The sequence below is a fragment of the Rhineura floridana genome, chromosome 2, assembly GCF_030035675.1.
Source record: "Rhineura floridana isolate rRhiFlo1 chromosome 2, rRhiFlo1.hap2, whole genome shotgun sequence".
NCBI classification, from domain to species: domain Eukaryota; kingdom Metazoa; phylum Chordata; class Lepidosauria; order Squamata; family Rhineuridae; genus Rhineura; species Rhineura floridana.
Window position 1 is genome coordinate 109,100,526 of NC_084481.1, and position 144,179 is coordinate 109,244,704.

General features: G+C 41.6%; 1 protein-coding gene across 1 annotated transcript; it reads left to right on the forward strand.

Annotated features, from left to right (window-relative positions):
* Window positions 1-21,193: 21,193 nt before the first annotated feature.
* MUC5AC (mucin 5AC, oligomeric mucus/gel-forming) lies at window positions 21,194-108,684 on the forward strand. The gene is made up of 44 exons (XM_061612766.1): window positions 21,194-21,268; window positions 21,637-21,898; window positions 25,459-25,573; window positions 26,831-26,921; window positions 28,399-28,508; window positions 28,721-28,937; window positions 29,609-29,734; window positions 30,731-30,848; window positions 32,355-32,493; window positions 33,870-33,980; window positions 35,233-35,302; window positions 36,420-36,557; window positions 36,649-36,813; window positions 38,987-39,081; window positions 39,947-40,073; window positions 41,564-41,816; window positions 44,137-44,189; window positions 44,577-44,677; window positions 45,310-45,461; window positions 45,583-45,721; window positions 45,829-45,942; window positions 46,512-46,694; window positions 50,469-50,708; window positions 52,305-52,461; window positions 53,757-53,885; window positions 55,144-55,294; window positions 57,982-58,028; window positions 59,141-59,353; window positions 61,281-62,048; window positions 62,160-68,234; window positions 68,464-68,678; window positions 70,857-71,028; window positions 71,199-71,449; window positions 72,333-72,516; window positions 72,773-72,971; window positions 75,123-75,301; window positions 75,915-75,984; window positions 76,426-76,526; window positions 78,092-78,123; window positions 80,197-80,374; window positions 81,728-81,768; window positions 83,383-83,505; window positions 83,645-83,743; window positions 108,022-108,684. The coding sequence occupies exons 1-44, from the start codon at window positions 21,244-21,246 to the stop codon at window positions 108,682-108,684; spliced, it is 13,191 nt and encodes a 4,396-aa protein (XP_061468750.1). The 5' UTR covers window positions 21,194-21,243.
* The last annotated feature ends 35,495 nt before the right edge of the window (window positions 108,685-144,179 follow it).

A 144,179-nucleotide genomic window follows, 5' to 3' on the forward strand; every position in this document is an offset into this window, starting at 1 on the left:
ATGGTGACTCTATGAATCAGTGGCCTCCAAGAACATCTGTCATGAACCACCCTGTTTAGATCTTGTAAGTTCAGGTCTGTGGCTTCCTTTATGGAATCTATTGATCTCTTGTTTGGGCTTCATCTTTTTCTAGTCCCTTCTGTTTTTCCCAGCATTATTGTCTTTTCTAATTAATCATGTCTTCTCATTATGTGTCCAAAGTATTATGACCTCAGTCTCATCATTTTATTTTCTAGTGACAGTTCTGGTTTGATTTGTTCTAACACCCAATTATTTGTCTTTTTTGCAGTCCATGGTATCTGCAAAGCTCTCCTCCAATACCACATTTCAAATGAGTGGATTTTTCTCTTATCTGCCTTTTTCACTGTCCAACTCTCACATCGATACATAGAGATCAGGAATATACTGGTCCTTTAAATCTTACCCTACTTTGCATTTTGCTTCCTGCTTGATTCTCCCTTCAGTCAAATGAAGCTTTCCATGGGTGCTGGGTACTTGTGAGTTTTTTGGGATTTGCAATTAACATCATAAGACTACATAAATTACAGCGTCCTCTTAATGATTTCTTTAAAAAGTATTTTATTTACTTCAATAAACTATTAAAATCATGTGTGCAGGTGAGGGCCATCTGCAGATACTATCTTTTCAGGTGGTCTGTTCAGCATAATATAGAAATTGGGCATTTAGTTTTGTGGTACCAGCTCTCTGTAATCCCCTCCTGTTAAATGTTAGGCAAGTGCCATCTCTGTTGTCTTTTTGGTGCCTACTGAGACCTTCCTCTTCCAGCAAGCCTTTTAAGTAGAAATCTTTCCCAGTCTGCATCTGTATTGGAATTGCTTTGAGATGTTTTAATTGTTTTATCAAACAATTATATTGTTTAATTGTTTGCTGCCCTGGGCATCTTTGGGAGGAAGAGTGGGATATACATTTAATAAATAATAATATAAAAACATTCTAGTTACAAGATGCAGAAGCAAGAAGTAAGATATTAAATTTCATTTTGCATTTGTTCCAGGTCATGAAGAATTGGAGTGGGTGTTACAATACATCAGTTAGTATTTTCTAATATTTCCTGTTGATCAAAGACAACGTACAGCACATAATGATTATATGATTGCACATAGAGACATAGTAAACTGCCTCAGCCCAAGTCAGATCATTGGCCCATCTAGCTCAGTATTGTCTACACTGATTGGCAGGTGCTCTCCAGAGTTTCAGAGGGGTCTCTCTCAATCCTACCTGGAGATTGACCCTGGGAAGGACCTTGTACATGCAAAACAGATCCTCTCTGAGTTACTGAGCAGTTGGGGCTCATATGTAGAAATGCTTAATTATATTAACTAATGCACCTTTAATATTAATGTTTATTTTATTAAAAAAAACACTGGCCTGTATCTATTGGTCTCAGTACCATGCAAACCACTTTGGTCTGGCTTTGAGCTGGTATGCAGTTATGTCTGTACACTGCAGTTGTAGCTTCTCAACATCAATAGTTGGCCAATCACAGAGCTTGGAAGTAACTAGTTACAAGTAACGAATTACTTGTAATTCATTGCTTTTTTTGAGTAACGAGTGGGTAATTTCTTTACATTTTGATTGTAATAGAACTAGGAGTAATTTTACTACTTTTGTGGAGTAATTCTAACATTTCCAGAATTACTTTTGGGCATTACTTGGGGGGGAGCAGGGGAAGTCTTCTGCTCCTCTGATTTGTGGATGAAAATCATGTTCCTCAAACTGGGCTTCTGTGCAGTGTCGCTCTTTCCTCATGCTCTGTGGATGGGTAGGAGGCGACAAGGGAGGAGGCAGAGAGTGAGACGGGGTGGAGTGGAGAAAACAATTATTTTAAAAAACAGATAGTAGTCATGAAGAATGGAGTGGAGGGAAAAAGGATCCAGAGGTCAAGAACATGGATAAAGGAGGAGAAGGAGGCAGCAGCAGAATGGAGATAAAGAACCATGGAGGTGAAAGATGACAACGTGTGTGTTTGTGTGTGTGTGTGAATACTGTGTTTGCACTTGGCACACAAAGTGGCCTCCACCACCCTCTCTGGCTACTGTGCTGCATTTGCAGTATTTTAACTTTTTTACATCTCGGGATCCCTCCCCACCATCATTGCTATCTTATGAATTAAAATAATTATTCTACTACCTCTGTATGTGTTTGTTTATTTTTAATGTTGTTTTAGGCTACTTAGATGTGCAGCAGCCAAGGCCAGCACCTTGTAGGCTTTTTTTAAAAGTAACTGTAATGTAATTGTACTGATTACTTTGGAGGAAATGTAAAGTAATCAGTTACTTTCAGAGCAATTGTAACTGTAACGGTAATTACTACTTTTTTGGGGCCATGTAACTGTAACTGTAATTTATTACTTTTTAAAAGTAATCTTCCAAGCTCTGGCCAATCAGCACTGACAGCACCAGATCATTATATGCACCATTCCAAGGAAAAGATGAAGAGATCAGCTGCTGCAAACTGCTGCTCCAACATCCTTTTGTGCACCTTATTTATTTATTTATTTATTTATTGTATTTACATACCGCCCCATAGCCGAAGCTCTCTGGGTGGTTTACAGTAACTAAAAACATTAAAAACAAATATACAAATTTAAAACACATCTTTTAAAAACAATTTAAAACACAATTTAAACATTTTAAAAAATTAAAAAACACATGCTAAAATGCCTGGGATAAGAGGAAAGTCTTGACCTGGCGCCAAAAATATAACAGTGATGGCGCTAGGCGCACCTTGTCAGGGAGATCATTCTATAATTTGGGGGCCACCACTGAGAAGGCCCTCTCCCTTGTTGCCACCCTCCGAGCTTCCCTCAGAGTAGACACCCAGAGGAAGGCCTTAGATGTTGAGCATAGTGTACGAGTGGGTTTGCATCGGGAGAGGCATTCCATCAGGTATTGTTTCTGATCCACAAATGAATGTGCATGTAGAATGAGCATGTGCAATTGCTGAGTCAGAAGAGTCACCTTAGATCAGAAGAAGATTGCTTAACCTCTGTTTTAATATTTTATTTATTTGACAAGATTTATATACCATTTAAATAAAATACCATCTAAGCAATTTATGTAAAATAATATAAAATATTTGTAAGAAAATACCAATAAAATCAATAGACTTTAAAAACAATTAGCCATAAGAAAATTATCAAAATATGAATAAAATCTACAGAATTTAAAAACAACATACATAATAAAATTACATGCCTGGGTAGGCTTGCAGAACAGAAATTTTAGCAAGTGTCAAAAACAATACAACACAGGCACCTGCCTAATATTAATAGGAAGAAAGTTCCATAAAAATACATACTGCTGCAACAAAGAGAGGGATTATGGATGCAATTCTAGTTGAGTCTAAGGATCAATTTTTGCTTTGCATTTGTATTTGGGTATTGGTACTTGAGTGCAAAATCAATGTGCCTTACGTCACTAGAGAATGGTGCTTGCTTGTTTAATCACTACTTTTCCCACCATAGTGTTAAGATGAGGACCCAGTTCTTTCCTTGTTCCATGGCCATATATTCCATTCAGAAAAGTGTCAACTTAAATGTATTTAGGTTTTGGTACCCAAGTGCAAAATATAAAGTGGTCTTCGAAGGACAATTCCAAGTGCACTTTAGTTGGTGCAGTTTCACTGATGCTATTATTTATTTATATATTAAATGTATATCCCACCTTTCCTCCAGAAAGGAGCACAGGGCGGCAAGCAAAAACACCCTTAAAACATCTTAAAGCAAAATACTTTAAAGGTGTTTTGTTTTTAATATATTTTAAAGATATTAAAACATCTTTAAAAAGATATTTAAAAAAAGAAACAGCTTTAAAAAACATCTTAAAAAGCAATTGCAACGCAGACTTTATGTCTTTATGGTGGCACAAGACTTTTTGTGCCCCCCCCCCGCAATCCTGAGAAAGGGATCATAAACCACAGCGATAGAGATCATTTGCAAGCATAAGATCCCAGATTCATCCCCGGGCATCTCCAGTTAAAAGGATTATACATGAGAAAGTCTCCATGCCTGAAATCCTGGATAGCAGCCATTGATACCAGCTAGTCCCATTCTGAAAGCTGGAAGGAAACACCTGGTGTTAAATTTAAGCTACTTTAAGCTGCAGTCCTAAAAAAGGAGGGGGGTGAGTGAAGGCTGATGAACCGCCTTATTGAAAGTCTTGCTGGGCTGAAACCAACAGGATGGAAGTGGGAGCTGAGGAATGCTCTTGCTTTCCTCCATGCTTTCCCCATTTTTTTCTTTTTAAAGCACTTTTCTTCACATTGGGAACATTGGGAGGGGAATCAGAGGGACAGATTAAGAGCAGTTCTTGAGGCAAGTTTAGGCAGAGATTTAAATGAGCCCTGTGCCCAGTTTGGGGGCTTATCTGATTCAAGACTTTTCCTAATTCTCAGCACTCCCATGAACCACCCCAACACACTCCCCTGTCTCTTGGCCTTAGTGATGTCAGAACTCTGACATTGGTTGGGCCAGGGCATTGGAGGTGTCCATGGTGGTGGGGAGGAGGGACCCATCACCAGAGCTCTCCCTCTGACATTGGAGAAGGAGGTCCAATATATCCCATGGCCTTTGGACCAACCATTAGTCGCCAAAGTGACTTAAAGAGGAGTTAACCCATTGTTGTTTGTTCTTATTGTTGGAAATATGTTTAGAAATTGCTTGTTACTAGAAAAGTAATAATTGGTTTATGTTTGTTCAGTGATAAATAAGGGCTTGGGATTTACCTGTCATTAACTGAACAAATGCATGAGTTGGATGAACAAACACAACTAGATTCACTAATAGTTATGTTTATTTCTTAAATAATATTTTTTTCAATACAGCGTGTCACAAATCAGTATAGATTTTTTTAAAGACTCAATGTCTGTATGATTTTTGTATTATAGTTAATTCTGTTGATGACATTGTTCAGTTTTGGGTTTGATATTTATTATTCATTTATAAATATTGTATATGACATTTATTTATTATTTGTTTATTATATATATATATTATTTATAATTTTAAATAATTTGTAGACTGCACACAGCCATGAAGCTCACTGGGTGACCTTGGGCCAGTCACTGCCTCTCAGCCTCAGAGGGAGGCAATGGTAAACCCTCTCTGAATACCGCTTACCATGAAAACCCTATTAGTAGGGTCGCCATAAGTCGGAATCGACTTGAAGGCAGCCCAATTCCATTTTTTTCAAACTTTAGCAACTATTTTAGCCATGTGTAACAATAAAATACAGTAAATAAGAGTGATTAAACACAGTTTCCCAAAAGAAATCTGATACAGCTTGAGAGCCAACCCATTTTTCTGGGAAATCCTATAGAAACAGGAGAGGTTTTAGCATCTGACAAAATGCATAGAATGTTGAGGTCTGTCTAACTTCAATGGGCAGCATATATGTGGATTATGCTTTCTGATCTTTTTAGGATTCATGTTCTTATCCTGTTTGGTTTACTTATATTATCTCTTTTAAGTAAATAACAACAACAATGGCAGCTTGATTTGGCTAAAAGCTGCAGTGTTTGCCACTAGCCAAAAATGTTCAGTACTATGAAGTGCCCTGCTTTTTTGTAGCCTCTTTCCCATCACCAGCCTTGACATTTATGCACTTCCTTCCTCACAAACGTATAATGGGGATGCCTTGGACAGGCTGTTCTATTTACAAGCTGTCAATCTTCCACTTTAATGAATGCATTTCAACATTTGATGAGTTGTGCGATAATTGAGGTCAGAGATGTGTTGAGCTGTAATAGAAAATATGGGGAAGCAGGAGATGGGAATGAAGTCATTGTCTGAATCATTTGCAAGCACCATGGAATCATTTTCTGCCTTAGTGTTTTGTTTCAAGAATGGCTTACATTTACCCAACCTAAAGTTGCTTTTGAATTATTTACAAACAACCTTTTCAATGCAAGTTTTCCCATGAGTTGGGGGCTGGGGTTCACAAGAGACAGCATGATAGTACCAACAGAACCTAACTCCTTATGCTCAAGGGTTTTTGTGCTACTCTCCAGGGAGTGCCCTCTGTCATCCCTATGTGTGGCATTCTTTGAGTTACTATGGGCCACATGAGCCGAAGAAGCAGGTGTTAAAATATGATGCTATGGGCAGGAGTTTCCCAGGAATAAAGCTGCACTTCACTTGCCCTGGGTTCATATTTCTGCTACCAACGCTGCTTCGCAAACCAATTCCCAGAATCAGTGTGCCCATGGAAACAGATCTTTTAACTGTCACCTTTCACATGAGTGTATTGTGCCTTAAGGGTGTTATTACACTTCAGCTGAAATCAGTACAGATTTGTAATAAATTTACTGACTTTACATGGCAGAAACTAAGAGAAGAGCCTGGCTTTCACATCAACTTAAATTATGTAAAGAAAAAATGCAGATATGTTTAATTAGCATTATTTATTTTCATGGAAGAAGGTGGAGTTTTGCACACAGCTCTACAGAGGGCCAGTATATTCCATCAGCAGAATGACTAGTATGTACAGGTGTCAGAGAATTCAAACAGGAATGGAAATGGGAGCAGAAATGGCTGATGTTCACATATTCATCCACAGTTGGAATGGAAATCAGGCCAGCAAATATGACAGATATTCACTGTGGTTGCTTTCAGTCCACAAACCACATGTAACTTACATTCTTTCCCCATTTGCACTGTGTTTCCTTTGTATTGAAATTAATGGAATGGAACACAGTAATGACAGTGTAATTAACATAATTTCACCACAGTGGACAGCAAGGTGAATAATGTAGTTGAACTGTGGCAGAACAGAAACAGTGGTGCTTAAGATGAAAACAGGGCAGAACAGAAACGATGCTTTTTTATATCCTTACTGGCATGTCAAAGAGAAGGATTCTGCCCAATGTTCACCTTGATTTGCTATTTTTCTATATGGAGGTCTGGGGAGTTGTCAGTTCTTATATACTAATCTGTTAGTAACCCCTACAGCAAGCCCCCACCCACAACCTGAAGTGGTTCAATCCAAGAAAAGCTTTTTCACTTGATTCTGAGGAAAATGAGCTCACACCAATAAATTCTGTAAGAGTGTAGAGTGCATACCATCCTGTTTGGTTACTGTGTCTATAGCTGACCAGCACAAATGCTTAAATTTTGCTTATGTTAAGGTAGAGACTGCTTAAAGTATAATACTGCTGCTCATATGTAAATATATTTATTTATTTTATTTATTTATTTATTAAATTTATATACCGCCCGACTAGCAATAGCTCTCTGGGCGGTGAACATAAAATAGCATAAAAATACAATGAATAACAAAATAATACTAAATAATACAATCAACAATCCAATACAATAAACATTTTTAAAAGTAAATCAGTGTAACTTAAAATGCTTCAGAGAATAGGAAGGTTTTGACCTGGCGCCGGAAGGAGAGCAGAGTCGGCGCCAGGCGTACTTCCTCGGGGAGACTGTTCCATAGTTCGGGGGCCACCACTGAGAAGGCCCTAGATCTTGTCATCACCCTCCGGGCCTCCCTGTGAGTTGGAACCCGGAGGAGGGCCTTTGTAGCAGAACGTAGTGCACGGGCCGGTTCATATCATATCATACTAAATATACAGCTGGTTTGTTTTGTTTTGACTATTATAATGATCATCAACAAGTTGTGCAATTGTAATTCACCTCCTTTCCAGTAATTTGGAGCCTTGGTAACAATCTAATTTACTTGAGTAATCTGTGACAAGGTCCAAATTTTGTTTGGGACTTATTCTTTTGGTCTGATGTCTTGTGTAACCCTAATCCAGCCAAATGGTTTTCCCAGAGTTGTGATTCATGAAACAAAATGTGATTGATGGTCTCTGTTGAGCTATTCTTATGTACAGTGCATATTTATTATACTGTTGATTGTTGTACAAGGGAAACATTACCTTCTCTGTCACCTTGAAAAGAGAGGGATGGGTGAGGTTTATTTTCCACCACCCTCCCCCAGCTCAAACAAATTCACCAAGCATAAACGAATCCCAAATAGCAAGAACATGACTTACAGGGCTAGACCTGTTGAATTAAGTGCACATTTTTATGCATCAAGGGATGTCATGTATCAAAGAGTCAACTAGGTAAAGGCAATCGTTCTTTAAATAAAAGCACTGGCCTGCTTACAAGAACGTTTACTATCCAGCATTTACATTGTTCCGAGTACAATGACACCTTCTTAAATAAATTCCTGTAAAAGTACAGAGGTGATAAAATATTCTGCTGTGCAACGTGGGAAAAGGATTAATGAAATTTTATGTGGAAAAAGAGGTGAAGTGAGACCCTTTCCATTTCTACATATACTATATAGATAGACATATATTATATCTAAATATTTATGGGACGATATGCCTATCTGTTTCCCAATAGCACAGAACTAATCCTCTGGGGTGACTGGACAGAATAAGATCCCAGCTGAGGAAATGTTTCAACATGCAGGATTGAGGAGTTGCCATGTCTTCTATTTCAGAATGCCTTTCCCAATATGTATCTGTCCATACCTTGAGACAGACTATCAAGGTGCACAATCAGGCTTCTAAATCACACAGGAAGCCTCCATGGGTCCAGGAGGTTCTCCACTGCAAACGTTCCACCCTTCAACAAGAGGAAGGTGTCATGTTGGAGCGGGCGGGGCTTGACAGCACCTCCCCCACTCTCCCTCATGTGATCCTAGTCACTTGAGGAAAAGGAATGCCCAAATATGGTTAGAGTAAGAACCGTGAAGGCAGAAAGGCCTTTTTAGTTCTGATGGCCACCCCCTGATGCTCCCCACCATTGAAGCTTGAACTGCCCCTGCTTCCCTGTATCATTTTCATAATAAACTAAATACTTTTTACATGATCAGTGCCATTTGCTGATCTCTGTTGATTTTCAGTATTATAAAGAATGGATAACGTTGGCCGAAGTAAGATGGCTCGGACAGAAGGAATTATGGAGAATATTTTGCATAGGTTCCTGGGATGATCTGAGCTGGGGAAAATTAGGGCATCTCATACCATCCAGCTGCAGGTTGTTGTTCTAAAAGGGAGGCAGAAGGATCTTATCTATACTGCCTGGTACCAAGGTCAGGAGGCCTGAGTACCTGTAAATTAGTAGGCCTGCCCTTTTGATGAACTTTTTGGCTATTCCATCATCAAGAGGTGTCGTAACTGGCTAATTGGCACTCTCACTTTGTTGGGCAAATTCCCATAGAAGAGGAGCTAACTTTCACCAAATTGTCCCATTCTATCTTGACTTACATATGTGATGTCCAGTGGTATAATGAGCCAAGGGGGAACCAGCTCTTATGTTTTCTTGTTGTCATTATTCTTGCTTGGGGCAGGTAAGCTTTGCTATTTTGTATTTGTGTTGAACTTTCTCATTGTATTTTAGTTAAGTGTTGACTATGCCTACCCTCTCCTCTCCCCTCCCCCTCCTCCTTACCCCCATGGTCAGTTTCACCTATCCTAACCATGATTACATGGGAGTAAATCCCATTGAACTCAATAAGCAAGCAAATAATCAGACCTGCCTTTTCCCTCCTTCCCCTCTTCCCTCCCTTCCTCCTCCCTTCTTCCTCCACTCCCCTCTTCCTTCTTCTCCTCTGTCCACTTCAGCCCTCACTCCCTCTTCTCCACCTCCCCCCAATCAGTTTTGCCTATCCTAAGCGTGATTGCATGGGAGTAAATCCCACTGAACTCAATAAACATGCAAATGATCAAACCTGCCCTCCTCCTTCCCTCCCCCTCCTGCCTGCTCCCTTCCCCCGCCTTCCCTCTGCCCTTCTCCCCTCTGCCCTTCCGCCTCCCCTCACCATCCCCTGTGGTCAGTTTCACCTATCCTAAGCATGATTGCAGGGGGTAAACTCGACTGAACTCAATAAGCATGCAAACAATCAATCCATTCTTAGCGAACTTGCTCAGTATCCCATTTTTTACCTCCCAGATTAAAAAGCAGAGAAATTCACTAATAGGCAAAATAAAAAACCCTTGCGGTTTAAGAACATACCTATAGCCCACAGATATTTCTATCAAATTTTAAAAAGCAGGGAAATTAGGCAGCTATAGTGAATGCACCAGGAGAGCAGGAGACCTGACCTCTTCTCTGAGATATTGTACTGCCCTGCAAATTTTTCAAAATGCAAACACAGTTTGGGTTGGCCATCACTCACCATATGTTTTTCTTTCTGGAGTGTGAGAAGCCAAGGCAATGCACTGTATTTGTTTGTTTGTTTAAAATCATTTATAAACTTTATACTTTTAAAAATCTCTAAGTAGCCTGCACCATAAAAACAAACAATATCATTAAAAGAAAAAGAAAACCAATAAGAAAGTAATAAAGAAGCACATACAATAGGAATTCAAGAGATTCAAACAGAGTCTGATCTTAGGGGTCAGAGAAAGCCTAGACAAAAATATAATTCTTTACAAGATGCCTGAAGCAGTTGATGGTTGCTGCTTCATGTTACGTGTGGCAGAGGGAAAGAGCTTCTATATTACAGGGGCAATAGCAGAAATGCCCATTTTGGGGTCACCACATTATGATAATTCTGTAGGGTCCAATGCCATAAGTAGAACTTCTCCAGATGATCTTACTGGTCTAATAAAGGGGCAGGCGGTCTCAGTTTTTCAGGGCTTTATATTTTATTTATTTATTTATTTATTTATTGCATTTGTATACCGCCCCATAGCCAAAGCTCTCTGGGTGGTTTACAACAATTAAAAACATTAAAACAAATATACAAATTTAAAAACACATTCTTTAAAAAGCAATTTAAAAACATATGGTCCAGCAGCTAATTGGCAGTCAGTCAAGTTTGCTCAGCACAGCTGTCATATGTGCACATCCAGATGCTCCACTCTACAACGTGGCTGAAAAGCTGCAGCATTGTGCACCAGCTATGGCTTCTGGACCAATCCCAGGGAAGTCCTACAAAGAGTGCGTAACAGTAATCCAATCATGAGGTTACCAGAGCATGAATCAATGCATCAGTGTGACGAATATACAAACTTTTGTTGATCCATGCAGCTAGCAGTGTTGACTTACTTTCATGAGTATCCCTGTACCCCAATAAGGCTTCAGTTCATGTCAGCCCCTAAAACTATAGAAAACAGTTTTGGGAGGTATTTGTCCTGTGGCCTGTCGTTTACTAATACAGAACTGAATTTTAGTGAGAAAAGTGAGGTGAGAGAAAAAGACAAAACAGAAGAATATTTCGGATGTTAACGGTGAGCAAAAAAGATGTACTTAGTACTAAAGCTCACTTTTTCTTTGCTTAATTCTGTTTTTTCTTAGTTTCAAGTTTTTCTAATAGGTTTTCACTGTTCTGAGGACTTTGGAGCTCAGCTGTTTTGCCTTCTCAAAGAGAAGGATTTCTTGCTTTGAGCATGTCCTTTAGTTTTTGAGGCTGCCCTTGGTTATTTTCTCTGAGTGGCCTGGATACCTGGCTCATGAACAGATATGAATAGACACAGTTTTTTTTCTACACTTTCTTTTTCCTAAAATCTTTTTATTTTTATTTTACTTTCTGTTTATTCACTTTGTGAGGCTATGACTTACTGTTCCAACTTTAAACATTTTCCCTCTATATTACGTTGGACCATTCTGGATCCTATATACTAGATCCTGGATTCACTTTTCTCAACTTTCAGAAGCCAGTTCCTTGGATCCCTACTTGAACTGGCACCTATAATCAACACTCACCCCCCCTTAATCTTTGGGTTAAATTGCTATATGGCTGGGAATTTAGTAAGCTTTTAACTATTTTGGACTGGTAGACTTTTTTGGAGGATGCCGTTTAGGGCTCGGTAATATACATGTTTTATTGATAGCTGTTTGGTTCATTATTTTCATTTGTCAATCTAATATTGTTTTTCATTTAAAAAGTACTCTCCTCAATTTCATTCATATGTTCTTTTTAATTTTATATTTCAGTTATTGCTTGCATATTTTCTTCATTTCTGGGCATTGATTTAAATAAATCTTTCCAAAATATTTTATTTTTGGTCTAATGATAATCTAATGGTAATCTAATGTTACCAAATTCTTCCAAGCTACACAAGAAGTGGATTGGACTGTGAAAGACCTACTCAAATTGTGTTTGCATTTTGACAAATTTGTAGGGCAGTACAATATCTCAGAGAGGAGGTCATTACAAGCCAGCCATTTCCCCCTTAAAATCCATGAATTACATTTGCCCCACCATTCTCCAAAAAGGTTTTGAAGACAATTAGCCCAAGGGGAAGGATGTTCTCCATTGCTTGTTCCTTGTGAGTTCCTTCATTAGAAAAAAAAGTCCCTTAAAAATTAATACTCCTCCCCAAATGCAAATATATACGGCCAGCCCCTAATAGAGTGAAAAAGCATCATCTGTTTACCTGAGCACCTGCTAAAAATCTCCAGAGCCCCACCTCTCAGGGAACTTGTAAAACAATCTGGGAACTGAGCCAAAGTCCACACTCCTGCTATATAAGAGTCATCAAAAGGCAAGAGCCTCCTCAGAACCCTGCAGTTCGGTACATGCTGCCAAATTCCAGCCAAGATGGGGCTAGGCAGGGGGGCACGGATACCACTATGGATACCAATTCTAATGATCGCCTTAACATACCATAAAGGTAGGAAGCTTTCACCTAACTTCGTTCTCTGTGTGTACAGCTAGTGCCTGGCTTCCCTCAGGTCTGAAAGATTTTACAGTGGTTTTGTTTGCTTTGCCTCATTAAATCTAATCAAGAGTTTAAGCATACTTGCCCTGTGTTTTCCTATCACCAGTCCCCCATTCTAATGTCAGTGTGTTCAAGTTTTATTACCCCAGTGCCCTGAGGCAGTAGTTTGATAGATCAATAAACCATGGTCAGTGGTTCAGCTTCAATACAAAAGACATCAAAAAATTTTCCATCTTTTATGTTCAGATTTTTTTTACTAGTGCAAATGGGGTTTGTAAAATGTGAATGTTTAAAGGTGCAATCCTGGCAAGTTAATAGGGCAAATAAAAACTAAGAATTGTATCTATTCTTTGTAAAGCTATAAGGCTATATTGTTAAGCCTTTTGAAGTCAATGGCAAAGCTCATGCTGACTTCAATGAACTGGAGTTCCAATTTAAATTCGGTTGCACTTGTGATCATCAAAATAGGGGCACCAGAATAGGAGCTTTATGCCAATTGAGCTTCTATTCTGTACCTGTCAATGGAATTGGAATATTTTGAAATAAGGACATATCCATTATGATCTGCGGAGCTAAGATGCTCTGGAAAAATGAGGCAATACTTTAAAGTAAATACAGTCATTAATGCTTCATTTCCCCTATTAGCATCTCTTATAGAGAACTATTTCAAGAGTCTTTTGAACACCAAATCCATTCACATCTACTTGCCAGGGTCTAGAACAAAAATGGATGCAAACTCTAGGTGCCGAAAATAGCACAAAACATAGCTAAACCAAACCAAGGCACAAAACATAGCTAAACCAAACCAAGGCACAAAACATAACTAAACCAAACCAAGGCCAGAGCCAGTTATTTCCTCAGCAATCCATCCATAGTGATTATTCCCTCTCACTCTCTTCCCCATCAACTGCAAATGCATATTGAAATGAGATGATTTCCACTTATAACTACAAGCTATTTTATATGGATGGATATTGCAACACAGGACAGCTGGTGCAGGCTACATGGAATGCACTACATTGCTATCGTTACAGATCTGCCCTAATTAAGATACCATCTCCTGCCCATTTATGCTGGAGAAATAGCATAGAATTCAGCATATTTTAGGAAGAATTGGCCCTGATTTGTGGCCATGTAAGTCAAAAATTTCCCTGTGAGGTTCTAGAACAGGAAGCTGCCCAAAATTGTTTCATCTGGTTCATATTTTGGTATGATTCTGCTTAACAAGAGACCCAGTGTAGTGTAGTGGTTAGAGTGTTGGACTACGACCTAGGAGACCAGAGTTGGAATCCCCACACAGCCATGAAGCTCACTGGGTGACCTTGGGCCAGTCACTGCCTCTCATCCTCAGAGGAAGGCAATGGTAAACCACCTCTGAATACCGCTTACCATGAAAACCCTATTCATAGGGATCGACTTGAAGCCAGTCCATTTCCATTTTTCTGCTTAACAGCAACAAGAAGCTTCATTGGGGCAAGATTTTGCACGAATCAGCTGTAGTTTTTAGTCTTTTGATGTACTTGCAATCCTTCCATCAGGATTTTCAAAGATCTAACGACCCAATCCATCCATTAAAGCCTTGACCTAGCTTCAGGTAGTGATTTATACATAGCTCAGTTATGATATCAATTTAGGATGGAGCAGCAGTGAAAAGGTAAATTCAATCTTAAAGTTTGTTATGAAAGGGACTGAAAATAAAGTAGCCAGAGTCATAATGGGTTAGATTCAGACTATGTTTGTCATGCTTTCCCTTTTAAGTGGGACAAGTTCATCATGACTAAGCCCCATTGATTTCAGAGAGTCTGCTCTAAGCATGATTAAGGCTGCAATCCAATATACACTCACCTAGGAGTAAGTCCCATTGGATCCAATGGAGCTCAGTTCTGTGTAGACATATATTGGATTGCAGCCTAAGGCTAGATTGAACCCAGTGTTTTTATACAAATCTGTGGTGTGGCTACATTTGGAATAATGCACAATTCTGGCCACCTTATCTCAATAATAGCGCAAGATCTGTTCAGAGGATCGGCAGGTTGGAGCAGCTTCTCCCTGACGAAATTCTCAGAAATGAAAGGGGCCTTTTAAATAAGAAAACAAAGGTAACAAAAGGTTGTTGACAAAAGTATGAATTATGTCAAGAATTATGTCAAGAAAGTGGACAGAGAGCAATTTTCTCCCTTTCTCATTCCAGAACAGGGAGTTTCCCAATGAAAACACTTAGCAGTTGATTCAGGATAGATAAGGGAAAGTACTATACATGCTATGATAGAATTTGATGCCACGAGATGAAGGAATTCCTTAGGTGACTTTGAAAGAAGAGTAGAAAACCAGTTGGGAAGAGCAGGTCTATCAATGCCTGTCCACAGAGTTAAGCAAAACCTTAAGGATGGACTCGGATAGTACAGATCTGCATACCAGTTGTGTGGAATGGGGAAGAGCATGAGAGACGTCTGCTGCCTTCATGTCTTGCTTGTAATGGGATGGTTCATTATGCAGTGGTAGAGCGTATGCTTTGCATGCAAAAGGGTTCTGGGAAAGAGTCCTGTCTGAAATCCTGGAAAGGCACTGTCAGTCAGTGTAGCCGGTACTGGTCTGATTCACTGTAAGGCAGCTCCTTCTTTTCCTATGTTCTGATTCTAGGTTTTGAGGGCCCTGGAGCAAGATATTCTCACTGGGTCCTTCCTTCAATGAGTGGGCCCCACTTTCTCCTCACCACTGTCATTATTGCCCATTCCCTTGCTCTCTTCCCCTGAGCCCAATCCACACAATCACCCAGAAGGAGAGGGTGAGGCAAGAGGAGGAGGACATCCCATCTCCTTGCTATGGCCATTGTCTGAATGCTCGGGAAGGGGAGGTGAATAGGCATCAACAGCAAGGTAGAAGAAGAAGCAGCGTCTGGAAGCTCAGGGTGTCATAGGATCATAGGAAGTTGCCGAGTCAGACCAATGGTCCATCTAACTCAGCAGTGTCTGCACTGACTGGCAGTGGCTCTCCAGTGTTTTAGGCGAGATGTCTCTTCCAGCACTACCTGGAGACATTGGGGATTGAACCTGGGACCTTCTGTAGGTAAGGCATATGCTCTGCCACTAAGCTATGGCCCTTTCCCTGTCAGTGGTGGCCTGGTTGTAGACCTCATCAGGTACCCAATCATGCTGACTCCAATGTCATTCCTGATCTTGCTGACTATTGTTGGAAATAGGACACTGGGCTAGATGGACCCTTGGTCTGATCTAGCAGGACTTATATTCTTAGTTCTGTGGAGTTCTCAGAAACAATGTACAGGATTTATACCTTTACCTTTCAAAACGTACTCTATAATTAACTTTTTTAGTTACCTTACAAATTAGTGAGCTGCTACTGGCCCCATGTCTGCTATAGCTATACTTCTGAGGGCTTGATTACTCATTCTCTAGTCTAGAAATACTTCACATATGGCAGTGGGGTATATGTATAACATGCTTATGCATATGATATTCATGATCCTTCCACAGAAATATGGGACACCCTGCATGCTTGAATGTATGCACACTCACAACACAGGCAACTGCTTGCAGGGTGCACACACGCACAGGGCTGTTGCTCCACCACATGTATAGTATTTCTGGATTGCAGATTATGTGAACTAGACCTGAGAATAATAAAACCAATATTATCAGTTATATGAGGGAAGATGTAGCTCAGTAGTACTGTATGTGCATTGCATGTAAAAAGTCCCAAGTGTGATGGCTAACTGGTGCACTCAGTTAGCACTAGAAAGATCTCTCTGGTTGAAGAGCAGTAAATTATCTTTTCCTGGAGAATAACAATAATGAGCCCAGGGGATTGGATTCTCTACTGATTCAGTGGATCAGATGCCCGTTTACAATTGGGAGAACCACAGACAGATCTACTAGCATGAGATCAAATCAAATTGGTCTGCTTACTCCCTTGTAAGCCTGCCTGTGTGCTCGGCACGCCTCCAAGGTCTGAAGGAAAATACAGGTCTATTAAAATATCGATGCCTAAATGCTGAAATACCCTTTCCAGAAAATTTCAGCCGGATCCTTCCATTCTTGGTTTCAGGCCACAAGCAAAAACAAGTTGGTTTAGGTGAGCCTAGGAAAAGGAAGGGAATAAATTATTTTAGGAGGCTGTTTGCTGTTTTGAATTCTGTATTTTCAACTGATATTGCTTGTGGTTTTTATTATCTTTATGTGCTTTTGTTAGCTAGCAGTTTAGTGTATAGGCAGGACAAAAGTATTTGTAATAAAAAAATGAATGAATGTCTGGGCAAACAGAATTGTTACCGTTCATAACAATTCTTCCTTTCTTACTCTTTAACTGCTGCCACAGTCCAAGCCCAGCTTGCACAGCAACAATCCCAGTATGAGGATCAGCAATCCCAGTATGAGGACCAACAATCCCAGTATGAGGACCAGCAATCCCAATATGAGGACCAACAGTATGATCAGCAGAAGTCAGATTATGATGACTATCCATCTGTGCAGCCGACACATGATGACCGTAGGCGTTTTTAGCTTCATTTGGGCAAGGGGTGCTGGGGAGGGCAAAGGGAAGGACTTCATCATGGCAACTTTCAACCAGTCTTTCGGGTGAGTGTCTCTCTCTCTCACTGAAGTAGGCAGAAGCAGGAGCTTATGGGCACAATCTCTTTCTTATTGAGGTGGGCATATATATGAGCATGTGGGCAGAATCTCTTTCTCAAGGGTTGCAGTGCATGGGCACCAGTCTCTCTCTCATTGAAATGGGCAGCAGAATTTGGGCAGAGAACCAGTAGGCAGTTATTACAGTGCTTCTACGTACAGTGAGTATTCCAGAGGTGCCCTGCCACCAAAAGAAGTCGAGGTAGGTTGCAGAGGGTAGGCAGTTATGTATTGCCAGAATAGAGAGGATTTGCATTTAAAATATGCCAGTTTGTATAAAATTTGCATACAATGATTTATATTTATATATGCAAATTTTACAATGAGTGAATACGGAATGGCCATATGATTTTGGAAGCAGACACTGGAGGGAAAAATCTGCCAGGAACTTTGCACGAAGACTTAGCAATGGACATGAGATTAAAGTGATGGCTTTCACAGGCCCCTCATCTCACTCCCAACAATGCCTCTGACTGAGTATTGTCAAGCTGAGAAAAGGCTTGTGTCACAGCTTCACTGCGTATGTCTGTCCAGTACTTGCCAGATAATGTTTGCAATGCCAGTTGACCTGTCATAAGTATTTTTCCCCATCCCTGGCTTGTTCTCTGCCTTAAATTTCTATGTAGTTTTGCATCTGAGCCTCATAGCAGGCAGAGGTGAGGCAATACAAGAACTAAAAGTGGTTTGCTTCAGTTTTTGAAGTAATTCATTGCACATCCCTCTGTGTTGCACCGATTCTTTTCTGTCTTAAAATGAAAATTCAGCTCCTCAAGCTGTTAACGTTTTACCCATGAGAATATGTCGGGTGGTAAGAACTAATTCCCAGATGGTATATAGTGGATGAAATTCTGTTTATGTTGAGATTGTGTTCCTTTTCATCAGTTAAGGATCATGCAAACACCCACACATTAGTCAGGTATCTAATCTGGAACTATGTTTGCAGAGCATAGATGTTTGCGTAGCACACAACTGCTTGAGCATGGGTGTACAAGTGGTACACCCTTGATAGTGGGTCATTTCATACATTGCCATTATGCGCTAATGCTCTAATTGCATCCCTCCCAAAGGGCTGGGGCAGATTCAGCATATCCATGTAGTAATTGTGTCATTATGAAAATGCCTATAAGATTGTTTTCTTGAATACTTAGATAGAGCTGTTTACCTTGCTTTCAGGCAAGATCACTTTCGTTTCTACAATAAAGTGCATAGTATTTTACCTGATATGCTTAAACATTAGCTCCCTTTTAGTTAAAGTAAGAACAGCAATTTTAACAGAACTGACAGTGAGAAGCCAAAGGTAATGAAATTCAGATAGGAACTGTCAAAGCCATCAAAGTCAACCACTTTAAAGTCCCATTGAATTCAATGGAAGAGAGTTAAACATATGCTGTTTAACAGAGGCTTTCATCAGTGCAATTAATAATCAGATTAATCTACTCTGGGAAATAGGTGGTTCTCTCTTGCTTCTTGTCTTCGTATAATATTAATTGGGTTTAATCTTCAAAGTATGGGGGATATCCAATTAAGATGTTCAGAGCAGACCCACTGAAATCTATGGGCATAAGTTACTTATGCCCATTGTTTTCAGTGAGTCTACTCTGCGTATGACTAATGTTGGATATCACAATTTAAATTAAGAAATTCTCAGGTAAATTTATTTGGCATGAGTTACGCAAAGGATAATCAAAACGGGCTTTAAGCTATGGTGTATAATCACATTGCAGAAGCTATATAAGATTGAAACCATTCCTATTTTGAATCATCTAAAATCCATGGAGTTTTATTCAAGCTAAGTCTTGTACTGAACGACTTTTGTACAGCTTTTCTCTGTCTCATTATCCTTTTTTGCAGAAAACAGGGACTCTCTTGGGAAATTGTAGAGAGCTTGACACTTCAAATAGTAGAATTTACACAGAAAAAAGTGTGCATATGACTGGCACCTCAATCCCGTGGATATGCCACAAGTATTGGGGGCTCCTAGGAACCAATTAGACCTGTAAGATGTTCTGCAAAGGAAAGGGAGGCATCTGCTTTTTATCTCTCCCTTTCTGTATGGTGCAGTGGCCCATGTATTGAACAGAGTGTATGGTTTTAGGGCAACGGGGCATGCACTGGTCTATGAAAAGGTGAAAGCAATTCCTGCATCAGGGCTAGCTCATAATCAGATGCCAAGAACAGCATAAGAAGATGATATTCTTTTCCCTTACACCAAGTGCAGCAACACAGAATGGCTGCATTCACACATAATGCTAAGCCATGGTTTGTTTTAACAATGGTTACCATCAATCATCTCACAGTTGAACAAGCTACAGCTTGCTTTTCCAAAGCATAATTTGTTGCCAGCCACATGCCTCTATAGCTGCAAGTGTCTGGATGGCCAAACAAACCATGGTTAAGCAAAGATGTATCATTTGGTCATGATACCAAATCATTGTTAAAACAAGCCAAGTTCAAAGGCCAACAACAAACCATGGCTTTACATCATGGTTTGTTGCTAAACCATGACTAGTCTGCTTAGCTGGGATTTCAAAAGTTAAAACAAACCACACTTTGGTTAAACAAACCATGGCTTTGCATTACGTGCTGTTTGTCATGCCCTTAAATATGTTCAGTGCACATCATTTTGTATGTATTTTCAGCAACTAGATATTCCATAAAACCTAATCACAATGTGTCAATTGAAACCTGCCTCCATTTATAATGAGATCCAAACACAGTGAAAGGATTTAATCTCTCTCACGTTGCTAAGGGTGTTTGTTACACACTTACACAAGGCAAAGGGAAAACAATTAATTATCATTGTGACTGGTTTTAGCGGGGGAGGGGCTGGTATCAGATTCAAGTTATGCTCCACAGGAAAAAAAACTAATTACATGAGTAAAGTTGGCACCATTTTGGCCATTTTGATAAGTTGTATTTAGTGTCAGTTCTGACACAAGACTTGTGACATTTTCTCTCTGTGGAAAATGGTAGTATGACACACCAATACTTTCTTTGTTTGCATATTCTGAACACTTAATTAAGAATATATATATATACTTTTAAAGCTGAGTAACAGCTGGTATAGCACAGTGGGGAGGAGAGCCTGGCTGGGAGTCCAGAGTCTGTGAGTTCAAATCCCTGCTTGTGTCTCCTGGGTGTCAAGGGCAAGCTAAAGATCACCCCCACAGTGAGTGGCTCAGGGGTTACGTGCCCTGCCACCTGTGCAGCCGTGGGCAAGCTGCATAGTCCCAAACAGCCCAGTTGTCCCCCAGCTGGCAGTTGCGGACAAGGAAGGGGCTGGCTTGTGCAGCTGTGGCAAGCTGAGCAGGCCCTAGCCAGCTGGGGAGGACTAGCCTCAGAGGGAGGCAATGGTAACCCCCCCTCTGAATACCGCTTATCATGAAAACCCTATTCACAGGGTAGCCATAAATCGGGATCGACTTGAAGGCAGTCCATTTCCATATTTAAAGCTCTGTTTTGTGCCTACTTATTTAAGCAGAAATCCCATTAAACTCAGTGGAGACTCACTGCTACGTAAAATACACACAGGATTGGACTATCAAAATCACAAAGTAGTTGCATTCATTCTTACAACCTGTGCTTTTGGGATTTCATCACTAGCCACTTGGCTCTAGCTTTGAATCTTCCATTGGCTCAGCTGATCTGAGAGCATGTGGAATGCATTGGAACTTGGATATAAAAATCACACTGTCCAGAATTCAAAAAGCAAGAAGAGAATAACGCAGTTCAACTCCCACCATCCCAGCCTGCATGGCCGATAGTAAACACCAAATTGAGGAAAGCTGCATTAGAGCTTTAATAATCATTGGGGATTGGAAATAGCTGATTCTCCTTTATTATTTCATTATGGAAATGTTTATATTAATTATAGTAATATTTCTTTACTTCAGCTTTTGTCACACAATCTCCTTATCCTAAGAGCCGTGCTGTGACTATTATCCCTGCAATGAGAACAACTCTGGCTGTGAAGGGTAAGTTGGCTGAAGATTGTAATTTAAATAGTGTATTTTCCAATCACTGACTCAAGTTCAGTTCCATTCACTTCAAAGGGACTTTAGCAACTGTACTCCAGAAAAAAAGATTGCAAACTGAACATTAGTAGCATATTAGTTAGAAATGGGGGGAGGGACAGGAGAAAGGGAAGCAATCAGTGGCCACAGAGATGAATGAGGAGACATAAGATCAAGATCAAATGACAGAATATTATGTGACCATATTTTACAATGTATATTTTGAAGATAAACAGAGACTTATTGATGGAGGGAGGGAGGGAGGGAGGGAGGGATGGATTAGGTGAAGGGATTTGGGTAAAACCTTACAGATTGCTTTGAATCCACAGCCGGAAACTCTGCTCACAATGGGAGAGTGTGTAGCACATGGGGCAACTTCCATTTCAAGACCTTTGATGGGGACATCTATCATTTCCCTGGAACCTGCAATTACGTCTTTGCCTCCCACTGCAAATCTGTCTATGAAGACTTCAACATCCAAATAAGGCGCTCTGTGGTTGAGAATGCTACCATTGTCGGCCATATCATCATGAAAATTGAGGGAGTAGCCATTGAACTGACCCCAAACTCCATTACTCTCAATGGAGAACGGTAAGTTCAGTCACTTAATTCTGCTATTGATGCCAACAACACAGAGTTGGTTTATGGGGTGGGAGCAAACAGTAACACGTATTCCAAGGTGGGTTACAAATGCCATAATTTTTATTGGTTATTGTTCATAGGCTTTAATGTGGTGTGGATGATGGGTGATGATCCTGTCATCAGGCACCCGAAGTGCTGGGATAACGTTGGTGGGATGGCAGAAGTTTTGCGACCACCCAAGCATAAGCCAATACTGTGAGCCCATCCTGCCTCTTGTGTGTGTGGCAGTCATGGTGGCCACTAGAGCTGGGGTTGAATGATTTTTAAAAAAACAAAACCGTTTTTATTATTTTAAAGTATTTATCTTCCATTCATTAAGAATAATGGATTTATCTAAACATTAGAACATCATTGTGGATGAATAAGAAGAAATAGATAAACATTAACAAAAATTAACAACAATCAGACTTTTGGCATGCACTTCACCTTTGGAGGAGAGAACACAGTTAAAATATTTAGTAACTCATAAAGACTGTGAGGGATAGTATTAGACTGAAAATAAAAATGAATCTGTAGAAAAACATATGTTTGATTTCTTGTTCATTTTTGTTGCTAAATCTGCCAAGCTTGTATAGATGTCTCTTCATAAAATTGTCTTCTGAAGTAAAGTCTATGAATTTATGCCATACCATACAGAAGGTATCAGGTATGTCTCAGTCTTCTCAGAGCTTCAGCTGATGTGTGATCTTTTCCATTATTGCAATGTTTCACAGTGATTAGTACCAGTGGTCAAGTGATAATTAAGAGGGAGATTTGCAGTTTGCAGCAATAACTAATCTAGCTGCAAAAGCCATGTAAATTATAAGTTCTTTCGATATGTTCAAATGTTCATCTTCCAAAATTTTAACAGCAAGATTCCCTATGAGGATGCCCGGTGGGGAGTTGGTTGCCCACCTCTGTTTCCCCTTGCTAAGGATCCATCCCAATGCCTTCAGAGCCTACAACGAGAAGTTGTGACACACATACAGCACAATATAAATAACTACAAAACACACCACATTGATAAGCCATTTTTAATTGAAATGAATGGAGCCGCCTGCATATGCCAGAGTGCCACAGACAGCAGCAGCACTCTGGATCAGGATGAATGTCTTTAAATGAGAATAGTCAAGGTTAAGAAAGTTACGCAGGATATTTATTTATTATAAGAGCCCAGGGTGGCATTGTGAGTGGCATGGGCCACATTAGTCTCCAAGTTCTTATATAGCCATGAGAGTGGCTATATACTATAGCCAGCATGGATTTTTTTGCATTCCGCAATGTTGAATTGAAAATACCCCCATGCCATTCTGGTGCTTCCCATAAGCTCATTTCAAAACAAAACCTTACAAAACTTATAGTCCTGAACTCAGAAACGCTTGCTTAACAACCCTCTAAATTTTCATGGCAATACACAAAACAGAGAGCATTGAGAGTTCAAAGTGTAAAAAGAGAGAGAGAAAATCCAGACCCCTGTTGGAATTTTTTCTCTCTGTGGTATCATAATTTGTTGAAATTCATTAAAAAACCAGCCATCTTCACAGAGTACCTGTAATCCTATTACTAACCTTGCCCCATACTCTGACCTTCATCCTCTGCAGTTTAAAAGTTAAAAAAAATGCCTGGCTGTTTTTTAATTAATTTAAGAAATTTAGCAATGGCGTCAGTGATAAGCCCGGGCATGCTCAGTAAGAACCAACTGTCAGTGTTCTAAAAGCCAGACACCCAGTTGCTTGGCTTGCCTAATCAGGGGGCCACACCCACATCAGACTTTGATTTCACTTGAGACAGTCATGACTTCCCCCAAAGAATCCTGGAAAGTGTAGTTTGTGAAGGGTGCTGAGAAGAAACTCCTATTCCCCTGAGAAAGCTCCAGTGACCAGAGTAACAGTCAGCCACTCTGATTAAAGCTCTGTGAGAGGAACAGGGCATCTCCTAGCAACTCTCAGCTCTCTTTACAAACTACACTTCCCAGGGTTCTTTGGGAGAAGCCATGAGTGTCTAAAGTGAAATAAAGGTCTGGTGTGGATGTGGCCAGGGACAGCTTTGGTTTAAATTTAGGTGGGAGACTACATGTACCTACTATAGAATTAAAAGGTGGGGGAAACCCTGAGAAGCAATGATCCTGTTCACAATGTTTTCCTTTTGGAAAGGAAAGGGGCTTCCCCTCTGCCCAGTGCCCACCCATCCACTCTCCTCCCCTCCCCCTTCCTCCCTCCCCCTCCCCTTCCTGCCCCTTTCTCCCCTTCCTGCCCTTCCCCCAGGTCAGTTTTACCTATCCTAAGCATGATTGAACAGGAGTAAGTCCCACGGAACTCAAAAAGCATATAAATGATCAAAATTCCCCTCCCCTCCTCCTCCCTCCTTTCCCCTCCCTCTTGTCCCTTACCTCCCCCTCCCTTTGCCACTCCCTCCCCCTCCACTATGTCCTTCCAATCCCCTCCCCCATGGTCAGTTTTACCTATCTTAAGCATGATTACATGGGAGTAAATCCCATTGAACTCAATAAGCATGCAAATGATCAAACCTGCCCTCCCTTCCTCCTCCCTCCCATCACCTCCCTTTTGCCCCTTCCCTCCCCCTTCCAATCCCCTCCCCATCCCCTTCCAATCCCCTCCTTCCCCCTCCCCTCTCCCCTCCCTTCCAATTCCCTCTCCTCTTCCCTCCCCCCCTCCTCCTCCATGGTCAGTTTTACCTATCCTAACCATGACTGCATGGGAGTAAATCCCACTGAACTCAATAAGCATGCAAATGATCAGACCTGCCTCTCCTCTCCCTTGTTCCTCCCCTCCCCTCTTCCTCTTCCTCCTCCCCTGCCCACTCCAGCCCTCACTCCCTTCCTCCTTCCCTCCCCCCCATGGTCAGTTTTACCTATCCTAAGCATGATTGCACGGGAGTAAATCTCACTGAATTCAGTAAACATGCAAATGATCAAACCTGCCCTCCTTCTCCCCTCCCCCTCCCCTCTGCCCTTTCTCTCCTCCCTCCACCTCCCCTACCCCTGCCCTTCCTTCTTCTCCCCTTCCCATCCCCCTGTGGTCACTTTCACCTATCCTAACCATAATTGCAGGGGAGTAAATCCCACTGAATCCAATAAGCATGCAAATTATCAATCCATTCTCAGCAAATTTACACAGGATTCCATTTCTTACCTCCCCGATTGAAAAGCAGTGAAATTCACTAATAGGCAAAAAAAACTTTAGGCGTGTTTAAGAAAGCACCTATAGCCAACAGACATTTCTATCAAACTTTAAAAAGCAGGGAAATTGGGCAGCTATAGTGAATGCACCAGGGGCTCAGGAGTCCTGACCTCCTCTCTGAGATATTGTACTGCCCTACAGATTTGGTCTCCTGCTATTTTTGTCTATTAGTGAATATAAGAAAGGGGTGGTTTCATACATTTGGACCATGAATCTGGTTGTATTGAAGGGGTGTCATGAAAGGTTTTGTTCTTAGAAAGCTAAATTTGATTTTTGTAAATGAGATATTTTCTATTTGTCATCTTCACTTGAAATTTGCTTTATCTCTAGTGTCCAGCTGCCTTACAGCCACTTAGGAGTCTTGATGCAGAGAAGCTCAGGTTACCTGAAAATTGTTGCCAAGCTAGGCCTGGTGGTCATGTGGAACCAAGAGGATGGCCTTCTGGTAAGAATCAATTCCAGATATTGCAAAGAAACTCATAATTTGGAGATGACTTTTTGATCTTTGCTGATATGGCAGAGGGTAGATAAAACTGGGGGGCATTTTTACTGCCTTTCTTTTAACTGTGCTCTCCTTCTCAAAGCTTGTCTATCACCAGGTCCCCCCACTGATTCAAACAACTTTTTAGGGCATATTGTAGTTTTCATAGGTTGAATAAGAGCTAGCTATGACACCAGCAACCAATGAGTGAAATTCAGATCTGGTGCTTATATTTTTCAATAGGCAATATGATGAAATAAGTGAAATCTGTACTGCAACAAAATGTTGCATTGTAGGGTGGCTCTGTTCAGTGTTCCAGGATATTCCATTCCACATCCCCTCCTACCTGGTACCCCCCTCCCCAGTCAGGCACATTCATTCCTGATTGGGTTGCTTTTTGCTGCTTTTAATATGTATAACATTTTGGGGTCTCTCTCCGTAGGTGTTTTTATTGTTGTCTAAAGATCGTTTAGATATCCACAAACCCTGGGGTTTCCTCAAGCCAATTTCCCTCTTTTACGTGGATCATGCCATTTTGGAATGACACTCACCCGTGAACTTGAGAAATAGGGGGAATTATAACTACTGGGTAAAAGAAAAAAATACAAAGGTTAAGAAGAATTCAAAATCAGAATGCAAAGGCAACAGTGCCAAACTGAAAACACACAAAGAACATAGCATGTTTTGCTTTTGCTTTTTTGCTTGGGATCCCTCACAAAACATCTGTTATGACTGAATGCATAATATGCTATCTTGCAAACAGTGACTTTCTTTTAAATCTTGTATTATGTTAGCAAGTAAGTAGTGAATAAAAGTATTTGCAGTTTGGATGTTATGACATCCATTTCATTTTGAATTTGGGGGAAACCAAATTTGCTTGTTTGTGCCACTGACAATTAGCTAATGCATATTTCTTTTATCTTCCTACCAAAATTAAAGCAGTTGCTAAATATACATTGCTTTTCTTATGTATTCATTACATAAGAAATACGCATATGTTTATACATATTCTGGATCAATGCAGGGGGCTGCAAGGGGAAGGGGGCATTGGTGAAAATCACTTCCCCCACTTTTAAGAAAAGAAATGAACGGTTCATCTCTATACATCAGTGGTTCACCAATCTCATGCAAAACCGCAACTTTCATTTTTATTCATAATATTCAATGTTCCATACATTTACTATAGTTATATCATACTTTTTTTAAAAAATCTTGTTTTAGCTTGAACTGAATGAGAAATATGCTAATCAGACATGTGGACTTTGCGGGGACTTCAATGGAATTGCCACATTCAATGAATTCGTGTCTAACAGTAAGTAACAAATACAACACAGGCAGTTCTGTTTTTATTGCTTCTAAATGTTCATTTGTAAGACAACAATGTTTATTTTGGCAAACACACTTGCAAATGACTGCTGGCTTAACAGCTGTGCAGCATTTTAAAAGGATCAAGGCTCATCTGTTGAAGTGATCTCTTGCAAATATGGTTAGCTTGTGGAGCCTTTGTTTTGCTTTGATTTTGTGTCTTCCACCTTTTTTGTAGCTAATTGTGTTAAAGGCCAGAGATTGAACCTAGGATCTTCTGCATACAAAGCAGATGCTGTTCCACAAAGCTGCAGCCCTTTCCCAAATTTGTACCAAGCAAGGCGAGTCTTGGATCCATAATGATGTAGTAGGAAACAGCCTCCTCCAGGCTTCTTATCAGGCCATAGCCTGCCTCCTTGGCAAATGTCACTACGTGGTGCTGGTTTGGGAGGTAGGATCTGGCAAGGCAGACCTGGGTAGGATTTCTTCTGCGAGGTTATTTCACAGAAATTTCAAGGGTGGGCAGGGCTAAGGCTTCACATTCTGTTTTTTGATCATATGTTCCTGCCCATCTCTCCTAAATGAAGGAAAGCTCATCCAGCAGGGGATCATGATGAACTGCTGGTTGATGGAGCCAGGAAGGGATTTTTGTTGGTATTGCTAACTAGCTGATGCAGAGAGGCCTGGGTGTTCTCACCTTTCCCTTGGTAACCCTAGTAGGTTTTGCAGTGTTATCTTATAGGCTTGCTTTAGATGTTAGATTATCACAGCTTGGAATTTGTTAATGCATAGGTATGGGATAATGATCTGGGCTTTCTCAAGGTAAATGGGTAGGGACACCGTTGTTCCTCAGAAAGTGGGGCCTCTTTAAGAAGTCTTAAGTAGCACACAGTGCCTTTAGCTGCCTTATACTAAGTTAGACCAATATCATTCTAGCTATTGTCTACACCAGCCTTTCCCAACCAGTGTGCCTCCAGATGTTGTTGGACCACAACTCCCATCAGCCTCAGCCAGCATAGCCAATGGGCAGGAAAGATGGGAGTTGTGGTCCAACAACATCGGGAGGCACACTAGTTGGGAAAGGCTGGTACATTGACTGGCAGCGTTTCTCCATATTTTCAGACAGGAAATATTTTCTAGCACTACCAGGAGACGCCATGGATTGAAACTGCATACAAAGCAGATGCTCTGCTATTGAGCTACAGCCCTAAAAGCTATACAACCATGTGGTGGTGAAAGAAGCAGTGATTTACTGGCATCCCCATCCTCCTAACATCCCTGTCTCTCCAGGAGTCAATCTGGCTGCCACTTCATGGGGGTCCAATCCCTTGCTCCTACTTCCATCTGCCAAACTTATCTGGTGTTAAGCTAATATACTTGTGGCCTGTTCTATCCTAAACTGGTAGGATTGGCTTTATCCTTTCTACTTCAGTGCAATTTTAGGATAGTCACTTTGAAAACAATGCTCTTAATGCTTATTGCAGACATCAAACTGAATCCTGTGCAGTTTGGAAACATGCAGAAGATGGATGGACCCACAGAAGAATGCCAAGATCCTGTCCCTTCAGCTGCAAGCAACTGCAGTCATGAGTTTGTAAGGATTTGTTTGTACCTTCTTTTTAAGGGAGACCTGTTATTTCCTTTCCCTTTGCTCCTTCTTCAGGGAATGCAGAGGAAACTGAGACAATGAACTCTTGGAAATAAATGCTAGCTTATAAATATCAGTTACAGTTAGTAGTAGCTCAGTAGTTAGTCAGTGCTTTATAAAGCCTGTTGATTTAAACACTGTTGATTTCCTCCTTCCAGAGTACCGTCTGCCAAACTGTATTGACTGGTGAAGCATTCATGGGCTGCAATGCACTAGTTGAAGTACAAGATTACCTTGATGCTTGCATACAAGACCTGTGCAGCTGCGATAAGTCTGCCACTGAATCTTGCATTTGTAACACCTTTGCCGAATATTCCCGACAGTGTGCCCATGCTGGTGGACAACCACTTGAATGGAGAACTGAAGAACTGTGCAGTAAGTATCTCTGAAACAGATGTCCTCCTCTCTGGGTAACTCCTTTGCATCAAATAAAAAAAAATCATAAAAATCATTGATTTAGAGGGGCAATTGTAGACCATCTAGCCCAATCCCCTGTTTGATGCATGAAGACCAGAAATAGAGCTTCCCAGCAGATGGTTGTCCAGCCTCTGCTTAAAGACCTCTAGGAAGAAACAGTAACCCCACCCAGGTAATTCGTTCCTATTATTGAACTGACTTACCTAAAAAAAAAAAGATTCTGCTCATATCCAGCTGAAATTTACCTTCATGTACCTTAAGTCCATTAGATTTAGTCCTGTCCTCTGTGGAAGCAGAAAACACGTCTTTGCCCTGTTTTCACTATACCCATGTTTCTCAACTGGTGTGCCTCCAGATGTTGTTGGACCACAATTCCCATCTTTCCTGACCATTGGCAATGCTGGCTGAGGCTGATGGGAGTTGTGGTCCAACAACATCTGAAGGCACACCGGTTGAAAAACACTGCTCTATACATGTACCCTTTTCTTGTAGGGCTTGCTTTCCATACATCTGCTTTTTGAAAAAAGCCAGAATGTGAACCACCATCTGTTTAAGCCAATTGCACCTCAAGAAAACAAAAACATTACCCAGGGGTTATTTAACATCTCTTTATTCATGTCTATTTTCAGCTAAGTCATGTCCTTTTAATATGGAGCATCGGGAATGTGGATCCCCTTGTGCTGATACTTGTACCAATCCTGAAAGGTCCCAGCTCTGTGAAGATCATTGTACAGATGGCTGCTTCTGTCCCCCAGGTAAGTCAACATCCAGGTCTTTTTGTTGCATACATATTCTAATGGCAGCGCCTCTGGATATTAGGGAACAGTCTTCCATAGAAAACAGCTTCCTCAGTTTTAAATGGGATTGCCTTTAGTCATACTCATTCATTTCTCCTATATGGGAACATATTACAGGTAATGGTGGAAACAATACATTTCCCTAATTTTGTATTTGGGATATTTATGTTGTAACTAATGATGAATGAAGTCAAACAGGGAGAAAGGAAGCCATTATAATTAAACTAATTCTAGGACTGTACAGAAGAAAAACCTTACTTCAAAGCAAGGATTTGTTTCCGTTTCTGCCATCTTATATATATATATATATATATATATATATATATATATATATATATATATATATATATATATATATATATATATATATATAATTTCAATTAATTTTTTTAAACTTCCTGCTGTACAGTCTTACAGAAAGGTAAAATTAAAATTTGTACATATATATAGCAAGAGCATACTTAGGGTTGTTTGGGTTTTTTTGGAAAGCAGAGGCTTTTTAATTTAAAAAGTGATTTTAGATGTACTTATTCATTTATCCATGCTGGAGTCCTGGTGCTATTCTCAGTCTACTGCCTCACAATTTCAGTGGGTGATCCTGAATTTTTGTATTAAAAGAAAGAGGGAAATGGAAATTCCTGTGAACTTCCTTGAGGCTGGCTGGCTAGTTTTAAGAGGTCAGAGTGGACTGGTCTAGTATGGTAGTTTGTAATATGCTCTTCAAACAAAGCAAAACAAAGCTTCCTGTTGCCTTCATGTCCTACTCCAGATGTGTTACTACAGCTCTCACAATTGTGCTTTCCTGTGCTACTGGAAACTGGTTACACAATAGATTGCTGGCAGGAGTCTGACACAACACCACTAAAGTCAGTGAAATGATGACATGTGCCCCTCAGTTCTTAAAAATAAAGAAATCAGCATGAGTAGCTGAACTTCTAATGTATCTTCTTTTAGGCACTGTTTTTGATGACATAAACAACTCTGGCTGCATCCCTGTTAAGGACTGTCACTGTACTTACAATGGGGATACCTATTCTCCTGGAGCTTCTTTTGCATCCCAATGCATTTCATGGTAAGAAACCCTATCTGTTCATTCCTATCGAGTGTCTGAAAAATAGATGTTTTCCTTTTTGTGTGTTATTTGATGGGATGAATTGCTGATGAATTGCTTTGATGGGAATGATGACTCATAGGATGTTGTGGCATTAAAAAATCCCACTGGATTGGTGTTTGCTGCTACAGCCTCATCTCGGTGGAATGACTCGTACCCTAACTAAGCTGGTGCCAGAGTGCCACCAATCAAGAGTTGTGCTATAGTGCAACCCTTTCTTACATGAGTTTACTAATGACATTTTCTTTCTGGATAGATTTTTTTACATGTTTAAGAAGTGTAGGGAGCCTTTTCTGAAATCATCTAATTGTTTTTATATGATGCTCAAATGCTCTGTCAATGCACAAATTAGAATTTTAAAAGACAACTGACTTCTTATTAAAAAGAGAGAGACTGCAGGAAGACCCATACACATAACTGAATGTTTTTCTCTCTTTTTTTGAGCAGCAGTTCTCTCTTGCTGCATTTCAAGTTGCTTGTGGACCTTCCTGCAAAATACTTGCAATGTAGCACAAAAATATAAATCTACTGTTCACAAAGTAGAGCTGAAACAGATGTGTACAAATGTTCAAAACTCAACACATTTTTCAGTTTCACTGTTCCAATTTTTGACTGAGAAACATTGCAGCAAATTTGATTTTGCATTGTGAGTATAATTTTTTTTTTACTCAATCTGAATGCTGTAGGGGGATTCGTTGACATCCATTGTTTGCTTTCAAATATGAAAAATTATAAGCTTTCATCTCTCACATAGTAGTTATTTCTACATATATGCCAAATGCCATGCAATGCCAACTATCAAATACTGTCAAATATGTTACACCAGTATCTTCTGTTATTTATTTATAGGATTTCTTACCCGATGTTCACCATAAGGCCTAGAGCGGGTTAGAACAATATAATATATAATTCTAATATTCAATTATAAAAGCAGATAAAATGGTTACAATTCTAAAACAAATAAAACTATTCAAAATAGAACAGAACAATCTAGCAAGAGAACCCTGAGTTTTTTGGAAATGCATCAGGAATTTCTCAATTAAAAGCACAACTTAAATGTTAGCTTTGCCCAGCGTTACTGACCTTGCTTTATTTTGTATGATCATGCGCAAGCATAAAGACGCTTTTGCTCAAATTTCTCAATCAATTCTGTGCCCCCATTAAACTCAGGAGACCCATTTTGGCAGTGTGGTTTGAAATATGGAGCCTTAGTGAATACAGGGCAATGATTTCATGTATATTGATACAATATATCTTTTAAAAGCAGTTATTAACATTGCTCTAGCTCCTAAAGGAACACTATAATGCACTTATTTATTTATAAAAGACCACATACTACAATGAAAGAAATTGAAATATGCATATTAAAACAACCTAGCTCTTATTCTTGTACCATTTTTATGTTTGTATTGTTTTGTTTTCCGTATGTGTATTGACACCTAATGAACACTTCTGTGGTCTTTTCAGTGCATGTACTGGAGGCCAATGGACTTGTGTCAGCCTTTCATGCCCTGGAATATGCTCTATCGAAGGAGGCTCCCACATCTCAACATTTGATGAGAAACACTATTCCTTCTTTGGGGACTGTAGCTATGTCTTAACTAAGGTAATCAACATGGAATCTTTTAAATGTTGGGAACGTTTTGCATTGGAGAGCTCCTCAATGTCTAATTAGAAGGGATAGAAAAAGCTTAGAAACAGTCAGTTAAAATGGCATAGGAAGAAGGTTTGATGTAATCTAAGCCACTGGCATAAACATTGTTTGTCTATACATTGGGAAATTGCAGCACAGAGTCGTACATAACGTCAGTAAATTGATTTCAATAGACTTTTATGGTAGTTCCATAGTAAAGTACTAATTGCCACTCTTCAGGGAGTTCATATGCAGAACAACTGTTTCATTCAGCCTTTCTCAACCTGGTGTGCTTCAGATATTTTGGTAAACAACTCCCATCAGCCCCAACCAGCATGAGCACTGATCAGGGATACTGGGAGCTGTGGTCCAAACCATCTGGAGGGTACTAGGCTTGGGGAAGCTGGTTTAATGCATTTAATTGCAATGTATCCCTCAAACTGTGAAAGCAAGCATATAAAGTGCTTCCTAGCAGATGGGGAGATGGAATAGGGCTTGGAAAATCCTGGGTGCCTACTCAGTCTCAGGTGTAGGCTGCATCTGATCTGAATGTCACACAGCCTCAATAACCGGGTCTTATCTCGCATGGGGCTGATCCAGACTAAGTTAGTTAAACTTAGTTCTCATTAAACTTAAGTTTGATTTCAATGGGATTAAAGCACAGCCAACTTAGGATCCAACCCAGAGTCTTTCCTGTCAAATCAGCACCTCATTTCCTATATAAAGTCGTAAGTCAGGGATGGGGACCTTATGGCTGTCCCTATATTACTGGACTCCAACTCCCATCACTCCCAGCCACCATGGCTAATAGTCAGGGATGATGGGAGTTGTACTCCAGCAACATTTGGATGGCCACAAGTTCCCCACACTTGCCCTCTGTGGTGTTTGTCCAGCATAACTTTGGGAGCACCATTCCTCTATGAACCCTCTTGCCCATTAAGATCATGAGGGGATACCCTATTATTGTGCTAGTTGCTTGCAAAGTAGCATCAGTGGGAGTAAGGAACAGAGCCTTTATGGTCTTTCTCCTTGTTCTGTGAAACATACCTCCAAGAGAAATTTCCATTCCTTGATTTTCCTTACCTTTCGAAGACAAACTAAAACATATTTGTTTAAGGAAGTTTTGATCTTCCATGGGAGTTGGATGTGATCTGACTTTGACGTGTTATATTGTCGTGTTTTGTTCTTATTTGTATCAGTTGCTTTTTTAAAGTTGCCCCATTTTGACAAAGAAGGGCAGGATAAAGTATTTTGAATAAATATTTCAATTAGCTCAAAAGCCATGTGGGAATCAATATATCAACAGTCAGACAATGCAAGCTGCCAATGCTCTGTTTCTTTGCTTCCAGCTCTGTGACAGCAATGCCTTCACTGTTCTGGGAGAAATTCGAAAGTGTGGCCTGACAGATAGCGAGACCTGCCTGAAAGGCATAGCCATCAGCATAGGCGGAGGACAGACAGTAAGTGTGGAAAACAAAGAAGTCCTAATATATATTTTAAAGGGAAATTACACACTGACTTACACAAGTAGGTTTTTTTTCACTCAACAAAGTTTTAAGTATGTTCAGTTTTATGCCAGATTCATAGAATTGATCACAGTTTGCTCTCCTTATCTCAGTTCCTGTTCCTATCAATAAAGCTGTACTAGAGCCTACAGCCAAAGAACTGACTGGCCTTTATTACAGTGAATACGTGAAATGCAGTTCCCTTTGGTAACCTTCATGGCTTCTTTGCCCTCACTTCCCCTTTAGGGCTGCCAGCTCCAGTGACAGAAGCTACTGCCTTATAGGCATCTCTTAAAGTTACAACACCCCTTTACATTCTATGTATACTCTGGGCACCCTGGTCCATAACCTCAAGCTCTTTACCCTTCTTTCCTTGTGCATTCTCCCTTCCTTTTCTCACTTCCCTTTTTCCTGTGCTCCTTTCCTCAAGTCTCCTTTTTCATCTACCCTTTCCTCTGGATATTATTAGTTGGGATTGTATTCAACTTACTGCTAAGTAAGTTGTTCCATCAGTGCAATGATCCCTGCTTGCGCAGTGAGACTTCCCCTTTCTCCTCCTCCTGTATGTTTTAGAGGTTCCCCCAACCCTCCAGAGCAGAGTTGGGGAGGGTGCAGGATACAGGCAGAGAGAGGAGAGGGAGGAAAGTCTCATTGCACTAGTGGTAATCCTTGGGAGGAAAATCTGGCAGAGTTGTAAGCAAACTGAACTGTTAGCCAGCCTACCCGTAGGAGTGCTCACTTGCTTGCCCAGTCTGTTACTGTCTTCCTTCAGTTACCTTGCCTCAAGAGACTCTCCATCACTTAGTTTTCTTATTATCTTGTGATTCTTTCTATTCTCCAGAGTGCCACATAAAGCTACTTCGATCTATTGGGAGTTGTGCAAGGATTTAATCCTAGCAAAGTGGCAGTAGTCCTTTCCCCCCCAAAAAAGCTTTTCCAAACATTCTAGCAGCTTCATTTCCTGAGCAATTGGAGCATTCATGAACAATCTGTTTCTAGCTCAGTCAAGTGGTGCCAGAGGTGAAATACATTTATGAATTTTCTTTGCCATTGGTATGTACACAGAAGGTGTAAGGCAAAAGGGAAGCAAGCACATACTTCCAACAGTAGGTAACAGAAATCAGTGTAGTTGAAGGAAATACTGTGATAAATGTGCTGTTTCTGACAATGTGGGCCCACCATTATGTTTCCCTTTGTGCTCTGCCAGGTAATTGTGATCAAGTCTACTGGGGCTGTGTATGTGAATATGATCCTCACCCAGCTACCCATCTCAGCATGTAAGTTCTCCGTTTAGAGATAACATATGGTATTCTTCATTTGTTGCTTCCCTTCTCTATTGTTGTTCCCATCCTGAGGACTAAATTCCATTTCAGGATTTTGCTCTGGTGTATGTGCTGCATCAGTGGCTATTCTCTTCAGTTGGTTGTTAGAAGGTATTTACCACAGAGTTCTAAGCACAATAAATTGCATGCTCAAGCAGAGTTCCCAATATATTACAGTTTAGGGACTTAATCAGTGTGCACTACTTTGTGCATTTAGTTGTATTGGGTGAGTCTTGTGAGTGAGCAATTGTGTGTGGAAAGATGGGTTCAGTTGGAATTCAAATTCTATCTTTTATAGCACTGCAGACATGATGCCACAGAAAGAAAGGAAGTCTGGGTTTAGAGACTGTCACAGGGAGCTGTTTTACTTGTCAATGAGAATGAGCAACAAGGGGGGGATCTAGCCATGATGGCTGTGCTCTGCCTCCATAGTCGGAGGCAGTATGCTTCTGAATACCAGTTGCTGGGGAGAGTGCTCTTGGACTCATCCTGCTTGTGGGCTTCCCTTGGGCGTCTGGTTGGCCACTGTTGTAAACAGGATATTGGACTAGATGGGCCTCTTGTCTGATCCAGCAGGCTGTTATGTTCTTACACATAGACCTGTGTTTATAAAGACAACAGATCTAATTACCTTTAGTGTATAATAGATATGCTATTCGATATAGTAATCAAAATTTATTCATTTGTCAGCCCTGAAATTAAAAATATATAAGATTGCAGGGAAACAACAGTAAGAGTGGGCTAATGCCCTCATATTTTGTTGGTGGGTTTCCAGGGACATCTGGTTGGCAACTGTGAAGAAACAGAATGCTGGAATAGATAGGCCTTTGGTTTAATTCAGCAAGGCTCTTCTTGCGTTCATAGGATTTTAGTACTTTCTTCTTATAATAGAAGTTAATTCACTGCCTATGGAAAATCGTTAAAATGTTTAATATAAGCAATTATTATCCATTGTAAGCATGCAAAATACAAGTGCATATGTCTCTCTTTGTCCCACTCCTTGTAGCAAGTGCCACAGCCTGATGAAATGTTTGATGCCATTTGTAAACTGAGTCATTATGTTCTTCAACAGCTAACGTCACCATCTTCAGGCCTTCGTCATTCTTCATCATTGTGCAATCAAATTTTGGCCTCCAGTTAGATATCCAGCTTGTACCTATCATGCAACTCTTTGTGCGCTTGGACCCAACCCACAAAGAGCAGACCTGTGGTAAGTGAGTCATTCTCAAGACATAGAGGCAACATTCACTGAAATCACTTTGATATGAGAAGGATTAAAAGTTGTCCTGGTTTTGTCCCAGGTCTCTGTGGGAACTTCAATAGTGTCCAGTCAGATGACTTCCAAGCCATCAGTGGAGTGGTAGAAGGAACCTCAGCTGCTTTTGCCAACACTTGGAAAACCCAGGCCGATTGCCCCAACATCAAAAACATCTTTGAGAACCCATGTACTCTCAGCATAGAGAATGGTATGTGCATTCCAGAAAATACTTTGCAGCTTTTCTTCCAGGACACCCTTTAATGAACAGCCTTGTTAGAAAGACTTTTAGCTTTTTAAAAAAAAACAGAAACCCATATTAACTCTTGAAATTGCATAAGGCAGGTAGGGCATAACAATCATCTTGACTTTTTTAACATTAATATCTCACCCTTATTCAAGGAGTATCCTAGTTCTTCCTGCTCCCATTTTATTCTCTCAACAACCCTGTGAAGTAGGTTATATTTATTTATTTATTTTATTTTATTACACTTTTAAACCGCCCTACAGCAACAAGCTCTCAGGGCGGTGTACAACAAATTAAAACCACATTTAAAATCCGAGTAAGTGTGGTTAACACTATACAAAGTTAAAAGACAATAACAATAAAAATTTACAGATTGCAGTTAGATTTAAAATTAGGTTAGTCAGAGAGAATGTGACTGGCCTCAGGGCACCTAATGAGCTTAACAGCTGAGTAGGTATTTGAACCTAGGTCTCTCTCCTGTCCTGGATTATTACTCTACTGTATCACATTAGCTTTGAGATGACAGTGGTTCCCTGCAAGCAGACAAGATTTTGTATAGCTGGAACAATCATTACATATTATTCCACCTTATCCAGATCATTATCCAAGAAGCAGATGAGAGTAATATAAGCCAGAAGTGCATGATGGACAATAGATATGATGGGTTACAGCAAATTTTAGCAAGTTTTAGCATGCAGAGGGAAGGCAGAAAGATACAGCTAACAATGTGGCCAGGTTCAAATACACTATTTTTCCCACAAGAATACTTTTGATTAAAATTATCCTTGTGAGTGTCCATATATGTGGAAAATGTTACATAGGAATTAGGGATAGCTGAATTCTGCCTTGGGGATAATTTGGCAAAACTGGATGTTTTATGTGATTTCACTGAATTTCTGGACTAACATTAACACAATGATAGTGGTTTGGTTCCACTACAAAATCCCACTGAATTCATTAGGATTATAACATTGATCCTTGGTAAACTCTGATGAAGTGAACACCTGAAACAGAAACACACTGACCTGAGAGTAAGTCCCATTGAATCCAGTGGATCTTACTTATGAGCAGGCATGTATGAGATTGCAGCCTAAGCCAATTTCTTCAGACTCACACATCCCTCTCTGTCCTCACCTAGGCACGTAAGAATCATTATCAGAATGCAAATACATATTCCAGCCAGGAAAATAAAACATTCAAGGAGGGTGCAAAGCAGGGCTGGTAAAGGGTAGAACTAGGGAAAGTGTGTGGATAGAGAGTACTGGAGGACCACATTTGGTCCGAGGCCCAAAGGTCCACATCCCAGTATTACAGGATAAAGGTCAGACGGTCTAAAGAGTACATCTTTGTATTAGTATGGATATCTCTATTGGATTGCAGCCTTTGTGTACAAAGGTAAAATTCACATTTGTTGCTCTGCCCACTTTTGTCCATGGCCTTGCAAGAGATGGGCAAGAAAACTGGTTCAGTTTGCACTTCAAGCTGAATCTATCAAATTCACACTTTTCAAAACAATATGAGAAAACAAAATAGCCATCCTATGAAATTTGCGCTTATTTGAATTTTGCGATGCAGTTCACCAACCAACCAATGTTTACAAAAATGCATATAGTAGGGTAAAGTGTGCATTAAAATGAATATGTGAGTGAAAATAACATACAGAAATGCATTATATGATGACAAACTGCTTGCTAAAATGTGTGCATTGGTTAAAACTGCCTACAAAAATGTGTGTAGGGGAGGAGAAATTTGCACGAAAATGCTGGAAAATCTTCATGAGGATTTTTTTTTTAAAAAAACAAATTCACAAATTGTTGCAGAAATGTGGAGAACTGAATTTAAGATTGGAAAATTTAAAAACTGAGAGAACAAAATTGACAGATCTTTCGATTCCTAGGCCCTGCCTATGGCCCCTGGAACATTGCCCAGGAGGGAATGTGTTCCCAGGGCTGAAAAAGGTTCCCCACCCAACTGTAATATATCTGCATTTTCTCCTTTGTGTAATGTTTATTTTTCTTTGTGATTGTATATACCATATTACATTTTTAAAAATTTGCCAAAAAAAGTGCCTCAAAGAAAACATTGCCCCCACTCAAAAGGAAATGAAATAAAATCACATTGCCTTCTGTATTCACAGAAAAATATGCTTCGCACTGGTGTGGACTGCTGACAGACACCAACGGACCCTTTCAGAAGTGTCACTCTGTAGTAAATCCAGCTGTTTACCACACGGTACTTACAAATTCTCTTTCCTTGAAGTGCCAATGAGAATCTAAAAATAACTCCTAGAGGGAGAAAATTAAACTTGCCAAACTGGATAAACGATGTTAGGACCTTAACCTTCTGCCAAGCTTTCTGTCATTAATGTACATTATTAATCCCCATATCATGTAATCCTACATATTCATTTCTCGCTTCACTACTAAATATAAACATTCCTCATTCCATTCTTCATGGTTGGCCGCATATGCACAGCTTGCCTTCTTCTGGAAAAGAGGTTAACATTCAAATGCTAGCAGGAAGTTTTTGGCATTTCCCTACAAACATACTGTGTTTTTTAACCAGGTGATTCCTAGGTATCTCCCAGTCCTCCAGTAATTTAAAGTAACAACTGACGGTCAAAGGCAAATACTCCTATTTTTTAGACAATATTTATAGATGAGAGACGAAGAAACACTTTTCTCTTTCCTCTTTCTCCACACCATGCATCATTTTATACCCCTTTGTCATGTCTCCCCTTGCTTGCCTTTTTGCCAAACTGTAATATTTCCTCATAGGGGCGTTGCGCTATCCCCTTGATTGCTTTGGTTGACCTTTTCTGAACCTTTTCCGGCTCTATAGTATTGTTTTAGAGGTGGTGCAACCAGAAGTACCATATATTTGCATAACAATTAACAATATTATGGTATCGGCAGTTTTATTTTCAGTTCATTGCCTAATTATCCCTTAGCATGTCATCTGCCTTTTTCATAGCTGCTGCAACACTGATGCAGAATAACCTAAACAGTCAATGGTTTGTACATATGAAAGTTTAAGAGGAAATGTCTCCAAAGGGGCGAGGTAAATTAATATGGGTACATGTTCTCTGTGTTTGTAGAACTGCATGTTTGACACCTGTAACTGTGAAAGGAGTGAGGACTGCATGTGTGCTGCACTCTCCTCCTATGTCAGAGCCTGTGCTGCAAAAGGAGTGCTGCTGAGTGGATGGAGGACCAGTATCTGCAGTAAGTTTTGAGGATTTTGCAACCAAAAAGCAACTGGCCAGAGGAGGTTTTAGACCAGTTTCAAATAGATCTAAAGACAGTGATTCACCCTAACATTTATGGAATTGCTCCAGTGTTTTGAGGGGAACCAACCACCACCTTTGTTTTACTAAATTATTTTGCATGTTTACTTGGTTGTAGGTCCCACTGAAATCAATGGTGTCTACTTTTGGGTAGACATGCATAGGATTACACTCTTCATCTCTGATTTTCCCCAAAAGGCATGGGATGCTTTTTAAACCTTTGGCTCTGCTTTAATAATGCACATTTGGGTTCTCAGAAGAGATTCTTATTTTTAAAAAATAAAAGAAATCGAAATGCAAAACAAAAGTTTATCTTGGTGTTTCAGGTTTGAAAATAGGGTTGTGACTATATTTTAGCATAGTGTAGTTTAGTATATACTATATTTTTAGTAAGCTTGTTTCAATCACTGTGCCTCTCAAATAAAAAGAGCTGCTGGGGGAATAATCTGCTCACTCTGTAGAAGTGTTATTTTTTTCTGTAGAAGTGCAACTGCTCTCCGCTAGTAAATGACAAAGGAGGCAGAATTTTGTTATGGTGGCTGCCTTTTTGAATTTCCACAACTACACCTCAGAACAGGGCAATCTGGAAAAACAAAATGACTCCAATTTGTTTCTTCCCCAAAAGAACAGGGGGGAAAATCACCACCTTGAAATGGGTTGTTTTGATTAATCAGTTTCTCCCAATGAGATATTGATGAATCAAAACAACCCATTTCAAGGTGATGAATTTTTGTGTGGACTGCTCCTTGCCAGTTAGTTACAGCTGTACTTTCAACATTATCCTGGACAAGACTTTGGGGGAATGTGAGGCATCTGTGGAGATCTCCTTTTTTTTCTCTTGACAACCCCAAAGTGGTGTCAGTAATTTCCACAAACTCTTGATCAGGTAAGAGTTCCAGAAACTGCAGAAGATTCAGAAGGAAGTAAAGTTATTGCTTGCCACTGAGAGGCAAATTCCAACAAACTCCCCCACAGTGTTACGTGAATAATGGAGCATCTGCCAATTTCTCTCCTCAGTTACACCAAAGAAATCTTAATAGTACTGGATAAGAAACTGGTGTGTGGGTGTAAAAGGCATATTTTTCAGAATAGATGGAAAGATACATAAACTACGAAATGAATAGTTTTCAAAGCTGTGACTTAAAGATCAATCTGGAATAACACAACTTGATTCAAAGGCCAATAAAATCCATGGAATAGTCAAGCTAGAACAGGCTCCTTTGCATAAATCCACACTAGACAGTAACTTTCCTTCTGTGAGCTACATTTAATTCAAAGCACTACTTGCATAAGACAGAGTATACATCTAAATGCACACAACAAATGTTTTAAGATATACCTTTGTACCCTGCCAAATCGAGTACTTTATAGCCACAGTAGCTCTTAGATAAATCTCTGGAATAATGTGCTGCTTTCCCCTCTCTTAAGCCAAATACCAAATATGCCCCAAAACCCTGGTTTACCGTTATACCATTGATGCCTGCCAACCCACCTGCCGAGCTCTGAGTGAGCCTGATGTCACCTGCAACATTAAGTTTACTGCCGTGGATGGATGCACCTGTGAAGAAGGGAAGTACATGGATGAAAGTGGCAAATGTGTTCCTGCTACCAGCTGCCCTTGTTACTACAAAGGGTCTCCTATACCATCTGGAGAAGTTGTTCATGAAAATGGTGTCATTTGGTAAGGGATTATTTGAAATAAGCATTGTGGGAAGATGACAGGAATAGTGAAAATCTATCACCATTTGGCCCTGATTATGAGTTGCCCTGGGACATGGCTGCCTTCTCTCAGAGACAAAGGGCTAAGTAATTAGGCAAGATAGATCTTTTGGTGCTGGCACAGAATGGCATTTTTTGTTCTTAATTAAGAGAATAAAAAACAAAAATTAAGATTTAACTTGGTACTGTCACTTGACACTTGACACTGATATTTTGTGCCAAGCTTTCTAAACACCCAAAATTTTCTGATTTGAAAAAATATAAGAAGTGCCCAGCTGGATGAGACCAAAGACCTACCTAGTCCAGTGTTCACACAATGGCCCACCAGAAGCCCATGAGAGGCTGAGAAGCAGGACATGAGTGCAATAGTGCTCCTGCTCATGTTAGTTGGCAACAGTTTTTCTTAAGCATACTGCCTCTAATACTAGAGGCAATATATATTCATCATTACTAGTAGCCTTTGATAGCCATGAATTTGTCTAATCCATGAATTTGTCTAATTCTAAGATGGCAATCATCACTATGTCTTCTGGAAGCGAATTCCTTAGTTTAACTATGCTTTGTATAAAGAAGGGCTTCCCTTTATCTATCTTGAATTTCCCACCATTCAGCTTGAATTGATTACTCTGAATTGTAGTATCTCTACACTATCCATAATTTCACACACCTACTGTTTTAGTTTTTCATTTGCAGGCTGTTTCTGGAAACTGTTCTCAACACACTTTTGTTCCAAAAATACTTCTGTTCAGGAGAGAAAAGGATGGGTAGCACAATGGTGAAAATTAGACAGGTCTTTGACCATATCAGTGAACTAATCTGCCCTTGTGACAAATTTGTAGGATTTCTGTCATGCACATTTTGAAGTGTAGTAGCCTGAAGCAGAGACATCTCTATTCCTTAAATATGGCAATGATTTTGCTACACCGATTCATATATGTTATGAGGTACAGATAACACAGGTCAGCTGCACCTTGCAATGGAGACCATGCAAATCAGATGCTTGTTATAGATCACAGGTGGGGGCAGCACCAGAGAATATTTTTTGGCGTATTATTGCCTGGTAATTGTTTAGCAAAGTTGGCATCAATGTACTTGTCAGCATTGCTGCCACCATGGTATCCTCCCCAGGGAAATATGTTTAGCCCTGCTTCATTTTGATCTAGCAGAGCTCTGCAGACTTTTAAGAAAATCCAGTCAGCATTTTGATGATTCTGTGGTGCTGCGTTTTAGTTAGAGCTCTTCAAATAGCCTCTTCAAATTCTCCAGCCTATTTGTGGGAACAGAAACTGTAGAGGGGGGACTATTTAACCATATTTCTCCAGGGGTAAGAGAGATTCTCCAGCAGATGAGGCTCACCATTAGCAGTGGGAGGAGTACAGCAGCACCACGTATATTGGCAGGCTTGTTGCCACTTTGCACCCTCCTCAAGGCCCTGGACCTAACATCATTCTGGGGCATTGTGGGGGAAGGGGGAAGTAGTCGCCTTTTTCTAGGGGGTAAGAAAAAGAGAAATCTCAGAAACAAAATGTATTCTGAGAAATTTCGGTTCAGCTCTAGTTTCAGGGTTGTATCTTACAATGCAGCCCCCTGAATGTCTTTAAAATCTGTTCCAGAAGGTTGGGGGACCCTCCAGAGCAGATTTTGGGGGTTGTGGTGAGAGAAGAGGAAGAGAAAGCAGTACTGTATGAGTGGAAATCCACTTGCATGGCATTGGACGTAATCCTTTGTAAAGATTATTTTATCTGCTGCCACTATTTTAATGTTGCCATTTATCTGATGCTGATGTCTAGCTGATTGTTTTCATCGTTGCTGTTATTTTAATTCTTTTGTTTTTCTTATATTGTATTAATAATTATGTTGTTTTATTGGCTAGTTGTAAATGGCCTTGGGAAGATAACTTATCCTGAAAGGCATTTTAAAATCCACTACAAATAAATAAGCACCAGGTTTGTGTAGGCACATCAGTGCTGTGTTTGGTTTGTTGATAGGTTTTCTAGTAATGGCAGGGATGTGGGGGGAGACAGAGAGAGACTGGCAGCAGCACAGTTGCACCATAGAGCTCTGAGGTCTGTCCACTCCTGTTAAAATGCCTCAAACCAGTACAGATCCACTGTTGTATAAAGTTGTATAAAGGAAACACTTTGCTTTTGGTCACAAGGTAGCATTTCAGGATTCCATGCTGGGAAGGATTTGTTGTTGCTGTCCCTTAATTAGGCAAGAACAACTGCTCTTAATATAACTGGGTCAGATTTTAAGCAAGACGTGTTCTTAATCTCTTATAGCACTTGCACACAAGGAAAGCTTCAGTGCATTGGAGAAGTGAAACCACAACCAGGTAAGCCACCGTTTTGTAAATATGGAAGAAGACAGAGTAATTCCAGAGCATTTGTAAAAATTGAAATATTGGACTTTGAGAACTCCACAAATTAGTTGAAAACATCCCATAGACTTCCTCCAACTTACAGCTGTTTTCCAACATTGAGTAATGTAATTCCATATTGTCTGCTAAGCTCCATAGCCAAGATAGCCACCATCCTCTGTCTTAAAAATGCCAGTGTTGGTTTTCTTAATGTTGGCAAAATACATTGACTTTTGTGTATTTTTTTAAAGTGAAGGGTTAATTATGATGTGCCCTGACTAGCTTTCATGATGTATGGTCACTGTTCCAATGACTAATATCTGATCTTAAACTGAGATTTCATCTAGCTTTTCTTTCTATCAGTGTGCAATGCTCCCATGGTTTACTTTAACTGCGCTAATGCCACAGTAGGAGCCACTGGAGCCGAGTGTCAGAAGAGTTGTCAGACACTTGACATTGGATGCGTAAGTGTGCATATATATTGAAACCATGTCTTATCTTAACAGCCTGTTCAACTTATGTATTAAATTGGCCCCATGGTGACTGCAGTTATCACGTGTCTCTTGAACATATGAAACTGTTAGCACCACTCACTGCACATCAAGACTTTCTGTCACCTCTGGCTGATAGAAGTCAACCTGGTACTGTACATGATGTGGTGATGATGAGGGCTGACTCCTAGAACACTTAGTCAGAAGGTGTTTCAGGGAATGGGGTAGAGATAGAGAGAGGCAGAACAAGGGTTTTGGTATGGTAAACCAGTTTAACCAATATGTGTCTTGACTGTGACTCACTCTGACATCCCACTTTTTAAAGGGTATCAACAATGTGCCAAGACACAATCAAGTGATTTATAAGAACATTCTCACAAAGAGTTCAAGACAAGGTCTCCACACCAAAACTCCTCCGAAAAAACACACTTGATGTAATTTTGCACACATTACTAATTAATTGGTTCTCCATTGGTTGGTGATCCACCAATGAAGGCAGATGCTAATTTCAATTTACCTTAAATCTAGCTAGTATCGTAGTAGCTTTTGTTTCTCATCTTTTGATTTGTCAAGAAACCTCTTTTGCTGCCCCATTTTTGTTACAGTACAGCACACAGTGTGTCTCTGGCTGCATGTGTCCTAATGAACTGATATCTGATGGCAAAGGTGGATGTGTAGCTGCTGAAGAATGCCCATGTATTCACAATGAAGCCACATACAATCCAGGGGAAACCATCAAGGTGAAATGTAATACTTGGTATGTACAGCCTGTTATAAACTGACCTAAAAGCATCAAACTGTTCTATCCGCATAGCAAAAAAAAACAACCCCAAACAAAATCCCCACCACTAAATTTATCCTTGTTTCTATCTGTGTAGTACATGTAAGAACAGAAAGTGGGAATGCTCCAATGAACCCTGCCTGGCAACATGCTCTGTTTATGGAGATGGTCATTACATCACCTTTGATGGCAAACGCTATAGCTTCAGTGGAGACTGTGAATACACACTAGTCCAGGTATTACACTACACACCCAAAAAAGCACATACTTTTAAAAATAAAATTATTTAGTCTTGATGTGGCAAGCTGTGTTCATGAACACTAAATGATGCTCTTCTCTGCAGGACCACTGCAGTAAAAACCATACAAATGGAGGAACTTTCAGGGTTATCACGGAGAATATCCCCTGCGGCACCACTGGGACTACGTGCTCAAAAGCCATTAAAGTGTTCTTGGGGGTAAGTTGCTTCATGGAGGGTGCATGAGCAATATGACTTGTACACCTGGACAAAGCTGGGATATATGAAATCTTCCAACAGGAGAAAATGGAGCATAAAGTAGCTACGTAAGAAAGGTGACAGTAATGATCAAATGAAGGATATAGAAACAATAAAACGTGGGTAAAGTGAGGTTTCACTGCACTTCATTGTTAGGAACCAGAGCCTCTGAAATTAACTATGGGAACCCATATGGAGATTTCAAAAGCCGTTTGGAAGATGGCATGAGGACTTGTTTTTCAAAAGGGGGGGGGAAGTCAAATGTTCAAATGAGCCAGTGCATGCCCTTTGCATGAAATTGCTATTTGGATGCCAGCAAGTATCTTTTAGGTAATGAAGTTCCTATAGATTTTTGTAAATCTTGGAATAGGCTATATAAGCTAAATCCTACTGTCAACATAGAGCATTATATTTTCAGAAGTTTCATTCTGCCAGCCCAAAACTTGCTCATAGTGGGAAACACCTGCTGAAGAATTTAGTGGTAGCTACCAACATTGACACACATCTGTTGCTTGTTTTTCATCTTACAGGACTATGAGCTTATACTCACTGATGGAAAATTTGAAGTGATACAGAGGCTTCCTGGTGGAGGTGAAGTGCCATACAAGGTCCGTTACATGGGCATTTACATGGTGATTGACACCTCAGTTGGATTGGTCCTGATGTGGGACAGGAAAACCAGTATCTTCATCAAACTTAATGAAGAATTTAAGGTAAGCTGAGGATGCCAGGATTTGCTAAAAACAGCACAAACCCTTCATTTGCTTCTGATGAAGAAAGTAAAAATTGTATGTATATATGTATGTATTAGAGGGATCCAGAGCAAGCTTGAGTGAAGTTCTGTTTGTTGCTTTCAAAACTGTCTTATCTGTATATATACGTATATGTATATATGTATATGTATATATGTATATGTATAGTATATGACTGAAGAATGAAAGATATATGCTATAACATTCCTCCAATAAATTCTCTAAAGATCAAACATTAAGAGTTAGTATTTTCACATTTAAATATTCCAGCCGATTGATTTATCGAATGGATCCCTTTACTTGTCCACTTCACAGTCAATTTAACAGAGGTTCTTTGTGTGTATGAAGAACAGCTGATAGCAATGAGAAAATGGTCACATTAATGACAAAGTACAAGACAACTCCATACTATGGATGATTCCAGTAATTATATTGATTATTCTTTATGTGTTCTTGTGGTCTTCTGATGGGCATCTGGACACCATGAGAACAGAGTGTTAGATTAGATGGGCAGGGCTCTTCTTGTTTTCTGGCTAGCATTTCTTTTGAAGAATTGGGTTTTTTTTCTTGCATGGACAATACACACATGGCCAGGTACAGCACAGTGGTAGCAAACATGGTGCCCTCCAGGTGTTGTTGGACTAAACTCCGCATCATCCCTGCCCATCCTGGCAGGGGTTGATGGGAGTTGTATTTCAACAACATCTGGAGGGCACCATGTGTTGACCATTGAACCGCACTGTCACTAGAGAGAGATGTACCAGAGGGGGGGTGACTGAAGAAACTCTACATGTATTTACTCTTAAGCCTTTGGCCATAATGTCTTAATAAAGACTCTTAACATGCTCTAATGCTCTGAAGAAGTTTCTTGCTCAACTTAACTCCAACGTAATGTATGCTGTTTCACGCAACAACGCACACACATCAGCACCATGTTGGCTACTCCTCTTACAACATATACAGTTTGGTGTTTATATATATATCTTGCTACAGCCATCAGCAGGCCTCCTGTTGCAGCATTTCACCAGCCTCCTAATTTGTGCAGACCGTTAGTGAGAGCTGTGCTTAAGCCACCTATCACCAATCCTGGGTCTCATCCTTGTCACCCCAAACGCTGTATCACCTGTGTGTACCTCAGAGAGACAGCTACTTTTACAAGCACTAGGACAAGCAGGACATATTACATCAAACAGAACATCATCTGCACGTCCTGCATTATAATTTATGTCATCGAATGCAAAAGACCAGGATGTCATATCCAATATGTAGGAAAAACCACAACTGACTTACGCACACACTTCAGAAACCACAAATAGGCAATTTTAACAAAAAAAGTGGAGCAAACAGTTGCAAAACATGTCAACATTAAGGGTCACAGCCTGTTGGACTTTTCTATAACAGCTATAGAGATGCCAACAGATCCAGCAGCACTGACTAAAAGGGAGAACTTTGGGTTATACTCTCTGGACCAGCCTTTCCCAACCAGTGTGCCTCCAGATGTTGTTGGACCACAATTCCCATCTTTCCTGACCATTGGCAATGCTAGCTGAGCCTGATGAGAGTTGTGGTCCAACAACATCTCGAGGCACACTGGTTGGGAAAGGCTGCTCTGGACACATTGACACCACATGGCCTGAACCTGGAGGACAGTACCACCACTACTTAGCTTCTGCAAATGAAGCCCCTCTGAGCATTCCATCCTCAAAGCTCTATAACTGCCACCTTGAGCTCTATAACTGCCACCTTGGGAACAGCATTTGTATGTGAGCTGCTGATGAAGGCGGAAGCTGAAACATTTTGGTATTACAATAAAAACCTCTGTTTTGTTAATCACAATAACTACCCAAAATTTAGTGAGTGTTGACATTCATGTGTAAATACTGGTCATCCCAGATGGATTAGGGTACCTGAAGATGTAAATATGTGTGTATTTTCCCACTTTCTTGACAGGTGTAACTGAATGATGCCATTTAAATTTACAAAATTTGTCATTGTTTGACATTCAACATATTTCGGACCAGTATATTATTATATATTATATACAATAGAAGATTTAATGAGCAGGAAGGTATTGGACATTGGGTTCTCTTTCAAGCTATGGCTTTTATAGCCTTATGAGTTTCATGCTGGATCTACTTCTGCCCTTCAAGTCAACACACAAACAAAAAACACCCAGACCAACTCAGTGATATGGGAGTCAATATGCCTCCTCTGAGACACAGCTTTTCACTGGAAATGGCTCTTCAATGCAGCAAGCTGAGGAGAGGGAAGACAGGCAGACTATAGAATTCTTGGGATGGGCACAAGAAATTCAGGAACTTGTCATCCAAGCTAGAAAGTTCTCCCTAATTCAGAACTATTAAGAACACCAAAGCCCCTTTTATGGATTCAACCCTAACTGGTGTGGTTGTCCAATTTTGGATCTACAGGTTATTCTATAAAGCAGGAGTAGCTAACCCTCCAGTTCAATGACTTCATCCCCGCCCCCAGCAATTTCTTCTACATGCCAAGACCCCATTGATTGTGGTGGCGGCAGCCCCAACAATATTTTTTATAATGACATAGCACTGGGTTGGGCAAGCACAGCATACTGATAGGGATGGAAATTGCCCTGCCCACGCGCGTGCGTGTGTGTGTGCATGCATGCACGTGCAAGAATGTGCTGTGGCTGCATCCACTTTGGACCATACCCATCACTGAAATGCAGCCTGAGGAGGAATGACCAAGAGTGAAGAATTGGGGAATCCTTGAGAGGTTAAGCTTCTTTTGTCCGAGAGTCTCATTCAGAGACAGATCATTCAATTTTTCTGTTTGTTTCTTTATTTGTTTTCATGGTAAACAACTTCTGGTTTCATTGGGAAGAGTTGCATATTTAATAGAATATCTAATGCTTGCAAAAGAAAATATATAGCATATTATTAAAAAGCCCTTTTTGAACATAAGGGCTTTTTAAAAAAAATAAATGATCCTGGGGAAAAAATGATCCTGCACTAGGGAGAGGGCTTTTTCTGTGGTGGCCCCCACTCTCTGGAACTCCCTCCCGTTTGATCTTCGACATGCCCCTTCCCTGGATGTATTCCGCAAGGCCCTGAAGAAGTGGCTATTTCAACAGGCCTTTGAGATCCTTGGGATGGGTTAATCTCCATGAATTGTCATCTATTATATACTGCAAATGTAAATGTTTTATGAAGGTATTGATGACTGTCCAATATTTTATTGTAACTAATATGACTACTTTGATATTATTGTATTTTATTCCATTTTAATGTACGTCGCCTAGAGTGGCTATTTGCCAGATAGGCGACACACAAATTAAATATTATTATATTATTATTATTATAGAGGTCATGCACATTTTGTTGCTAAGAAAAGGAACTGTTAAGTATAAATAAAACCCAATTGTTTTTGTAGAAACCTAAAAGACAACATTTATTATATAGTTTATGAAGCCATGTTTAGACAGACAGGCTAATTCAGAATCCTGCATGTGTCTGATGTGCATGCAAGACCCTTGAGCTCCACTGATGTAGTAGAAGACAGCCAATCTATACATGCATGTACATACAGATCAACATCCTCCACTGAAATCAATTAAAAAGCCCTTATGAGTGGGACAGCTCACAAAGTATGACATTTTCTATAAATAACCAAAGTATTCTACAGTTTTGAAAGTGCAGAGTGTCTAATTTTTCTAAAAAATACATTTCTCATTAGCTTCTGCTTGTCTCTGTGCAGGGTCAGGTTTGCGGCCTCTGTGGAAACTATGATGGCAATGACATTAATGACTTCACCACTAGGAGTCAGTCTATTATTGGAGATGTGCTGGAGTTTGGTAACAGCTGGAAGGTGTCTCCCAGTTGTCCAGATGCCCCAGGCATCAGGGATCCTTGTTCTGCAAACCCATATAGGAATTCTTGGGCCCAGAAGCAATGTAGCATCATTAACAGCCAAGTGTTTGCCTCCTGCCATTCTCAGGTATGGGAAAAAGTCTTTTCAGAAGCATGTATAGGACACTTTAACTGCCCTGATCTTAAGACTTGATGTGCCTACATATTAGTACCCAGGACAGGATGTACCAACAACTACATAAGATCAACATAAAAATGTGTTGTCATTTTGTCATAGCAGGAAGTTTACAAAGGTATTGCAGACAGACATTCCAGAACCACTTCTAGGATTTTGTAGTTCTCAGACAATGGATCTTAACTGGACTTCTCTTAATGGTCAACTGTGCATTTACAGGTGATACCTATGGCAGTATAAGAGTACTTCCTTGTCATAGGGATATGAAGCATTCGCTTCACATGCCACCAAGATTCAGACTAACTACATGGCATTATAAGGAGTTCCATTGCAATGCAGTGTAGTTAGGATGAATCTCGGTGGCATGTGAAGTGAGTGCATAAGGTCATCTTTGGACCCATTGGCAGTTCTGATGACATGGCAGTTATACAAGTTATCCAGGTTCTTCCATCAGTCTTGAGAAGCATCAGCACAAAAAGTCTAGGAATCTTAATAACTGGTTATCATGTTTGGGGGCATTGTGTGGGATAGATGCAGTGTGTCCCTTCTGCAAGCAAAACAGAATATATCCTTCTGTTTGAGGATGCAACTGAGATCCTGTGGAGATTCCTATTGAAGGGAGGTGGAGGTAATTTTTGCCAATTGTCCCTAGAGTCCCCCATGCCAAACCCACACTGTTCCAGAGGGTCCCCCATTCCCTCGGATCAGCTCTTCAGGTGGCATAGGGGCTGTGGGGAAAAGTAGCAAAAATAACCTCTTCACCCCCTCCAACCAGTGCAGTATCCTGTGAGCTGAGTTCTGCTCACAGGATCTTTGGACCTAACACTATGTTAGGAAGCTTTGATGGTGGCTCTGACCATTTAATTAAAAAGCTTACTAAATATAGGACAAATCCCCTTCATTTGTTTTCATCACTTTTAACCTTTCATCACTTTCTAGACCTCTCAAGACTAAGCAATATTAGAGCCAACTACTTGTAGGTGATTGAGAATATTGGCTGTTAACTCCTCCTTTTTAAGTCTTGTAAATAATAATTGTCCTGCTGGTTTTTATATCAATACAACCATTTCAGCTAATAATTTGCATAAAAGAAAGCTAGATGTGAATCCCAGGATGGTTAGGGTCCCCAGCACAGTAAAAATCTGATATTAACACATTTAATAGATAATTAACATAAAGGGGTTTGCCGACCAATTGCATTTTTTCCTCAGTGTATGCATAAAGTACCCTCTTTGCTTATTTGACAAATTACTTCTTTGACAATTACTAATGCTAGATGATTCATAACCTTTTCACATCCTCTTGATGTTTCAGACGCATTCATGTTTATTATTACAACAAATTGCCTTTGCACGCAATTCTGTTGCTACAACAAATTGTGTGACATGTAAAGAAAAACATTGACTGATGTTGCAAATTCTCCATGCTGAATGTGTCAGAGAAAAGAAAATTGTAATTTGAAAAATCAGAAAATGCTCTCTCCCTCTCTAGCTGTGGCCTGCTAAGACTGAAACACAAATCAAACCAGATGTATTACTTTTCTAACAGGTGGAACCAACTAAATATTATGAAGACTGCATCTCTGATGCCTGTGCTTGTGACACTGGGGGAGACTGTGAATGTTTCTGTACTGCTGTAGCTGCCTATGCTCAGGCGTGCAATGAAGCTGGCACATGCGTTTCTTGGAGAACTCCATCCATCTGCCGTGAGTACTGCTACTCGCACATTTTGAACTAATCGTAAGAAAATGATAGATTACTTAGAATAAGGAGTTGCCAATTATTTCTATATTTGCAACCCCACACCAGAGGTATGTAACAGGTTGAAGAGATGCAGAACATTTACATATTTTTGTATTCCAGTTCTCGCATTCATTTTTGATGCAGTGAAGCAATCAGGACATGACTTTTACTTCTCACATTCGTATGCTGAACATTTGACTGTACCCCAACATTGCAAGAGCTGAATGTCTTCAGAATGTGCTGAATCTCAAAGCTAAATCTCAGGGTCAAATCTTCTGTTTAGAGAGTGCTGTGATTGGTGCACCCTTTGGTTTCCACCTCACACTGTTCTGGAACATAGGAAGCTGCCTTATACTGAGTCAGACCATTGATCCATCTATCTCAGTGTTATCTACACTGACTGGCAGTGGCTCTCCAAGGTTTCAGGCAGGGAGTCTTTCCAAGCTCTATCTGGAGATGCCAGAGATTGACCCTGGGACCTTCTGCATGCAAAAGCAGATGCTCTGACATGTTTAAACTAAGGATGTCAAAGAGGATTTCACAAAATATGCTTGTAATGGTTAGACAAAATCCAAAAAGGGGAGGGGAGCAGCAGCAACACTAAATGGTTCCATCAGAGCCCCAACCCTACTACTTTTAATTTAGGGGAGGCCAGGTAGGATCTCTGGCAAAAACAAACAATACATTCTAAGCTAAGCTCCCCTCTCCGCCAATCAGTTTACTCATTTCCTCAACCTCTGTAGTTTCCTCACTCAAAACTTGGCCCAACTATCCAATCCCCTCCTTCCTGTCTCCCATGCTGCAAAACCTTTGCTGCCTGGAGGATGAGGTGAAGAAAGGCTTGCAGCCTCTCCTTGGAACAAATGCTACTGCTGCCTCTCTTCACCTGGCCTGTCTACCTTGTAATATGCTGGCAAAGAAGCAGAGACATCCACCAGCCCTGCTGGTCAACACCTGATTCCACCTTCGATCCAGCTGTGTTTACTTCCAGCTGGGGAGTTGGTAGAGCAGCATGGTGATTGGGTCTGCTTGCCACCAGCCCCTGACACACCTGCTCACAAAATTCATTGTATTGTGTTCCTGACCAGTGAAGTGCAGTGAATGACATTCAAAAACAAGAAACTGGTATCATTCACCACATCACTGAATACAGAAATGAGAAATAACTGGTACACAGAGTAAGGGCAGGCATTGAATGGTATAAAATAAATGCATTTTGCTTGAAACCAACTTTTTTTTAATCTTTCTCGTTTTCCAGCTCTGTTCTGTGATTATTACAATCCAAAAGGGGAGTGCGAGTGGCATTACCAGCCTTGTGGCTCTCCTTGTATGAAGACTTGCAGAAATCCAAGTGGAAAATGCCTACATGAGTTACAAGGCTTAGAAGGTACAAGAAATATGGAACTTACCCTTGAACAGCAAAGGATCATTACAGAAAACTGAAAATCATATTACTTTATTTAAATTGTTAGACCCGCTACAGTTTCCTAAAGTGAGATGCTTGAATATGGGAATCCCTGGGTGTCTTGATGAGTTAGGAAAAGTGGTGTTCTTGTTTTTTCCCAGTCCAGAGGCCAGGATCTAGCCCAGGCTGGGGCAAGTGTTAGGCACAAGTCCAAGGTCAGTGTTGTGCAAACACACTGGTGGGAGTGCTGGATTGCCTCCACCAGTGCATTTGCCCCTTGCCCCACCCCTCCCCCTCTCCATCCCAGTATGCAGCAGGACATGAGTGACCAGAGGTCAGGTGAGTGCCACTGTCCATCCCACCATCTACTTCTGGAAGTCAGGGTCCAATGAGGTCAGTCCAACAAAGCAGAGGGTAAGTCCAGACAAGCAAAGTTACACAAAGCAGTAAAAGACAAGCAACCAAGCTGCTAACATGCTCGACAGCTCCAAGTGAAGTTTAGGCCGATGACCAGCAAATCCCTGACTGAACCTTAAGTAGGATTGCAGCTCTTCTGGGAAACTAGCCCCTTCCGTGATGCACAGGGCCTCTACCGATAAAGTGCTGGAACTCCCAAGGAGGCAGGAATGTCAAAGGTTCATTCTGAGGGCAAATCTTCCTTTAGGTCAATATATGTCCTCTGTATCGACCACTTCTTCTCCTGAAGATGAGGAGTCAGAGCCTTAGGTCAGCTGTGACCATTGCTCAGCTTTTCTTCACCATAAACTTAGCTGACATTCTGTGGAAGGGGCAGGGTACAAATGCAGAACAATGGGAAGGGAGGGATAACCTACATCAGGACTCAAAGCTCCCACTCGCAGAATCCTCTGCTGGATCAAAGAGTCTTCTGCCAGTGGTTAGATACAATTGGATTTAAGCCAGGCCAGTTTGATTATCAAACTAAGTTTATAATCAACATATGGCTTAGAACTGTGAGAGCCATTTAAGACAGGATTAGGGAACCTTTGGCTCTCCAGATGTTGTTGGACCACAATTCCAGTCATCCCTGATCATTGACCAGGCTGGCTAAGGCTGGTGGGAGTTGTGAGTCCAACAACATCTGGAGGGCCTCAGGTTCCCTGCACCTGGTTTATGATGTGACAGCAGATAGATGAAAGCCTACAAGAAATCATCTTAGTCTGACATTTGTACAGGGTACTGTAAAAGATCATTTCTTAGAACAAGCTGTTTCTTACCATAGGCTGCTATCCAAAGTGTCCAGCTGATAAGCCCTATTTTGATGAAGATGAGATGGAGTGTGTCGATCTTCCAAAGTGTGGCTGCTTTGATGACAAAGGAAACCATTATAAACCAGGAGAAAAAATGCCTTCAGAAAAGAGCTGTCAATCATGGTAATGCTTGCCTTTCAAATGTTAGGAAAGTGCATTTTAAATTGTTTACAGTTGTGGCAGAGGCGTGAGGTTCTATTTCATAATGCAGGAACAGGAATTAGAAGGCAAGGTTTTGAAATGTTCTCCTTAGGACTGATGTGCTCAAACATGTCTTCCTATGTTACACTACGGGATCCATTCTTCCCTCCCACCCAACATCTCTTTGAACATCTACTATAGAAGAAAGAAAGTTTGCTTTGAGGATCTAGTGAAATTATTACTGCTTTTGTTCTTCCACTTCACTCATCTAATTTGTTTCTTCTCTGATGAGGATTCTCTGTGCTACACTTTTCATGATCTCTTCTTTTTATTTAGGCAGAACCATAAGAGAGCATTCTATTTCATAATGCAGATTCTGATATATTGGCTGAGTATGCACTACACATTTAAAGCACATTTAAAGTACATCACCTCAAAGAATCCTGGGAACTGCAGATTGTTAAGATTGTTAAGGGAATTGTAGCTCTGTGAGGGTAGTTTCAGGATTCTGCTTTAAATGTGCTTTAAATGTATGGTGTGTATGGTGGTTAGCAGAATGAATTACCAATCAAATCAACTTTGGGAATAGAGATTTTAATCAATGAGCACAATCTCCAAAGCAAGGTTGCTTAAGCCTATTGTAACTAGTGAGTTCAATCAAACAGCACATAACCACTGAGGTCAATTTCTCAGGCTTTTTGTAAGAGCAGCTATGAAGAGGCAATTTCGATAGGTGCTGTGGTCCATGGCAAGGAGGACCTGATCTTTCACCCCTGAACTGCAGCTTTAGTTGTGATCACCATCCCCCCGGAGCTACTATTAGCCACAGAGTGGGAAACTTGTAGACTTAAACATTTAAGCCTATAGGTTTTCCCCTCCAAAGATAAGAACAGTTCCGGGGGAAGGACTAGAACCAGACCGCAGCATGAGGAGCAAGGGTTAGGCCCCCTCCCCAAACAACACCCCAGATCCTCAAATTGTTAAGGGGGCCCCTGCTTTTACAAAACAAAATAGAGTTAATGAGTTGGTTATTGAAGGTTCTCTGTAAAAGAAGACACATGATTCAGTCTTAATTCTATTTACTTTGAAGGACTTCAATGGATCTTTCCTCCATCACCAAGTGAGGTGCCATTCTGTGCACACTCACCTGAGAAATGGAAGCTTTACTGAATGTGCCGGAATTTAGTTTGGAGTAAACATGTATTAAAGCATGTTTTAAGACCAGTTAGGGTGAAAGCCTAAAATTGCTTTATCAGTTCAGTTTATGCAGAACTTAGCCTCTATTTGTGTACACTGGGTGCTCTATATCAGTCTATCTAATTGATCTCTGCAGTCCAGATAAATGAGCTGTTTCAACCTGCACTGGTCCCTACCCATTCATGCAGCTAACAAGAGGAGAATAGGATGAATGCAAGTGTGAAGTCCTATGATGAACATGGGGGTGTCCTGGGAAAGATGCCCTCTGTCTGTCACTTAGGATGCCCCTTGTTTTATATGATATATTTTTGATGCAGGTATGTAGCAAGTTGCTGTCTGGATGACTTTTAACTGTTATGTTGTAGCATGAGCCTAGAGAAATCTTCTATGGTGCTATAGAGGCTTAAAAAAATCCACAGTATTTCCTAGTGAATGTTGCATTCTTCTCATGGGTATCAGTTAGGACTCAACAAATTAAAGAAATTTTAGAGGATTATCATATAAGTTTTAGGTGATTAATTAATTAAATACATAATTAAATTGCTTTGCATAAAATTGCATGATTAAATTACTTTGCATAATTTTGCAAATGTGGAAAGAATAACAGTGAGGAAAAAGGACACTTGTTTTGCTTTTAGACGATGTAGGCATGCAGTGAAAAAAGCATAGAAGAAGCATACCCCTATTTTCATACATAGTGGAATACCAACTGCAACTATTTAAAAAACTGGCTTTACAATTAATTAATTAAATTATTAATTGGAGACACCTTGATTGTGCAAAATGCTTTTAACTGATGAATCTAAACCATGGTGGAGAACCTGTCATCCTCCAGATGTTAGACTTCAGCTCCCATCAACCCATTTATGACCAATGGTCAGGGATGATGAGAGCTATAGTCCAGCAACATCTGAAGGGCCAAAGATTCCCCATACCTGATCTGAACAATTAGGCTGCAATCTAATACCCACCTATCTAGGAGTAAGCCCCATTGAACTCAATGGAACTTACTTCTAATTAGACATGTAATCATTAAACAGCCCTAACATCAATTCAGCATGGTGTGTATGAGTCTCTCTCTCTCTCTCTCTCTCTCTCTCTCTCTCTCTCTCTCTCTCTCTCTCTCTGTGTGTGTGTGTGTGTGTGTGTGTGTGTGTGGGTAAGGCAAAAAATCATATGCTTGTTTTTAAGTAATGGGAGAATCCATCAGAATTGTGTAGGTTTCATATATTGTGCATATATCAAAATCTCATCATAAGAACTGCAATATGTTGTAAAGATGATCTTAAAGAATGTTTATATATACACCCATGCATACATGCACACACTGATTTACCTTAAGGTCTACTTTCTTCTGAATATTTGGATAGGGTTTTTATATACTGATGGTATATAATGAGGGTTGTTAGTGTCTTCTGTGCTTTCTAAAACAATTAATTTTCTTCAAATGTGTTCTTCCCCCCCCCTTCCAGTTATTGCTCAATGGCCAGTGCAAGGGAGTGTGGATATGATGAACTTGGTATGTTATCAATGCATGTTTTATTATGTACTTATTTATTTAACTTCTATCCTGTCCTTCCTCCCAGAAAGACCCCAGGGTAGCAAACAAAAGACAAAACAGTAAAAACATCTAAAACATGAAACATCTTAAAAACATTTTAAAAATAAAACATATTAAAACATAATTTAAAAAATCTTTTAAAATATGTTAAAGTAATTCCAACACAGATGCAGACAGGAATGAGGTCTCTACTTAAAAGGCTTGTTGAAAGAGGAAGGTCTTCAGTAGGTGCTGAAAAGATAACAGAGATGGTGCCTGCCTAATATTTAAGGGGAGGGAATTCCAAAGCTTAGGTGCCAAAACACAACAGCTTCCTATGTTGTATGGAATGGATGTACTGATAAGATGGTATCTGCAGGAGGGCCCTCACATGCAGAGAGCATTGATTGGCTGGGTACATAAATGATAAGACGATCTTTCAGGTATCCTGGTCCCAAGCTGTATAGGGCTTTGTACACTAAAACCAGCACCTTGAACTTGGCCCAGTGGCTAATAGGCAGCCAGTGCAAATCTTTCAGCAGCAGGATAACATGTTGGCTATACCCTGCCCCTATGAGCAGTTGTGCCACCTCATTTTGCACCAGCTGCAGCTTCCAAACCAACCTCAAGGGCAGCCCCACATAGAGCACATTACAGTAATCCAGCCTGGAGGTTACCAGTGCATGGACAATAGTGGTAAGGCTATCCGAGTCCAGAAACAGCCGAGTAAAAGGCACTCCTAGCTACTGAGGTCACCTCGGCCTCTAGTGACAAAGATGGATACAGGAGCACCCCCAGGCTACAAACCTGTTCTCTCAGAGGGAGTATGACTCCATCCAAAGCAGGCAATTGACCAACTACCTGGAGTAAGGAACCAGCTAACCACAATGCCTCTGTCTTGTTAGGATTCAGATTCAGTTTATTGGCCCTCATCCAGCTCACCACCAGATCCAGGCAGCAGTCCAGGGCTCGTACAGCCTCTCCTGATTCAGATGTTAGAGAGAAATATAGTTTTGATATGGATTGTGGTGATTTGGAGCAGCCTTTTACATTTTAAAATGTTTAATGATGGCAATTCTTTTGAATGACAGAATGCCACTGCATCTATGAAGGCAAGATTAGTAAGCCTGGGGATATCATCTACAACACCACAGATGGCATTGGAGGATGCATCACTGCAATTTGCAGTAAAAATGGAACAATAGAAAGGAATATCTTCCCATGTGAAACATCCATCACCACCACAGCAAGCTCTACTGTCTTTGGATTTTCTACTACCTCTTTACCAGCAACCACTACTGCAGGTACAAACTCTAACAATAGTGCAGTCTTATGTTTTTCCTAGTGAATTAAATTGAGCTTCAGGTTAGGAACATGTTGATTGTAGTAGAACAGAAATTTCAAATCTACTACAGCTCAACTTCATATGTAGATTTAGTGTGTGTGTGTGTTTATAGTAGACCCTTGTGCTATTTGTTATTGGATGTGACAGAAATGACTAATGATGAAGGTGCTGAGAATTTTGTTAGAGATCCCGAGCTTCCCTTACAGAATTTCAATTCTAAGGAATCCTTGGGCAGAGGGAATGGCTATAAAACCAGTTTCAGTCTATAATACAAGTATGCCCACAGAGATCTGCACTACTAAGCCACTGAAGCAAGTGGGCTAATTCTAAATGTGCTTCACTAGATAGTAGCCTCAAGTTATGAATGAAAAGAATCCAAGAGTTCGAAGCCTGCAAAAGGGCTTTTTGTCAGCACAAACAAAAGAAACTATTCAAAGCATACCAGGTCTACAATCAAGACACACGTGAAGCTTTTTCGACAGATTGTCGAGACTTCAGAGTGCCACACCTTTTTTGACCTAGCCATATCTGCACTTTCGCAGCACCTCATATATTATGTCAGGTATAGGGCAGATGGATGTGGCTTGGCCAAAACACCCTTGTGGGCTAGATGGTGAGACCAGGCAGGCCTAATTAGGCCTGAGGGACAGAGTTCCCCCACTGTGAATCTACAATACCTGTGGGATTAATCCAGTTTGTTATCTTTACCACCCAAGGTAAGAGTCCTAAGCCAGCCACAAGATCTTGCCCTAGCACAGAATCTTGCTCCAGGATACTACAACACTCCCAAACTATAGCTTCATTACCAGCTTTTGAACAACTACAGTGTACATTACTCTGGTGGAGGCATGGTAGGAGCAGGATCCCATCCTGCCTCCTGGCATGGTACGAACCTCTGTCTCTTAAGGTTTTTTGAGCCATTTCACATCATCAGTGACAGAGATGGCTGTTTCCTAGGAAGTGATCCATTAAGTTCCAGCTGCAGCAGCACAACATACTACCTGCTGTTTAAATTGTTCAATGAAATCAGTAAGCAAGTCTTAGAAAACTATAAACATATGAAAAGCTACTCAGAATAAACTGATTGGACACTATTAAGTAAGCCAATGTGCTGAGGTTCCTCCTGAGAAGTGTTTCCACTCACCCAAAGAGCTGAGGAGAAGAAGGGGGAGAGCTTCACTGCAGGCCAGAAATTGTTTAATTTCTGGGCATCCTTCAGTGGCCTCTATTCATAGTGGTGCCTTCTGTCTCGTATATGCTGCATTCAATTCTTTCCCATTTGAAATGGATGCTACCCAGAGCAGCTTCTTGATTCAGGTCTGCGAGGTTCCAGTCCAAGCGTCCAGTATTGAGAACTTTTCCTACTCATTTCTTCAACAGAGCATTTCCTTTATATTCTTACAAAAGAAAAAAGGCCTGTCTCACTCAACCACAAATTTAAGAGAGGTCCAATTGATTAGTTCAGTCCAAATGGCTCAGGTGCAGGCATCCACTGAATTCTAAGTAGCCTGAACTAATTAAACCTTCAAAAGTCACTTCCAGATGACCTGTTTAATGAGCATTCATTCTGATTTGTTTGCAAGGAGGTTAAATGACATTGTGTCAAGCCAGTGTTCCCCCATAGTTTCCAGTGCATTTGCCAGTCACTTTTCTTATTTCAAAAAGTCCAGTTTGGGAGGGAAGATGGCTTGTTGCAGAAGAGCTCCAAATCATTTTGCAATCTGAATTTGCCAGCATGTGATTCAATTCCACCTGAAAGTAGCGACAGTCTGGAAGCACCCTAATAAAACTTCCTTCTTAGACTGAAGGTGCTTGACATTTAAAAGTTTAAATATTAATTGGAGCCCCAAATTATACTAATTTCTTGTTTTACTTGTTCCCCACAGTGCCAACAACTACATCCACTTGTGTTCAAGAAGTATGCCAGTGGTCACAGTGGTATGATACGAGTCAGCCTGGTTCTGGAAATGACGATGGAGATTTTGATACTTTTGACAATCTAAGAGCAGAAGGATATAAAGTCTGCAATGCTCCGAAGGATGTTTACTGCAGAGCAGAGAAATTCCCCAATATGCCATTAAGTGAACTGGGCCAAAAAGTAGAATGCAATAAAATGGTGGGACTAATCTGTTACAATAAGGATCAGCATCCAATGAGCTGCCACAATTATCAAATCAAAATCCTATGTTGTAGATATGTACCATGTGGCAGTTACACTACTACATCGACGCCTGAAACTACTACAGTCTCTGTCGCTCCTACAACACCAACTGCTACAACCCCACAGACCACTTCTTCATCTGCTGGAACAACAATCAGATCTACTACAGAAACAGTGTATCCTAGAACAGAAATCACAAAACAAGCTACTTGTAAACCCACATGTAAATGGACTGCATGGTATGATGTGCATTTTCCCACTTTGGAAAATAAAGGGGATTTTGAAACATATGACATAATTAGGGCTGCAGGAAAAGATATCTGTGAAAAACCTGAACATATAGAATGCAGGGCAGAGAAATACCCAGAGAAATCTATTGATGAAATTGGTCAAACTGTTCAGTGTAATGTGTCATTTGGCTTTGTTTGCAAAAATGAAGATCAGTCAGGAATACTGCAAATGTGTTTTAACTATCAAATTAAAGTCTACTGCTGTGATACTGACTGCTTGACCACAACTCTGGAAACTACAACTGCACACACAACAACTGTTTCAGAAACTTTCACTGTCAGTACAATTCTAGGAACAATATCTACATCAATAGTTACAACTAAACCAAAAATCACACCAGAAATTACATCTTCTGTTCCAGAGACAACAGTCACAACCACACTTTCTACTACAAAATCAACAGCCACAACTGCTATAACCACAACACCCACTACAGTTCCAGAAACTACAACGGTTACAGCACCTTCTACAACTAAAATTACACCCACAACAAGAGAAACAACACATCCTGCTAGCTCAACAATTACTCCTTTAACAAACCCACAAACTACAACAAAAAGTACAACCACAGTGTTCACCACTTCTGAAGCAACAACATTAACCACAACACCTTCTCCAACTAAAACACATATACCAACAACAGTAAAGGAAACAAGTATTCCACTGACAACAAAACAATTAGAAACTACAACGGTGTTAACCACAGCACCTTCAACAACTGAACACTGCACTAAGGAAGTTTGTGAATGGTCCCAGTGGTATGATATAAGTTATCCAGGATCTGCACTGAATGATGGAGATTTTGATACATTTAACAATATCAGAGCGAAAGGATATGAAGTCTGCAAGGCACCAAAGAATGTTGAATGCAGAGCAGTAAGATATCCAGATACACCACTGCAGGAATTGGAGCAAAACGTTACATGTAGTAAAACAGAAGGACTCATATGTTACAATAAAGACCAACTGCCACCAATTTGCTATAATTATGAGATTAGAATTGAATGCTGCAAAAAGGTAATTGTACCATGTCCAACTACTGCACCTCTCACAACTACAAAACCTGTGATCCCAACCTCAAAAACAACTACGACTGCAACAACCACAATAGTATCAACTACAGTTTCAGAAACTACTAGGCCAATGCCAGAAACTACCACAACAGCAAAGACTATTATTACAAGAATTCAAACACCTCAGAAGCCATCTAAAGCACCACAAGTAAATGTAACAACAAAAAAAACACCACAAACAATATCAGTTACAACTAGGACGATACCACTAATTACTACAAAACATGAGTCCCTGAAAACTACAGAAGTTCCAATAACAACCTCAACCATCACTAAGCCATTAACAACTACACAAAAACAAACTATCACAACAGAGACAACTGCAACAACAACCACTACCACAATGAAGGAAACCACTACACTTCCAGTAACCACTACTACCACTTCCAAACCACCAGTAACAACTACAGCACCAAAACCCACCACAACAGAGACACCTGCAACAACCACCAGTACTACACCCAAGGAAACCACTACGCCTCCACTAATCACCACTACCAAACCACCCGTAACAACTACAGCACCAAAAACCACAACAGAGAAACCTGCAACAACCACCAGTACCACACCCAAGGAAACCACTACACTTCCAGTAACCACCACTACCAAACTACCCATAACAACTACAGCACCAAAACCCACCACAACAGAGACACCTGCAACAACCACCAGTACTACACCCAAGGAAACCACTACACTTCCAGTAACCATCACTACCAAACCACCCGTAACAACTACAGCACCAAAACCCACCACAACAGAGACACCTGCAACAACCACCAGTACTACACCCAAGGAAACCACTACGCCTCCAGTAACCATCACTACCAAACCACCCGTAACAACTACAGCACCAAAAACCACAACAGAGAAACCTGCAACAACCACCAGTACCACACCCAAGGAAACCACTACACTTCCAGTAACCACCACTACCAAACTACCCATAACAACTACAGCACCAAAACCCACCACAACAGAGACACCTGCAACAACCACCAGTACTACACCCAAGGAAACCACTACACTTCCAGTAACCATCACTACCAAACCACCCGTAACAACTACAGCACCAAAACCCACCACAACAGAGACACCTGCAACAACCACCAGTACTACACCCAAGGAAACCACTACGCCTCCAGTAACCATCACTACCAAACCACCCGTAACAACTACAGCACCAAAAACCACAACAGAGAAACCTGCAACAACCACCAGTACCACACCCAAGGAAACCACTACACTTCCAGTAACCACCACTACCAAACTACCCATAACAACTACAGCACCAAAACCCACCACAACAGAGACACCTGCAACAACCACCAGTACTACACCCAAGGAAACCACTACACTTCCAGTAACCATCACTACCAAACCACCCGTAACAACTACAGCACCAAAACCCACCACAACAGAGACACCTGCAACAACCACCAGTACTACACCCAAGGAAACCACTACGCCTCCAGTAACCATCACTACCAAACCACCCGTAACAACTACAGCACCAAAAACCACAACAGAGAAACCTGCAACAACCACCAGTACCACACCCAAGGAAACCACTACACTTCCAGTAACCACCACTACCAAACCACCTATAACAACTACAGCACCAAAAACCACAACACAGAAACCTGCAACAACCACCAGTACCACACCCAAGGAAACCAAGCCAGTCACAACAACAAAAGTTCCCAAAACCATGCCTCCCGTAGGAAGCTCTACAAGTTTGCCCACGAGGACTTTACCAGTCATAACTACAACTACCGAGAGGACGTCTACCACTCCAGGTCCATGTGCACCTATATGTCAGTGGTCTGAGTGGTATGATGTTGACTACCCCACTAGTGGACCAAAAGGAGGAGACATTGAAACCTATAACAACATTCAGGCTGCAGGAGGCAAAATCTGTGGGAAGCCAGCAAATATCCAGTGCAGGGCTGAAAATCACCCTGACCTCAGCATTGACCAAGTTGGTCAGATTGTTGAGTGTGATGTGAACTTTGGACTGGTGTGCAAGAATGTGGAACAAATTGGAAAATTCAAGCTGTGCTTCAACTATGAGATACGGGTGTTGTGCTGTGAAGAAAACCCCAAATGTGTATCTACTACCAGCCCAGTCACCACCACTACCAAACCCACCACTACACTTCCAGTAACCACCACTACCAAACCACCTGTAACAACTACAGCACCAGAAACCACAACAACAGAGAAACCTGCAACAACCACCAGTACCACACCAAAGGAAACCACTACACTTCCAGTAACCACCACTACCACTTCCAAACCACCCAAAACAACTACAGCACCAAAAGTCACAACAACAGAGAAACCTGCAACAACCACCAGTACCACACCCAAGGAAACCAAGCCAGTCACAACAACAAAAGTTCCCAAAACCAAGTCTCCTGTAGGAAGCACTACAAGTTTGCCCACTAGGACTTTACCAGTCATAACTACAACTACTGAGAGAACGTCCACCACTCCAGGTCCATGTGCACCTATATGTCAGTGGTCTGAGTGGTATGATGTTGACTACCCCACTAGTGGACCAAAAGGAGGAGACATTGAAACCTATAACAACATCCAGGCTGCAGGAGGCAAAATCTGTGGGAAGCCAGCAAATATCCAGTGCAGGGCTGAAAATCACCCTGACCTCAGCATTGACCAAGTTGGTCAGATTGTTGAGTGTGATGTGAACTTTGGACTGGTGTGCAAGAATGAGGAACAAATTGGAAAATTCAAGCTGTGCTTCAACTATGAGATACGGGTGTTGTGCTGTGAAGAAAACCCCAAATGTGTATCTACTACCAGCCCAGCCACCACCACTACCAAACCCACCACTACACTTCCAGTGACCACCACTACCAAACCCACCACTACACTTCCAGTAACCACCACTACCAAACCACCCGTAACAACTACAGCACCAGAAACCACAACAACAGAGAAACCTGCAACAACCACCAGTACCACACCCAAGGAAACCACTACACTTCCAATAACCACCACTACCAAACCACCCGTAACAACTACAGCACCAAAAACCACAACAGAGAAACCTTCAACAACCACCAGTACCACACCCAAGGAAACCAAGCCAGTCACAACAACAAAAGTTCCCAAAACCATGCCTCCCATAGGAAGCACTACAAGTTTGCCCACTAGGACTTTACCAGTCACAACTACAACTACCGAGAGGACGTCTACCACTCCAGGTCCATGTGCACCTATATGTCAGTGGTCTGAGTGGTATGATGTTGACTACCCCACTAGTGGACCAAAAGGAGGAGACATTGAAACCTATAACAACATCCAGGCTGCAGGAGGCAAAATCTGTGGGAAGCCAGCAAATATCCAGTGCAGGGCTGAAAATCACCCTGACCTCAGCATTGACCAAGTTGGTCAGATTGTTGAGTGTGATGTGAACTTTGGACTGGTGTGCAAGAATGTGGAACAAATTGGAAAATTCAAGCTGTGCTTCAACTATGAGATACGGGTGTTGTGCTGTGAAGAAAACCCCAAATGTGTATCTACTACCAGCCCAGCCACCACCACTACCAAACCCACCACTACACTTCCAGTAACCACCAGTACCAAACCACCCATAACAACTACAGCACCAGAAACCACAACAACAGAGAAACCTGCAATAACCACCAGTACCACATCCAAGGAAACCACTACACTTCCAATAACCACCGCTACCAAACCACCCGTAACAACTACAGCACCAAAAACCACAACAGAGAAACCTGCAACAACCACCAGTACCACACCCAAGGAAACCACTACACTTCCAGTAACCACCACTACCATTTCCAAACCACCCGTAACAACTACAGCACCAAAAGCCACAACAACAGAGAAACCTGCAACAACCACTAGTACCACACCCAAGGAAACCAAGCCAATCACAACAACAAAAGTTCCCAAAACCACGTCTCCTGTAGGAAGCACTACAAGTTTGCCCACTAGGACTTTACCAGTCATAACTACAACTACCGAGAGGACGTCTACCACTCCAGGTCCATGTGCACCTATATGTCAGTGGTCTGAGTGGTATGATGTTGACTACCCCACTAGTGGACCAAAAGGAGGAGACATTGAAACCTATAACAACATCCAGGCTGCAGGAGGCAAAATCTGTAGGAAGCCAGCAAATATCCAGTGCAGGGCTGAAAATCACCCTGACCTCAGCATTGACCAAGTTGATCAGATTGTTGAGTGTGATGTGAACTTTGGACTGGTGTGCAAGAATGAGGAACAGATTGGAAAATTCAAGCTGTGCTACAACTATGAGATACGGGTGTTGTGCTGTGAAGAAAACCCCAAATGTGCATCTACTACCAGCCCAGCCACCACCATTACCAAACCCACCACTACACTTCCAGTAACCACCACTACCAAACCACCCGTAACAACTACAGCACCAGAAACCACAACAGAGAAACCTGCAACAACCACCAGTACCACACCCAAGGAAACCACTACACTTCCAATAACCATCACTACCAAACCACCCGTAACAACTACAGCACCAGAAACCACAACAGAGAAACCTGCAACAACCACCAGTACCACACCCAAGGAAACCACTACACTTCCAGTAACCACCACTACCACTACCAAACCACCTATAACAACTACAGCACCAAAAACCACAACACAGAAACCTGCAACAACCACCAGTACCACACCCAAGGAAACCAAGCCAGTCACAACAACAAAAGTTCCCAAAACCATGCCTCCCGTAGGAAGCTCTACAAGTTTGCCCACGAGGACTTTACCAGTCATAACTACAACTACCGAGAGGACGTCTACCACTCCAGGTCCATGTGCACCTATATGTCAGTGGTCTGAGTGGTATGATGTTGACTACCCCACTAGTGGACCAAAAGGAGGAGACATTGAAACCTATAACAACATTCAGGCTGCAGGAGGCAAAATCTGTGGGAAGCCAGCAAATATCCAGTGCAGGGCTGAAAATCACCCTGACCTCAGCATTGACCAAGTTGGTCAGATTGTTGAGTGTGATGTGAACTTTGGACTGGTGTGCAAGAATGTGGAACAAATTGGAAAATTCAAGCTGTGCTTCAACTATGAGATACGGGTGTTGTGCTGTGAAGAAAACCCCAAATGTGTATCTACTACCAGCCCAGCCACCACCACTAGTAACCCAACCACTACACTTCCAGTAACCACTACAACAATTAGTAGTACTTCACTTACCCCCACAGGAACAGCACTACCAACACCAACACCTTGTTTATGCAAAATTGGAGAAGAATTTTACAGTCCTGGTAAGTGTTTAATATACATTTATGTAGTATTTGTACATCGTAGTATTTCATTTTGGTGCTTTTTAAAAAAAATGATAGCTGGTAGAATTCTGCGATGCTTGTATTTCCATATTTCTGTTAAATATTATTGTTAACTTTTGTCAGTGTTCATTACATTTTAATTATTTTGTGTAATGTTGTTCTATGTATCAGATATTTATGGTTTAACAGTTTAATTTATTTTTGGTAGGTGAAACAATTTACAACAAAACAGACAGCGATGGTTGCCTTTTTACTGCTGTTTGCAGTATAACATGTTCTGTTGAGAGATCCAAAGGACCATGCAGATTAACAACACCAAAACCAACTCCAGCCGTTGTTATCACAACACCCACCACTGCTACTCCTCCCAAAGTTGGCACAACTGAGCCATCTGGCTGTCCGGATTCTAATCCACCCCTAAAGGTATCGCGCTTTCTTTTCATCTGGATTTTAAAACATTTTTTCCCCTTGGAAGTAGACATACAATAACAGGTTGGAAGCCTGGAAGTATTCACAAGGCAAAAGCGCTCAGCCTTACTTCTTCCCATTGCTTTGTTTTGGATGGTTAGGTTGGCATTAGCCTGAGGGGTATATTTAGCAGAAGGGAGACTAACCCCACCTACCCATGAAGTTTCACCAGCTCCAAACCTGTTTCCTGTAATACTATGGGGGGCAGGGGAGAGAAATTTTCAAGCTGTGTTTGAAGCTCTCCACCTATCTATGCAGCATAGGGGCGGGAGAATGGTGGAGGGTTTCTTTTTCCTTGTTGAAGTGGAAGGAAATTGCCCCTAGATCAATTCTCCATGATCCACCCACATTTAGTGACTGTTGAGTCTTTTAATATTTTCTAATGTTTTGTTATGCTAAGAAGAAGAATTAGCATGCATGCAAAAAGTCAAAGTCAAAGGTGGTCTTGTGAAATATAGTGTAGGGTGATAATAGTTTGCCTAAGTTGCCAGTGATTGCCCAAGTGTTCATATACCTGTCATATGACAAGAGGATGTAGGACAACCCGGTGGCTGGAGGTACTTGGATCTCAAAAGCATAGCCTAACAGGGGGATGCCCAGGCAGGAGATGGGTTCTGTAGCTGTGGATGGTTCTCCTTGAGTCAATGCAAATGAGAATTAGTTACAAGTCATGTTGCATGGTGAAAATCATGAAGGGGTGAGACAATGCATTCATTGTTTAACGTTCAAGACATAATTAAGTTGATTTTTAAAAATCCCTCAAAATTCTCCTTTGGAAACTTACACTATAAATCTGTACATACTTACTTGGGAGTGAACTCAGTCCTTCTATAATTTTTGTTGACTTACCTATCTTAAATAAATTTATACATCTGCCTCAAGGGTGGATCAGGTTCTTTTAACACAAACTATTCCTGCCTCATTGTCACCCATCAAACACTGTTAATTATTAAATTGCATGTCAGTTATCATTATATCATTACAATGTCAAATATTGTTTGGCAAATTTTCAGCAAGTATAATGCTAATAACAGCATAATCCTATAAATGTCTATTCAGCAGCAAGTCCAGGGAGTATTGCATAGCTAGCATGCAATAGGCCATATCCATTTTAAGGGTAGACCCATTGCAATTCATGAATATGTCTACCTTAGGTCCATTAATTTAAATGGGTCTACTCTAAGTAAAATTTAGTGGGATGCAACCCAAAGTTTTTTAGTATTTGGCAGTATTTAATAGGTGAGAGTCCAATGGTATAGCGGGTGGTATTCAGTGCTCTTGTTCTGTCAGCACAAGAATTTTTGGCTGTGCCATAAAGCTTCTCTTCCCTCTCCTCTCCATGCATGCCCCCCAAATCTATTCTGGGAGGTTCCCCAACCCTCCAGAACAAATTTGGGGAGGGCACAGGGTGCACATGGAAGGGGAGCATTTTGTTATGCAAAAGGCAATCCTTGCATTAATGGATGCATTGGATACCGCCCAAAATATTTGATAGTGATAGCTAATATGCAATTAAAGTTTCCAATTAAATTGTAGTGTTAGGAAACCAAGAATACTTGGAAATATGTACTGGACTCTGTGCATCACTGATTGCCTAATGGGAAAAAGCAGAGGGGAGCTGGAGCTATAAATGAATCTTGCTCAACTGTGTCAGACTGCCTATAACTTATATTTTCTTAATGTCACCATATATGCAAGCATGGGAACCTTTGGCCCTCCAGATGGTATGGGTGTACAGCACTCACCATCCTTGACCATTGGCCATGCTAGCTGGGGCTGATGGGAGATGCAGTCCAACAACATGTGGAGGGTCATAGGTTCTCCTTCCCTTATCTAGCCTGAAAACTTTTCATGATTAGCCTCTAACTGGCTTGTGCTGAAGAAAACTAGATGCCAAGAAATTTCTGATTTCTTCAGTAAGTTATTCTTAATAAATGGTACACTTATAAATGGTATAAATAAGCAGGAACCAAAACATCGAGTGCCTATTAGAAGGAAAAAACAAATAAATGAAACTCTTTCCTCCTAATAATCATCACATATTAATCGTATTTATGGAACTAAAAACTAAAGAAAAGCTTAGCCGAGACTAAACTGTAAACATCAATGTCAACAATGTCATTCTCTCCACAGACTGGTGACAAATGGGTATCGAACTGCACTGTATCAACTTGTGAGGGAAATAACAAAATTGCTGTAAGCCAAGTGAAGTGTCCACCAGTGAAGAATATTGTTTGTGAAAATGGGTACCCACCAGTGAAAGTCTTCAGCAAAGACAGCTGTTGCTATCACTATGAATGTGAATGTGAGTGAAAATGAATCCCTAAAGAGGCACTCATGACAATAACATCATATCTGTATCAGTTTTTCATAGTGCAAAAATTACCCCCAAAATGTTGTTATGTGATAGTGTATTTTTCTCCTGAAGACTAGCTTAAGTCTTAATTATCAATGTTTTCCTCCCTAATTTATCAGGTGTTTGTAGTGGCTGGGGTGATCCTCACTATATCACATTTGATGGAATCTACTACACCTTCCTGGACAACTGCACATATGTGCTGGTGCAACAGATTACACCTAAATATGACAACTTCAGGGTTCTTATTGATAATTACTTCTGTGATGCTGAAGATGGACTTTCCTGTCCTCAATCTATTATTATTTACTATAAATCATCAGTAGTAGTACTAACCCGCAAACCCTTTAATGGGGTGGAAGCTAACAAGGTAAAAACATGTAAAATATTTGAAGTACTTCTCTTAATATCCTAATTTATAGCAAGTAAAACAGGACTGAAAAAACACTGAAGAAATTAGGCATATTTACTTTAGTGAGTAAAGGGAAACATGTGACAAGGACCACAATCAAGAGAGTGTGATTAGCTGTGCGTAAGAACTTTCAGCAGGTACATCAGCCTTCACCAACCTGGTGTTGGCTGAGGCTGATAGGAATTGTATCAACCATCAGATTTGCTATCTCTAGGTTACTGATGACTGAGTCATCAAGTGATGAACATGTATGGGTAAACTCATCCTTTTACAACACCCTGAGAAAACACAAATTAACGATGAAATAAAATATGGATATTTCTGAAATCAAAACATTCTGTATGATTTTTATTGGGAAATGCCTCCACATAAACTAAACTCTGGCACCCCTTCTGTTATTAACTTTCATCAGCATGCATTATTGCCCAGATTAATTATGGCCAACTGTAAGAAGATAAAGATTATGCACAACTCACTCAATTTGCTTTGCTTAGGGACACAAGGAGACATATAAATGGTGAACAACACATTTGTGAGCAACTCTGAACTAGGCATCAGATATGAGAAGCAGCAATGTACACATTAAATAGCATGGCTGAGATCCAGTGGTTTTCAGCCTCACACTGAAAAGGAATATTGGCACATGTCCTATGTAGATACAGAAGCACTTTTTGAGTACATTCAATTAATGTTATTTAAGCTTTTTAAAATCAAAAGTGAGGTATAAATGTCATAATAAATAAATTAATAGATTGTGTACAGAGACTGATAATTTTTTTTTAAAAAAGAACATATCATTGAAGAGAATTGCTCACTGTTGCCATATTAATCTCATATGCAGATCTACTTCAATGATAAGATTGTCAACCCAGGTTTCCAGAAAGATGGCATTTTTATCTCTATGATTGGCATCAATATGGTGGTTGAGATTCCTGAGATCGGTGCTACCATCACCTTCAGCGGTTTAATCTTCTCAATAAAGCTTCCATATAGCAAATTCGGCAACAATACCGAAGGACAGTGTGGTAAGAAAAATGCTTTAATCCCATGAAGATCCATGTTGTTCCATCAACTGTTGGTTCACTCTTTGGCACCAGTTGCCAGTTTAAAATTAATCCAAAAAGAGACTATTTCTTCAATCAATAAAATTGTTTAAATGCTCCTCATTTCAGTGATTCCAATACTGCATTCAACTTGAATGCAAACCTCTGCATAGTTTGCTGTGGATGTGCAATGCTGCTTCCCTTCCCTTCTGTTCTGATTCTGTCTTGTTTTCCCCAGGTACCTGTACAAATGATAAATCAGATGAATGTCGCTTACCAAGTGGTCAGATAACCGATTGTCCCCGCATGGCTCCCAGTTGGAGAGTTCCTGATGACAAGAAGGAGTACTGCTTTGGACCACCACCACCTATTGTAACCACACCAAAACCACAAGAACCTTGCAAACCTACCCCTCTTTGTGAAATGATTTTGAACGAGTAAGTTGGAAAATTATTTTGTGTACTTTTTCCTGCTTTTTCTGCTTACTATTTAATAATAATATCCTATGGAAGAGGAAGAGGAAATAATGGGCTGGATCTAGGAATGGAAGGATCAGTCTGTTTCTGGCCCATGTAAGTTACATTCATAAGTTTATTCATAAATCCAGTCTGCCCTAGTTTCACATCAATCTTCAATATGTTTTCTTCTTTTTTTAAAAAAAATACGTTTTAAGTAATTAATTAATTGATAAAATATATGTACCAGTTGATTATAATAGAATCTCTGTGGTTTCCCAAAACAAAACCCTACAATAATATTGTCAATAAAAGTTTTTAAAAGTATTTAAAAACATTCAAAAGATAATTAAAATCAACCATAAGCTAAAATACATTATTATTATTATTATTGTTATTGTTATTATTATTATTATTATTATTATCATCATCATCATCATCATCAGGTCCCAGGGTGGGTTACAACAATTTAAAAGTCAGTATTAAAAACAGTTAAAGCAAATTATGTCTTAATCTCAACTTCTACATGCTCATATTTAAATTCTTATTTTAATAAGATTTTATCATAAAATATTTAAATATGTATTTTATCTCAGTGTATGTATTTCCATATGTATTTCCAAATGTATTTTATCCTAAAAAAAACAAAAAACAAAATTTGCTACACTAGAGCAGAATCCATAATAGCATTCCAGTCCATATATTAGTTTGGGAAGTGAAAATTAAGCTAGTTCATTTTAATATGTGGACTGAATTAAATTCTCCTCCATCCTGACTTGGATCTAGATTTGCAAACAGTGAAGTTCCACTCACAACAAAGAAAGGGGGGAAGCAACCCCTGTGCCTCATGAAAATCTGAAATTGGTGGATCCTCCAGAGCAATGCGTGAGGCAGCATAGGAGCTGCAGGGGAACAGGGAACTGGCAAATATCAACTCCCTTCACTTTCTGCACTAGGAAGCCTGGAATGGATCTCATTCCCTTCCGTGAATAGAACAGCCAGTCTGGAAACAAGCCTCTGTGCTTTTGATTGAAAGCGTTAATCCTGATGAGGAGACTTAGTAGGAGGTGTTGCATAAACTAATACTGAAGTTGCAGTTGAGCTATGAGTCTTATTCTGTGCAGTCAAGAAAAGATGTCTAAAGGTTCAGTTCTCTGCACATTTTCCTTGGAGTAAGCCCCATTGAATACAGTGGGATATATTTCTGATGATAGATTCATAGTACTGCACTGCACAAGAGCACAGCTATGTTGCAGAGGCCTGACTGGCCTCAACCAGAATTCAGGCATTTAGTGTCATCAGTCCCATGCTATGGAACACCCAGCAGAGATTCACCAGACATCCTCGCTTGTGACAGTTTCAGGCATCTCTTGAAGGCTTTTTTGTGCTGACAGGTCTATGCAGCTGTTTAAAATATGTTTTGGGCAGGCATTTTAATGATTGTTTTGCACTTCTTTAAAATGCAAAATACAATATTACAAACAGTTGAAAACAAATTATAGTCACAAGAATGTTTATTTCACACATCTACCTTCACATTTCTTCAAGTCTGCATATCAAACTCACCAGCCCAAAACCAGGAGAGAGGAGAAAATCAGTAAGTGTAGTTCACTGTAAAAATCTGTTTGCTGTTATAATATTCTTGTTGCTATTATTGGAACCTTGGTTTGTGAACACATATATAATCTATAACCACGTACAGTCCATTTTACATTAGACTTTTAAGCGTTTCCACACACACAATCAGTTTATTGTGCATTAAAAACACATTTGTTTTGCACCATACACACATCTTTCTTCCACAAAGCAGCCCTTCTCCTGTGGAGATGGGTTATATTTCATTCAATGAAAAATACAATTTGTTGCCATTCCCTGTTGAGTCGTATTTTTCAAACAGCTGAATTTTAAATTAGTGACAGCTTACTTTCACTCTAGCTATATTCTGTACCATAAACATTCGATCCTCAGAATCCGAGAATTTCCAGCTTCCCAGCAATCCTAATCTTTCCCTCTCATTTTGGGTGCATTTAAAATAGTACACTGATCTCAAGGAAACTCTCCTAAAGTGAGGAAAAGAGTGTACACATATTCAAGAACACATATTCATGTCCACTGTTTCTGATGCCTTTACAGGGTCTTCGCTGATTGCCATGAAGTCATACCTCCAGAGCCCTTCTACAAAGGCTGTGTCTTTGATGCTTGCCACATCATCAATACCACCATGCAGTGTTCTGGTTTAGAGATATATGCTTCTCTCTGTGCCTCTAAAGGCATTTGTATTGACTGGAGAGCAAAGACCAAGGGTGCATGCCGTAAGTACTGGTGTGTTAATCAGCACCACTGTTTATTCACAAACTATATGGTCATGGGAGCCTTATTCATGAAATACCTTACATCTGTCAATTTCATTTTTATGAAGCAGATAAATCTATCTTAGCAGATGTTGGTTTAATGGATAAGATACAGAAAGACTAAACAGGAGGTCTTTTGTTATAAACTGGTGGCAATGTGGCACATCGCAGAGAGGACATTATTGAGGCTGAGAATCTTTTCAGTTATACATTCAGTGAAGCCTTACTAGGGCATGTGTGCAAATGAGATCCAGAGTCTTGGGCCATTCTGGTTCATTGGACTAGGAAGTTACTTCTTAACAAGAGCAGAAATGTGCCATCACATTCATAGAGAAGCATATTTAATAAAAGCAATTATGTGAAAAGCAACTAAATGTGGTTTCCACCTGTCTAGGAACGTTAGGGTTTTTGTTTCTTTGTTTCTGTTTGCTTTCTTTTAACCCCTCCCCCACATCATAATTATTCATTTAGTCAGTAAAAGGGAGGGGAAGGTCATACTGAATCTCGCTGTGATTGTAAGGTGTATGGAAATATGTCTTTATGTTTAGCTTGGTTCATTTCTTACTACTTATAGCATACAGCTGCCCTGAAGGCCAACTATATGACGCATGTGGCCCAATCAACCCTCTCACATGTGATGCAAGGTAAGGAAAGAACAGAAACCCCATTGTGGTCTATTCTACTCTAGTTGATGGAGCCAGTGTGGTATAGTCAACAGCATGCTGAATCTGAGCTGGGAGGCATGAGTTCAAATTCCTTCTCTGATGTAAAACAAGTGAAGGCATCTTCTTAACAATGCTGCGCTTGCTGACTGTACACTATGCACAAACACCTGAGCGAGTAAATAAATAAATAAATAATACAGTGGCACTCCAATTGTGGAATGCTCGGCCTTTGCAAATTCAGTTGATGCCAACCATGATGGGTTGTAGGCATCTTGTAAAGGCATTTTATTTACTTAGACATTTGCTTAGTTGACAAGTTAACTTAATAGTGTTGTTATTATTGGAATGGTAAGAATTAAGGCACAGACTGGATTTTCACAGTGTTGTGCTACTGTAATCCATGCTTCCGTCTCACTACAGGTCTATTCAGCACAGTGGCAGCGGCATAACAGAAGGTTGCTTTTGTCCTCCTGGAACCAAGCTCTTCAATGCCTATGGTGAAAGCTGTGTTACTGACTGCGGTAAGAGGCTACTGCATTGCAGCCACATGGTATGGTGGTGGTAGTGTTCTTCCTGAACAGTGTGACAATTATACTGCAGCTCAGGTCAGCTTGATCTAGGTTGCCACAGCTGTGAGATGGAAACACCCTTAGAAGGGAAAGAGAAAGTGATTTCTAGCAACACCTAGAGTTATTCATTAAACAGTAATCATTGCCCAAGTAAAGCTCACTGTATTAAATAAGAGTAATGGATATTTCATCAGTTATTGCCCTGCACAATGAAACACTTAACATAAGCTGCTGGGGGATAGCTTTTCACTCTTATAAGAAGCAGTGTGCTAAAGAATGCATGTGGGTGTTCTTTATAATGTTAGGCACTGTGAAAAATAGGCAAAAGGTACCAGCAAAGTGTTCCCGTATTATTCAAAGCATATGCATTTCTTCACAGAAACATTCAACAAAGTATTCTATTACTTAGAGAATACTGTATGGCCATTGACCACCTTTGCACAAGTTTCCAAAGGGGTAGTCATTAGTAGTAGCAGCAGCAGCAGCAGTATTTATTATTATGACTCCTGAAGATCTCCAAGCAACTTAAAACAATGCTAAAAACAAAAAACAAATATACTGTTGTGCACACCCCAATCTCTGGGTGGTGAGAGACTTCCAGGGGTTACTGCTCTTACTCAGGGTTTGGTTTCCTTAGAATGAAGGTCAGCAGAGACTTGGAAACACGCGTAGAAGGGCAACACCTAGAGATATTCATTAAACAGTAATCATCACACAATTAACACTAAATATAGTTTTATTTACACATATATACAACCTGAGTGCAAGATGGAGGGGTTCTCAGCATTAACAGTACAATAGATTTTCCCTTTAGGCTTGCTTGTAGGGAAGTCTTCCCAGCCATAGTTTGGAGTTCAGACACAGAGAGCAAGCAAGCCTTTCTCTGTTTTTCAGTTCCCAATCATTTCTCAGACTAACTCTAAACACACAGAGAGAAACTACTTTGGGGGGAGGGATGACTCTCCTGGGAGACTTCCTATGTTAACAGGACTTCTCTGGACCACATTCTTACATATGTGGATTGATCCATCCAGAGAACAAGCAGCCTGGCCAGAGTGATTAACTTATCAAAGGAACTTATTTGACTAGTGGAGCAAGTCTCTTTGTTGCAACTCCATCCAAATCAGAGGCTGAAAAGGGCCCCCAAAGACATAATCCATACCAAACCCCAATCCTATAACAATACTGTAAAAAGAAAACAATAAAACAACACTCTCATGTAGTCAAAGAAGCTTTGGAAGCATACTAATAACTGCTAGTTATGCTAATCTGTTGCAATAAAAACAGCAAAGAATCTTGAGGCATCTTAAATATTTGTAAATAATGCATTTGTTAGTAAAGTCTCAACAGTGCCTAATGCTCCCAGCACGTTTATACTGCCCTTTGACTCAAAGGACACAGGTGCTAGATTCCACAATGCTTCCCTATTCAGTGACCCATTCACTAAGTCAGCTAAATTAGCTCTGGAACTCTTCAGCAGCACTGGTGCAAAACCTCTGTTCTTATCATTCTTTCAGGTTGTACTGGACCAGATGGGATGCCCAAAGAGGTAAAAAAAAAAAAAACTCTATAAAAATATGTACTTCATGAAATGTAGATGGTTATCTCAGAAGGTGTTGGGAACTTCAGGCAAACTAAGTCTTTTATGTCTTTCAACCTTTGGAGGAGATTTTTGAGACAACAGGGAAGGCTGCTGCCTTTGTGCCACAACTGCCACCCATCTTCTGTAGCAGAGCCCGTGGCTGTACTGCTACACAACACAGATATGAGAGATGTGTAGGCATATCATATGTAGGATCTTGATCTAAAACAGTAGACCTGGAAGCCAAGAGAATGTGATATAACCTTCCTCCTTGGGAATTTGTACATTAAATTCATATAATAAGGGGCTTCCTGTTGGGAGTGTAGCAATGTGTACAATATTGAAAGATTCAGTCAAGTATGTACAACCTGAGCTGGCTAAAAAATACCCTGCTTATATAAAAATAGGTAGCTGCAGCCATACCTCGTTGGATTGCTATTTGATACTAATATGAAGCAGTACAACCTAGACTCACAATGGGCTCCCATAGGATGGATAAGTGGGCATCACGTTGTGCATCATCAGATGGTGATGAATTCAAGATATCTTCAGGCCTAATGAAAAATGGGGGAATTAAAGGTTTATTTGAAAAAGATGGTCATATTCAGAGGGTTGCATAGAGTTTTCTCTTCAGCAAGTGGGATTCCCTCATGGATGTAGCTGCTTAGCATTTTCCATCTTGAGGGGAAAATCTGGAAGCATGGATACTTGTGCTTCTGAGGCAGGTGTTATATTTGCCCTGCAGAGAGAGGTTTAGTGTTCCCATGTCTGGGACTCTTGCATCCCACCATGGGCGAAATGCAGATGCCCCCAGCCATTAACAAAGAAGGAGAAGGAGAAGAAACAAAACATACCAGTTATGTAAGATGCAATGTCTGAAGCCACTCACTTACTGGATTCTATGAAATGTACTATTATGTATGAATATATGCGAGTGGTCACCTGATTTAAGCAATCCTAGTTGATTAACCATAAACATTTTAGACAAGCAGTTAAATCTGCATAAATGTGTATATCTGAAAGAGCAATAGTTTTTAAGAGAAAGCATACTTTAGATTACGCACACTTGTGTTGCAGCATACATCATCCTAAAAGAGCTATTCCCTGTAGAGAGTGCCTCTTTGACATCTGCAGTTTTTCCAAGTAACTGTACTGGAATTATTATGACTTTAATCTGCTAACTGATTTATTGAGGGCTGTGACGCCCTTCCCTGGCTCTCCCTGTCAGGTTCCTCCCTGCTCGTGGTTACTGCCTGTCTCTAGGCACCACCAGGGACTCCACCAGTCCGGACCGCACTCTCTTATGGTTTACCTATCCGCTCTAGCACAGATCTCAACAGATCCCCCTGCTAGGCAACCACCAGTCACGTCCTAATACTAGTATTCCCAGAGACTCTGAATACTGGTATTGTTATTCTCTTCACCGCTGCCACCATTTGTTACAGTTTCCCTTCAGCCTTGGGCATTACCTTACCCTCCCTTCTGGTCTGTGAAACCTTAGCCAAGGATCAGGCCTTTGGTAAACCAAATTAAGTATTTATTAAAGATAACAAAGCTAACAAGATTAACAAGATTTCTTCTTGAGGCACATAAGCATATGGTTTTACTCAATACTAATCCGAACTCCACCCCCCTCCTTCTCCACTCTCTCCTGGCAAACAACTCTCTAAACCCCACCAAGCAACCCACTCAGTTCACCTCATCCACCACCACCACCTCCCAGATTCCACTGTCTCTCTTCCTTTTATACGTTCAGCCATTTTAAACACTCAGCCAATCATCTAGCATTCTACTGCCCATTCACTCCCCCTCCTCTTTCACTCCACTTACCATGTATCTTCTAAACAACCAACACTTACCATATATACATTAATATAGGAACATCACAAGGGCACCCTTTAAGTCAATAAAAAATTAAATCAATTAATTTGACCAATTATTCAGGTAAGTCTGTTGCTGCCACTCTTTCTAACATGATCTCCGAGGAGACAAATTTAAGCATAATGAGTCTGATTTTCTTTTAAACATCACTTTTCACAGCCTGGAGCAAGGTGGTTCAGCAACTGCCAGGAGTGTACTTGTGAGAAATATACTCTTAAAGTGCAGTGTACACCAAAGACATGTGCATCACCTATCCCAGTGCCCTGTGAATTTGAAGGGTTTGTACCTGTCACAGTAACAACGCCTGAAGATAAATGCTGTCCTCAAATAAAGTGCCGTAAGTACAAATCTCTTGCATGATTGAAACAAAATATATTATGCTTTAGTCAGCATCGCATCAGCAGAAGACAGCTCATACAACAGATCTCCCCTCTCCAGTGCTCTCCCCCTCAGCCCCCTGTCTTCTCCCCAAAAGCCGCTCCAGAGGCTCAGGGTAACTGCCAAATATTGTGGGCAGTGTTATCTGGGGCTACGGGTGTGTGTGGAAATGCCCGAAATCAATTGGAGGAATCTTGTGCCAGGAAGAACCAATTTCAGGTGATTCCTCCCTTTCACGGCAGCCCCAAATAACAAATCAAACTTGATAGCGCCGCCGCCGCCGCCCCCCCCCACACCATGTGAAGAGGTTTATGATGGGATGTAGGGGCTGTGTGTGGGAAGAAGTGAAGGGCAAGATCCATTGTGCGACCTTGCCTTCTCTTTGTGCAATGTTGGATGCACAATTCCCGTTAATTACACCCTAGCAGGTGCTCCAATTTGGCTGAGGCCCTGTGCTGTAACTGATTTGGCATAGTGGTTAATCTAGCCATACTACAACAGTGCTGGTAAGCATCATAGCTGCAGTATGTATTCCTACCATTCTCCAGCATGGAGTGGGCAACCTGTGGTCATCCAGCTGTGGTTGGACTGCATCATTCATCACCCCTGACCATTGGCTATGGTGGCTGGGAGTTTAACAACACCCTGTAGAGCTCCACCCCTTTTCTGCAGGGTCAAATGCTGAAGTAGATGTTTCATTGGGAATAACTGAAGTGTTGGGAAACCTCCTGTAGATTATTTTTAATATGAAATATCCTGAATTTAATTTCATTCATTGCTTTTTTAAAAAAAACATCTTATCTTATACAGAGTGCAACACTACTTATTGTCCCCAGTCCATTGAGGCCTGTCCAATAGGATATGAATTAAAACAACAAAAGCTGCCAGGAGACTGCTGCATTAATGCCGCTTGCGGTAAGCACTGAGCCATTAGTAAAGGATCCCGATATTTCAAAGAACAGCTTTAATCTTTTCTCCCACTCTTTTTCTCTCCCCCACTTCCCATTGAGTCATATTCTACCCTCACGTGCCATGAACAGGCATTTCAGTGGTCATTTTGTCTCAGTTGCGGAAAGGCTGTGTATCTTTCCTGTATTAAGGACACTGGGCTTATTCTGAAGTAAAATATGCTTGATTTGTTATATATGTCATATCTGCTGGCAAGCTAACCAATTCACCTGCTGGCAAGTCTCATTTTGTAGAGAGATTAATTTTTGAATAGCAGCTGCATTGGCACTTCCTTGCTTGCCGCCTTCTCCTATTCTTATCGCTCAAGAGAAAATTTATCTCAATAAGCCTTTCTGTCTTACAGTGAAACTACCGGGCTGTGTTGAAAATGATATATTCTACAAAGTAAGTACATTTCATAATAATGAATACTAGAAATAATAAGCAATTGACCAACATAGATCAAAGTCTCCCCCTACCCCTACCCTTCATGAAAAACTTTCAGAGATCATGATGTCACAAATCCTGCATAGCTTCACTTGATTCAAACTATTCATTGTAAACTGTCACAGCAGAAGTGTTTGAGCCGTCCAAGAGATTTCAGAATTCTCAGAAAGTCTGTTTCCTTTAAGTCAGTTAACTTTCAGTTTAAATGAAGGGAATGGACTAAAAACCATAAATTTAGTTTTCATCCCAAATTAACAATACCAAATCCAATGCACAACATCCTTCATGCAAACAGTGTTGCATCAGGTTGGGAAAAAGGTGGCCTTGGTCCACAAGTGGAAAAGTGGCCAATTTGTGGTGGGTCTAGCAGCTGCTGGTTGCTGGAATTCTTTCAAAGAAACTTGAGCTAGATGAAGCAAGACAATTCTCATGTTCTTAAGCGTATTCAGGGGTATGCATATTTAGGATTTAACACAGAGGGTTGCATCTCATTGGTGTCCCTTCATTGATAGAAAGTTCTTTGGTCCAGTGGAGACTTCTGAAAGCAGAATGGGAAGGAATGCAATTTTCTTTTATTACACCTCCCACTGTGCGACCCCCTGTAACCCCCCTCAACTTGCTTCAGAGGATTGGGAAACCCCATGGAATAGCATGAGCAGTGATGCATAGGGTTATAGGGGGAGAGAAAACCACTGAAAATCACCTCCCTGCTCAGAATACTGATGGAAGACCTGACTGGGTCAATGAGGTTTCTGTAAATAGAGGAATGGCAGTTGGATATAACCCAGATTATTTATACTTTCTGTGAAGAGATTATGTGTCTGCAGTCTTACTTTCTAAATTTAAAGCATGTTGGTAGACTTGGATGATGTAGTTTTAAAAATAAATGAAAAAAATCATTGAAGAGCTCAGGCGTAAGGGTTTATTTAATGATATCCACCATCACTAAAATACCACTCCACAGTAATCCAGAGCAGGGCGTTCGGTGTGGCTGCCCCATTCTGTGGAACAGCATTCTTGCTGCAATATTGTCTGTGCTTTCAGGAAACAATTGAAGACATTGTTGCTCCACTGGGCTTTCCAAACTGAATGAATGGACCTATGTCATGAGTGTCTATTTTGTATTTTTTTTAAAAAAAATCTGCAATTGTTTTTTGTTTTTAAACTTTTAAAAACTTTTAAAATTGCATCTTGTGCATTACCTTGAGACACGTGTATAGAAGGCAATAAATAAATATCACTTTTGCTTCCAGTCAGATTTTTCCAACCAAAAATAAAATATTTGGACTTGCAGAATCTAGAAAGATAACCTAGGGATGTGCTGAACCTCTCTAGAAATGCTGCAGTCTTATCAAAACTCTTTTGGTTTCCCTTTGTTTCCACAGAGGTTTTGGAGGATTCACTCTATATTTCTCTTTAGGTGTATTTTAGCATTTTGCCCTTTTCAAACCTCTGGGCTGACTAAATAAAATCACTTCCACTGAATTTCACCATCAGAGCATTTGTGATATTTCTGATTTATGAAAACAGGTTAGGATTATTTCCTACTGTTTCTTCTATCCCCTCCTTTAGCCTGAAGCAATTGTTCCAAGAGGCCCCTGTGAAACATGTACATGTTCTGTTGAAGAAGATCCAGAAAGCCAATTCAACAAGGTGGAATGTGTGTCACAAGTATGTGACAGAAGATGCCCAGTGGTGAGTCAAACACACACACAAAAAAACCCCTTCCCTGCTTTTCAGCTATTTACCTGCCCACCTAGCTATTTTACCTTCTTTGGGAGGGAAAACACACCCTTAAACATATGAATGTATTTCCATATTTTCTCAAATACAGGGCTATGAATACAAAGAAACACCTGGACAATGCTGTGGTAGCTGCCTTCAGATAGCTTGTGTTCTGAAACAGGGACCCAGTGACATTCAAGTTATCAAGGTAGCTCATGCTTTATGAATTTCCATGCTTTCCAACTTCATGTTCTATCATATTCGTGTGTCTCATGCTTGAATGGATGCTTACTGGGCAGAGAGTATCAATTTTAACTGAAACAATAAATAATAGTTTTGCATAAATGCTCACAATCGTCCTTTCCTACCCTTGCCTGTCTGTTTTCTTTCCATTGCATATTTTGAGTATGAGCCCTTTGGGGACAGCTATCCTTTTAATTTTTACTTGTGAAACTGATGATGCTATTTAAAAAATAATAAAAATATAAGCAAAATAAAAATAGAGCATATGGAACTGCCTTATCACACCATTGGCTGATATAGCCCAGTATTGGTTTAGCCTGATTAGCAAGGATTCTGCAAAAGCTCAGATGGAGTTCCTTCCCTGCCTTGCAATCAAACATCCATGGAAGATGCCAGAAATTGAACTTGGAACCATCTAGGAACGTAAGAAGCTACCATACACTGAGTTTGACCACTGTCCCATCTAGTTCAGTACTGTGAAGTGGCAGTGGCTCTCCAGGATATCAGAAAGGGCTCTCTCCAAGAGCGTGGGAGAAGGAGGAGTGAGAAAATATGTATATGTGTGTGCACATACACATGCATTTGAGGCAACCAGATATTAGGAAGCAATGAAAGAAGGATCTTAGTTTCATCACCAAATTCACACTGGTTCCATGGTCCTTCACCTGTGTAATATGCGCAGGTCTGTGGTACAAAAAACATCACTCATCCATGATATGATCCTGGATGAGGACGCAGACCTGGTATGTATTACGGAGACATGGCTGGATGATGCCTCAGCTCCTATACTTGAGGCCATGTGTCTAGCCGGTTTCCGATATGCACAACAGCCGAGGATTGGTAGGCGGGGAGGGGGAGTGGCAGTTATCTACCGGGAATCTTTGTGTTTCGCCAGACCCCCTCTCCATGAGACCAAGTTTGTTGATTGCATGTACTGGAGGTTGGGCCCAAAGGGCAGTTTAGGGATTCTACTTGTGTACCGCCCACCCTGCTGCACAGCAGAATCCCTGACTGAGGTGCTCGAGGTGATCTCGGCGGTGCGGTTGCTCTCCCCCAACCTTGTGGTGATGGGGGATTTCAACGTACATGCCGAGACTGTCCTCACAGGAGCTCCTCCGGATTTCATGGAAACCATGACTTCTTGGGATCTGCACCTTAGTAATATAGGGCCTACCCATGTAGCCGGTCATGCTCTCGACCTTGTGTTTGTCTCAGGAGGGGAGGGAAGTGCTCTGAAAATGGGGGTAAATTCTTCTAGCCCTGTGTCATGGTCAGATCACTATCTGGTGAATATAGATCTCTCGATGCCGCACACCCTCCGCAGGGGACAAGGACCTATTAGGATGGTCCGCCCCAGACACCTGATGGAGCCCAAAGGATTCCTGAATGCGCTGGGGGATATGAAGCTGACTGAAGGACGCCCGGTCGAATCCCTAGTGATGGAGTGGAATAAGGAGATCACTGGGGCGGTGGACCGGGTGGCTCCGAAACGTCCTCTCCCCCTGAATAGAACTCAGACAGCACCATGGTACACGCCATGGTTGCGGGGTCTGAGACAGGAGATGAGAAGACTTGATTGCCGGTGGTGGAAATCTCGCACTGAAGACGATCGGACACAGGTTAGAGCAGCAATAGCTGCCTACCAGGTGGCAACAAAGGCAGCAAAGAGAAATTTCTTTGCTGCCTCTATTGCGTCGGCAGAGTGCTGTCCCAGGAGATTGTTCCAAGTGGTCCGAAGCCTGGTCGGTCCAGTCGCTCAGGAACCCATGGAACATTCTAAAATCTCCTGTGATACTTTTGCTAAGCACTTTGCCGATAAAATCGAGCGCCTGAAGAGCATGCTTCCGCTCGCCGTGGAGACAGGAAGTGGGCCAGATTCGGCCAGTTGCATTCCAGTCTGTTGGGATCGGTTTCAGCCTCTTCTCTCAGAGGAAGTGGACAAGGTGCTTGGTACTGTGAAGCCAACCACCTGTCTGGTTGATCCTTGCCCTTCATGGCTCATCATGAGCTGTAAAGAGAGACTGAGCGAAGGGATCAAGGTGGTGGTGAATGCATCCTTGCAAGAGGGTGCAATGCCATCAGCCCTCAAGGAAGCGGTAATAAAGCCCATCCTAAAAAAAACCATCCTTGGATCCCCAGGAGTTAAACAACTTTCACCCAGTCTCTAACTTACCATTCTTGGGCAAGGTGATTGAGAGGGTGGTGGCTTCGCAGTTACAGACACACTTGGAGGAAACGGATTATTTAGATCCATACCAATCGGGTTTCAGGACTGGGCATGGAACAGAAACAGCCTTGGTCGCTCTGGTGGATGATATGAGGAGGGCATTGGATAGGGGTGAATACACCTTCCTTGTCCTCCTGGACCTTTCAGCGGCTTTCGATACCGTTGACCATGGTATCCTCTTAAATCGCCTAGAGGGATTAGGAATAGGAGGCACTGTTTTGCAGTGGTTCCGTTCCTATCTCTCGGATACGCAGCAACGGGTGGCATTGGGAGATGAGGTTTCAGACCCTTGGCCTCTTCATTGTGGAGTGCCACAGGGCTCTATCCTCTCTCCCATGCTATTTAACATCTATGTGAAACCGCTGGGAGCAATCATCAGGAGTTTTGGGTTGCAGTGTCATCACTATGCAGATGACACTCAGCTCTATTTCTCACTTAAATCCTCACCGGAGTTGGCTGTGAACACCATGTCCAAGTGCCTGGAATCCGTAAGTGGATGGATGGGAGAGAATAGGCTGAAGCTGAACCCCGACAAGACTGAGGTATTACTTGTGGGAGATAAAAGGAAATTAGGAATTACTGACCTGATGCTTAATGGGGTAAATTTGCCCCTGAAGGACCAGGTCCGCAGTCTTGGGGTCATTCTTGACTCCCAGCTGTCCATGGAGGCTCAGATTACAGCAGTGAGCCGGGCAGCTTGGTATCAATTACATCTGATACGGAGACTGCGACCCTATCTTCCTGGTCATCTGCTCCCCCAAGTGATACATGCCCTGGTCTCCTCTCGCTTAGACTACTGCAATGCGCTCTACGTGGGGTTACCCTTGAAAACGGTCTGGAAATTACAGCTGGTACAGAATGCGGCGGCACGCTTGATCATGCATAGCCGTCGCTGGGATCACATTACCCCAGTGTTATTAGATCTTCACTGGCTACCAGTTGTCTACCGGGCCCAATTCAAGGTGTTGGTGCTGACCTTTAAAACCCTATACAGTTTCGGCCCAGTATATCTGAAGGAACGCCTCCAGAATCACCTATTATGCCGCCTGACAAGATCAGCCTCGCAAGACCTTCTCTCGGTCCCACCTGTGAGAACAGCCAGGCTGGTGCGGACCAGAGAGAGGGCATTTTCTATTGTGGCCCCCACCCTCTGGAACTCCCTCCCTTTTGATCTCAGACATGCTCCCTCCTTGTCCAGCTATCGCCGAGCCTTGAAGACCTGGCTGTTCAGGCAGGCCTACAAGATTGAGACAGAGTAATTCATGAATTAAAGGATGGTTTTTTAATTTTAAAATTTGATGATGTTATTATATATATATGTATTGTTTTATTCTTGTTGTTCGTCGCCTAGAGTGTCCCTAACCCAGACAGATAGGCGACTGAAAAATAAAATATTATTATTATTATTATTATTATTATGGCAAAAACAAAGGATATAATTTGTTATAGTTTGATGAAGATAGTTCAGTAGATCTGAGTAGAATCAAGTAAATGTATTATAGCTGTGAACATAAAGACTACAGGGGAAAGGATATCCTTTCCCACAGTCTTAATAAAGACCCTTCTATAGTATCCCAAGTTGGACAGTGAAAAAAGTGGATAAGAGAAAAATCAACTCATTTGAAATGTGGTGTTGGAGGAGAGCTTTGCTCATACCATGGCCTGCAAAAAAGACAAATAATTGGGTGTTAGAACAAATTAAAGCAGAACTATTATTAGAAGCTAAAATGATGAAACTGATGTTATCATACTTTGGACACATAAAGAGAAGACATGATTCACTAGAAAAGACAATAATGCTGGGAAAAACAGAAGGGAGTAGAAAAAGAGGAAGGCCAAACAAGAGATGGATTGATTCCATCAAGGAAGCCACAGACCTGAACTTACAAGATCTGAACAGGGTGGTTCATGACAGATGCTCTTGGAGGTCATTGATTCATAGGGTCACCATAAGTCATAATCGATTTGAAGGCACACACCACCAACAAAATATTATCCCATCATGAAATTCCTTTGTTTTTTCACCCTAACTATATTGTCCTAGCGATGTAATCAAAAGCTTTCCAGTGACATAAAAACGAGACATCAGCTTCTAACAACATAATTAAAACTCTTTTGCAGACTGGAGAGAGTTGGCACGATCCAAGAAACAACTGTACCTCTTATGAATGTGAAGTGGTTGAGGGCCAGTATATTCTTGTCACTGTCAAAAGACCCTGCCCTCCATTTGCTCCAAGTGACTGCCTACCTGTAAGTTTACCTGAATAACCACACGTCTCTGTGCCTGTTAGATTAGGTACTCAGTGGGATCAGGGTTTATCTAAGAAAAATGGAATGAGGATTTATCTAAAACAATTAAATTTTAAAAACCTGGATGAATCACACTTGGGTTTGATGAGCTAGCTTTGAACTATAGCCAAGGTTCGTAAACCAAGTACAGATTAATGATCAGTAGGACCTGAATACTTACCAAGATTTATGTCTCTTGAGTTCTTCATTTTATGTAATGCAATCTGTGAATTCCTAGCTATTCTGAGCTGCTGGTGGAAAAGCTCATATGGTTATATAATTATTATTCAGGGACGGACAGATCAGTTTATTTCTGGTCTGTGTCAGATTTACATGTATTCATTCATAAATCTGATTCATTCTGATTCTGCATCAGTCTGTGAGCTATTAATATTCTTAATAAACATGAAAAATTGCTTTATTTTTTAACATATTTTTCACAAAATATGCATTTTGCATTTCCCCTGAAATATACTATTTTTCCTATGCATTTATTTTAAAATACACAATGCGTGTGCATTTTTACCTGAAGCATGCATTTTGACATGATTTTTAAGGTGAGAAATGTAACTGAAAATTTGGGAAAGTGCCAAAAAGAAAGATGTGTTCAAAACTGTATATTAGTCTAAGATGTGCAAAATGGTCAGTTTGCTTAAAAATGGGGACCAAGCAAAATCTTCAAGCATCTCCGTTATTGTTAAAGTTCTTAATATTGATAGAAGGCATTAATTGAATTGTGGTAGATGATATCCTTTGGGTCTATGGGCCCAAATATTGCTTATTTCCCTTTGCCTTTTTGGGGTGTCCTAAAACCAGTGGGGGTCTCTCACTGGCCTAAAGAAACTGTATTTGTTCAGGGAAGAGTGATCATTTTATCATCCGTAAATCCATTCTAAAATATTTTGTTCTTTAAGGAGAATGTGATATTGACTGATGATGGCTGCTGCAAGATATGCTTACCTCCACCACCACCAAGTAAGTTATGCCAAAAACATTTAAACAAGCAACAAAAACCCAATGCTCCACAGTACACTAAAGGAGGAGCAGGCAATCTATAACCCTAGCTTTCCTCAGCCTAATTTCATGTGGCTCATGACCTAATATTATGTTGGTAGTGATGGAAAAATGGGAGAAAGGGTGTAGCAGAGAGAGTGATTGGAGGATGTGGTAGAAGAGGAAAAAAGAGGGGGCCTCACCTACTTTTGTCTCTGGTCCTGTTCACTGCCACTGCCAGTATGTGGCCCCCAAAAGATTATGTGTAATGAAAATCAGTGTTCTGTAGGGAGAAAAAAGTTGCCCACTCCTGCAGTAGAATGTATCTTTGACCATATTTGCTATATTCTGGCTCCTTCTGGGAGGAAGGGCAGGATATTATTATTATTATTATTATTATTTATTACATTTGTATACCGCCCCATAGCCGAAGCTCTCTGGGAGGTTTACAACAATTAAAAACATTAAAAACAAATATACAAATATACAAATTTAAAAACACATTAAACATTTTTAAAAATATATATATATATAAATTTAACAAATAAATAATTTATGGGCAGGAAGTGAGGCAATAAATCATCTGTGTAGAGAAGAAGTGCTAAGCAGTCTGTCTTTGCAGCATCAGTGACTAATTATGCGAAATGAGAAGTCCTTGTGGTCAAATGAATTGCACAGGCTTCTTTGCCCAAATATACCAATGGCATAAGGGAAGATGAGTACATCCTAAAGTAGAAATTAGCATGCCCTTTCTTCCTTTTCTTATTTCCAAAGCATCAAGAAATAGATTGCGATTAAGCTGGAGCTATACCAGACTAGACCTATACTCTTTCTTTGCCATTTTTTACAGCATGCACTAGTAGTGTAGTGGTAAATTCAGAAGTGCAGAGTCCCTTCATGTTAGTTATGCTCCCTCCCCACTTTTTTTGCTGCGGGGTTGAAAATGAGATCCTTGTTAATGCCTAGGAATCAATATGCATGAAAGAGGAGAGTGTTAGCCCTAAGAAGACTCTTCTCAGTTTTTGACTCACGTCCTTTCACTGGTTGCTTCCAATCAGCAGGAAAAGGCAAGGAAGCATGTTAGAAGACTCTTCTTGGTGGCTAACACACTCCCCATTCATGCTAACTGGCTCGTAGGATGGACCCTGCTCCCAAAAAAGTAAAGGGTCTAAGAACCGCTGAGACCTCCCCCCCCATGACTACACCCCTGGCATGCACACAAACAAACACCACCTAAACCTCCTCGGCTTTCTGTTAGACAGTGTTTGCGACCACACAGTCATGGTAATTATTTATTATTATTCTTTTTTACTCTAGAAGATTGTACAGCAAAGAAAATCACAAGTCTCATCAAACATAATGGATGTGAAGCTTCCGTACCTGTTGAGTTAACGTACTGTGAAGGCCACTGTGGCAGTTCTTCGATGTAAGTAGGAGAAAGGGCACTGCTGTCTCCCCTAGTGAACAACTTTCACTCTCAATCTCTAGCATCCAATTAATAGTCTATTCAGCGCTTTTTAATTCTTTGTGGGTTTTTTTAAGTGAGTACCATACCAAAACAAAAAAAGCCCTGTTACTAGTGGTCGTTCAGTAGAATTCAGGGTAACAAAACATGAAAAATCATTCTGGGGAACCAAACACTTCATTTTGGAGCCTGATTATGTGCTCATTTGACAGGTAACTTCAGGAAATTCACTTTTATTTTAATTTTTTCATTTTGTACAAGATAGCTGAGCCCAGAAAAATTGCAAAGAATTTAGAATTCCTTCAAAAAGAATGGAATATAAATGAAAAGTATTTATCCAGGATCAGATTCTAGTACATTTGTGCTCACAGAAAATAATGTTGGAACTTATTCCAAACACCATCTAGTTCTATCCCTTACCCTAACATAGGGTAGCCTATATCTGAAACCATCTCGCTAGTTCCCTGTTCAGTATATGTTTGCACCCCTTCAAGGATCAATGTATTCACCCTCTTATAATTTAAGCTCATCAACCAGAGTTCCATAAATTAATGATCTCCCTTTCCCAGATATGGCAAATAGTACTCCACTAGCCTATAGGACTTTTCTCCATAACTAGTAGTAAAGAATTTCTGCTTGCATGTACAGGCTGCCTTGCTCAATCTCAGAATTGTTTCTTTGTCCACACTAAGTGAAAATAAGAACACAAGAACCCTGTTGGATCTGGTCAATGGCTCACCTAGTCCAGCATCCTGTTTCTACAGTGGCCAGCCAGATGCCTGTGGAAAGCTCGCAAGCAGGACCCGAGTTCAACAGCGCTCTCCTGTGGAGCCTTCCTTTCCCTGACATATGTGAAAACTGCCATCATATTGCCACCTTAATGTTCTTTTTCCTAAGCAAAGCATGTCAATTTTCTTCAGCCTTTTCATCCATGGTTTTCTATTTTAGCCCTGATCTTGGATCATTTCAGTTTGACTTAAGTGGCATGGTTAGCCTGGGGCAGCTGTGGGAGACCTCACCTGGCCTTTGGGCCTAATTAGGCTCTCCATTTGACCCAGAAGGTCACTTCAGCCAAGCCACACCCACCTGCCTTACACCCAACATTATATGCGGGCAAGTAAAGATGTGGCTCCTTACTGAAAGCTGAATTTGCAGTTGAACAGTTGTGCCTGCAAAGGCACATGCCTTTGCAAGCACCATCATGATTGTTGGTGCTTGCAAAGGCACAGGGGCTTGCAAGTGCCAGCAATCAGCTGAGAATGAAATCCTGAGTACATCCCATTGAACATTGTAATAAACAAGCATAGGAACATGGGAAGCTGCCTTATACTGAATCAGGCAATTGGTCCATCTAGCTCACTATTGTCTACACTGACTGGCAGCAGCTCTCCAGGGTTTCAGGCAGGGAACTCTCTCAGCCCTACTGCTGGGGATTGAACCTGGGACCTTCTGCCTACACAGCAGATGCTCTACCATTGAGCTATGGTCCTTCCCTAAATTGTGTTTTTAATGGGTGAGGCTGTTGGAGAAGGACCATGTGTACAGATAGAACAATGTATGACCTACTGAAGGTGTGATTAGTCTGCTGCAACAGAAGGAGGAACTGTAACTTACCTTAGCTGGTTAAAGCTTATTTGTTCCTCTTTCCATGTCTGATCTAAACATCTTCTTCTCTAACATCCTCTTCCTGTTTTTCTGCTGAAGTTCTGCTGTATAACATAGCTTGCAGTATGTTATTGGAGTGTACAGGATTTCTAAGCAATACTTCAACTGCGTGTGAGGTAGATTTTCCCCCCTACTAATGTTAGCATTCTGAGGCAGCCTAAGAGGTTTTCAAGTTAAGGATTGGCATATAATAAAATAATCTAAATAAACATAGAGTCAGACTGATACATCTTCCTCTATAGCAGTGGTTCTCAAACTTTTTTGGTTCGTGGAGCGCTGTAAAACATAAAAATTTTCTGGCGTACTTCGTGTACAAAATTAAAAATATATTAACATATTTTAAACTATGAATAGAAATAACAAACTATAGAAAACTATTACTTACCCTATACAAATGGGTTTCTTCTCATTTTTAAAATATACTTTCATAATATTTGAGGCACACCTAGCCACCTCTTAGGGCGCACCAGTGTGCCTGGGTGCACCGTTTGAGAATCACTGCTCTATAGTCAAAAGTTTGATGATGCCACTGGCAGAGGGTGTGAGTGGTAGACTTGATCCTTCTAAACCTGTCTTTGTTTTCTCTTTGGGACCACTCAGATACTCATATGAGGCTAACACAATGGATCACAAATGCACATGCTGTAAGGAAAGCAAAACCAGCAAGAGGCAAGTGACGCTGATGTGTCCTGATAGGTCCACCATAGATTACTCTTACATCCATGTTGATGCCTGTGATTGTGTGAGCAACCAGTGTTTTCCTGAGCCCACCCCAACACCTGCCCAGCAAGAACAGCAGCAGCAGCAGCAGCAGCAGGAAGAAGAGCAGCAGCAGGAACAGCAGCTGGGACAGAAATAAGAGCAGGAGCAAGGACAGGCCTAGATTCTTTTTAAAAAACAACCAAGACCAATAATTAACAGAAGATAAATTGAAACAAATCTTGTTGTTTTAAACAGAAAAGTATCCAAAGCAGCTATTTGAACATACAGATGAATATTATTTTTCTAAATCTACTCTTGGCAGAACAATCTTTTCTTTTCTTTGGGGTGCCAAAGAAATAGACGTTCTGTGGCTAAGTGGCACTTTTCTTGGGGCATGGCCTGAGTGAGACTACACTATCCAGGTACAAATAACTTGGGGAGGAAAGCCCTTGGTCTAATAAATGATTAGGCTGGGGGGGGGGAAGGACTTTGGTTTTGACTCCAGTATTGGCCAAGCATTTATATCAACATTAATATTTCTAATATGTACAGAAGAACTTTCACCACCAAGTGGCACAAGCCAGTCACAACTGTGGAGCAGCATAGCTTATTAAAAGTGTCCCGTTCCATTTCAGGTTTGTTGGGCATGGTTGTCTATTCAAATCCACCCTCTTTGCAAAATGAAGGTCTCACTCTCCTGTTGTCTCTTTCTGTCATTTTCTTTTCAAATTCTTTCTTCTACAAACTTCAACCTTTCAAAGGTTGTGGGGATATAATACCCGGATATAATGTGTAGATTTATTCTTGTGTGCAAAAGAAAACCCCCATGAAGTATGGTTGCTGCTGAAGAAGATTGTTTACATAATATCATCAGCGTAGTAATTGTATGAAGATCTGAATTTTTAATGACTGTTTACAGAATGAATATAGATATATAAATATATATTTGCCAAAGGGTCATATGAAGAACTTTTGTAAACCAAAGTAATAACAATAATATAAATTCTGTTCTAGGACAATGGGTTACGTTTAAAAGTTGTACCATGTACTATTTATTTGTTTCTGGAAAATAGACTTCAAGGGCTATTTTATTCTGAATTAAAGCTGCTTGTCAGCTGATGACTGGTTGAGGGATATCTTCACCTTTTGCTGTTTTTATTTGTTTCCTAAAAAGAACAGTGTCAATGATTAATAAAATTTTAGCATTTTGCAGCTGTTGTACTTTTTGATGTTAACTACACTGTGCTGCCTTTGCACCTTATGCCAATTCACTGTGTCATTCAGCTGGACTAGCAAAGCCCCCCAATAGGATACTTCCAGACATTGGTTTCCTCCTGCAATCACAGTGACCACAACACTTGGATAGCAATACAAGTGTTATCTATTCTAGCACAGCAGTATGTGAGACAACCATAACTCAGATGTCAACTGGGCCAGTCCCCATGCAGATCGCTGCCAGCCCAGATGTAACTAACCTTGTGCCTTCCAGATGGCACCACCATCTCTTTAAGGGCAGGAGGTAGCACCCCATCACGTAGTGATGCATTCACAACTCCTAGGACTCACCTGGCTAGCTTTAACCTGCCAGAAAGGGCAAAGGTCCAGAGACGACATTGTTGGATGCATTGCTGCAAGTATCCTGCCCACATCAATTCACATAATCAGGCCACAGCTATGCACGCACACACACTAACAGTTGCCTCTTCTGTAAGATAGTTCTAGTTTTATCACCAGGACTACAGTTACCGAGAAAGCTAGCATCTAGGCGTGGGGGTAAACTTAAAAGTGTTCTTGAACTAGACTAGTTTACCCAACCAGTTTCTAGAAAGGCTGGTGATACAAGTTGTAGTTCCACAGATCCTTTTTGAGAATTTGCCACCCTGGGCTCCTACTGAGAGGAAGGGTGGGATATATAAATAAAATAATTAATTAATAAATAAATTATAATGCTCTGGACTTAGTGTGCAGGAAGCCAAGTAGTAAGTGCATATTGATTATTCTTTTTAAATAGGCTTTAGATACTGTATATATATTTCATAAGAACATAAGAGCAGCCCTACTGGATTAGACCAAAGGCCCATCTAGCCCAGCATTCTGTTCCCACAGTGGCCAACCAGATGCCTACGGGAAGCCCGCAAATGAAGCATGGGTGCAACAGCACTCTGCCCACTTGTGATTTGCACAACTGGTATTGAGAGGAATGCCACCTCTGTTAGTGAAGGTAGTATACACCCATCATGGCTAGTAACCCTATCCTCCACGAATTTGAGGAAGAGGAGATAATTGACTGGAAGAACTGAAAAGTTACACATATCCTTTTTTTTTTTTACAATAATTTTTATTCAAATTTTCATAAAACATAGAAAACAAAATCATAAAACATTCAAAGACAAAAAACAAAACAAAACAAAAATGATTAAACAAAAAAAAATAAAATGTTGACTTCCCATTTGTCACATATCAAATCAGTTATAGGTCTACAATATATAACAATCCTGTCTCTTAAATCATATTATAAAATCACTTTACACATATCTTTTCCTTGGAGCTAAACTACATGTGACCATGTCTCTGAAACACAACAGGTCTTTATGATGATGATTAATTGGAGGGAGGCATTTTACTGAGAGCAAAGGGAATGATTTGCTGCTCCTGAAGCAAATATGGTGCCCTGCACACAAGTAACACATGAATAGGCCTTCAGTCTCAGCAATCTATGGTCAACTTTCACAAAACCCTTAGTGCATAAAATGTTATTGCTTGCCCATTCTTGGCCCAGCGGTTTGTGGCATTACATTGCAGAGCCCATTCTTGGCAGGCCTTAGCCACGAAACAATGTCAAACAGGTGCTTTGGCTAAAAGAATCTAGAGGGGGTGTCATTTTCCATCTTAATACATATTTAAAGGCCTATCTCCTCCAAAACATATATTTAAACTGTTATTTTGATATAATTAAATGGCAAAGAACAGCACTGTGACATACAGAAGTGTGAAATCTGGTGGATAAGTACGTTCCAATCCAATCTCCACATTAGTTCAAGAAGTGTGAATCAGGTCATTTTGCACATAACTGCACAAAAATAGTTTTTTAATTGATCTGGAAGCCTTTTTGGCTGAAGAGCAGGGAAGAAATGCTTTAAATAAATTGACTAATGCTCAGATACCTCAAGCATCCCTACACAAAGTTTCCTGTTATTTGTATTTGGCTTTGTGGATTGATCAGGTCACAGCAGTCCCAAGAGCAGAGATACATAAAGTTTCCTGTTATTTGTATTTGGCTTTGTGGGTTGATCAGGTCACAGCAGTCCCAAGAGCAGAGAAGGAAATTGCATTGGCACCTCCCACCCTACTGCTCCACTGGACCCTTTGTCCATATTCTTCTGTCCCATGTGGATGCATCTCCTTAGCTTGGTGGTAAAGCCCATATCTTGCATGCAAAAGGTCCCAACTTCACTCACCTGACATGTCCAGGTAGTGCTGGGAAAGGCCCCTCTTTAAGACCTGACCAGTCAGTGTAGACAGTACTTAGCTAGATGGTCTGGCTCAGTGTAAGGCAATTTCATATCTTTAGTTTGCTATACAAGGCAAAACAGGGCAGGGTGATGGAACAAGAGGGATCACCATTACTGTTCTTTATGTATTTAATATTATGTACCTATCTATGGGTGCCTCCAGACTGTATTTTGTCGGAGGGATTCAAGTGCACACTGGAACTTTAGGCTTGTACAATTAAAGTGAATTGTAGTGCTTTGTCACCCTAGCACAACAAATCCACTTTAAAAAAGAATCAGATTTTTTGCCATTTTGAAAGTGACAGGAAAATGCATTGAAAAGTGTGGGATGAACAAATGATTAACAGGAAAATGCCATGCGAGCTAGCCATGATGAATGCTCATTGTCATATTACTGCCCTGTTAACAAATTGGAAGAAATGCTCAGTATAGACTGGATATAATCTAACCCATATCAACTTTGTGCAAGCAAGTCGGTCTGAATGCAGAATAAACAGATTGTCTGGAGGAGTATGTATTGCATCTCTCCTGATTCTGAGACAGCTTACACAACATTAAAAAATGCAATTCATAAAACTAACTATAGATTAAAAACAGCATAATGAAAACCCTATAACAGTTTAAAAGCCATTGCATATAAAAAGCACCCACCCAAACAATCTTTGTGAACAGATTAGACTTGCATGTTATCCTGAAAATCAAGAAGTTTATTGAAGTATATGCTTCTGAGTTCTTAGGTGCTTCTAGACAGCCCATTTATTGAACATTCATCCTGATTTGTTTGCACAAAGCTTGCAGGGAGGTTATATGACATGGATTGTTTATTCGGCATTCATTTTGATTTATTTGTGGGGAGGTTATATGGCATCTCATCAAGTGACTATTATCCCACGCTTTCCAGAGCATTTCCCTGTCGCTGCAAAAAGACCATTTGGGGTGGGGGTGGGGAGAGGATTTGCTGTGTAAGAGTGTCAAATCTTTTTCAACTGCACAAGCTGAATTTTCTAATATGCAATTCAATCCCACCCATGAAATGGTGACAATCTGGAAGCTCCCTTAGTCACAAGCAAGGTCTCTTATTTAGGCACTGAACTCAGATACAGCTGTAAGAAGAAATGCTTTAAATCCTTACGATATAGAATTTGTTTTTAACCTAATAGCTCTTCAACTGTTCCGATGAAATGAGTTAGTAATGCCAACAGTGCAACAAAAAGCACTACACAGATCAGACAGACATTTTCCAAAAACATTCTCCCTCACACAGTGAGCCAACACTAGAGGGCAATGTGTACACAGTTTATAACACTACCTGAAATGTGTCACATTACAGAAAGAATTGCCTTAGAGTGGACCATTTTATGATTCAATTATAATTAACTTAAGAAGTCAAAGTCTGATAGAAAAGGCCTATTCCAGACAGCACGTATATATTCCTTGTATGATTCTTGCTATCAAACGGCTGTTTGGTAATGCAACAGGGAGATCAGCAAAAAAAACCATCCAGGATTTCAAAACCAATCTGGGCTTCTTTGGAGGAATGGCAGGATATAAATTTAAATAACAACAACAATAATAATCAAAATAATTATGTTCAAAATAGAATTCGTTTTATTACACTAGAGATATTCAGAACAACTCTATTATAGCAAAAGGAATTAATTTATCTATAGTTCTAAACTGTGTTCAACAATACAGACAGTGATAGTGTAGTACTTAGAGTGCCAGACTAGGACCTGGCAGACCAGGATTCAAATCCCCACTCAGCCATGAAGCTCACAGGGTGACCTTGGGCCAGTCACTGCCTCTCAGCCTAATCTACTTCACAAGTTTGTCACGAGGATAAAATGGGGATAGGGAAGGAGGTACATACTACCTTGAGCTTCTAGGAGGAAAGGTAGAATATAAATGTAATTTAAAAAATACTTTAAAAACAACAATATTGGTCTCATGACTGAGCATGATTGAATCTCTCACCCCAAGAATTATGCATTGGGATGCTACAGCTATTTGTGATTTTCCGCTTTTGAACCAAAAGCGGTGTATTCATTGCTGTAGATTATCCGAAACAGGCAGCAACTTTCTGAATATTTTCAGATCCTTTTAAGGAAAATACGCACACAAATTACAACAGCAGCTCGATCATGCACATTGTGTTCAATTTAGCCAATGGTATATTCTACAATTATGATTTAGTTGCCAGGTTAATAAAAAAACAGTTGTAATCATGCACAGCAAACGATAGAGGGCAAAAGATTACATATTATTATGGGTATGTACACACCTATTTCCTGATACACTATATGGACTGGAGCTGGTTCACGCTTTATAGAAAAGCTGGTGTTGCTCTGTGTTCACTTGTGTAACATGGAGACGCAGGTATAAAACCATGCATTGAACATGCACTGGCCTCCTCAGCTCACATCTCTCTGCTTTTGGAGATATGTGTCTGCCCTACAGAGTTTCCATAACCACCAATGTATACCCAACAAAAACTATACCTAAAGATAGTCTCACCCATTATACCCAGCTGATCACTGCACTCTGCAGAAAAGGGCCTCCTGCAGATACCATCTCATCAGGAGGTCCATTCTGTACATAAGAACATAAGAACATAAGAACATAAGAAGAGCCTGCTGGATCAGGCCAGTGGCCCATCTAGTCCAGCATCCTGTTCTCACAGTGGCCTACCAGGTGCCTGGGGGAAGCCCGCAAGCAGGACCCGAGTGCAAGAACACTCTCCCCTCCTGAGGCTTCCGGCAACTGGTTTTCAGAAGCATGCTGCCTCTGACTAGGGTGGCAGAGCACAGCCATCATGGCTAGTAGCCATTGATAGCCCTGTCCTCCATGAATTTGTCTAATCTTCTTTTAAAGCCATCCAAGCTGGTGGCCATTACTGCATCTTGTGGGAGCAAATTCCATAGTTTAACTATGCGCTGAGTAAAGAAGTACTTCCTTTTGTCTGTCCTGAATCTTCCAACATTCAGCTTCTTTGAATGTCCACGAGTTCTAGTATTATGAGAGAGGGAGAAGAACTTTTCTCTATCCACTTTCTCAATGCCATGCATAATTTTATACACTTCTATCATGTCTCCTCTGACCCGCCTTTTCTCTAAACTAAAAAGCCCCAAATGCTGCAACCTTTCCTCGTAAGGGAATCGCTCCATCCCCTTGATCATTCTGGTTGCCCTCTTCTGAACCTTTTCCAACTCTATAATATCCTTTCTGAGATGAGGTGACCAGAACTGTACACAGTATTCCAAATGCGGCCGCACCATAGATTTATACAACGGGATTATGATATCGGCTGTTTTATTTTCAATACCTTTCCTAATTATTGCTAGCATGGAATTTGCCTTTTTCACAGCTGCCGCACACTGGGTCGACATTTTCATCGTGCTGTCCACCACAACCCCGAGGTCTCTCTCCTGGTCGGTCACCGCCAGTTCAGACCCCATGAGCGTATATGTGAAATTAAGATTTTTTGCTCCAATATGCATAATTTTACACTTGTTTATATTGAATTGCATTTGCCATTTTTCCGCCCATTCACTCAGTTTGGAGAGATCTTTTTGGAGCTCTTCGCAATCCCTTTTTGTTTTAACAACCCTGAACAATTTAGTGTCGTCAGCAAACTTGGCCACTTCACTGCTCACTCCTAATTCTAGGTCATTAATGAACAAGTTGAAAAGTACAGGTCCCAATACCGATCCTTGAGGGACTCCACTTTCTACAGCCCTCCATTGGGAGAACTGTCCGTTTATTCCTACTCTCTGCTTTCTGCTTCTTAACCAATTCCTTATCCACAAGAGGACCTCTCCTCTTATTCCATGACTGCTAAGCTTCCTCAGAAGCCTTTGGTGAGGTACCTTGTCAAACGCTTTTTGAAAGTCTAAGTACACTATGTCCACTGGATCACCTCTATCTATATGCTTGTTGACACTCTCAAAGAATTCTAATAGGTTACTGAGACAGGACTTTCCCTTGCAGAAGCCATGCTGGCTCTGCTTCAGCAAGGCTTGTTCTTCTATGTGCTTAGTTCATCTAGCTTTAATCATACTTTCTACCAGTTTTCCAGGGACAGAAGTTAAGCTAACTGGCCTGTAATTTCCGGGATCCCCTCTGGATCCCTTTTTGAAGATTGGTGTTACATTTGCCACTTTCCAGTCCTCAGGCACGGAGGAGGACCCGAGGGACAAGTTACATATTTTAGTTAGCAGATCAGCAATTTCACCTTTGAGTTCTTTGAGAACTCTCGGGTGGATGCCATCCGGGCCCGGTGATTTGTCAGTTTTTATATTGTCCATTAAGCTTAGAACTTCCTCTCTCGTTACCACTATTTGTCTTAGTTCCTCAGAATCCCTTCCTGCAAATGTTAGTTCAGGTTCAGGGATCTGCCCTATATCTTCCACTGTGAAGACAGATGCAAAGAATTCATTTAGCTTCTCTGCAATCTCCTTATCGTTCTTTAGTACACCTTTGACTCCCTTATCATCCAAGGGTCCAATTGTCCCCCTAGATGGTCTCCTGCTTTGAATGTATTAATAGAATTTTTTGTTGTTGGTTTTTATGTTCTTAGCAATGTGCTCCTCAAATTCTTTTTTAGCATCCCTTATTGTCTTCTTGCATTTCTTTTGCCAGAGTTTGTGTTCTTTTTTATTTTCTTCATTTGGACAAGACTTCCATTTTCTGAAGGAAGACTTTTTGCCTCTAAGAGCTTCCTTGACTTTGCTCGTTAACCATGCTGGCATCTTCTTGGCCCTGGCGGTACCTTTTCTGATCTGCGGTATGCACTCCAGTTGAGCTTCTAATATAGTGTTTTTAAACAACTTCCAAGCATTTTCGAGTGATGTGACCCTCTGGACTTTGTTTTTCAGCTTTCTTTTTACCAATCCCCTCATTTTTGTGAAGTTTCCTCTTTTGAAGTCAAATGTGACCATGTTGGATTTTCGTGGCAATTGGCCAGTTACATGTATGTTTAATTTAATAGCACTGTGGTCACTGCTCCCAATCGGTTCCACAACACTTACATCTTGCACCAGGTCCCGGTCCCCACTGAGGATTAAGTCCAGGGTTGCCGTCCCTCTGGTCGGTTCCATGACCAACTGATCTAGGGAATAGTCATTTAGAATATCTAGAAACTTTGCTTCTTTGTCATGACTGGAACACATATGCAGCCAGTCTATGTCTGGGTAGTTGAAGTCACCCATTACTACCACATTTCCTAGTTTGGATGCTTCCTCAATTTCATATCTCATCTCCAGGTCTCCCTGAGCATTTTGATCAGGGGGACGATAGATCGTTCCCAGTATTAAGTCCCTCCTGGGGCACGGTATCACCACCCACAACGATTCTGTGGAGGAGTCTGCCTCTTTTGGGGTTTCGAGCTTGCTGGATTCAATGCCTTCTTTCACGTATAGAGCGACTCCGCCACAAATACGTCCTTCCCTGTCCTTCCGATATAGTTTATATCCAGGGATAACCGTATCCCACTGGTTTTCTCCATTCCACCAGGTCTCGGTTATGCTCACTATATCAATGCTCTTCTCTAAGACCAAGCACTCCAGTTCTCCCATCTTGGTTTGGAGGCTCCTAGCATTAGCGTACAGGCACTTGTAAGCAGTGTCTCTCTTCAAGTGTCTTTGGCACTTGTGGTTAGGCCTGTGGTAATTTTGCACTTCTGAATTTATATCCTGTGCCCCTGCTCTCACAATGCCTATGCAGCTGGGCCTTAAGTGTGCCAGCACCGACCCTTTGGGACTCCCTCATGGCACTGGCAGCTTCTTCCTCCTTGTTTTAATATATGTTTTATTGTTGATGTTGTCACTGTTAATCACTTTGGGATGTGTTTCATGCGAAACGATTTATAAATGAAATGAATAAATTATTGTAATTAGTGTCAATCCCTGCCTTTCAGGTAAAAATTCCCAAGGCAGCTTATAACAGCATGAAAATAAGAATAGTTCAAAATAACATTAAAACAAATATTATAAAATACAAACAATAAAAAGCAACGTGCTTATCATTTCTATTGAGTCCAGAAACAAATGGGAGGCCAATGGAATTGTTATAAAATTAGCAACTGAAATTTCTAAATAGTTTCAGCCTACATTTGCTGTCCCCCTCTCATTACTGTTCCCATCTGCATTTTTCTGAAGTTTCTCATTTAATTTTGTTTTCTTTGTGTATTGATTTTAAAATGCAAGGGTTCCTTTTCTGCCCCCAAACGGTTCTGAAAGCAGCATACAAATCTTTGAAGCAGTATAGTGTTTGTTCTCTAAGTGCATCTTATACGCAAGTATAAAAATGTACATGTAGAGTGAATTCTGTGGCTATGTACACATTACCAACTTAAAACACAGCTCGGTTGTTCTTTTTCTCAGTTCAGACTAAGCTGGTTTGGGGGGGGATGCATCAAAATGCAGTATTTCATAAGAAACAGGATAGATATGGATATAGATTGTGGCTAATGTTGTGTGTATACCGCCTCCCAAACCAGTGGTGGGAGCACACTGGATACAAAGTAAATGGGAGTATGTGTACACAGCCTAAATGCTGCTTTGAGAAACCTTTTGGGGAAGAAAAGGAACCTTTACATTTTCCCTTCTCAAATGTGAAGTTTTTTCCCGTTGATTTCCCTATTTATAGAAACCTAGGCAAAAAAGTAATGTTACATACTTTACCCTCAAAGTGCCTTGCAAACAATTCATTGTGGGCCTCCAAAGGGTCTAAAACGCCATTTCCTGGAGTTGATGTCAACAGACCCCTGATAATACAGAAAAGCTCCACTGGACGGCTACTTGAGGATGTGATGGAGGCAGAGAAGTGGGCCTTCTTTGCTGCCCTCACCGCCACACAGTAGGCACGGTTATGATGTTTTACTCATGCCCGATCAGCCTCACAGCGTGTCTTTTGTCACTTGCGCTCTAGCCGTCGTCCAGCCTGTTTCACTGTCCTTAGCTCATTGGTGTACCAAGGTGCAAACTGGGCTCCACAATGCCGGAGAGGGCACTCGGGGGCAACCGTGTGAAGAGCCTGACATGCCTTGTTGTTCTACAGTGTGACAAGGGCTTCAAGGTCACCTGCTCTATCTACTGGGAACTCCCCAAGGCATTCAGGAATCCCGTGGATTCCATTAGTCTCCGGGAACGGACCATCTTAATCTGTCCACCACCCCTGCAAGGAAGGATCAGAGCCATAAGTTTAAACTTCACCAGGAAGTGGTCTGACCATGATAATGTGGTGACATCCCACCCCATGAAGTCCCCTCAGCCATGAAGTCCCGTGCCGGAACACCAGAGGGAGGCTCAGCATGGACATCAAAGTTACCCAGGACTATCATTCTGGGTTCCTCCAACACCATAGCCAAGACGGCCTCCACCAGCTCTGTCAGAGAAGCTGCCGGGCAGCAGGGTGGACGGTACACCCGCAGCAAACCCAGCTGGCTGTCTCCTTGGCCCAACACCAGGTGCAGGCCCTCACAGACAGCTTTAAGACAGAGTGGTTTCCTGGTGACAGAGATGGAAGTTCTGTAGACCACAGCAACTCCTCCCCCCAGTCTCTGCAGCCTGTGCTGGTGTTGCACTGAGTATCCAAGTGGGCAAAGCTGGGTCAGATCAACTCCTTCCAGCTCACTCACCCAGGTCTCGGAAATGCACACCAAATCGGCACCTTCATCCACGATCAAATCATGGATAAGAGTGGTCGTATTGTGTACCGATCTGGCGTTAAACAACAACACACACAGACCAGTGGGCACTGCAGATGAGCAATGAGGAACCCCTCCATGAGAGGAGTGGCAGCAAGGAACAAGGCGCAGATAGCTTTGCCCTCATCTTCTATGGTAATCCACCACATCCCCATAAATAATAAATTTTATTTTTTGAGTTGCCTATCTGTCAGGGTTAGCAGACACTCTAGGCGACTTACAATATCATAAAAACATAATATACAACAACAACAATCACAATCAATTTAAAATCAACTTCAGTTAATACAACAAAAAAACTAATACACCTCAATCTTATAGGCCTGCCTGAAGAGTCAGGTCTTTAAGGCTCGGCGAAAGCTTATCAAGGAGGGAGCATGTCGAAGATCAAGGGGAAGAGAGTTCCAGAGGGTGGGGGCCACAACCGAGAAAGCCCTCTCTCTGGTCCACACCAGCCTAGCTGTTTTGGCCGGTGGGACCGAGAGAAGGTCCTGTAAGGCAGATCTTGTCAGGCGGCATAATTGGTGATTCTGGAGGCGCTCCTTCAGATAAACTGGACCGAAACCGTATAGGGTTTTAAAGGTCAGCACCAACACCTTGAATTGAGCCCGGTAGACAACTGGTAAGCAGTGAAGATCTATTAACACTGGGGTGATATGATCACAGCAACGGCTATGCTTAATCAAGCGCGCCGCCGCATTTTGTACCAGCTGTAATTTCCGGACTGTCTTCAAGGGTAACCCCACGTAGTGCGCATTACAGTAGTCTAAGCGAGAGGAGACCAGGGCATGTATTACCCGTGGGAGCAGATGAACAGGAAGGTAGGGTCGCAGTCTCTGTATTAGATGCAATTGATACCAAGCTGCCCGGCTCACTGCTGAAACCTGAGCCTCCATAGACAGCTGGGAGTCAAGAATGACCCCAAGACTGCGGACCTGGTCCTTCAGGGGTAAACTCACCCCATTAAGCACCAGGTCTGTAATTCCCAACTTCTTTTTGTCTCCCACGAGTAACACCTCAGTCTTATCGGGGTTCAGTTTCAGCCTATTCTCTCCCATCCATCCACTTACAGATTCCAGGCACTTGGACATGGTATCCACAGCCAACTCTGGTGAGGATTTAAATGAGAGATAGAGCTGAGTGTCATCCGCATATTGGTGACACTGCAGCCCAAAACTCCTGATGATGGCCCCCAGCGGTTTCACATAGATGTTGAACAGCATGGGGGAGAGGATAGAACCCTGTGGCACTCCACAATTAAGAGGCCAAGGGTCTGAAACCTCATCCCCCAATGCCACCAGTTGATGCCTATCTGAGAGATAGGAATGGAACCACTGTAAAACAGTGCCTCCTATTCCTAATCCCTTTAGGCAATTTAAAAGGATACCGTGGTCGACGGTATCGAAAGCCGCTGAGAGATCCAGGAGGACGAGGAAGGTATATTCTCCCCTCCAACGCCCTCCTCATATCATCAACCAGGGCTACCAAGGCTGTTTCAGTTCCATGCCCAGTCCTGAAGCCCGATTGGAATGGATCTAAATAATCCGCTTCCTCCAAGTGTGTCTGTAACTGTTTAGCCACCACTCTCTCAATCACCTTGCCCAAGAATGGTAAATTATTCAACTCTTGGGGATCCAAGGATGGTTTTTTTAAGATGGGCTTTATCACCGCCTCCTTGAGGGCTGATGGCATTGCACCCTCTCTCAAGGATGCATTTACCACTGCCTTGATCCCTTCGCTCAGCCTCTCTTTACAGCTCATAATGAGCCATGATGGGCAAGGATCAACCAGACAAGTGGTTGGCTTCACAGTACCGAGCACCTTGTCCACTTCCTCAGTGAGAAGAGGCTGAAACCAATCCCATCAGACCGGAATGCAACTGGCCGACTCTGGCCTGCTTCCTGTATCCACGGCGAACGGAATCATGCTCTTTAGACGCTCGATTTTATCAGCAAAGTGTTTAGCAAAAGTATCACAGGAGACTTTAGAATGCTCCATGGGTTCCTGAGCAACTGGACCGACCAGGCTTCGGACCACTTGGAACAATCTCCTGGGACAGCACTCTGCCGACGTAATAGAGGCAGCAAAGAAGTCTCTCTTTGCTGCCTTTGTTGCCACCTGGTAGGCAGCTATTGCTGCTCTAACCAGTGTCCGATCGTCTTCAGTGCAAGACTTCCTCCACCGGCGCTCAAGTCGTCTCACCTCCTGTTTCAGACCCCGCAACCGTGGTGCATACCAGGGCGCAGTCTGAACTCTATTCAGGGGGAGAGGACGTTTCGGAGCCACCCGGTCTACTGCCCTAGTGATCTCCCTATTCCACTCCATCACCAGGGTTTCGACCGAGCGTCCTTCAGCCAGCTCCATATCTCCCAGCGCATTCAGGAATCCCTTGGGCTCCATCAGGCGTCTGGGGCGGACCATCCTGATAGGTCCTTGTACCCTGCGGAGGGTGTGTGGCACCGAGAAATCCATATTCACCAGGTAGTGATCTGACCATGACATTGGGTTAGAAGAAATGACCCCCATTTTCAGACCACTTCCCTCCCCTCCCGAGACAAACACAAGGTCAATAGCATGGCCGGCTACATGAGTGGGCCCTGTATTACTAAGGTGCAGATCCCAAGAAGTCATGGTTTCCAGAAAATCCCGAGGGGCTCCCATGAGAGCAGCCTCGGCGTGTACGTTGAAGTCCCCCACAACCAATAGGTTGGGGGAAAGCAACCGCACGCTCGAGACCACCTCGAGCACCTCGGCCAGGGAGTCTACTGTGCAGCGGGGTGGGCGGTACACAAGTAGAATCCCTAAACTGCCCTTTGGGCCCAACTTCCAGTACATGCAATCGACAAACTTGGTCTCATGGAGAGGGGGTCTGGCGAAACACAAAGATTCCCGGTAGATGACTGCCACTCCCCCTCCCCACCTACCAATCCTCGGCTGCTGTGCGTACCGAAAACCGGCTGGACACATGGCCTCCAGAGTAGGAGCTGAGGTCTCATCCAGCCAGGTCTCCGTAATACATGCCAGGTCTGCTTTCTCATCCACGATCATATCATGGATGAGCGTTGTTTTCTGTACCACAGACCTGGCGTTGCACAACAGCAGTCGAAGATTGGATGGAGTTCTGCATCCCCCAGTTATCTTCTGGATGTGGACAGGCCCGGAACAAGGGATGGATATCATGCATCTATCCCTTGTTCCCCTCGACTGGCATGGCCTGCCACGAGCGCCCCTCCAGAATCTGCCACCTAGCCTTTTTATATCATGGCTCCCCACTCTCCCCACAACATCCCCCCCTGGTTTACACATATCTCCCTCCTATTCACCAATCAGGCAGGCCCTTTGCCCCTAAATGAATATAATTAGGTTGCTCATATCTCTCTTACCCACAAATATAGTTGGTTTACCCACAGCCGGTAGGCCTGTAAGCCGCATCGCGGCCGAAGCATCCTGTTGACTTCCTCCTTTCTCTAAGACCCTTCCTCCCCTCTCAAGGTCCGATCCCAGGACGGGCACCGATGTCGTACCGCACCACCAATGCTGTAGATGTTGCTCCAAGGTGGCCGGTAAAGACGCGCCTCACCACACCACCGATGCCGCGGGCCAACAAAAGGCGCATCGCACTGCGCCACCAATATCATCAATGTAGCGTCCTCATTCTCCTTCTTCTCCTCCGATGCCTCTCCAGAGCGGCTGGCAGGATTCGCCAACCGCCGTGGCCAGTAAAGGGCATGCCACACCGATGTTGTGGCCCTCGCTCTCCTTTTTCTCCTCCGATGACTCTCCAAGGCGGCTGGGCATGTCGTACCGCACCCCCGACAACGCCGACAACGCGGCCAACGGAAGGCGCGCCACACCGCGTCCCTGGCGCCACGGCCTTCGCTCTCTCCTCCGCAGGGACGCCCAGAACAGAACAGGGCCGCAGCCCCCAACCCAGGCCCATTGTTCCACACCCGCCGGCAACAAGCCGCCACCAACAAGCTCCGAGCAGGAGGCCACCGGAGGCTGCCCCAGCAGCAAACCGCGGGGAGCAGCGGAGAGGCACAAGCCGGGGAAAACTCCCCCACCAGACCAGCGCCCACCCGACCGCCACACTCTCCTCGCCAACACCAACGCCGGGTCTCGCAACGCCGACCTCGCAGCCAGGGAGGTAAGTAAGCCACGTTCGTTCCTCGTTCGTTCCTCGGCCTCGGCCTCGATTTACTGCAACCTGCAGCGGTGTTCTTATCATCAGCGCCTCGCCTCACAGCGCCTCGCCATCCCAACAATTTACAATTTACAAAAGGGCAAGAGAGGGTGGGCAACCAGATATGTCCAAATAGAGGTGCTCGCATATCTAATTCCTATATGAGCTCCAGAGAATGTTAGAGGCGGAAAAGATGTTTAAAAAGATAAAAAACCGGCGGAGCTCAACTACAGCCTCCTTCTACGTCGCCATTTTCAAATTTCATGACTATATTTCCCTCTACCCGTGATCACTGAAATTGGAGTGGCATCACCCATGTCCCTCCTTACTAAGACTCCTCCTAAATACCTGATATGGACCCAACAAGAGCCCACCAACAAAACCTACCTGAGCCATGTGTAAACTAAATAACAGTGACTAGGAAGTAGATGTATATTGTGCAAGTCATCCTACCATAATGATCTGAACTGTTAATAAAGTCTAATGCGCTGTGATTTCTCTGCAAACTTGCAGAGGAACTGTTCACTTGAAATTCCTTCAAATATGTTACTTTCAAAAGTCAGGATTACTAAGCTTGTTTTTCTGTGATGAAGCATTGAACACCTGTATGGTATCAACAGGGGTGGCGCCAGGCATGCTGGGGCCCTGTGGCCCCAGCCTGTGCCAGGCCCCAGCACCCAAATGCACGCATTCAGCCACACATGCCCCCAGGCATGCGGCTCCTGCCTGTTCCACCTACCTGTCTCCTGTGTCCTGCTGCTGCCCACACTGTGTGCACAGGGCTGACATCAACCAAGATGGCGGCAGAGGCTTCTCTAAGGGGCTGATACCCTGCCGCCATCTTGGTTGATGGTACGCATGCAGGGTACGCTATGTGCACATGCGCATGCCTGTCATCAACCAAGATCACAGTTTCCTTTTCCTGCTTGTCTCACATCAGGAATTCAGTAAATATACAGCTTTCAGCAGCATAAAGAGTACTTTCTCTGTACAGAATTGGGACTTGCTTCTGAGTAAACATGCACTGGATTGCACTACAACAGAAGATCGCAGCAGGATCTTGGTAGGCATAAAAGTGTACATGCAGGGTTTTTTAATTACTTGCAAAAATGGCATATACATTTTATCTTTCAAATAATTTTTGAACAGAAGTTTTTAAAAGTGTACATGCTGCAGTGTTATACTTTTTTAATTAAGGAGTCAAACAAGTTTAAATTTTACTGGAAGAGGGCAGTTTATTTGTTTTATTCATAACCTGTTTGGAAAACCTTCCCTTTCTGGGAGTAAAGCTGCAATGCTAATCCCACATACCTGGGAGGTAACCCCATTGAATTCAGTATGGCTTACTTTTGAATAGATGTGGTTAGGATTATACTGAAAGTCAATGGGACATTTGAGCGAACATAGAAAAGGATTGTGTTGTAAATCTTTCTCTACCTCTCTGACCCTTTTTTAAGCAATTAGGCAGGGCTTACTTAGGTTTCACTGCTTTTATTTGGCAAGAAACTAATACCTATTTTTTTAACAAAATGTTCTGCAATGGCCAACTGGTTTTGACAATAAACTATTATATGGGGTGTATGTATTTTTACATCTCCAGTGTGTGTGTGTGTATGGAGTCTTTCCAACAACCCTGTGAGGTAGAAACCAATCCAATTTACAACAAGAAATAAATCCATTTAAAATACAATAACCATAAAAAGTATAAAACAGTTGCAAAGCAGCTTAAAGTGGCATGATTCGGAATTTTGGATTGGGTGAGTGAAGTTTCTTATCACTGAATTGCAGTCCTATGCATTCTCCCCTGTCTGAGTAAGTCCCATTAAATACATTGGGACTTGCTTCTGAGTAAACATGCATAGGATTGCACCTTGAGGTGGTCATGGTTCCCCTCTGTTGTTTTCACCCCAAAGGGCAGATTAGACTGAGAGATGGTGCGTAGCCCATGGTCACCCAGTAAACTTGGTATCTAATTTCCATTTTAAAATTTAATTAAAATGATCTATATGCAGGCAAAATTTATGAAGTAATGCAGATCCACATAATACATTTAAAGCACATCCAACCTGCATATAAAGCACATGACTTCCCCCAAAGAATCCTGGAAAGTGTAGTACAGTTATAGTGCCCACCACCCTTAACAAACTACAGTTCCCAGGATTCTATGGTGTGATTCATGTACTTTAAATGTATTATGTGGTTTTGCCCTAGTATGCTGTGCATTCATTAGTGAATTGAAAAGAACAGTTTTAAAATACACTTGTTTAAACAGGGCTGTAGCTCAGGGGTAGGACACATGCTTTGCATGCAAAGGTCCAAAATTCAATCTCTGGAAGAGACTATTGCCTGGAATCCTGGAGGGCCAATGCTAGTCCATGTCAGCAGTACTGAGCTAGAAGGTACCAAATGGCCTCACTCAGTATAAAAGAGGGAAGACCCAAGGGCCACAGTGACTAAGAATTGTATTTATATATTTTATTTACAACATTTATATACTGCTTTATTGTAAAAAAACAACCACCTCAAAGCAGTTTATAGAAGGAATTAATACAATAAAAATATTGGCAAAAACAGTTAAAGACAGGTATTTAAAAACATTCAAAATAAAAAACCCAACAATGACTTAAAACCAAAAAAAAAAAAAAGCTTATACATGCCTGGGTAGGCTTGCCTAAACAAAAACATTTTTAGCAAGTGCCAAAATGAGTACAATGAAGGTGCCTGCCTAATGTAAATAGGCAGGGAGTTCCAAAGTGTAGCTATTGCCACACTAAAGCACTGATTTGTTACAAGAGCAGAACAAGTACTGTGTGGCATCCAAAACATGGAAATCACACCTTGAACTTGACCTGGTAGCAAAACAGCAACCAGTACGGATTTCAGAGCAGAGATATTATGTATGTGCTGATAAGGTTTCTCTCGTGTCAGAAATCGTGCTGGAGCATTCTGCGCTAACTGCCGCCCTGGGGTCAGATTGTGCTGCATGGGGATTTCTGTAACCTTGGCTGACTGGCTGCCAGGATTTTTTTAGTTTTTGTTAGGAACCTGACCAGTTGTGGGATGCTGAGTTTTCTTTCTTCCTCATAGGACTCTTGTTGTGGTTGCTATGGTATTGCATTTAGGAAATCATCACTGTCTTTTGTTTTTTTATTTCTATTTGCATTTCATTTACCTCTGACCTTACTCCCTTACCTCCATAGAAGCAGCAACAGTGGTTCCATGTGGTAAGCTCAAACCCACTGATGATGCACCTTGTTATTTGTATGATGGTTTGTTTCTTGCCCAGCAGTGGTAACAGAAAATTCACATACTGGGAACTTGCTGTTGTTCCCAATATACTGCTGTGTTTTCTGTCTGTCTGTTATTACTCACTGGAATTGGGTTGGCTGTCAAAGTGAGTTTATAGCAGCCCACAGAGTAGGTAGGAAAGAATAGAGAATCTCCTTAACTCTTACTCATTTCTCAAACCTCTCTCTGCAGTGAAGGGTCAAGTGTGTAAAGAAGTTTGGAGCAGCCATGTTAAAAGGTAGACAGGGCATTCCAGGCAGGAGGTTGCCAACCCTACTTTGATATGGATATCGCTGCAGAGGATTCCTAGACAAGCCTTACCGAATAGCACAATCCTAACAATATCTACTCAGAAGTAGTCCTGTTGAGTTCTATGGGGCTTAGTCTTTTAGTAAGCATGTTTAGAATTGCAGCCTTCGGGGGCATCCATCTTTACTCCTGAGTGCTCCCATCTAACATCTCCACAACACAAGGCTTTCTTCCTACAACCGCCTTCTGGTGACTGTCCTGTCCTGAGGGCACTTACACCCTTCTTGCCAGAAGCAAATAGGTTAGATTAAATGTTCCTTACCCAGGATCTCTAAGTAGGTGAGAAGGAATGATCCCACCACTTCAGCTGGACCTGGAAAAACACTCATTTAGCTAAGATTTGTATCTTAATTTCTAATCAGAGAACGTTTTTTGTTGGAATGGTATGCTCCAAGCAACTGTGGTTGATGCTTAATGTATCATGCTTAATGTCATCACTAGGGCAAGTCTCCTATGACATCACCAGGGCACACACCCCTATGACAACACTAGGACCTCCCCCTGAAATCTCCGGGTTTGGGATGCTTCTGACCTGGCAACCCTAATTTGCACAGTTGGGTGGAAGTCAACAACTGTTGCAACTAGGGCACATTATACTCTTCAAAACCATTTTGAAATGGAACTGGATTGAAAAGATATTTTTTTCAAGTTTTTTAACAAACTAGGGAAGAAATGCCCCCCACACACATAATATTCCAGGTCCCCATTGTTTTAAATTGTTTTTATATTGCTTTGAATTTAAAATTGTGTTTTAAATTGTTTTTAAAATATGTGTTTTAAATTGTATATTTGTTTTAATGTTTTTGATTGCTGTAAACCGCCTAGAGAGCTTCGGCTATGGGGCGGTATACAAGTGCAATAAATACATAAATTGCCTGGGCTCAGTTAGTAACGTCTCATTAGGCTTCCCGGGCCTTGGAGAATCAGCTCACTCACCTCTGCTTTTTCTCAGGTCCTGCCCTAGACTCGGCTAGGCTGCTACACAGTCTAGCCCAAAAGCCTAGGCACACCCATCAGATGCACTAATAGCACCCACATCCTACAAAGACTGCCTAAGCACTACAGGGGACAGGGATATCAGTGTTGCCAACAAGAAAAAAAATTCCCACCAGACTCACACCCTAAATCTACCAAAATCTGACCTTACCCCAATAGACACTGTATTTGATAACATTTTTATGTTATTGTGAAATACTGTTATAAGGAATTGCTTAACAAGGTGGATAATAGGATTTTGGGTTGGGTGAGTGAAGTTCCTTATCACTTGAGGTTGCAGTTCTGTGCATGCTTCCCTGTTTGAGTAAGCCTCACTGAGCACATTGGGTCTTGCTTTTGAGTAAACAGACATAGGATTGCACTATAAACATCTTTACAGGTTGTGTAAATAATAAACATCTTTGACAGTCATGCTTCTATAAATATTTATTCATACTATGTCCTGATAAATATTTGATTTCACTCTATGGTTGTGGATTATTGTTTTCTCTACATTTTAAGTGTGTCCTTCCTTGGGGTGGTCATGGTTCCCCTCTGTTGTTTTCATCCTGAGGGGCAGATTAGGCTGAGGGATGGTGAGTAGCCCATGGTCACCCAGTAAACTTTATAGCTGATTTCCATTTTTAAAAATTAATTAAAATGGTTTACATGCAGGCAAAGTTTATTAAGTAGATCGACACAACACATTTAAAGCACATCCAACTCGCATTTAAAGTGCCTAGCTTCCCCTAAAGAAGCCTGGGAAGTGCAGTTTCCCCCTCACAGTTATAGTGCCCACCACCCTTAACAAACTACAGTTCCCATGATTCTGTGGTGTGATACATGTGCTTCAAATGTGTGTTGAATGTGCTTTAAGTGAATGGTGTGGATCTGCCCTAGGTATGCTGTGCATTTATTAGTGAATTGAAAAGAACAATTTTAAAAGATACTTTTTTAAACAGGGAAGGATTGTAGCTCAGTAGTAGGACATATGTTTTGCATGCAAAGGTCCAAAATTCAATCTCTGGAAAACACTGTTGCCTGGAATCCTGGAGAGCCAATGCTAGTCCATGTCATCAGTACTGAGCAAGATAGTACCAAATGGCCTGAGTCAGTATAAGGCAGATTCCTTTGTTCCTAAATGTAGAAAGAGACCCAAGGGCCACAATGACTCCAAAATTTATTTATGTATTTTATTTACAACATTTATATACCTCTTTATAGTAAAAAAAAACTCAAAGTGGTTTACAGAAGGAATTAAAACAATAAATTATTGGCAAAAACAGTTAAAGAAGGTATTTAAAAACATTCAAAATAATAAAACCAACAATGAGTTAAAAACAGATAAAAAGCACAATAGCTTCTACATGCCTGGGTAGGCTTACCTAAACAAAAACATTTTAGCAGGTGTTGAAAAGAGTACTGTGAAGGTGTCTGCCTAATTTCAATAGGCAGGGAATTCCAAAGTGTAGGTGCTGCCACACTAAAGGACTAATTTCTTGCAAGAGCAGAACAAGTACTATGTGGTACCTGTAACATGGAAAGCACACTTCGAACTTGACCTGGTAGCAAATTGCAACCTATGCAGATTTCAGAGCTGAGATATTATGTGCTGATAAGGTCTCTCTCATGTCAGAAATCGTGCTGCAGCATTAACTGCAGCCCCTGGGTCAGATTGTGCTGCATGGGTATTTCTGTGACCTTGACTGACTGGCTGCCAGGATTTTTTCTAGTTTTGGTTAGGAACCCTGACTGGTTGTGGGTTGCTGAGTTTTCTGCCTTACTCATAGGAATCTTGTTGTGGTTGCTATGGTATTGCATTTAGGAAATCATCACTCTCTTTCCTTTTTCTTTTTCTATTTGCATTTCATTTATCTTTAACCTCACTTCCTTACATCCATAGCAGCAGCAACAGTGGTTCTGTGCGCTCAGCTCACTCCCTTAAACCCACTGATGATGTGCCTTGTTGGTTGCATGACAGTTTGTTTCTTGCCCAATAGTGGTAAAAGAGAATTCACATACTGGGAAGTGTGGCTGCAATTGTTGTTGCTCCCAAGCTGCTGCCTGTGAAGGTAGACCAAACCATGTGTGTTTTCTCTCTGTCAGTTATTACTTACTGGAATTGGGTTGGCTGTCAAAGTGAGTTTATAGCAGCCTACGGGGTAGACAGAAAAGGGTAGAGAATCTTGTTACTCTTACTCATTTCTCAAACCTCTTTTGGAAGTGAAGGGTCAAATCTATAAAGATGTTTGGAGCAGCCATGTTAAAAGGTAGGGCATTCCAGGCAGGGGGTTGCCAACCCTGCTTGGATATGGGTATCTTTGCAGATGATCCAATCCAAACTATACCTACTCAGAAGTAAGTCCTATTGAGTTCTATGGGGCTTAGTCCCTTAGTAAGTGTTTCTAGAATTGCAGCCTTCGGGGCATCCATCCTGAGTGCTCCCATTTAACATCTCCAAAACACTAGGCTTTCTTCCTACAATGGCCTTCTAGTGACTGTCCTGTCCTGAGGGCACTTAAACCCTTCTTGCCAGAATAAGTGTGCTAGTTTAAATGTTCCCTACCAGGCTCCATCTTTTAGCTAAGATTTTAGCTTAAGATCTTAATTTCTAATCAGAGAAATGTTTTTGTTTGAATTGTATGCCCCAAGGAACAACGGTTGATGCTTAATATACCATGCTTTATGACATCACTTGGGTCCACCCCTGTGACATCACTAGGGCCTGCCCCTGAAATCTCAGGGTTTGGGATGCTTCTGACCTGGCAACCCTAGGATTGCTCTGTAATAATTGTTATATATGACACTTATTTTTATTTTTTTATCTAGATTTTCTATGAAATAGGGGAATCATGTAAAACAACAACAATTGTGAATTAAGGTGGGTATGGGTTGATACCCTACTCTCAAGAAACTCAGGCAGTTAAAAGCATATGCCACATTGCTTCTCTTTTGAGAAGAAACAAGCAATGAGAGACACAATCCTCTGCATATTTACTCAGAAATAAGTCTCACTGTGAGCTTACTCCCAGGAAGGTTTTTGCAACCCTAATGCATTTGATTAGTTTCCCACAATCCATGGCATTACAATAACAACAAACAAAGCTAATGAAGTATTATTAGGGCTAGGGAAGGGAAGCAAAGATGACAATTGTAAAAAATCATTTTTGTTGGTTTCTGGATTGAGCAATATAATAATAACGTTGATTTGTAGCCCTTGTTCCTTTCAAATCCCATCCTTCACTCTTGGCATGCTTGTCTGACAGACTGTAAGAAATGTATTAACTGAAGCTATTTTAAAAAATGATACAACACAAACTACAGGAGTAAACTCTGCTGCCAAAAATACTTATCTGCACTCAGTTCTTGATCACTGCTGACAGTATCAGGATGTACACTGCCATCCATTTAACAGTCACCTGACAGATTAACATCAGATGACAGACACAGAGTATTTCTAAGGTCTGGAATAAATTAATGCCGTATTATTTGTTTGTTTATTTTATAACTTTGCTTGTTTATTTTATAAATTTGTTAGCCGTCTTTCAAAATAAAATATTTTCCCAAGACAATAATAGTGCACTGTACCATGTGTGTTGGCACTGTAGTGAGTTAACTAACAATTCCAGTATTGCATAATAAAACCACTTGCTTCCCTGTAATGGTGTTGCAATTTGTTTGCTTTAAGTTTGACACCTATTGCTTACCCAAACGATTATTTTTCAGATTCCTTTTTTGTGATATTGGAAGCCTGTGTGACCAGCCTTCTGTATCTGTATGTACGTGAGTATGAAGTTTCTTATGACATTGAATATATCTGCCAGAAAGCTCGTAAAGGATCTTTGTTCCAACAGCCCAAGAAATGAAAACCATTTGGTTAGGACAGGGATATCTAATGTGGTGCCCTCCAGAAGTTTTGAACTACAACTCCTATCAGCCCTAGCCAGCATAATGAATGATCAGGGATTATGAGAGTTATAGCCCACAACATCTGGAGGGCACCATAATGGCAACTCCTGGGTTAGAAGTAATAACAAAGAATAACTGAGACCTATAACAGGTAAGGATCACCAATTCTAGTAGAGCTTATATACCTGTAAATGCAGCACATAGTATCAATGATCACTGCACATAGAGCATGTTTTTCATGCATACAACCCTTCTATAGAATTTTGCCCCATGTGCAAGCAGGGGTAGGTCTGCTGCTCTACCTCTTGAACATGGACATCTCAGTCTTCTTCATGCAAACTTCTACTGGATCCCATGTAGTTTGTTTTGAAAAATCTGTAAATCTGGTTTTCTCACCCATAACATCTAGCATATGAACAAGGGCATACTGGCAGCATAGATAGGCAGCCAATATAAACACATCAAAATTCTGTGTGTAGTAATTGTCATGCTTTGCACTCTTCTGCATGGGGGCTTCTATAGATCAAACTCTTGGCTCAAAGCATCTCTGGCATCAAGAAGTCTCTTTATGCTGTAAATCTGCAGGTAGGGCAGATGTCTTATCCTTGAGCTGTCTCCCCCACAAACCCCAGGAAGCATCTTAGTAAAGACTGTATAGCCATGGCTGACTCAACCATGGTCCTAGGCAGTTGTGCAGTCTCATAGTGGACAAGTGTTATATGAAGACACATGTCCTAGTGTACTACTGAAATTGAAAGAGCTGAAATCGCACATCTGATCTCCTGAACCTTCATGGTGAGGTTTGATTTAGCTGTGACAGTTCCTTCCTGCAGGGTTGGGGAGATCATTTATGGAATGTTAAGGATTCCTGAATGCTGTGGAGGAGTTTCTGGCTGGTATGACTGGTGCTCTTGTTGAGGCTCTAGTCTCCTTGTGGAATGGGAAGATGCATGTCATCAACACAACCAGGAAAATGAGGAGGGCCACCTACATGAAGCCATTGGGAGAGATTATCAGGAGATTTGGAGCATGGTATTATCAGTCTTGTGGATAACACCCAGCTCTACTTCCCCATGTCATCTGAATTAGGTGAGGCTGTGGAGATCCTGGACTGATGTCTGGAAGTAGTGAGGGTCAAAAAACTGAGGCCGAATCCTGACAAAAGTGAGGTACTATGCATAGGCAATTATTGGTTCTGGGAATTGGAAAGGCAACCAGTTCTGGAAGAGATTGCACTCCTCCTGAAAGAGAAGGTACATCGTTTAGGTGTGTGCCTTGAGACACTATTGTCACTGGAAGCCCAGGTGGCACACAGTACTTATCACCAGCTATGGCTGTCACTAGCTTGTCCTGGACAGTGACGGCCTATCCATGGTGACCTATGAATCACGTGTTTGGACTACTGTCACCTGCTTTATCATTGACAATAGTCTGGAAGGTGCAGTTAGTGTAAAATGTGGTGGGCATATTGATAAATGGTTCACCCAGCCATAATCTTATTATGTTGATTCTATGGGATTTGCACTGTCTCTCAATATACTTCTGGGTCCAATTCAAAGTGTTACAGTTGGCATTTAAAGTCCAATGGGTCTCAGGACCCAGATACCTGAAGGAGTGTCTCTCCTAGTATTGTTCTGCCAAGGTGTTAAGATCTGCAGGAGAGGCTCTTTGTTCTCCCACATCCAGATCTATAATATTTTATGGTGACACAAAAGGGGCTTTTTTTAGTGGTGGTATCCAGAATATGGAATGCCTTCCTCATGGAAATTCGGCTTGTGTCTACAGTGTTATCCATGTAGCACCATTTCAAAATGTATTAGTTTCCCCAAGCTTTTAATTGTTAAGATTTTATGGAATTGTCCATAGCATATGTTGGTTTTATGAATTTTAACTTCCTGACTATTGGTATTATCTGCTCCTCTTGTGATACTTATTGTATTTATTTTTATTATATGTTTGTTACCCACCATGGGATCAAGAATGATGAAAAGTGAGATAAAATAAATACACTATATATTTTGGAAATTTATTTAACTGTCTATTCTGTGTGCATTTGGACACTTTTAAAGATATCATTACCAAATTTTGCAGGATGGTTCTTGAGATCGAGGATCAGGTTTTTGTCTATATTTGGATATAGTTGGCTGCAATTTGAATCAAGATGAACCCTTCAAAACTGCACTTGTTTTTGGGTTTCTTAGGATGACTGATCAACACTAGTTACAAGGCTGCTAGTAAATAATAAATTAGAGCCACCTGTAAGTAAAAAGTTATAAATATAAGAGCAAAATGTCTATAAATAGAAGGTTTTAAGATTTGATTTGTTGTTGTTATGTGCCTTCAAGTCGATTCCGACTTATGGCGACACTATGAATCAGTGACCTCCAAGAGCATCTGTCGGGTAATTGTAGAAAATTAGGTTGTGATCTGATTATTTTTAAAAAAGTTGAGTGATCCTCTGCCTTTTAATAAACTGGTGATCAGTTCATTAATAGATTAAATTTGGATACTACTAAAACTTTAACAAGTGCCTTTTTGAGATATTTATAGCAATGTGAGATTACTAACAATTTAATGAAAATAGCTCCTATTCTTTGTTAGCAGAAAGAGTCCATCTAACGTATTTTCTGTTTTTATTAGGTGTCATAGTCACAGGTCAGAACCACAACAACAATAGCTGGGAAAACAGAGGTGTACTCTGAATATTCAGGCCCACCAATTAAAAAATGAGTTTGCCAATTAATTGCCTCATTATTATGGTTATTTGGATTCCTTACCCACCCTTCACTATGACGTACCTGAGAAAGTTATAACAACATAAAAATACATCATTAAAATGTTTTACCAATTAATCAACTCAAGCTTAAATTGATTAATCTACCAATTAGACCAATTGAAAATTGAAACCATCGTTATAATAACCCTGAATAACCTTCCCCAAGGATAGCACAATGTTTACAGTTAAAGTACCACAGTGCCGTGTGGCCATCCAACAACCTGGCATCCAGCAGACTATCTTCTGTTTCTCACTGCCAGGTGCCTCCTATTACATAACAAAAGACTCAATTCATATAATTCCAAGTGTCCAGTTCCAGTTGTGCTGCTTCTACCTTTTACTCTTTTTTTACTGGGAGAGCTGACAAATGGCCTTAATTAGCTACAAACTGCTACCTGGATCCTCCTGGAAACTGGGAGCAGCCCCATATTTTAGGACTCGCTGAAGTACTACTCAGTACTGCTCTCCTTTTTTTCATCAGTCTGTCGCTAAGGGCCCCTCCAGAATGGTGTTATATTGTGTGTGTATTCTTCAAAATGTTCTTTAAACAATAACAGTGCATTAGTGGTGGATTTATTCTGTGTTAGCTTGTTTTGCAATGCTTCCCAAGGCTGTCACATTACTGCTACCTGGAAAGGTGCTACAAAAGCAGCACAAAAATAAACCAGAACATTTGTTATATAAAAAGTTTTCAGCAGGAAGTTATCGGATATGCACTGACTGGAAATGAAGCAGTGTGACTACTACTCCAAAACCTTTGCAGGCTGAATGATATTGAGAGTGGGATTATGTGTGGCTGCCTTGATAGCATCATGAGCACAATGATCATGACGGTGCAATAAAAAGGATGTCTGGTTTACATTTAATATACTGTGTACAATACTATTCTACTCGCCAATGGACTACAATAGAAAGTAAATTCATATGACCCTATTTTTTTCATGGTCTTGTGGCAGAGTTCCACATGGATTGAGGTTATATTCACACATGGTCAAATTGAGCTCCAGGTGCTTCAGAAATTATGCCTGCTCACTATGAGATGACAGAAGGAAGTCATGTGCTGGAGGAAAAAAGCAGCATGAATCCACCCTCAGTCCTAGGAACTGTTACACATGTGTATCTGAACCCAAGCACGGGTCCACCCCACATAAGAGTAAAACATACCCTCCTCGTCTGCAGGAGTCTAAAAAACCTGCACATGTTCATAACGTATATAACCTTTCCCTCAATACCCCAATAAGACACACACAGAGAGATTCAAACAAAAGATTGGTTTATTATAAGGAAAAGGAAAAATATAGCATCAAATTTATAGTTAAAACTGTAGGCACTGTCCTAGCTAATATAATCACACACTAGATCTATGAGAGTATAGAGATGCCCAGATGGACCCAAACTTCAAACAGTGAGCACACGGACTCACATCATGAAAAATGGAGGAAAAGGGGATAAACTGTGAATTTACCTTTCCTGAAGAAATCAGGACACAAAGTCAGAATAAATAGTTATATGCCTGGCGAAAATTAAGCTCTCCCCTTCTAGATATCGCCAAATAGCCAAGCATAAAATTCTCACCCTTTCCTTGTCCCAGTATCCTGTGCTGGGTGTCCCGAGAGCAAGAGATGTCAGGAGGTTCATTGGTGCCATCCCCAGTTTAAATGTGGTTTGGGGTCTCATTGGGTTACATGGATTTGGGAGGGGAAATGCATATGTGAGAGGAAGGAATAAAAATAATTTCTTTGAAATACAGGTTTGGGGGTCTGTTTTTACCAGGTGGATACTAAGATAATCATTCTGTCTCCAGTTAGGTATGTAGTGTAAATTCCTGTTTTGGGGAAAACCAGTTCCTATTTTATGGAATCTGCAGGCATCATAAATTCAGTTAATATGGCACCATGGTCTGCTTGAAAATATTACCTCCTGGCAATGATAATTTTTAGGGTTCTTAGCATCAATTCTGAAGTCAGGGAGCCTATTCTTACCTCTGTCTATTATCTTTGTGAAATCGTGGAGGACTGGTGAAGTGCCAGATGACTGGAGGAGAGCTAATGTTGTCCCCATCTTCAAAAAGAGCAAAAAGGAGGAACCAGGGAACTACAGACCAGTCAGCTTAACATCAATCCCTGGAAAAACTCTGGAGCAGATTATGATTAAGGTGTTGGACTAAGACCTGGGAGACCAGGATTCGAATCCCCACACAGCCATGAAGCTCACTGGGTGACCTTGGGCCAGTCACTGCCTCTCAGCCTCAGAGGAAGGCAATGGTAAACCCTCTCTGAATACTGCTTACCATGAAAACCCTATTCATAGGTTCGCCATAAATCGGGATCAACTTGAAGGCAGTCCAACAAACACAATCTGTAAGCACCTTGAAAACAATGCAGTGATTACTAGAAACCAATGTGGATTTATGAAGAACAAATCCTGCCAAACTAATCCTATCTAGTTTTTTGATTGGGTAACCTCCCTTGTAGACTGTGGGAATGTTGTGGACATAATATATCACAACTTCAGCAAAGCTTTTGACAAAGTGCCCCATGATATTCTAATTAGCAAGCTAGCTAAATGTGGGCTGGATGGGACAACTATCAGGTAGATCCACAGTTGGCTTCAGAATTGTACTCAAAGAGTGCTTATCAATGGTTCCTTCTCAAACTGGGCGGAAGTAACAAGTGGGGTACCACAGAGCTCGATCCTGAGCCCAGTGCTCTTCAACATTTTTATTAATGACTAGGATGAGGAGGTACAGAGCATGCTTATCAAAGTTGCAGATGATACGAAATTGGAGGGCACACCTTAATACCATGGAAGACAGAAACAAATTTCAACTGCCTTGAAAGAAGTGGTGATCCGACCACTCCTGAAAAAGCCCATCCTGGACCCACTGGTTTGTGACAACTACCGACCAGTTGCAAATACCTCCTTCTTAGGGAAGGTGATTGAGAGGGTTGTGGCGCAGCAACTGCAAGTACTATTGGATGAAACAGATTATCTTGACCCATCCCAGTCTGGGGTCAGGCCTGGTTATGGGATTGAATTGGCCTTGGTCGCCCTGATGGATGACCTTTATCGGGAGAAGGACAGGGGGAGTGCGACCCTGTTGTTCTTGCTTCATCTCTCAGTGGCTCTTGATACCATTGACCATGGTATCCTTCTGGGCCAACTTGGTGAGATGGGTATTGGAGGCACTGTTTTACAGTGGTTCCGATCCTATCTCCAGGGTCGTTCTCAGAGAATAGTATTGGGTGACTGTCTTTTGGCCCCATGGCAGCTGTGCTGTGGGGTGCCGCAGGGTACCATCTTGTCCCCCATGCTGTTTAACATCTATATGAAGCCCTTGGGAGCAGTCATCAGGAGCTTTGGGGCAAGGTGTCTGTACTATGCTGATGATACCCAGCTCTATTTCTCCATAACATCTGAATCAGGAAAGGCTGTGCAATCCCTGGACCACTGCCTGGACTTGGTGGTGAGCTGGATGAGGGCCAATAAACTGAGTCTGAATCCTAGCAAGATGAAGGCGCTGTGGGTTGGTGGTTTCTGAGTTTGGATAATTGGTCAGTTGCCTGCTTCGGATGGGGTCGTACTCCCTCTGAAAGAGCAGGTCCATAGCCTGGGGGTGCTCCTGGATCAATCTTTGTCGCTAGAGGCCCAGGTGACCTCAGTGGCTAGGATTGCCTTTTACCAGCTTTGCCGGGATAGCCTGACCACTGTTGTCCACGCACTGGTAACCTCTAGGCTGGATTACTGTAATGTGCTCTATGTGGGGCTGCCCTTGAGGTTGGTCCGGAAGCTGCAGCTGGTGTAAAATGCTGCAGCGAGACTGCTCACTGGAGCAGGGTATCGCCAACATGTCACCCCGCTGCTGAAAGAATTGCAGTAGCTGCCCATTTGCTACCGGACAAAGTTCAAGGTTCTAGTTTTGGTGTACAAAACCCTATACAGCTTGGGACCAGGATACCTGAAAGACCGTCTTACCCCTTACATACCCAGTCTATCACTGCACTCTGCAGGTGAGGGCCTCCTACAGATACCATCTGATCAGGAAGTCTGTTCTGCACAACATAGGAAGTAGACCTTTAGTGTGGCAGCACCTACCCTGTGGAATTCCCTCCCTTTGAATATTAGGCAGGTGCCATCTCTGCTATCTTTTCAGTGCCTTTTGAAGACTTTCCTCTTTCAACAAGCCTTTTAAGTTGAGACCTGTCCCAGTCTGCATCTGTGTCAGAATTATTTAATATGTTTTAATAATGTTTTAACCCTTTTTAAAGTTGTTTTTTTTTAAAAAAAATGTTTTTAATGCTGTTTTGTTTTAATGTATTTTAAGATCTGTTTTTATGATGTTTTAAAGTGCTTTAGTGCTTTGTTTGCCGCCCTGGGCTCCTGCTGGGAGGAAGGGTGGGATACAAATTAAATAAATAAATTTCAAAGGGACCTTGATAGGCTGGAGCATTGGGCTGAAAACAACAGAATGACATTCAACAGGGATAAATGCAAAATTCTACACTTAGGAAAAAGAAACCAAATGCAAAGTTATAAGATGAGGGATACTTGGCTCAGCAATACGACATGTGATAAGGATCTTGGAATTGTCGTTGATCACAAGCTGAATATGAGCCAACAGTGTGATGTGGCTGCAAAAAAGGCAAATGCTATATCAGGCTGCATTAACAGAAGTATAGTTTCCAAATAGCATGAAGTATTAGTTCCCCTCTATTCAGCACTGGTTAGACCTCATCTTGAATACTGCATCCAGTTCTGGTCTTGGTACTTCAAGAAGGATGCAGACAAACTGGAACGGGTTCAGAGGAGGGCAACAAGGGTGATCAAGGGACTGGAAACAAAGCCCTATGAGGAGAGACTAAAAGAACTGGGCATGTTTAGCCTGGAGAAGAGAAGACTGAGGGGAGATATGATAGCACTCTTCAAGTACATGAAAGGTTGTCACACAGAGGAGGGCCGGGATCCCTTCTCGATCGTCCCAGAGTGCAAGACACAGAATAATGGGCTCAAGCTGCAGGAAGCCAGATTTCGACTGGACATCAGGAAAAAACTCCTAAATATTAGAGCCATACGACAATGGAACCAATTACCTAGAGAGGAAGTGGGCTCTCTTGACACTGGAGGCATTCAAGAGGCAGCTGGACAGCCATCTGTGGGGAATGCTTTGATTTGGATTCCTGCATTGAGCAGGGGGTTGGACTTGATGGCCTTCTAGGCCCCTTCCTATTCTATGACTCTATGATTCTATGATTCTTCAAGACACAAACAAGTCAAGAGGTCAACAAAAGGGCTGTTTCCCAGAGTATACTGCAAATGTGCTCTTATTCTCTGATCCATTAGTATGAACCAAAGAATAAAAAACCCCAAAGATGTATGTCTGAGTGTTAGGAAGCTGCCTTATACTCTGAGCAGGTATGTTTTCCGGGGGGGGGGATGGTCCAGGACACAGCTCCAGTTACTTTTTTTGCAGCTGACCCTCTGCCAGCCATCTGCTGGAATCCCTTTGCCTGTCTCTACAGCCAGTCAAGCCACCACAATTCCCAAATGCCAAGTGTATGCTTTAGTTTAAAAGTGACACCCTTTCCTCTTGCCTTAGGAGAGCTGGAGAATCCAGCAAGGTCAGGAGACGCTACAGCTAATCAGCAGCCAGTATGAATCTCCTTGCATGTTAATAAGCTCCCATCATCTATTGTGGGGAGGAGAGAAACACAAGGAGGGAGAGCCAAAAGAGTGAAGGGAGAATTTACTGAGAAGAGGAGGGACAGCCAAGTCTGATTTAAGATGGGGCTTGCATCAGAACCTTACTAAAACATAGGACTTTCAAACAGTCCCATACATACTCATAGCAGCCAACGCGGAGAGTAGGTGAAGATAGCCACACTGGGGGGAGAGGGAGGATGGGGCTATGCGTGAGGCGAAGCAGTGTTTTCTCACATAGAAGGGGACAAAGGAAGGAAGGCTGCTTGTAAAATACAAGGTGCATTGCTTGTAAAGCATTTTTTTCTCCCTCAATTGTGCTTTTTGCAGATTGTCTGGGAGAAAATGGAGGGCTGGGGATAGAGACAAAGGGCTATGAAGAGTGGGGGTATTTTACATCACTGGATGAGATCACTGCATGAGACAGAACTCCTCCCAACTGATCTACAAAAAGCAGGTTTCTTCCTCTTGTAAAATACATCATTCTTCTTAGCTCTTTGCTCTTTCTGTCTTCCCCCCACCCTCTGTGAGGCTTTCTGTCTCTCCTCTCTCCAGTTTTTCCATACAATCTGCAAAAAGCACAATCAAGGGAAAAGAACTACTTTACAAGCAATTCCCCCTGCATTTTATAGGCAGCCTTTCTTCAGCCTTCCTTTGCCCCCTTCTTTGTGGGTAAATGCCACCTCCCCTCACTCTCCACCCACTCTTCTTAGCCCTCTTTCTCTCCCCGTGCATCCTCCGTTTTGGCTGCAGTGAGTCTGTGCAAGGAGAAAGAAACACTTGTCAAGCAATGTCCCTGGTATTTTACAGACATCATGTGCAAGAGAGAAGTCCTTCTCTCAGCTGATACGCAAAATGCAGGGGGAAGAAACCTGCTTTTTGCAGATCAGCTGTGAGAGGGAGCATTCTTGCAGGCAGCAATGCCTGTAAAATATCAGCTTCTTTGTCCTCACCCCCAATGGGAAGGGGAGAAACAACCACTTGCTAGCTTTATGTTTGGTGCTTCGGGAAGTCCCGAGCACAGGGCTAGCAATGCCCCATGTGCAGCAGTTTCCAAGTACAGCAGGACCCCATTTTACGCCGCTTCGCTTTACAGCGATTCGCTAATACAGCGGTCTCAATTAGACGCAATTAGACTAAAGCCCCACTCATACGGCGCTTGTTCCACTTTTACGGCAGTTTTTGGGCATCGAACACCGTTCTATTCAATGGGTTCCACTTTACAGCGGTTTTCGCTTTACAGCGGGGGTCTGGAACATAACCCGCCATATGAGTGGGGCCCTACTGTACCTGATTGCCAGCAGAATGTTGCGGCTTGGGAACCCCCTGCAAGGGGTTTTGATAAGTGGGTTGGATAATGATGTCATGTGATTGACAGGTGGGTGACTGCAGGCACCTGTCAAATTTGGCCTGTGAGGTTGATCCTGATTACTCATGAAGGGTCTCTGGACTTCTAAATTTGCCACTACACTACTGACTCTGAGTCATAGCTCAGGATTGACTACTCTAACTGGCAGTGGTCCTCCAGGATTTCAGACAGGGGTTTGTCCCAGACTCCCAATCCTACCTGGAGATGCCAATGATTGAACCTCGACTCTTCTGCATGCAAAACAGATGCTGTGCCACTGAGCTATGGCCCTTGACTTGAAACAACACAGATCCTGAGCAGTGTAGTCTTAAAGGAGGTATACAAATTTTATGATGCCTATAAAATCCTTTGAAAATGTTAGTGTCATGCCAGAGTGTGAAAGAAAAACTAGTAAGGATAATAGTTTTATCCTTCCTTGCATGATCCAGAAGCCAAGAGAAACACCAGCTTGCACTTACACTGAAATGATTTAATCAACCTCAGCTTGATTAGGTAGTTGCATTGTGCAAATAGAACTCACACAAAAGAAGAAGACAGGCTCTGCTATTATGGTCTAAGCTGGAGCAGTCTTCAACCTCATGCCTACCAACGTATCTGAGGCGTGGCACTGGCTGGGTCACAGCGTGACGTGAATGTACACTACACCATGATATCAGTGCTGAGTGCGTCAACCAGGATCCGGAGCAAATCCTTCTCAAAATACAACTGTCAGATGAAAAGATTATGAGGTGAGCTATAGAGACAAATTATATGTAGTAAGTGAAGGGTGCTGAGAGTTGCTAGGAAATGCCCTGTTCCCTTCATAGAGCTTCAATCAGAGTGACTGACTGTTAAACCACTCTGGCCACTGGAGCTCTATCAGAGGAATAAGAGTCTCCTGTCAGCACCCTTCACAAACTACACCTCCCAGGATTCTTTGTGGAAAGCCATGACTGTCTAAAGTGAGATCAAAGTCTGGTGTGGGTGTGGCTCCCTGGTTAGGCAAGCCCAGCAGCTGTGAGTCTGGCTTTTAGAACACTGAAAGTTGGTTCTTACTGAGCTTGCCCAACATTATCGTTGAGTTCAATGCTAAATTTCTTAAATTAATTAAAAATCAGCCAGGCATTTTTTAAAACTTTTAAACTGCAGAAGATGAAGGTCAGAGTATGGGGCAAGGTAATAGGATTACAGGCACTCTGTGAACATGGCTGATTTTTAATTAATTTCAACAAATTATGAGAACTCTGACAGAAAAAAGTCCAAAAGTGGTCTGTTTCCCCCCTCTCTTTTTACACTTTGAACTCTCAATTCTCTCTGACTGTTTTGTGTATAACCATTAAAATTTAGAGGGTTGTTAAGGAAGCATTTCTGAGTTCAGGACTATAAGTTTTGTTTGTTTTGAAATGAGCTTATGGGAAGCATCAGAATGGCATGGGGGGTATTTTCAATTTAACATTGTGAAATGCAAAAAATCCATGCTGACTATAGTATACAGCCACTCTTGTGGCTATATAATAAAACAACTATCAAAACATAAAAGCAGAGTAAGCCTTCCCAAGGTAACCTATGCTATTTCTGGTTTTTTGTCATTCTTGTTGGTTTTTATCTCGTAATACTGTTTTTATGGTCTGTTATGTTATGTTTCATATTCTATTTCTGTACTGCATTGTTTTTGCTGGTTTGTTGTTTTTATATTTTAATATTTTAGTGTCAGCTGGAGTTGGTTTTTATCTGAGACTGCTGTATGGAGGAAGTTCCTTTAAAAGTGTGGTATAAATGTTTAAATAAATACAAATAAATAAATATAACATTGTGGTCTGGCTGTCTAAGGTACTGCCTTCTTCAGTATGAAGGTTATTATGATCAGCAGGAGAGGCCGTTTTTGAGGATACCAAAAACTGCGAAGGCCTGCTTGATGGGCACATATGAGAGGACTTGTTCTGTGTCACACCAGGTGACATGGCATGAGATGGCATGAGGATGGCCTGAACAAACATGGGAAAGTTCATTTGGGAAAAGGCAGTTCTTGGGTGGGGATGGGCAGGAATTTCTATTCAGTTTCTATTTCAAGCCAAGTTTATCAAGCAAAACAATAATCAAAACTGAAACAATATGAGAACAAAATACAGCCATCCTTCTAAATTCACACTTATTTGAATTTTGTGATGCAGTTCACCAACCAATGTTTACAAAATTGCATTTAGTAGCGGAAATTGTGCATAAAAATGAATATATGAGTGAAGATAATAAGCAAAAATGTATTATATGTGAGAAATGTCTTGCAAAAATGTGTACATTAGACAAAGTTCTACAAAAATGTTTTTTAGGAGAAATTCACACATGCTGGAGAATTTTCATGAGGATTTTTTTTTAAAAAAATTGCAAATTGCTGCAGAACTGTGAAGAACTGAATGTAAGAAACTGAGAATCAAAATGGTCAGATCTTTCCATCCTTATTCTCAAGGCACCTTGCTGCACATATGAGAGTATATACTTCTCTTCCTCTCACACCACGTAAACCCATGTACAAAAAAGTCATGCGGAAAGTGGGCCTGAGTGTACACTTTCACATCAACTTCCATATTTTCAAGTGTTGTTCATGGCTTGCCAGGCAGTTTGCTTTTGATCCCTTGTCTATCATGATTTCTAGGAAAGATATCTTTCTTCGGGCTTGGAGAGATCAAGAAAGAAGAACTGCAATTGTAAATGGAATCATTATTTTAGCCACCAACAACGATAAAGAAATGTCACTTCAGAAAGAATATCTGAGATACAAGGATGTCAGCACACCACCTCCAAGATAAATAAAATCCACCTGCATGACATTTTGTTTTCCACAACCTTCCAGAACAGTGATACAGAATAAACGCTTCAGAGAAGCAGAAGGATATAAGCAGACAGTTTCACATGAATCCACATGAAACAAGGTACTGTGCAGAAATGATTACACAGGTATTCTTTACAGTAATTGTTTTATTGTCCACATGCTACATTTCACAGCAATGTGGGGTTTGGGAATAGGTTTGGTGGAGCTCGCCAGGAGTCAGATTACACATTGCCCAATACTCTATATTCTGACATTATGGCTGCAGTCCTATACACACTTACAGGGCTGGCTCCAGGTATCTGGAGATCCTTGAGCACAGTGGGCCCTTTGTCCCCTTACTTTCCTCCTTAAACCACACCCATCCACCTTCTTGACCCCACTCCTGTAAAGTAAAACACACCTTGACCGATATGGCAACCCCCTAGGGGAAAAAAATACATTTTGAATTTTTGAAAAGATGAGAGCCATTTCTTCATCACTGAATGGATACATCACTCCCACACATTTAAAGTTAACCCTTGTTTCTGTCTACTGTAATCTCATTTCAAACTTCCTTTTTTTGAGATAAAAATTTAACATTTTTAAATGTGTCCAATATTCCATAGTCCAATGTCCAATATTCCATTCTTGGGTAAGGTAATAGATCATGTGGTGGCCTCCCAGCTCTAGAGATTCCTGGATGAAATGGAGTATCTAGATCCATTTCAATCTGGTTTCAGGCCTGGGTATGGGACGGAGACGGCTTTGGTCGCCTTGGTGGATGACCTACGCAGAGAACTGGACAGGGAGAGTGTGTCCCTGTTGGTTCTGCTGGACCTCTCAGCAGCTTTCGATACCATCGACCATGGTATCCTCCTGGACCGCCTAGCTGGGATGGGACTTTGGGGCACTGTTTTGCAGTGGCTCCGGTCATTCCTGGAGGGGTGAACCCAGAAGGTGGTATTGGGGAACTCCTGTTCGACTCCATGGCTGTTGGCCTGTGGAGTCCCTCAGGGTTCCGTTTTGTCCCCTATGTTATTTAACATCTACATGAAACTGCTGGGGGAGGTTGTTCAGGAGTCTGGAGTTTGGTGCCACCAGTATACTGATGACACCCAACTCTATTTCTCCTTTCCACCTTCTTCCAAGGAAGCTGTCTTTGCTTTAAACCGGTGTCTGACATCAGTGGTGGATTGGATGAGGGTGAACAAATTGAGGCTTAATCTAGGCAAGACAGAGGTGCTCCTGGTCAGTCGTAAGGCAGATCAGGCAATAGGGATACAGCCTGTGCTGGATGGGGTTATACTCCCCCTGAAGACACAGGTTCGCAGTTTGGGTGTCCTCCTGGACTCAGCTTTAAATTTGGATTCCCAGGTTTCTGCAGTGGCCAGGAGGGCTTTCGCACATTTGAGATTAGTGCGCCAACTGCGCCTGTTCCTTGACCCGTCTGATCTGGCCACAGTGACACATGCCTTAGTCACATCCCGTTTAGATTACTGTAACACACTCTACGTGGGGCTGCCTCTGAAGACTGCTCGGAAACTTCAGCTGGTACAACGTGCTGCAGCCAGAATGTTAACTGGGGCTGATTACAGGGACCATACAACTCCCCTGTTAAAAAAGCTCCACCGGCTGCCAGTTTGTTGCCGGACACAATTCAAAGTGCTGGTGCTGACCTATAAAGCCCTACACGGCTTGGGTCCAGGCTATTTGTCAGACCACATCACCCTCTATGTGCCTGCCTGGGCCCTGAGATCCTCAGGAGAGGCCCTTCTTTCAATACCTTCATCCGCACAAGTACAACTAGTGAGGATACGAGATAGGGCCTTCTCGGTGGCTGTCCCTAGGCTTTGGAATTCCCTCCCTAAGGAGATAAGAATGGCCTCTTCCCTGCAGTCCTTTCATCGACAGGTGAAAACTTTCTTATTTCAGCTAGTCTTTGATTTCGAAGGCTGCTAAGGATAGGCCCAAAAGGAGGTTATATTGTTCTTGCTTGTTTATTTTTTAATTATTCTGATTTTATGAGTATAGTTTTTAATTATCAGAAACAGTTTAATGCTATTTTAAATTAACAGTTCATTTTTAATTATATCTGTTTATATTTATTTATTTATGTATTATATGCTTTTAACTTTGGTAGGTTTTAATTGTATCTGTTTTTTATCTGGAAGCCGCTGTGAGTTCCAATTTGGAAAAACGGCGGGGTATAAATAAAGTTAATAATAATAATAATAATAATTTTTGTGCAGCAAAAGTATATAAATAAATAATATTTGGTATTGCAGCAACATCCATAAGTTGGCTTGGTAGGCGGAGTTGGGTGGGGATCAATGAGGGGCCTTTCTGACTTCCTGGGTCCCTGGCCAATGCCACACCTGGCCTACTGATGGAGCAGGGCCTGCACACTTACGTAGGAGTAAGCTCCCAATACATGCATACATACATACACACATACATACATATGATCACCATCTGATTAGATTTAGACTTTGTGCCCCTGATAACCTCTGCAGGGGTGATGGGCTGATTAAGATAGAATCATAGAATCCTAGAGTTGGAAGGGGCCTTGTAGGCCATCAAGTCCAACCCCCTGCTCACAGCAGGAAATCCACAGCTAGAGCATCTCCCGCAGATAGCTGTCCAACCTCTGCTTGAAGACATCCAGTGAAGGGGATCCCACCACCTCCCTAGGCAGTCGGTTCCATTGCCGAACTGCCCTTACTGTCAAGAAGTTCCTTCTAATGTCCAATCTGAATCTACGCTCCTGCAACTTAAAACCATTAGACCTAGTCCTACCCTCTGGGGCAGCAGAGAACAAATCTGTACCCTCCTCTATGTGACAGCCCTTCAGGTACTTAAAGAGTGTAATCATGTCACCCCTCAGCCTTTTCTTCACCAGACTGAACATGCCAAGTTCCTTCAACCTTTCCTCATAAGACTTGTTCTCCATACTGGCTATCATCCTCGTCGCCCTCTTCTGAACCCGCTCTAACTTGTCTATATCTTTCTTAAAATGAGGCGCCCAGAACTGAACGCAGTATTCCAGATGAGGCCTGACTAATGCAGAATATAGTGGGACTATTACTTCCCTCGACCTGGAAACTATAGCTCTGTTTATGCAGCCCAAAACCACGTTTGCCTTTTTTGCCGCAGCATCACACTGCTGGGTCATGTTCAACTTGCGATCCACTACAATTCCAAGGTCCTTCTCACACGCAGTACTGCTAAGCCAGGTATTTCCCATCCTGTACCCATGCATTTTGTTTTTGTGGCCTAAATGCAGAATCCTGCATTTGTCTTTATTGAATATCATTTTATTAATTTCAGCCCAATTTCCTAGTCTATCCAGGTCCCTTTGGACTTTATTCCTGTCTTCCATTGTGTTAGCTATCCCTCCCAGTTTCGTATCATCCGCAAACTTCATAAAGCTTCCCTCCACCCCGTCATCTAAGTCATTGATAAAAATGTTGAAGAGTATCGGCCCCAGGACAGAGCCCTGTGGCACTCCACTCGAAACCTCCTTCCAATCCGAAGCAGAGCCACCGACAACCACTCTTTGAGTACGGTTTTCCAACCAGTTGTGAATCCACCTGACAGTATTTCCATCTAGTATTTCCATTTGACCAGTTTGCTAATCAAAAGGTCGTGGGGGACTTTGTCAAAAGCTTTGCTGAAATCTAGATAGATGATATCTACAGCATTTCCACCATCTACTAGGCTAGTGACCCAATCAAAAAAAGAGATGAGATTAGTTTGACAGGATTTTTTCTTGACAAACCCATGCTGGCTCCTACTAATCACAGCATTGTCATCTAGATAGTTGCCAATGGACTCTTTTATTATCCGTTCTAATATCTTTCCCGGTATTGAAGTCAGACTGACCGGCCTGTAATTCCCCGGATCTTCTTTTTTACCCTTTTTAAAGAGCGGGACGACGTTTGCCCGTCTCCAATCCTCCGGCACCTCTCCCGTTCTCCAGGATTTCTCAAAGATGATGGCAAGAGGTTCCAACAAGTTCCTTCAATACTCTGGGATGCAGTTCATCAGGCCCTGGAGATTTGAACTCATTTAGGTTAACTAGGGGTTTCCTGACTATCTCCTTATCAATCTCGAACTGCAATCCCGACCCCTTACTGAAATTGCTACCGATGCAAGGTTGCACACTGTTCCCTTTTTGGGAGAAAACGGAGGCAAAATAGGCGTTGAGCAGTTCTGCCTTTTCCTTGTTATCTGTCAGCATTTTGCCATCCTCACTGAGCAGCAGTCCCACCGTTTCCTTGGTCTTTCTCTTGCTTCGAACATATCTGAAAAACCCCTTTTTGTTGTTCCTCGCTTCCCTCGCCAGCCTCAGCTCATTCTCGGTTTTAGCTTTCCTTACGCCATTCCTGCAAGCCCGAGCCGCTCGTCGGTACTCTTTCTTGGTGATGCGTCCTTCCTTCCATTCTTTATGCATGCTCTTTTTTATTTTTACCTCCTCTACCAGTCTTCCGTGTAGCCACATTGGCTTTTTCCGATGTCTTCCGTTTTTCTTCCTCTTTGGAATTGTTTGCAATTGTGCTTTTTGTAATACGTTCTTCATGAACTCCCACGCTTCTTGGGGTCCTTTTTTCTTTAATCTATCTAGCCATGGGATCCTACCCTTCATTTCCCTGAGCTCGCTAAAATCGGCTTTGCTGAAATCCAAGGTCCATATTTGAGTATATTCTTCTTTGGCTTTCCTCAGAATCACGAATTCCAGCATTACGTGGTCACTTTCCCCCCAGGTACCGACCGCTTTAATTCCCGTGACCAATTCATCCCTGTTAGTTAAGATCAGGTCCAGGATTGCCAATCCCCTTGTTCCTTCTTCTACTTTTTGAAAGAGGAAATTATCAGCAAGGCCCATCAGGAATTTGTTGGAGGCTTTGTGCTTCGCAGAGTTTGTCTCCCAGCAGATATCCGGGTAGTTGAAGTCCCCCATCACTACTACTTCTTGCCTCCTTGAGATTTCAGAGATTTGTTTGAGAAAGGCCTCATCTACCACCTCTTCTTGGCCAGGGGGTCTGTAGTAGACACCTACTACCATGTTGGTTTTATTTGTTTCTCCATTTATTTTTACCCAAATGGTCTCTACCAGACCACTTTGTTCGCTCTCTTGGATTTCCATAGAGGTGTATTTGTCTTTGACGTATAATGCTACCCCCCCTCCTTTTCTGTTGCTTCTGTTCTTTCTGTAGAGTTTATATCCTTCAATGGCTATATTCCAATCATTGGAGTCATCCCATCAAGTCTCTGTTATCCCTATGAAGTCATATTTGCCTTGATACACTGAGACTTCAAGCTCCTCTTGCTTGTTTCCCAAGCTCCGCGCGTTGGTATATAGACAGCAGAAGTCTCTTTTGTCCTGATTGGATTCCTCCGTTAATATACCGTGAGCTTTGCCGTGCATCCCTTTCTCTCTCCCAGTGTCTCCTGTACCCTTCAAAACCTTGCGTTTACAACCCGCTGTCTTTGGATCGGTCTTTAAGCTATCATCTCCATCCCCCAGAGGCTTTAGTTTAAAGCCCTCTTGATGAGTTTTGCCATACTTCTGCCAAAGAGATTCTTCCCAGTCCTCGTGAGGTGCAGCCCATCTCTTGCCAATAGTCCCCCCTCCAAGAAGCTTAGACCATGGTCCCAGAATCCAAACCTCTCCCGTCGACACCATCTGCGTAACCAGTTGTTGACCTGCAATATCTTCCTTTCCCTTTGTAGTCCTCTATCCTTCACGGGAAGAATTGACGAGAAGACCACCTGCCCCCCAAAATCCTTGACCTTCCTACCCAGAGCCTCATAGTCTGAGGTGATCTGTTCCAAGGTGTTTCTGGCCGTGTCGTTTGTGCCCACATGGATGAGGAGAAAGGGGTACCTCTCTTGGTTCCCAATGAGACTCGGCAGCAGAGCTTGGAAAAGTTACTTTTTTAAACTACAACTCCCATCAGCCCCAGCCAGCATGGCCACTGGATTGGGCTGATGGGAGTTGTAGTTCAAAAAAGTAACTTTTCCAAGCTCTGCTTGGCAGGTTGTCAGTGACGTCCCGGATGCATGCCCCAGGGAGACAACAGACTTCCCGATTCATTTTGTCCGCCTGGCATACCGGTGCCTCTACCCCCCTGAGCAACGAGTCTCCAACCACCAGCACCCTCCTCTTTTTGCCACGAGCGGTGGTTGCATCAGCTTCCTTCTTGTGGGGTGTGGTCCACCCTGGAGACTTATGGATCCTGATTGTTTCCTGAATGCACTGGGGGATGTTCTCAACATGGCTGGCGCTACTGCCGAAGCCCTGGTCAACCTCTGGAATATGGAGGTGACCCGGGTGGTGGACACTATTGCTCCAAAGTGCCCTCTCCCACCAGAGAAGGCCCGTAATACACCTTGATTTACTCAAACCTTAGGCCTGATGAAACAGCAGGGACGACAGCTATAGCAACGATGGAGAAAAACCTCAATCTGTCTTTGACCAAACACTGGTTAGAGCTCATTTTCAAGCCTACCATGTGGCGGTAATGGTGGCGAAAAAAGCTTACTTCTCTGCTACCATTGCGTCTGCCCAGTGCCATCCGGCGATGCTTTTTCAGGTGGTCCAGGGTCTTTGGGACTGTGGCCCGACAGCAGACTCTGAACCATCAGTTGCTCACTGTGAAATGTTTGCAAAGCACTTCACAGATAAAATTGTTCACATTCAGATTGATTTGGACTCCTCATTAATTACACTTGTGCCAGATGTCCCCATTGCTCCCTCTTGTCATTTTTCCATGGATACTTTTCCGCTTGTAAAGCCTGAGGATGTGGACAGGATCCTAGGAGAAATGAGGGCCACTACCTGCTCGCTTGATCCTTGCTCATCCTGGCTAATTAAATCCGCCAGATTGGGAGTGGCTTGTTGGTTGACATATCTGATTAACACCTCCCTAAGGGAAGGCTCTATGCCAACATTGTTGAAGAAAGCTATGATTAGACCTTTGTTTAAAAAGCCTTCATTAGATCCTGCAGATCTTAATAACTTCCGGCCAGTCTCTAATCTCCCCTTTCTTGGCAAGGTGATTGAGAGGGTGGTGGCGGCTGCACTCCAAGTTTTCCTGGATGAATTGGATTATCTAGACCCTTTTCAATCAGGCTTTAGGCCTGGTCATGAGACAGAGACTGCCCTGGTCTCCCTGCTTGATGACCTATGTCAAGCATCAGACGGGGGAGTGCATGCCTGTTTGTGCTGCTGGACCTTTTGGCGGCCTTTGATACCATTGTTCATGGTATCCTTCTGAGCTGTCTTGCTGGGATGGGTCTAGGAGGCACTGTTTTACAGTGGCTCCATTCCTACCTGATGGACAGGACCCAGAAAGTGGTGCTGGGAGACTACTGCTCAACCCCCTGGCCGTTGGTCTATGAGGTACCGCAGAGTTCCATTCTGTCTCCCGTGCTCTCACATTTATATGAAACCGCTGGGAGAGGTCATCTGGAGATTTGGAGTGCAATGTCATCAATATGCTGATGACACTCAACTCTGTCTCTCCCTTCCATCTGATGGCAGGGTGGGAGTGCTTGTCCTAAACCAGTGCCTGGAGGCTATGAAGGGCTGGATGTGGGCTAACAAACTGAAACTTAATCCAGACAAGATGGAAATGTTGCTGGCCAAGGGGAAAACTGCCCCAGGATAGGGTTGCATCCCATGCTGGATAGGGTTGCACTCCCCTTGAAAGAGCAGGTCCGCAGTTTGGGAGTTCTTCTGGATCCTGCCCTGCTGCTGGAATATCAGGTGGCTGTGATAGCCAGGAGTGCTTTTGGCCAACTCAAACTGGTCTACCAGCTACACCCATTCCTGGAAGCAGTTGACTTGGCCACAGTGACACATGCATTGTTGACATCAAGGCTTAATTACTGTAACACTCTCTATGTGGGGCTGCCTTTGAAAATGATTCGGAAGCTAGAGTTGGTCCAAAATGCCAGAATGTTAATGGGAGCATGACGTAGAGAGCATATCACCCCTGTGCTTTATCAACTCCACTGGCTCCCAATTTGTTTCTGAGCCCAATTCAAAGTGCTGGTTTTGACCTTTAAAGCCTTAAATGGCCTTGGACCAGTGTACTTAAGGGACCGCTTACATCCATATGTTCCTACCCTGGATTTAAGATCATCTGCCTCTGGTCTCCTCTGCGTGCTTGGAATGAAAGAAGTTAGACTGACAGGCACGTGGGAGAGAGCCTTTTCAATTGTGGCTCCCAGACTTTGGAATTCCCTGCCCCAAGAAGCCCGCTTTGCTCCCTCCCTGATGGTCTTCCGGAAACTTGTAAAAACTACCGTATTTTGTTCTGGAGAGCCTTTGGTTTGGACTGACGGGTCAGCCTGACACTGTTTAAAGTTTTTTTTAATCTTTTATCTTTATCTTTTAAGTTCTTATCTTCTCACTCTCTTATATGTGTATGCACATATATACATGTATGTATGTTTGTATGTGGATGCATAATGCATTTTATATATCTATATGCATAATGCATTTTATGTATTTTAACAGTTTTTTATGCATTTTACTTTACCATAATGTTTGTGTTTTTATTGTGTATTTTACTATGCTATTTTATTGCAGCAGCCCCGAGTGCCCTATTGTAGGGTAGAATGGAGGGATAGAAATATTTTAAATAAAATAAAATAAATATATGTACATATTTATAAGCCACACTTTTCATAGAAGTACATCAAGGCAGCTTGCAACATACAAAGACACCAAAAATTAAAAATCAATAAAAACATTGTTAAAAACAATAATAAAAGCATCAATAAATACTGCACTGGTGGAGGGGGGAATTAATGTTATAAAGGCCTGTCTAAAATTCAGTTTTCAAGAGAAGCCTGAAAGAAAGAAGGGATGGTTCCTGCTGAACACCTATTGGTAGGGAGTTCCACAGGGCAGGGCCTCCCACACTGAAGGCTCAGTCCCTGGTGGAGGCCAACCGAACCTCAGGAGCATGGGGAACTATTAAGAGTGCCCCATCAAGATCTCAGTGATCAAGATGGAACATAGGGAGTCAGGCGGTCCTTAATGTACTTTGAGCCCAGTTGCAATGGCATACCTAGGGCGGTGCAGTGGGGGCGGTCTGCCCTGTGTTCAGGCAATAAGGGGGTGCATTGTCTGTAGAGGATCTAACCCAACGGCAGCCCTTCCTTGCTGCTTTTTCTCGAATGGTTTACTACTAATTCTTGGGAAGTGGGGGGATGTCTTGTAAAGCCGGTTTTAATTTTTTTGAAAGGCGGTTGAGAGACATCACTGTGAATCTCTTTTTTAATTTGCGACTCCAAGCCTTGCTTTTTGATCCGGCTGGGATTGGGCATTTGTGTGTGCTCCCTCGCTCTCTCCCTTTCTAAGGTTGAAAGATGTACACGTTTGTGGTGCGAGATGAAAACAGCAGCATCTGTACTGAAGTGTCTAGAATCTTCCTTTCTACTGGACAATGGAAGAGGCTGAAAAGAGACAACCCCCAGTTCAACCTCATGCTGGGGGAGAGGAACAGGGTGCCCTTTGGGAGACTGGGTAAGTGGGTGACGCCACACAGCCAACAGTAGTGGAACAAACAAGCAGCGTTTTTCATCCTCGAGCCGTGGTGCTTGTTTGTAAGAAAGAATGGGCACTTATGGGGGGGGGGCATTCTATTCAAAGTAATATGGCATAGAGTTTCAGCTCCGGCGACCTCCTGATTTTGTATGCAGCTGCTGAAGTTTGGGTGCGCTGCTTGTGTGTCAGTCAAAGTGAGGTGTGCCTGCCTCATGCTGCAGAGAACTAGATTTGGGTGTTGGCTGCTGCGACAAGGGGGTGACTTGACTGCTGGCAAGTCAGCTTCAGGCTTTGCTTGCCCAGGAGGTGTAGAGGACAGAGAGTATCCTAAATGAATGATATAATGGCATAAAAATTAGCATATCTTAACCTTTTGATAATTATGTTTTTAAAAAAATATTATTTTTGGATTAACCAATGACAGTAGATTTCTGCAACGGTGAATATTGGACTGGTATAGCTGGTTGCTTTGATAACTATAACATGGCATTTGGTTGGGTCTGTATCCTTCTATCACAACATTATGCTGAGACTACAGTTATAAAGGAATGCTCAGAGATTTTCAGATATTAAAGGAACTACTGAAGAACAAAGAATTGAGCAAACTCACATGAAAGCTGGTAACTTGTTATGCATTTGATAATCCCTTCCAGTACAGAAGTGTCATTTTGGGTTTTTTTTATATTGGAAGTTTGTCGTGGCCTTTGGCTAGTACAATAAATTTATTATTGATTGAGATAAGACGGCAGTGAAAAGCAATCACATCTCTCTCCAGCAAACTGCCCATTTTCAGGCTATAGGTTCCTCTTACCAGATTTTTTTTAAGATTGCTCAAGATGCTGAACAAAGGGGTATAGCATTCTGCATTCATGCTGGGCGTCCAGCCTCCAAATTTGCTTTGATATAGGTGCAGCTTAATAACTTATGGTCTGGGGTCTCCCATTTCAGTCGAGATATATGTGCTCAGTGCAGAGTGGAAGTAAAATAAATATTAAAACTATGGACACAGAAAGTTTTGCGCTATGGCAGTTTTTGTTGAGAAAGCTTAAGGTGTGTCTAACTTCAATAAACCCATTGATTTAAACGGGCTTAAGGATGCTTTAACTGTGCAATCCTATACATGTCTACTGCAAAATAAGTCCCATTGAGGGCAATGGGGATTACCCCCAGGAAAGTGGGTATAAGCTTTCCATCCAAGACCTATATTCCAGAGGTGTGGGGGGGCTTCTAATGCGGGGGTATTTTATTTATTTATTTATAAAAATATTTGTATACCGCTGTTTCATTAAAACCATCAAACACATCAAAAGAAAACCCCATAGAATAAAAACATTAAAAATACAATTTTCAGCCCGAGGGTCACATTTGCTTTTGAGTAGATACGTATAGAATTGCACTGTAGGTCTCCATGGGACCATAGCCAAAACATGTTGTGGATGCTTCACTGTAGATTGTAAAAGTAACAAAAGTGCCCTTTGTTGAAGTGATATTTATTTATTTATTTATTACATTTCAACCCTGCCTTTCTTTTCATGATAGAAACCCAAGGCAGCTTACATATGGTTCCCAGGCAGTCTCCCATCCAGGCACTCCCAGGCGGTCTCCCATCCAGGCACTGAATGGACCTGATCCTGCTTAGCTTCAGACCATAGCCTGGGACCAAAGGGGAAGACTTTCCTAAAGTGGGAATATTTTTTAGGAAGCAGTAATGATATTGGGTCCAAAACACTGATGAATCTTGAACAATTTTATATCTTTAATATAAAGACACAAGCACACGACAAGACATCTCTATATCTGAGATCCTCCTATATCTGAGTTATTTGTGGTTAACTACCTTTGAAGCTGATCCACATGTCAGTGAACAAAAATGACTAACCCACCGCAAATGTTCTTTCTCTCTTTTGATTTTGTGTAAAATTTATCCAGGTAGATTATTTTTAAAATGCCATTTTTGTAGATGTTTGAGTCAGGCTGCCAAGACATTTGAGTCTACTTAGCCAAGAAAAATGAAAGAGAATAATTATGCTTCTAGAACAGTTCCCCCCCCTTTTTTAAAAAAAATACATTAATGTAATTAAAAAGTATTAATCCATTACTTTTTTCCTTTTTTGTACTGTAATATTTATTTTATTTTATTAATTTTTTTACTGGCATGATTATATATACGAAGTTCAATAAAAGAAATTTTTAACTGTCTCCGTTTCTTTTCTGGCCATTATTATTATTCGTTTTATTTCATGATTATTACTGAAAATAATTTTGTCGTATAGAGGAGGGAGGTGTTCAAAAATGATCCTCTCCGGGTGTCAAATACGCTAGGTACGCCACTGCCCAGTTGTTTAGGGCTTTGTGAACTAACACAAGCACCTTGAACCTGGGCCAGTAGCTAATTGGCAACCAGTGCAACTCTTTCAGCAGCAGGGTAACATGTGGCCAGTAATCTGTTCCTATAAGCAGTCTGGCTGCTGCATTCTGCACTAGCTGCAGTTTCCAGACTAGATACAAGGTCAGCCCCACATAAAGCGTATTACAGTGCTGTGTGCCTCCATTTCCCTCTCCCATCCTGTGTTTATCTACACCTTATGACTGGGGTTTTTTTAGGCAGCAATAAGCCTTCAAGGCAATGTATTAATTCATTTCCAAGCAGAATCAAGTCTCTCTTGTTCTGCTTGACTAAATCTCTAGCTGTAGAACAGTATTCAAAAATTAAAAAATTAGCGAAGGTAGGCATAAACACATGGCCTGTGGCTGTTGTGCTAGCTGGCAGCTTAGAATTGTGTTTGACAGAAACAACATTCCCATTTTCCTTTATCCATAGGCAGTTGCTGAACAACAGGAAGATTGTTCAATATTCAATATTTTAGCTTTAATTTTTTTATTAAAGTACACACACATTTCTAGCCTTCCTGCAAGGCCTCTGGTCGCTTGACCTGGCAATGTCACAGGCTACTTGGAATTGTTCCTCTGGAAAACTCAGATCTCAGGAGATGGGGAAGTATAAAAAAGGAACCACAGCAAATTATCTTAAAAAACATACAATAGGGCCCTACTCATAGGGCAGGTTAGGTTCCAGACCCCCACAGAAAAGTGAAAACTGCCAAAAAGCTGATCAGCTGTAGTGCGGGGGTCTGGAACCTAACCCGCTGATCACACCAGAGGAGGAGAAGATCAGCTGTAGAGTGCTACAACTGATCTTCCCTTCCTCCAGTGTGATCAGATCGAGCGTGGGAGTCTGAGCACGCCAGAAGATATCAGCTGTAGTGCTCTACAGCTGATCTTTCCCTCCTCCAGCATGATCAGATCGAGTGCGATCACGCCAGAAGAGGAGATGGGGTGTAGCGCTCTACAGCTGATCTTCTCATCCTCCGGTGAGATCAGCTGGAGAGCAGGGAGTTCCAGCCCCCCTCCAGCTGATCGCCCCACTGGAGCCGTATTAGCAGAACACCTGTTTTGTTTTAATGTATTTTAAGATCTGTTTTTATGATGTTTTAAAGTATTTTAGTGCTTTGTTTGCCACCCTGGGCTCCTGCTGGGAGGAAGGGCAGGATACAAATTAAATAAATAAATAAGTGGGACCCTACTGTACAGTGATATCCAATGTTAGACATATACACAGTAGAATCATTGAAATCAATGGACCTCTTGCCAATAAAGGCAGCCTTATAGCACAGTGGGGAGGAGAGCCTGGCTGGAAGTCCAGAGTCTGTGAGTTCAAATCCCCACTCGTGTCTCCTGGGTGTCAAGAGCCTGCTAAAGATCACCCCCAAAGTGAGTGGCTCAGGGGTGACATGCCCTGCCACCTGTGCAGCCGTGGGCAAGCTGCCTAGTCCCAAGGAGCCCAGTTGTCCCCCAGCTGGCAGTTGCGGACAAGGAAGGGGTGGCTTGTGCAGCTGTGGCAAGCTGAGCAGGCCCTAGCCAGCTGGGGAGGACTAGCCTCAGAGGCAGGCAGTGGTAAACCCCCTCTGAATACTGCTTACCATGAAAGCCCTATTCATAGGGTCGCCATAAGTTGGGATTTACTTGAAGGCAGTCCATTTCCATTTTAACATTTCATTATAAAACTCTTGTTGAAACATAGCATGCCCATTCTAATCAAGAGAAGGCAGAACTCGATTGATTGATTGATTCTTTAATGCAAATCAAACTATCCAATAATCAATCATTTAATATCAGTTAAGTTCATTCAGTACAGTTACCAAAACCATGGAATAGTTTTCAACTATTGCTCTGCACCCTGGTAGTTAATCCTCTCAGGTGCAAGGAGGAAGTTGACACGGCCAGCATTTGCTCCCTATCATTTGAATGCCAGTCTCTCAAGGTCCTCTGACAAAATCCCAGTCTGCATCTGTGCTGGAATTGCTTTTTAATATGTTTTTAAACCTTAAAAAAAAACAATATGTTTTTAACCTTTTTTTTAAAGATGTCTTGAAAGCTTTTTAATAGATGTTTTAAAGATGTTTTGTTTTAATGTATTTTAAAGTCTGTTTTTATGATGTTTTAAAGTGTTTTTAGTGCTTTTGTTTGCTGCCATGGGCTCCTGCTGGGAGGAAGGGTGGGATATAAATAAAATAATAAATAAATAAAATAATAATAAATAAAATGCATTTTTACTATTTTCCTTGATACAAAACTAACATGCAAAGCTGATGCACCTTGGCTGTCATCCAGAATAGGTAAGAGGCCACCTGTATGTAGATGACTTGAGACTGTTCTTCTGGGTAGGAGAGTTGCAACTTTTTATCTTGGCATGAATTCCAGGTTGATTTCAATTCCTGTCCACATGAAAGTATATATATTACTCTGGATTTTGGCTGGCACAAGCACATTCTTCCTAGGCTATGACTAAAGCCACAAAATGGGTCACAGGGTGTACTGCCTTCAAGTTGATTCCAACTTATGAAAACCAGGTAGCAATATTCCATCTAATAGCTAATGTGTTGCCTTTTGGCTGAGGAGCACTCAGGCAAGTAGGACAGAGGTAGCTAAT

Bases quoted from the DNA above. Each gene is read 5' to 3' on its own strand.
- MUC5AC (XM_061612766.1), top strand. From the start codon at position 21,244: ATGAGAACAACTCTGGCTGTGAAGG. The intron at 30,849-32,354 runs GTAAGAAACCCT...TGGTCTTTTCAG, and splicing joins GCATCCCAATGCATTTCATG to TGCATGTACTGGAGGCCAAT. The intron at 44,190-44,576 runs GTAAGCCACCGT...TCTTTCTATCAG, and splicing joins AGAAGTGAAACCACAACCAG to TGTGCAATGCTCCCATGGTT.